This window comes from Dichotomopilus funicola, assembly GCF_033296635.1.
Source record: "Dichotomopilus funicola strain CBS 141.50 unplaced genomic scaffold C8A04scaffold_3, whole genome shotgun sequence".
Lineage (NCBI taxonomy): Eukaryota > Fungi > Ascomycota > Sordariomycetes > Sordariales > Chaetomiaceae > Dichotomopilus > Dichotomopilus funicola.
In genome coordinates this window covers 327,117-449,012 of record NW_026944024.1, presented here as the reverse complement: position 1 = coordinate 449,012, position 121,896 = coordinate 327,117, and the positions used below count along the sequence as shown (strand labels likewise).

General features: G+C 54.8%; 36 protein-coding genes and 4 non-coding genes across 40 annotated transcripts in view; 21 read left to right on the top strand and 19 right to left on the bottom strand.

Annotated features, from left to right (window-relative positions):
• Nucleotides 1-2,329: 2,329 nt before the first annotated feature.
• On the bottom strand, nucleotides 2,330-8,389 carry C8A04DRAFT_9066 (uncharacterized protein; the record flags this gene model as incomplete). The annotated part of the gene is made up of 3 exons (XM_062785342.1): nucleotides 2,330-2,392; nucleotides 2,486-7,829; nucleotides 7,914-8,389. 3 exons carry the CDS (start codon nucleotides 8,387-8,389, stop codon nucleotides 2,330-2,332), a joined length of 5,883 nt encoding a protein of 1,960 aa, XP_062640764.1.
• Nucleotides 8,390-10,452: 2,063 nt separating this feature from the next.
• C8A04DRAFT_34110 (Glyoxalase/Bleomycin resistance protein/Dihydroxybiphenyl dioxygenase) lies at nucleotides 10,453-10,932 on the bottom strand (the record flags this gene model as incomplete). The annotated part of the gene is made up of 1 exon (XM_062782717.1): nucleotides 10,453-10,932. The coding sequence occupies one exon, from the start codon at nucleotides 10,930-10,932 to the stop codon at nucleotides 10,453-10,455; it is 480 nt and encodes a 159-aa protein (XP_062640763.1).
• Nucleotides 10,933-11,666: 734 nt separating this feature from the next.
• Nucleotides 11,667-11,766, bottom strand: C8A04DRAFT_t11. The gene has a single exon. It is a non-coding gene; the product is annotated as a tRNA-Val (tRNA).
• Nucleotides 11,767-12,236: 470 nt separating this feature from the next.
• Nucleotides 12,237-14,822, bottom strand: C8A04DRAFT_9114 (kinase-like domain-containing protein; the record flags this gene model as incomplete). The annotated part of the gene is made up of 2 exons (XM_062785360.1): nucleotides 12,237-14,598; nucleotides 14,680-14,822. The coding sequence occupies 2 exons, from the start codon at nucleotides 14,820-14,822 to the stop codon at nucleotides 12,237-12,239; spliced, it is 2,505 nt and encodes an 834-aa protein (XP_062640762.1).
• Nucleotides 14,823-16,332: 1,510 nt separating this feature from the next.
• C8A04DRAFT_9014 (uncharacterized protein) lies at nucleotides 16,333-18,478 on the top strand (the record flags this gene model as incomplete). The annotated part of the gene is made up of 3 exons (XM_062785321.1): nucleotides 16,333-16,581; nucleotides 16,760-18,296; nucleotides 18,378-18,478. The coding sequence occupies 3 exons, from the start codon at nucleotides 16,333-16,335 to the stop codon at nucleotides 18,476-18,478; spliced, it is 1,887 nt and encodes a 628-aa protein (XP_062640761.1).
• A 307-nt stretch (nucleotides 18,479-18,785) lies between these two features.
• On the bottom strand, nucleotides 18,786-21,460 carry C8A04DRAFT_34107 (putative ubiquitin-conjugating enzyme; the record flags this gene model as incomplete). Its single annotated transcript, XM_062782716.1, has 8 exons — nucleotides 18,786-19,003; nucleotides 19,337-19,583; nucleotides 19,617-20,269; nucleotides 20,502-20,503; nucleotides 20,798-20,845; nucleotides 20,912-21,159; nucleotides 21,225-21,304; nucleotides 21,388-21,460. The coding sequence occupies 8 exons, from the start codon at nucleotides 21,458-21,460 to the stop codon at nucleotides 18,786-18,788; spliced, it is 1,569 nt and encodes a 522-aa protein (XP_062640760.1).
• Nucleotides 21,461-21,958: 498 nt separating this feature from the next.
• C8A04DRAFT_9050 (uncharacterized protein) lies at nucleotides 21,959-27,562 on the top strand (the record flags this gene model as incomplete). Its single annotated transcript, XM_062785335.1, has 7 exons — nucleotides 21,959-22,036; nucleotides 22,187-22,253; nucleotides 22,306-22,686; nucleotides 22,754-22,842; nucleotides 22,927-25,377; nucleotides 25,429-25,645; nucleotides 25,698-27,562. The coding sequence occupies 7 exons, from the start codon at nucleotides 21,959-21,961 to the stop codon at nucleotides 27,560-27,562; spliced, it is 5,148 nt and encodes a 1,715-aa protein (XP_062640759.1).
• A 386-nt stretch (nucleotides 27,563-27,948) lies between these two features.
• On the bottom strand, nucleotides 27,949-29,298 carry C8A04DRAFT_34105 (stomatin-like protein 2, mitochondrial; the record flags this gene model as incomplete). Its single annotated transcript, XM_062782715.1, has 2 exons — nucleotides 27,949-28,684; nucleotides 28,754-29,298. 2 exons carry the CDS (start codon nucleotides 29,296-29,298, stop codon nucleotides 27,949-27,951), a joined length of 1,281 nt encoding a protein of 426 aa, XP_062640758.1.
• Nucleotides 29,299-29,819: 521 nt separating this feature from the next.
• C8A04DRAFT_9034 (beta-lactamase superfamily domain-containing protein) lies at nucleotides 29,820-31,361 on the bottom strand (the record flags this gene model as incomplete). Its single annotated transcript, XM_062785329.1, has 1 exon — nucleotides 29,820-31,361. One exon carries the CDS (start codon nucleotides 31,359-31,361, stop codon nucleotides 29,820-29,822), a length of 1,542 nt encoding a protein of 513 aa, XP_062640757.1.
• A 1,554-nt stretch (nucleotides 31,362-32,915) lies between these two features.
• On the top strand, nucleotides 32,916-33,539 carry C8A04DRAFT_24627 (uncharacterized protein; the record flags this gene model as incomplete). The annotated part of the gene is made up of 1 exon (XM_062779243.1): nucleotides 32,916-33,539. One exon carries the CDS (start codon nucleotides 32,916-32,918, stop codon nucleotides 33,537-33,539), a length of 624 nt encoding a protein of 207 aa, XP_062640756.1.
• Nucleotides 33,540-33,923: 384 nt separating this feature from the next.
• Nucleotides 33,924-34,015, top strand: C8A04DRAFT_t17. Its single transcript has one exon. It is a non-coding gene; the product is annotated as a tRNA-Glu (tRNA).
• Nucleotides 34,016-35,214: 1,199 nt separating this feature from the next.
• On the top strand, nucleotides 35,215-37,082 carry C8A04DRAFT_9024 (uncharacterized protein; the record flags this gene model as incomplete). Its single annotated transcript, XM_062785324.1, has 5 exons — nucleotides 35,215-35,331; nucleotides 35,515-35,883; nucleotides 35,964-36,354; nucleotides 36,429-36,841; nucleotides 36,957-37,082. The coding sequence occupies 5 exons, from the start codon at nucleotides 35,215-35,217 to the stop codon at nucleotides 37,080-37,082; spliced, it is 1,416 nt and encodes a 471-aa protein (XP_062640755.1).
• A 1,035-nt stretch (nucleotides 37,083-38,117) lies between these two features.
• C8A04DRAFT_24625 (uncharacterized protein) lies at nucleotides 38,118-39,299 on the top strand (the record flags this gene model as incomplete). Its single annotated transcript, XM_062779242.1, has 2 exons — nucleotides 38,118-38,888; nucleotides 38,982-39,299. The coding sequence occupies 2 exons, from the start codon at nucleotides 38,118-38,120 to the stop codon at nucleotides 39,297-39,299; spliced, it is 1,089 nt and encodes a 362-aa protein (XP_062640754.1).
• Nucleotides 39,300-39,627: 328 nt separating this feature from the next.
• C8A04DRAFT_t10 lies at nucleotides 39,628-39,712 on the bottom strand. Its single transcript has one exon. It is a non-coding gene; the product is annotated as a tRNA-Asp (tRNA).
• Nucleotides 39,713-42,852: 3,140 nt separating this feature from the next.
• On the top strand, nucleotides 42,853-44,359 carry C8A04DRAFT_24624 (nucleophile aminohydrolase; the record flags this gene model as incomplete). Its single annotated transcript, XM_062779241.1, has 2 exons — nucleotides 42,853-42,993; nucleotides 43,070-44,359. The coding sequence occupies 2 exons, from the start codon at nucleotides 42,853-42,855 to the stop codon at nucleotides 44,357-44,359; spliced, it is 1,431 nt and encodes a 476-aa protein (XP_062640753.1).
• A 291-nt stretch (nucleotides 44,360-44,650) lies between these two features.
• C8A04DRAFT_24623 (Tim17/Tim22/Tim23/Pmp24 family-domain-containing protein) lies at nucleotides 44,651-45,426 on the bottom strand (the record flags this gene model as incomplete). The annotated part of the gene is made up of 5 exons (XM_062779240.1): nucleotides 44,651-44,692; nucleotides 44,746-44,898; nucleotides 44,952-44,964; nucleotides 45,031-45,218; nucleotides 45,358-45,426. The coding sequence occupies 5 exons, from the start codon at nucleotides 45,424-45,426 to the stop codon at nucleotides 44,651-44,653; spliced, it is 465 nt and encodes a 154-aa protein (XP_062640752.1).
• Nucleotides 45,427-47,303: 1,877 nt separating this feature from the next.
• C8A04DRAFT_8969 (uncharacterized protein) lies at nucleotides 47,304-51,077 on the top strand (the record flags this gene model as incomplete). The annotated part of the gene is made up of 3 exons (XM_062785306.1): nucleotides 47,304-47,755; nucleotides 48,349-49,345; nucleotides 49,398-51,077. 3 exons carry the CDS (start codon nucleotides 47,304-47,306, stop codon nucleotides 51,075-51,077), a joined length of 3,129 nt encoding a protein of 1,042 aa, XP_062640751.1.
• Nucleotides 51,078-51,520: 443 nt separating this feature from the next.
• Nucleotides 51,521-52,702, bottom strand: C8A04DRAFT_24621 (uncharacterized protein; the record flags this gene model as incomplete). Its single annotated transcript, XM_062779239.1, has 1 exon — nucleotides 51,521-52,702. The coding sequence occupies one exon, from the start codon at nucleotides 52,700-52,702 to the stop codon at nucleotides 51,521-51,523; it is 1,182 nt and encodes a 393-aa protein (XP_062640750.1).
• Nucleotides 52,703-54,353: 1,651 nt separating this feature from the next.
• On the bottom strand, nucleotides 54,354-55,703 carry C8A04DRAFT_24620 (uncharacterized protein; the record flags this gene model as incomplete). Its single annotated transcript, XM_062779238.1, has 3 exons — nucleotides 54,354-54,898; nucleotides 54,990-55,340; nucleotides 55,412-55,703. 3 exons carry the CDS (start codon nucleotides 55,701-55,703, stop codon nucleotides 54,354-54,356), a joined length of 1,188 nt encoding a protein of 395 aa, XP_062640749.1.
• A 2,883-nt stretch (nucleotides 55,704-58,586) lies between these two features.
• C8A04DRAFT_24619 (alpha carbonic anhydrase) lies at nucleotides 58,587-59,819 on the top strand (the record flags this gene model as incomplete). Its single annotated transcript, XM_062779237.1, has 3 exons — nucleotides 58,587-58,727; nucleotides 58,792-59,083; nucleotides 59,146-59,819. 3 exons carry the CDS (start codon nucleotides 58,587-58,589, stop codon nucleotides 59,817-59,819), a joined length of 1,107 nt encoding a protein of 368 aa, XP_062640748.1.
• Nucleotides 59,820-60,488: 669 nt separating this feature from the next.
• On the top strand, nucleotides 60,489-61,510 carry C8A04DRAFT_24618 (uncharacterized protein; the record flags this gene model as incomplete). Its single annotated transcript, XM_062779236.1, has 3 exons — nucleotides 60,489-60,520; nucleotides 60,586-60,806; nucleotides 60,888-61,510. 3 exons carry the CDS (start codon nucleotides 60,489-60,491, stop codon nucleotides 61,508-61,510), a joined length of 876 nt encoding a protein of 291 aa, XP_062640747.1.
• Nucleotides 61,511-63,175: 1,665 nt separating this feature from the next.
• Nucleotides 63,176-64,733, bottom strand: C8A04DRAFT_34094 (uncharacterized protein; the record flags this gene model as incomplete). The annotated part of the gene is made up of 5 exons (XM_062782713.1): nucleotides 63,176-63,804; nucleotides 63,861-63,925; nucleotides 63,981-64,098; nucleotides 64,157-64,270; nucleotides 64,328-64,733. The coding sequence occupies 5 exons, from the start codon at nucleotides 64,731-64,733 to the stop codon at nucleotides 63,176-63,178; spliced, it is 1,332 nt and encodes a 443-aa protein (XP_062640746.1).
• A 4,012-nt stretch (nucleotides 64,734-68,745) lies between these two features.
• C8A04DRAFT_24616 (Pisatin demethylase) lies at nucleotides 68,746-70,586 on the top strand (the record flags this gene model as incomplete). Its single annotated transcript, XM_062779235.1, has 4 exons — nucleotides 68,746-68,947; nucleotides 69,046-69,462; nucleotides 69,528-69,887; nucleotides 69,964-70,586. 4 exons carry the CDS (start codon nucleotides 68,746-68,748, stop codon nucleotides 70,584-70,586), a joined length of 1,602 nt encoding a protein of 533 aa, XP_062640745.1.
• A 2,337-nt stretch (nucleotides 70,587-72,923) lies between these two features.
• C8A04DRAFT_34092 (heterokaryon incompatibility protein-domain-containing protein) lies at nucleotides 72,924-75,170 on the top strand (the record flags this gene model as incomplete). Its single annotated transcript, XM_062782712.1, has 3 exons — nucleotides 72,924-72,956; nucleotides 72,999-74,792; nucleotides 74,949-75,170. The coding sequence occupies 3 exons, from the start codon at nucleotides 72,924-72,926 to the stop codon at nucleotides 75,168-75,170; spliced, it is 2,049 nt and encodes a 682-aa protein (XP_062640744.1).
• A 529-nt stretch (nucleotides 75,171-75,699) lies between these two features.
• C8A04DRAFT_24614 (uncharacterized protein) lies at nucleotides 75,700-77,034 on the bottom strand (the record flags this gene model as incomplete). The annotated part of the gene is made up of 1 exon (XM_062779234.1): nucleotides 75,700-77,034. One exon carries the CDS (start codon nucleotides 77,032-77,034, stop codon nucleotides 75,700-75,702), a length of 1,335 nt encoding a protein of 444 aa, XP_062640743.1.
• A 3,022-nt stretch (nucleotides 77,035-80,056) lies between these two features.
• On the top strand, nucleotides 80,057-81,461 carry C8A04DRAFT_34091 (uncharacterized protein; the record flags this gene model as incomplete). The annotated part of the gene is made up of 4 exons (XM_062782711.1): nucleotides 80,057-80,157; nucleotides 80,215-80,498; nucleotides 80,549-81,174; nucleotides 81,402-81,461. 4 exons carry the CDS (start codon nucleotides 80,057-80,059, stop codon nucleotides 81,459-81,461), a joined length of 1,071 nt encoding a protein of 356 aa, XP_062640742.1.
• A 734-nt stretch (nucleotides 81,462-82,195) lies between these two features.
• C8A04DRAFT_t9 lies at nucleotides 82,196-82,304 on the bottom strand. The gene has a single exon. It is a non-coding gene; the product is annotated as a tRNA-Met (tRNA).
• A 1,634-nt stretch (nucleotides 82,305-83,938) lies between these two features.
• Nucleotides 83,939-85,891, top strand: C8A04DRAFT_24612 (uncharacterized protein; the record flags this gene model as incomplete). Its single annotated transcript, XM_062779233.1, has 5 exons — nucleotides 83,939-83,981; nucleotides 84,045-84,270; nucleotides 84,329-85,084; nucleotides 85,153-85,265; nucleotides 85,326-85,891. The coding sequence occupies 5 exons, from the start codon at nucleotides 83,939-83,941 to the stop codon at nucleotides 85,889-85,891; spliced, it is 1,704 nt and encodes a 567-aa protein (XP_062640741.1).
• A 181-nt stretch (nucleotides 85,892-86,072) lies between these two features.
• On the bottom strand, nucleotides 86,073-87,089 carry C8A04DRAFT_24611 (uncharacterized protein; the record flags this gene model as incomplete). The annotated part of the gene is made up of 2 exons (XM_062779232.1): nucleotides 86,073-86,846; nucleotides 86,943-87,089. The coding sequence occupies 2 exons, from the start codon at nucleotides 87,087-87,089 to the stop codon at nucleotides 86,073-86,075; spliced, it is 921 nt and encodes a 306-aa protein (XP_062640740.1).
• A 669-nt stretch (nucleotides 87,090-87,758) lies between these two features.
• Nucleotides 87,759-88,612, bottom strand: C8A04DRAFT_24610 (uncharacterized protein; the record flags this gene model as incomplete). Its single annotated transcript, XM_062779231.1, has 2 exons — nucleotides 87,759-88,410; nucleotides 88,476-88,612. The coding sequence occupies 2 exons, from the start codon at nucleotides 88,610-88,612 to the stop codon at nucleotides 87,759-87,761; spliced, it is 789 nt and encodes a 262-aa protein (XP_062640739.1).
• A 3,947-nt stretch (nucleotides 88,613-92,559) lies between these two features.
• Nucleotides 92,560-95,240, bottom strand: C8A04DRAFT_34090 (uncharacterized protein; the record flags this gene model as incomplete). The annotated part of the gene is made up of 6 exons (XM_062782710.1): nucleotides 92,560-92,955; nucleotides 93,091-94,122; nucleotides 94,192-94,628; nucleotides 94,693-94,839; nucleotides 94,895-95,031; nucleotides 95,113-95,240. 6 exons carry the CDS (start codon nucleotides 95,238-95,240, stop codon nucleotides 92,560-92,562), a joined length of 2,277 nt encoding a protein of 758 aa, XP_062640738.1.
• Nucleotides 95,241-96,602: 1,362 nt separating this feature from the next.
• Nucleotides 96,603-98,984, top strand: C8A04DRAFT_34089 (uncharacterized protein; the record flags this gene model as incomplete). Its single annotated transcript, XM_062782709.1, has 3 exons — nucleotides 96,603-96,699; nucleotides 96,878-98,550; nucleotides 98,619-98,984. The coding sequence occupies 3 exons, from the start codon at nucleotides 96,603-96,605 to the stop codon at nucleotides 98,982-98,984; spliced, it is 2,136 nt and encodes a 711-aa protein (XP_062640737.1).
• A 1,440-nt stretch (nucleotides 98,985-100,424) lies between these two features.
• C8A04DRAFT_9117 (esterase-like activity of phytase-domain-containing protein) lies at nucleotides 100,425-102,225 on the top strand (the record flags this gene model as incomplete). Its single annotated transcript, XM_062785361.1, has 4 exons — nucleotides 100,425-101,128; nucleotides 101,185-101,687; nucleotides 101,753-102,037; nucleotides 102,104-102,225. The coding sequence occupies 4 exons, from the start codon at nucleotides 100,425-100,427 to the stop codon at nucleotides 102,223-102,225; spliced, it is 1,614 nt and encodes a 537-aa protein (XP_062640736.1).
• Nucleotides 102,226-103,403: 1,178 nt separating this feature from the next.
• On the top strand, nucleotides 103,404-105,155 carry C8A04DRAFT_9126 (cytochrome P450; the record flags this gene model as incomplete). The annotated part of the gene is made up of 1 exon (XM_062785363.1): nucleotides 103,404-105,155. One exon carries the CDS (start codon nucleotides 103,404-103,406, stop codon nucleotides 105,153-105,155), a length of 1,752 nt encoding a protein of 583 aa, XP_062640735.1.
• Nucleotides 105,156-105,231: 76 nt separating this feature from the next.
• C8A04DRAFT_9078 (glycoside hydrolase) lies at nucleotides 105,232-107,238 on the bottom strand (the record flags this gene model as incomplete). The annotated part of the gene is made up of 1 exon (XM_062785346.1): nucleotides 105,232-107,238. The coding sequence occupies one exon, from the start codon at nucleotides 107,236-107,238 to the stop codon at nucleotides 105,232-105,234; it is 2,007 nt and encodes a 668-aa protein (XP_062640734.1).
• Nucleotides 107,239-108,107: 869 nt separating this feature from the next.
• On the bottom strand, nucleotides 108,108-109,681 carry C8A04DRAFT_34085 (putative eukaryotic aspartyl protease; the record flags this gene model as incomplete). The annotated part of the gene is made up of 2 exons (XM_062782708.1): nucleotides 108,108-109,153; nucleotides 109,228-109,681. The coding sequence occupies 2 exons, from the start codon at nucleotides 109,679-109,681 to the stop codon at nucleotides 108,108-108,110; spliced, it is 1,500 nt and encodes a 499-aa protein (XP_062640733.1).
• A 2,115-nt stretch (nucleotides 109,682-111,796) lies between these two features.
• C8A04DRAFT_8910 (putative peptidase family-domain-containing protein) lies at nucleotides 111,797-114,287 on the top strand (the record flags this gene model as incomplete). Its single annotated transcript, XM_062785288.1, has 5 exons — nucleotides 111,797-112,066; nucleotides 112,122-112,898; nucleotides 113,166-113,744; nucleotides 113,844-114,053; nucleotides 114,141-114,287. 5 exons carry the CDS (start codon nucleotides 111,797-111,799, stop codon nucleotides 114,285-114,287), a joined length of 1,983 nt encoding a protein of 660 aa, XP_062640732.1.
• Nucleotides 114,288-115,319: 1,032 nt separating this feature from the next.
• On the top strand, nucleotides 115,320-116,819 carry C8A04DRAFT_8994 (glycosyltransferase; the record flags this gene model as incomplete). Its single annotated transcript, XM_062785314.1, has 3 exons — nucleotides 115,320-115,628; nucleotides 115,779-116,335; nucleotides 116,399-116,819. 3 exons carry the CDS (start codon nucleotides 115,320-115,322, stop codon nucleotides 116,817-116,819), a joined length of 1,287 nt encoding a protein of 428 aa, XP_062640731.1.
• A 1,258-nt stretch (nucleotides 116,820-118,077) lies between these two features.
• On the top strand, nucleotides 118,078-118,714 carry C8A04DRAFT_24601 (uncharacterized protein; the record flags this gene model as incomplete). The annotated part of the gene is made up of 4 exons (XM_062779230.1): nucleotides 118,078-118,210; nucleotides 118,307-118,347; nucleotides 118,447-118,494; nucleotides 118,592-118,714. The coding sequence occupies 4 exons, from the start codon at nucleotides 118,078-118,080 to the stop codon at nucleotides 118,712-118,714; spliced, it is 345 nt and encodes a 114-aa protein (XP_062640730.1).
• Nucleotides 118,715-120,184: 1,470 nt separating this feature from the next.
• C8A04DRAFT_8961 (uncharacterized protein) overlaps nucleotides 120,185-121,896 on the top strand; it is a gene marked incomplete at both ends in the record, with an annotated part of 1,725 nt that continues 13 nt past the window's right edge. Inside the window, 2 exons of the mRNA XM_062785302.1 lie at nucleotides 120,185-121,279; nucleotides 121,415-121,896. The exon at nucleotides 121,415-121,896 is cut by the window's right edge and continues 13 nt beyond it. Of these exons, the coding sequence (XP_062640729.1) occupies nucleotides 120,185-121,279; nucleotides 121,415-121,896 (1,577 nt within the window). The remainder of the gene's footprint in view (nucleotides 121,280-121,414) is intronic.

Here is a 121,896-nt window from a genome sequence, read left to right as displayed (position 1 = left end):
GTACGCCGCTCGGCTGTGCGACGTTAACTCGAGCGCAGCGAGGCTTGCGAGAAAAATGAGTTGGTTTGCAAAACCCAATGCATGTTATTTGGATTGGTGTTGGAACAACGCCTTGTGTGACTGACGACGAGAATGGGGGGCATTGCTGAGAACCGATTGGTCCAGCAGGATGAGGAGGTCGAATCGGGATGACTGGCTGCCAAAGCTTCGGGTTGAAACGAACCGTTTGTGCCGATTGTTCGGTTGCTCCCAACGGCCAACGAATTAACATTCCCGAGCAAACTGCTTGTTTCGGGCATCCTTGCGGTCGCTATCGTGAAGCGAAGAAATTGCGACGCGTCACTTTTCGGACGACTCGGGGATTTATGTTGGTGCACTGCCACGGGGGTTCGTATGCGAACATACGACCGGGAATCCACTCGATGGCGTTCATTGTCAATGTCGGACATCAGGCCTGATGAAGAATCCGCAGTTTGATTCGGCGATTGGGTTGCCATGCAAGGAGCTCATATCATGCTTCGACCTCTGCCGCAAGGATTATCTGGAATCTGTTGGGCGGAGAACAACAGGAGCTTGTTTCGTGGTCGCTCTTTCCATTGAAGCAGTCTGGAGCTTCAACACTCGTCATCAGCCTTAACCCTTACCCTAACCCTCAACATCTGTCTCACCCGAGAGCTGTCATCGACGAGGAAAAGGTATGCTGAGCTGTATGAATTCGTATTGTTGCTTGACAATGGACTTAGTGGTGCAATAATACACGTCTGAGCCGCCATGGAATGGAAGACGTGCATTCGTAAGGGTTGGGATACAGACTGATGATAATCATTGTAATTCCATGAGAGAAAAGGACACTATAAGAATGGGGACTACAAGCCTGCACAAAGCTGGTGAGTTTGTATTCGACCCCTTTTCATATGGTCGGTAACTCGATATCAGTTCTTAGCAGACATCGTAAGATGTGTCTGTGCCCGTGGGTAGGACCCAAATGCAACCCATAACCCATTTGGGTACCCATATGGGTTTGGGTTTATATGGGTTGGGTCGGGTCCAGAGAGACCCAGAAACATGAGTAAGAGTCGAGTTATATTATAGATTTAGCCTAAGAAAGAAGAGACTGATCATTAATGTAACCGAACTGTAACTATCGTTGTAACACACAATGTACAGAGTTTTGTAGACTTAAATATTTGAACAAAACTCCTCCGGTTTTACAAATAGTAACCATCTGGGTAACCATCCAGCCAGATCAACCTCAACCCTAGGAGCGAATATAATAACCTGGCTCCTAAACCGCTAACCGCTCCCTTAAATAAGCGGTTCAAAGACAGTTAAACTATTCAGTGGATTCAGTGGTTTAATTATATAGTACAACCATCTTATATTCGGACAATGGGTCTAACCCAACCCGAACCCAAGAATTGGGTTCCAGCCCATATCTCCTACCCATAACCCATATGGGTTGGGTAGTACCCACCCATACCCATTAAAGAACTACCCATGGGTACCCGTGGGTGGGTGATTTCCGTGTTTATGCAGCAGCAGCAGCGGAGGCGGCAGTGAGTGACGATGACGGCGGTGAACTGGATGGATACAACAGCGAATGCTTACGCCCTCTCATTCATTATTCCCGTCGAAATAGGGAGGTTAATAGTACAGGAACGCCTACTCACAGCGGCATTGCTCCCGAAGCCACCATTCTATGATTTCGATGTCGTCGTCATTCTCTTTGCCATCGTCACAAACAACCTCCCAAAACAAACGAAAAACAAACAGTACTAATGCGGTTTTTTTCTTGTTCATTTCCTTCTCTCTAGTATCCTATCACGCTACACAAGTTACAGCACAATCGAAACCAGTCAGTCCCATGTCAAGCACCACTCTAATGACCTTCCATCCACCCATCCATCCTTCCATTCCCCCCGGCCCATTTTCCATCCACCTTGTAAATGCGATGCCGGGTCCCACACCATTTCCTGAGCACATCCACCCAGCCAACTTGCATGATCCATCCAGGCATTCATCGTTATCCCAGCTGTAGTACTTTAATGCAGACAGACACACATACAGCCATACAAAACGTATTCATCATCACCATACCAGCCAAGCAGCCAAAGCAGCCAACCATGCGCGTCATATAATTCCGTCGCTGGATCGTAAACCTCCGCATAAACCTCCGCATCACTCGGAACCAACCCCCCTTCCGCGGATTTAGTCGTGCCAATCACGCATTCCATCGATCCATCGATCCATCCCGTTTCTTCCATCTCGTCCCTCCCTTGCCAGAAGTCGTCCCTCCCTTGCCAGAAGATGGATAGAAGCAAGCATTGGCCTAAGCAAAATAGCTCTTCCACAGCACACCCTCCAAGTCCTCCAACTGCTCACTTGTGAAGTACTGTTATTGATCATCGTTAGCATTCTCATCCCAACACCAACAATCCATCATAAAACCAGGATAAATAAAGTAAACGGGGAGGTAGGTACTAACCTTCTGATCAACCCCCCAACTATCCTGCCTAGTCTTTTTAAACTCCGCCAAAATCGCCTTGGTCGCCTTCCCCACCACCCCGGGATCATTCGCCGCACGCGTCGCCAACCCCGCCAAAACCTCCGGCATCCACGTCGGCGGCGGAGTCGCATACGGAAACGCCTCAATCAACGCGCCCAACCCGAGCACCGCCGCATGTCTTCTAACAATCTGCTTCTGGTTATCGACAGGGGTATCCGTCCCGGGTACTTTGCGCTTAGGCATGGGGTTCAGTTTGAGCTGGCGCTCGAAACGGTCTTTGAGTTGGTAGATGATTGGGTTGCGGATCGGAGCCGGGGAGCAGCGGATCATGCCGGCGAGGGTGGCGCTGGCGCAGTCGCGGACTTCGAGTTGGGGGTCGGCGAGCATGTCGCCGACGGCGTCGAAGAGCATTTGGCGCTGGGCGGGCTGGGTGAGGAATAGGCGGCGGAAGTAGACGACCTGCATGTTGACGAGGGCGCGCAGGCGCTGGTGCCAGGAGGCGGCGGTTTTGCCGACGCGGATGAGGGCGGCGATGAAGGCGTCGTCCTCGCCGGAGCGGAAGGGGATGTTGGGGAGGTGGCGGTAGACGTGGTAGGCGAGCTTCATAAGTTCGGGGTCTTCTTTCACGTCCATCATGTGGAGGAGTTGGTCGATGAAGGGGTCCGGGAAGAAGGGGACGAGCTGGATGCACTCTTGCGAGGAGAGCATGCTGTCGAGCCAGATGAGGGCTGTTTTGGACCCGGAGGTGTAGCTGGAGGGGGTTTGCTGGCCCGGCGTACGCTCGTGACGCCAAGTCTCGATACGCGCAAAGACGTCGCGGATGGCGGCTGAGAAGGCCTCTGTGGGCTGGTAGGGGCGTATGCCGAGGGATGATTCGGCCTTGTTCTGCTCGAGTAGCGCCGAGACGTCGCGGAAGGACTCGTGGTAGCGGGTGCGATAGACAGTAGCGATCACCCTACCAATCGACTCCCGCACTGACTTGTAAGGGTGGTCGATATGGGCGAGACAGTCCTCAAGGATGGGCTGCTCGTGCCGGAAGTGCCACCCGGCGTCGTTAACAATGAACTCGATCAGCTGCAGCTTGGACGACTCCTTGAACGCCGCGTTGGACGTCATATCCAGCCGGAACGACGCGAGGGCCTCGCTCAGCTCGCGGTACCGGCGCGGGTCCTTGCCATCAATGATGACGTGCAGACAGGTCATCCAGTACGACAAGTTGTCGGGGGTCAGGTCGTCGGCGATGATCTTGAGCATCATCGGCGCCGCGAACCCCCACGCCTTGTCGCGCATCTCCTTGGGGTCGTCCATGCTGCCCGTTAGTAGCGCGCCTAGGATCTCGGACGTCGCACGGTGCTGGTGCTTGTCGCTGCCGTCGCCGTACACCTCCTTCGTCAGCTCGACCACGTCGTCGAATGTCGCGGCCGTCTTCCCGTAGTACATCAGATCGAACACCGACATAAGGAGAACTGCATGCTGCATACGGAATCTGTCTGACCCGGAATCCCGAGGTTCCTGCTTCAGATAGTCAAAGCACTTCTTGAACCAGTCCTTGGTGATGATCCCGCCGATCTGCTCGCGCACGCGGGTTTCCACCTCGCCGTACGCGACGAACGGCTTCGGGTCCGCGCGCGACACCTTTAGCTGCTTGCCCCAGACCAGCCAGCCCGGATGGTCCGCATCGACAAAGTGTTCCGGGTGATCGTAGTCCTCAAACTGCGCCAGGAACTTGTCCGTCACGTTCTCGTCGTCGGTCGGCACGGGGAGTATCACCTCGTTCTCGTCCAGCTCATTCTCCATCAGGTAGTTACGGTACTCCTGTTTGTACACCGCGCGCATGTCGATGGCCGAGAAGATGGCCGAGAACGCCGATAGGTAGTTGGACCGCAGACTCGGGTGCTGATCGTTGGCGCCGTGGCCGACGAGGTCGATGAACTGCTCGTTCGCAATCGTGTCGAACCGCAGCGTGCAGTTCAGCGCGAAGATCGTGCAGCGGTTAGCCACCTTCCAGTGCGATTCGCGCGCCTTCTCCGTCAGCTCCAGCCCCAGCGCAGCCTTCTTCTGCTCGACCCGGGTCCGCCGCTCGCGAATGAAGTCGTGACGCCGTTGGATCGCAGCCGCGCAGTCCTCCTCCGCCGGCCGAATCGTGTTGACCACGTCTCGGTCGAAGATGATCATGCGCTCGAGGGGCTTACCAAACTCTAGCAGCGGGTACAGCGCCGACGACCCGAGGTTCTGAATCGACGCCTTGTCCACGCCGGCCGTCGCGATATACAACCGCATCAACTCGGGCGCAAACCGCCAGTCGCGCATGACCGTCTTGATAAGTGTGGTAAACAGCAGCGTGTACATGGCCCCCTTGATGCGGTCGTGGTCGTTCTCCTCCAGCGCCTTGCCGAGCCGGGCCAGCACGACGGGGATCACCAGCGGCCGGCCCCCGAGCAACACCTTCAGCGATGAATCCTGAGCCCCCTGTGCCACCCGACGCACGTCCGAGTACGACGATGTGCACGATTCGGCCAGGTCGAGCAGCAGCTGCTTATCCAGCTCACTCTTCTTGCGGTACGCCGAATTGTACTTAACGCGCTGGATCTGGTATGCGTCCGCCCGCTTGATGAGCAACGGCCGCGGGTATACTTTGCGGAGGCCGCTGATCTTGAACGGCGAGATATCCGACTCGTATAGCCGCATGAGCCGCTCCAGCGGATGTGCTGAGCGCTCAATACCCACATCTGTGATCCACGTCCTATACGTGGCATACAACGAGGTAAAGCACGCCACATCGTCTTCCTGGTTCGCGTTCAGGAAGGCGTGCGTGCGTGACAGCAGACGGCCGACGTCCTCGCGGAGACCGTGAATGCGGTCGTACACAGGGTCCTCGGGAGTGAGTTGGTAGCCGGCCGGATAGTGGAACTGGCGCTGCATCTCGTCGTCGTCCGCCACCTCAGCCAGGGGATCATCATCCTCTTCCATCATAGCGTCCCCATCGGCGTCCGTCTTGTCATCTCCGTTCGCATTCTTCCCGCCCCTCTGACCGGAAGCCCGAAGCGGGTCAAACATCGTGGCGATACCGGAAATCATCAGTCGCAGCGCAGTCAAGCTCCGTGACAGCTCGTCCGACCACTCCTTGTTCTTCCCCTTCCGGCTGACCGGTGGCTCGTCGCTCATTAGCTGGTCTAGTCTCTGGGCCGCACTCCGTGCCTGGTTTTCAAACAGCTCCACGGCAAACAAGATCTCGGCCTCTGAAGGGCGATGCCACTTGATCGTGAGTTCCGCCGGGGATGTCGTTCGCCCCCAGTCATGGATATCCAGCCCCTGCGCGATCCGATCCGGCTCGTACAGCGCGTTGTCGATCGGATAGGTGTGCGTCAGGTTGAGCAACAGATGGTGGATGTAGTTGGAGATGTGGATGGTCGGCAGGCCGCGGCATTTCTCCTGCATATACTCGGCGATCCCAAACAGCTCCTCCTTGTACCGTACGACCTCAGCGCCGACGTGCACGACACACATGCTCAGCATACTGACGTGCCACACGAGCGCGCGATCCCGGGGTAAAACCTCAGTACCGCTGCTCCGGTCGGACGCCGCGCCGTTGTAGTCAATCTCGTTCCGGATGTTGACGATCAACATCGGGATAAACACCCGGAGCGTCTTCTCCGCATGGACCTTGCACAGCGCGTTGCAGATCCACGCCATGGCGTCCCTGGCCTGGTGAACCACGTGGGTGCTCACGAACGTGGCCAGCTTCTCGAGCACCATGTCGAACAGCTCTGGCGACAACGACGCAAACAGGGGCGTGAGCGCCGCCGGGAGCGTGTTGATAACGTTGTCCTCGGGCGATGCATTGCGGAGGTGGCTCGAGTCGGGCAGGTTCTCAAGCAGCGCGAACACCTTCCCCAGCAAAGCCAGAACAAACTCGCCGAGACCCGCGGTCGATGAGCGCAGGATGCTAGCCTCGTCTTCGTCCGTCAGCTCTTCGTCGTAGCAGATCTTCACTTCCTGGCCCTCGCGCTCCATCCTCTCCATCTCGCCCTGCACCCAGTTCATGGCAAGGCTTGTGTCGTGGATCCTGTCACCTTCGTGCGCCAGTGGCACAAACGGAATGCTGTAAGCCACGCTCTGGATAAAGTTGAGCGTGTACTGCGTCTTGCCCAAGTCGTTGGCGTCGATGCCGGGTAGCGCCAACGCAAGCAGGGCCGTAATGTGGCAGCGGTACCCCTTGTGCTTGGACATGATGTTGGCGATCATCTGCAGACCGCATAAGCTCGACGTTGTCCGGTGGACCTCGACAAGACCTTGCAAACTGGGGTAGAAACGCTGGAGGGCGCCGGGAAGTATGAGATCTGGTTCCAGATATGCCAGACCCTGCAGTGTGGAGTAGTAATAGTTAACCACCTTAGAGCTCTTGGCAAAAAGCCCCATGAAAGTTACCTCCTTGAGGGCCAGGACGAAGCGCTTCTTCAGTTCGTCATTGATGCGACGGTCCTGCGGCACGTCGAGTTCCCCACTCTGCTCGCGATTCCACCGAGAGACAAAGATGTCGGTCAGGAAATACGTCAACTGGGCCAGGAAGTTAACCCATACGCCCTGGTTCGACGGGTGGAAGAAGGTATCGATCGATTCCATCAGGCCCTCGAGGTTGGTCAAGATGGAGCTCTCCTGCTTGAGGCAGAGCGGCGACAAGGAGTGGGCAATCCACCGTGCAATCATGTAAGGGACCGGATACTTCTTCCGGTCCTTCTCCAGGTACGCGCCCAGGCCGGAAGCATAATCTAACGACGTGTACGGCGAGTTGGCCTGTCCGACCGGAATATCGGTCAGCCGCAAAATGGCCGTAAAGATTAGGTCTGACTGTTCGCGAGTAAAAATGCCGTGTTCTGTAAACGGCACATGGGTGCAGCCAAGGTAATCCCGGGCGATGCGCGAGAATAAGTCGATGAAGCACACGTCGAACCCCTTAGATCTCGTCATCAACGACCATAAATGGAAGAATGTCGGAAAGAGATCGGACGGCTGCGACTGCGGCTCGGTGGGGGGCGCCGGGCTAGTGGGCAGCATGGCATTGAGAGCGCCGGCAACGATGTAAGCATTGGACATGGCCGAGGTGCTGAAATAAGGAAGCAGCTCGTCCAGGATGGCTCGGCGCTCCTTGGGGTCAAAGTAGGCGCTGGCTTGCAGGCACAGCTTAAGGAGGTGCTTGGCCGACCTCCTTCGTGGTCCCTGATGTGACGCAGCCTCGGAAGGGAGGACCATGGCCCGGATCTCCTTCCAAAGCGGCCGCCAGTCAAAGGTGAGGTCCTCGCCAGGCTTGAGGTAGTGCTTTTTCCTGCAGTAGAAAATCGTCAGTCACGGCAATGTCCAAAAAAAGGCCGCTGAGAAACGAACAGGTGGACGAGAGAAAGAATCATACCTCGTCAGTGTAATAACCATCCTCGAAAAACGGTCTGCTGTATTATTATCTAACCCCGGGGCCAACGCAAGGTGATAGTACACCTGGGCTAGCCGGGCCCGCAGTTCCCGGGTCATCTCAAACTTGAGATTCAACCATCCCTGGAGTTCGCGCGTCCAATGGAGCGCACCGGGAGAAAAGTCCTCGGCCATGATGGATATGTAGAGATTCTTGAGGATGCCCTGGAGGGCCGCATCTCGGTGCGAGTCGTCCTCGACATCGAAGGGAAGCAGCCGGAAGTAGCTGAACGTGCGGGGGCGGTAGCGTTTCTTGTCGTCTTCGTAGTTGTTATGGCCGCACGGTATGCCGGGGGAGGTTGCCCGAGAGATTGTCTCGACGGAGGTGAGCAGCCCTGAGAGAAAGGTCGCAGCAGCCCCGCCAGCAGATCCCGCAAAGGGCGCCTCAGCCCCCGTGTGTGCCTCTATTGACTCATCCATTGTAGTGTAGTATGTACGTATGGTCTATGCCGTTCGGGGTGGTCGAGAGAGCTCACGATAGCGCCGGTCGGTCTCGACGTGGAGGAAAAGGCTGGGTCGTCAAGGTGCGGCTGCAATGCAGGGGTCGTGTTGTAGGGGTCTTAAGAATGTTCTCGGCGCAGAATCGGCGCGTCAGAGGCGGAGTCGCGGGGGGAAAGGGTAGTCGGGGTAGATGTGGTACTGGATTGGTAACTGCTGTCGATTTCCGGGACCATTTCGCCTCGACAGAGGTTTGCGTGGCTTTTGAGAAGATAGAGGCGTCCGCGAGCCTTGGGAGCTTGCCACGCACACGACACAAGGGTTTGGCTCGGCAATCGATGGGCCGGGGGCGTAGGGGCTTGAATCCGATCAGGAGGGCCGGGACTCTGATCCCGGAAAAACTATCAGTGGTTATTCACAGTGGCTTTGGAATAACTAAAACATGAGGATGGAAGGAAGGGAGGAAGTTGTTGGTTGCGGCAACTGCACAAAGGGCTGTTGGGGTCCGGAAATGCGGGACCCGGCCGCCAGAGCTGCGGAATGGAACCTTCAGGGACGACCCTCTGCGGGGAGAGAAGGAGCTTGGAAATAACGTCAACTAAATACCTAGTTACCTCAGGCGCACAGAACAGCCACAAATGGATGTCGTGCTTGGGGTACTGTGTAGTTATGAGAGTCACCGAGTGGTTGTAGTGTCACAATGCAGTCGGCGCCCCGGTGATAATCGATTGGGGCCCGGGGAGGATGAGGAATGGGTTTCTTTGTTCCGGTTTGAACGCCGTCCCCAAAGAAGCGCCGCCAGAGCGGAGATGCCGGACGAGCAGTGCCGGAGCTTGGGACTGGATGGGATCCACACGCTTGGGCCAACTGACAAGGGGCCGGCCGGAAAGCAAGGCTCAGGGCTGTGTGATTTTGGGAAAGCGATGGGATATGAGTAACACGAGTTAACAAGCAGCCTTGTGAAACAAGTACCTGCAGACAGAAGGCAATTAAGACAAGAAGACAATAAAACCCACGGTGGTTAAAGGGTGTGTAGCAAGGAAAGATAGAAAAAATAATGAAATCCCATTCCTCTCTTTCCCATGGTCCTGTACTTCTTCTTTCTTATGCAGGAGGCTGCTGGTGAGCCCACGCACACTGGCTTCGGCCTGGTGCAGGCACCCAGAACAACAACGCAAGCTCCCAGAACTCGCAACACCTCCCCCACAGCCCCACTTAAAGATCGAAGGACTTATCGATACGGATAGTACGGAGTATCCTCATCAAGTTTCTATTTTAGTTGACTTAAGAAGGAGTTGAAGCATCTTTGTAAAAAGCGACTTCTCTAGGCCCATTGATTAATGTCGACTTCAAGCTAGGAGCTCAGTGTATCTGGGAAAGTCCATGGGGAACCCCGCACTGGAATTGCCATGTTTTCCTGAAACGCAACCCCGCTCATCAACCCACCTTCGTCCTTGCAAATTGCTTCTTTTCAAATCCATTATGACGCCAATGCAAGAAGAAACTCCATCCCTATTAGGTATGTATATGTAGCGTGAGTCGACCATTGCTCTAGCCAATGCAAAACCAATGATACGGAGAAAGTAATCCCAACTGATCTCGCGACTAGGTACAGTACTTGACAAAGATGAACCCCTGATTGTTTCTTCGCACCCTTTTGCGAACCTCCGAACCGCGCCGCGGTATTTACGGCCCCGCCGCGTTCACCAAAACCCCGCCGCCAGGGGAAACGTAGGAGATATTCACCATCCGGTTACCCCTTTGGGTCCCAGCGAGGCCAGCTCCGTTCACTTCACCATTCAACAACCAAACGCTCACTTCAGCCCCCAGGGAAATTTAGGGAAATCCTGTCGGTTCCTTATCGCAAGGTTTGATGTAAGACTGCAGGCGAGTTGGCTTCTTGCAGTTGTCGCAAGCTTTGAAGAGGTCGACGTACATCTCGTCTAGTGCTGCCCCAGACATAACCCGGGTATTGTCCACAACCAAAACTCTCCCCAACACGACAAGTCCAGCTTTAAGATACCCAATCCCTCCCAATCTCTTCATTACTCCCCATCCTTACAAACAACCTCCAACCGCCACCCATCCGGATCAACCACAAACGCCGCAAAATAATTCGCCCCATAATGCTTCCTCACCCCAGGTAACCCATTATCCTCCCCGCCGGCCGCCATCGCCCGCTCATGAAACTCCACCACCGCCATGCGCGACGGCGCCGTCAGTGCAAGGTGGAACCCGGGCCCCGGTGGCGAGGCCGCCTCGCCGAACTCAAAGATGTTGAGCAATTCGTGCTGCGGGTCGCGGCCGTAGCCTAGGGTGCGGACCCTGTTGGTTTGGGTGGTGTTTGTTGCTGTTTGAGAGGTGGGCTTAGGTTTAGAAAGGGTTGTTGAAGCTGGTTCTTCGCTGTCGAAGACCAGGCGGAGGCCCAGGGGCTCGAGGACGGCCGTGTAGAAGGCTTTGGAGACGGTGTAGTCACGTACTCCGATGGAGATGTGGCCGAGGGGGTTGTGGGGGTGGGATGTCATGTTTGAGACGGATGTCAGATCTCGGTGTTAGATTGAAGGTAAAGTTTAAGGGAAGTTAAGGTGATATTGCTTGCTTGCTTCCTTAGCTTCGCTTTGGGTATGTATGTACCTATCGGACCCTTTTAAGGAGGTTCGTGAAAATCAGGGGTGAGGTCACCAAGACGATTGCTAACCAATTAGAAATTGGTAAGCAGTGGGCGCTGACAATGACATGCACGGGATCAAGAACCGCGGGTTTGTAAGTGCCAAGTAGCCTCCGTGGAGGGTTTACATACATCCGTGTGGATTACACTTAAGGAGCCAATATTTTACCAGTGGTATTACTTCGTATTAGTGGAGGCATGGCGTGTGTCCGGGTATCTTCCGCTCTTTTGGTGGATTTAAGAGAATGTAAGAGCAAGGACACCGAGTTCAATAACCAGCTCTAGGGGGAACTCCATCACCAAACTTTCTCCACAGAGAGGTGGGTTGATGGGTTAGAAGGGTAAAAGATTGTCGATATCTCTATCGTTTCTCAGTATCTTTGGGTTTGGTATCTTGTTTATTTTCTTGAGTACTCAAGGTAAAAGACAACAAAAAAAATACCCGGGAAGAACGAAGCGGGAAAAGCAAAAAGGGGGGGGGGGAACGGGGGAGGAAATAAAAGCAAGAAGATCGTAAGTACAATGATGAAAAAAGTACATCAGTAAGAGGACCGGACCCGAAAGGTGCAAAATAAAAAAGAGAAGAAAGAATGATCGACCCAGGGATCGAACCTGGCACCTTCTCGGTGGGAAGAACCCAGCAAATTCAACTTTTGTGAACGAGACGTGATAACCACTACACCAGCCGACCATTAGGAAATCAGCACAGAATTTTGGCTTTATCAAGATGAATGTCCACGCCCAGGCTTCAACCAAGACCAGAATAGGAGGTTGTCTTCCTGAGCACGGTGGTACGGTACAATTAACAAGGTGTTTGGTAGACAGACGGCGAGACAACATTTCCAGACGTTTCACGAACAATCATAGGGCTGCCAGGTAGTGATATCGTTTTGAATCCTTTCCAAAATCTGCATCGCTGTGCTATTCAAAATTGCGGCGTATGCTATAACTGTCCAGAAGTATCTCCTCTCATGGGAAGATATGGTATCATTTCATTCACCCTGACCGTCTCCGGTCCTTTCCAAACTCCTTGAAAATTCCAATTGTCCATTCCCAGCTTTTCTTTCCCACCTCAACGGGACTGGGTCTTTAGTCTCCAATACCAGCCGAGTCTTTGATTCAGCTGATAACAGTCCCACTTTCTCCTACCTTTCCTTCCACCTATTGGGCCTCGACGATTTTCGCCTCGACCTGTTTCGGCCGGACAGCTTCCATCCTCCCCTGCTCCGCATTCCTCTGTCTCCGCGCCACATCCGCCCAGCTCTTCGCAGACGGCAGGGCCGGCACCCGACGAACAGCCGTGACCGTTTCTGGCGAGGCATGTTCCATCCTGGGCGAGGAGAGCGCCGAGCCGCTAGGCACAGGGCTCAGCATACTACGGTAATCATCATGATGAGACTCGAGGGGTGCGCCCGCGGAGCTGAGGACGCTCGCGGTGTCACGGATGCTTTCGGTTTCCGCCCTTTCGCTGGGGTCGATTCCGGTTCCGGTTTCGCTGGTGAAACTCTCGCGGCGCTCGCGATCGGTCAGGCCGAGGCCGAGACCGTGGGGTTCGCTGGGCGAGGTGGGTACTTGGGTGGTGGGTTCGCGGTAATTAGGGCTGGGGGGGATGATGGTTGTTGGGCTGTGGTCTCTGCGCGTATTGGGGGTGGCGGGGCTGCGGGCACTCATGGGCGTGCCGGCGACGCTGGTCTCGGCGACGGAGAGGCGGGATTGGCTCATGCGGCTGAAGACGGAGTCGCTCATGCTGTACTGGGTGCTGTCGGTGGATGACTGATCACGGTTGAGCAAGGGTGTGCTTGAGCGGGCCGGGTTGATGGCGCGCGGGAGTCGTGAGCCGGAGTTGCGAGACCGGAGCGGGTAACCGACTTGTTCCAGGTTGGGGCTGGCCGGGGGAGCGGCGCTCGGGGCCGGCGATGGGATAAGAGAAACCCGTCTTGTCGGAACGCCCGATGCGGCGGCTTGGGAATAGCTGATGGGTCGAGGTCGGGGGCTGTTCGTGCCGGATGGTGCTGGACTGGCCGGTCGGACTTGCGTCGTAGGAGGCGGCAGTTGGGACACGGGGGCTGGGTGAGTTTGCGCCTTGGCTGGTGCTGGTCGCTTCGCCATGGCGGCTGGGCCTGTCGGGATGTGCGCGGCATACATGAGTGGCCGGTCTGAAGTCGTGCGGGGAGCATTAGGGCGGGGCTGTCGCCGGCCCTGTTGCATCTCGGCGAGGGAGGCTTCGGCCAGCTTCCGTGCATTTCGCTCAGCTTCTAGCTGAATCTGCATTTTCATGATATTTTCAGCATGCATTTTCCGCTCGTTGACCAAGCGGCTTTCGTATGTCTCCTTCATGGCTTCGAGTGTATGCAGACGCTTGGCGACCTGCTTGTAGTCTGCGCGGATGCGGTCTCGCTCCTCTATCACGATTCTGAGCTTGGTGTTCACGCGGTCCGTCAAGACGCGGTTACTCCGCTTGCAGCAGCGGGTGTGGTAAATCTGCTCGAGCCCACCGAGCTCCGTGAGTTCAGAATCAACGTCGAAGATCACGGGCCGTTCAGCAGGGTCAATGGCAAGCATTTTCGTGATGAGGTGGATGATGTGTTTCGGCCCAAATGTTGGCGCAGCTGCGTCGCCAACTTCTTGCGTGGCCAGAGCCAAACTTTCGACCCTAGGTAGGTATGCGAGTACCTTGTGAGCTCTTCCGTGCTCAACGCGAGTCGCAAGTACGGCGTCAAACTCATCGAGGGGCGCATTATGTACTACGAGGAAGATGTTCAACAGAACCAGCCCCAGAGAGTAGACATCGGCCGCCTTCATGGACCAATCCGCTGTGACTTCCTCCAACTCCGGGGCCCTCCACTTCGGGGTTCCCTGCATGCCTCTCGTCATAGTGTTATCTCGGCCATGGACGTCCTTGGATACGCCAAAGTCGGCGAGATAAACGCGGCCCGGGTTCAGGAGGATATTGGTCGGTTTCAGATCCAAATGACGGATGTTGGAGTTGTGGCAGTATGCTACTGCGCGTGTGATACACCCCATGATCCGGCGCAGGTATTCCAGCGGGCAGTGGTCACGGCTTGTGGAAGAAGCCGCAGCCGAGGTGCGCGACCCGTCGATCGCGCTCAGGTCCTTCAAGTCCAACGCTTGTAGCCGGTGGATAATGTCCTCTCGATCGCCATGATCCGTCCTCAGGTTATCGATGTCATTGATCAGGATGTCGAGGCTGCAAACCGCAACGGGCCAAAGGAGGAGATACAGGCTGCTCTGAATGCAGTAAGTGCCCACCAACTTCACGATGTGTTCATGGTCCAACTTTTCCATAAGACTGGCTTCGGCGTGTAGCTCGGACATGGGTTGCCTGCGGTTCTGCGGGCGGACCTGTTTCCGGGCCAGACATATTGACCTGTTGTTCCATAGGAACTCGACTTTCTGAACGACGCCGAAGGTCCCGGACCCGAGCGGTGTGTCGCAAGCGAGTTTGAGCCGATTGTGGAGTTTTTTCGCTTCGGTGAAGTCGTCGAGTGGGAGGTGCTTTCCTCTATATTAAGCGTTACATATCAGCGACTCGGTCCCCATACTTGAACATACTTTTGAATCGCCGGGAGTTGGCTGAACTTACACGCCAGACCAATGGCTGCGTGAGGCCTCCCAGTCGACAAGTATCTTGCGCTCGCACTCCTCGAGCTGTGCGTGCGGTAGACGCTTCATGGCAGCGTGGGAGGTCGGCATGACGGTCTGCCACCCTCCGTCGGTGTCGTCCATAGCTGTGGTGCGGGCCCTCGTGGGGTCGTGGCGAAGATGGGAGGGAGACCGCAGTTTGCTGGAGTCGGAGTCGGGAAGATCCTGGGAGGATTCGAGTCGCAAGTCGTCGTGTGGACAGAATAAGGGTCTGGAGGGGAATATATCGGTTTGTATTTGTGGATAGTGATGATTTGGTCTCTGGGAGCCCAGGACCGGCGGAGCAAAGCAAAATCTCAAGAGGAAGTGTGAGATTAAAAAGACGGTAATACGTTTTCCTCACTGCGCATGCCGTAGCACAGCCCTGTTGCGCAGCTTGGCTCCCGCTTGAAAATGGGTCCTCGGCGTCTGTGCATTGGCCAATGAGGGCGTTGAAATGCGGAGCGATGAGGTGGGGGTCGACGGCCGCTTGATGAAAACCGTCTTTGAGCTTTGAGCTAGCAATGACCACAGTTAGGGCTTTATCCCGACTTATTAGTCCGGCATCTCAAGTAATTCATGGCGGAAAATAACTGCTAACATGGGGTTGATACACGAGTTAGATGAACATTTGTCCTCTTATAAGTCCAAAAAATGAGTACTATGTATGCACTAGGTATGGACGCGGGCTGCATGTATGTATAACGCAGTACTTCCAAGCTTGGCGTCAACGAAGGTAGCGAGAGGTAATTACCCACTCTCAAGTCGCTCTCCCGCTTGTCGATGTTGGCGGGCGGCGGAATGTCAAGGGGGATCTCGTGACAACGATACTCGCTGAAAACGACCGCTACTCAAGGGCTGAAGGTCGGGGCTCCAACGTTGTCGGAGTTTCTTGGCTCAACAACGGTAGAGACCCGCATGTTAGCTGAGGTCACTCATGGAAACAAAAGGGAGGTGGGGACGTCAATCGAGATCAACCCAGAGTTTCACTCCGAAAGGGAGAGGCCAAAGTCTTGGACTGCGATGTCACCATCGTCGGATTTTGGGGATGGGGATTGAAATCCGGTTGAGATGAAAGTGAACAAATACGGCTAGCTCTGCTGGAGACCCCCGCTAATTCCGTCTCGGGTATGTCAGCAGCCGGTCGGCCGATCGTACGCTAACACACTAGGCAAGAACACATGCTACGGAATGCTAAGCTTTGTTAACAAGCCTCGATTTCAAAGCTTCTTTTTCGTGAGTAAGCGAGACCTAGAACACAACACCTTGCGCAGTCTCACTTGCTGCGAGAGCGGAAGGGCAAGATTTAAACCAAGAACCCCCTGTTTACCCAGCTTCCTGAGAGTATTACCATAACCGTGAGTTTTATCTTGTGATTTGCGCCAGAATAATCTACCGTTGGCCTTTGTCGCGGCCATATTCCACGTTTCGGCCGCTCAGTGTTACTCAGTCCTCGGATCTCTCAGCTCCATTCGTAAGCCTGTACATTGTGGGTTCAATTGGAGTACGGCAACAACAAAAGTCGACGAAAACCGGACAACGTCAAGGCCGGCCCGCCTACTTTATGAACATTAAAACTAGACACGAGCATAGTTCCCGAACGAAGGTTTACCCGATGCGTTTCTCTGAGGGTGAGCTGCCCATTCTCAGCGCTGAGCTGTATGGGGATGACCGAGTGTTTCCGGCGCCGAAGCGCTTGCCGGCCGTACGGAAGAAGCAAGTAAGGTCGTCATCACGGGGGATAGAAGAAGGACCGCGGAAACGCAAGAAGACACAACCTGTGGAAACTCCGGACCAAGATGATGAGACCAAGAGAGCGCGGGGACGGCCGCGCTTAGACACCAAAGATGAGACTGCCGCTGATGTGAGTTGATATCCCCTTCGGTGCTCAGCCCACAGAGACACCACTCATGATGCCTGGTGTTTATATTATCTCGATCAATCTACTTAATCTTGTTTTCTAACACGAGCGGCAGCGGAGACGCACACAAATCCGCCTGGCTCAACGAGCGTACCGGAACCGGAAGGAGAATGCCATCCAGACTCTGGAAAAGAAAGTCCAAAGTCTCCGAGACACTAACGAAGAGATGAGCAACGTTTTCATGCAGCTGCACGACTTCGCGTTGAGCAGCGGGCTGCTGGACCAGGTTCCTGAGTTCGGCCGCCAACTGCAGCAGACGACAGAGAAGTTTCTCTCACTTGCTCGTGAAGCGAGCGATGAGGACCTCAAGGAAGGGGAAGCCAAGACGACGATTTCAACTCCAGTTGACAAGAAAGGCGGGGATAGCCAGTCCGCTACGAGTTCACCATCGCCGCCCGTCACAACCCACCCAGCAGGAGCAGCTGCATCACCAGAGTCGTCGGCACATGGGGTGCCAACCACCTTACCCAGCGGTATCATGGTCCCATACACATCCGGGGCCCAACCAAATTATGCCGTAGCTCCAACCCTCCCTCAACAAGATCCCCCCACCACGACCTTCCCCTACGAAATCCTCACCCATCCGACCCTCGACAATGCCAGCTTCCCCCTCGAGCCGTTCCCCAACCTTCCCTTCTCCGATAATCTCTCCTTCTCCGCCCTTTTACCACCATCCCCCGCGCCCCCGGCCTCTTACGCGGACCTCGAAACCACCTTCGGCCGGCGCCTGCACCGCTACTCCCTCGAACAAGCCCTCATCCTCCTCGACATGCCCAACCCACCCGAGAGCCTCATCGCGCGCGTCTTTGGCTTCTGCCTCCTCATCGAGTCGCCAGCAACCATCCACCGTCGACTCCTTCGCATGCTAGGCCGCGGACAGAACCAGTCCCTCTTCAACTGGCAGTTTCCCTTCTACCACCTCGGCGGCGCAGGCACACACTTCGAGCTCGATCTCGACTCCGACTCCGCCCCGAACACCTCCTCCACCGGTGCTAACACCCCAGGCGTACCAACCCACCCCTTAGCCGGCAACCAAGGCAGGGAGGACGTTCTCAAGCCCGCCTCCACCTCCGGCTTTGCCACGGGGCCCTTTTCCGCCGCGATCAACTCTGTCCGCGACCGCCAGCTGGACATAGACATGCGCATGGCCTTGCCGGGTTTCGCGGGCGAGTACTTTGACTGTGACGAGGCCGAGATGTATCTGTACCGGCGCGGCGTGGTGATCCCGCCCGGGTCGGAGGTGGTCACGATAGAGGTGGATGTCAACGAGTTGGAGGCGGCGTGCATAGAAGGGGAAGCGAGGGCGCGCAGCAGTGATAATAGTGGCGGCGCGAAGAATGCCGGTGGTGGGGTTACGGAGTGGAAGGCGGAGACCATAGGGGATCTTGATACTGGGAGCAGTGGGAGCGAGACTGCGTGGTCGATACCCGGTGGGACGGCGGCTGGTGGTGGGATGGTTGATCCGGCGTTGGATGTTTTTGGTTCTGAGGGAGATCCTTTCATGCCTGCTACGAGCATGGCTGGGGGCTCAGGGATTCTGCCCTTCGGGATGGTCGCGACCGATGTGATGGGGAATATAGGGTATCAAGAGCCCCGAAGGGAGGCGAGGAATCCGGCCCTGAAGAGGGTGGTGGTGGATGTGATGCAGTTGGTCAAAGGTAAGCATATACTATCTCCGACTTGTTCGGTTTCTTTTTTTCTTCGAGTTTGAGTATAAGACTCACTGACATGGTTCCTAGAAATGGCGAAACGAGGAATCTGTCTCGGTCGGACTCCTGGGTTCAAGCAGTCAGACGTCGATCGGGCGCTTTGGAGAGCTATCAAGACTTCGACGGAGTGAGGTAAGTCATCGGGACAGGGTCATGACCGGCGCTTTGTTTATTCATTGGAGTTATTTTATGGACTGGACTGTTTTGGAAAAAGTGTTTGGTTACCTTGCCGCTGCGGTTTACAGCAGTTGAATAAGATTTGGCACAGGAAAGGATGGCATATTGTGATTGTAATGGTACATTATTTATTTACAGGAATTTTAGACTCCTCTATTTGACACTCGGGTTGTCCGGTCTAAGATTGGCAATCTGTGGTGAATTTCCCCAGTTTGACACCTCCCTAGCGACTGATACCCAGATAAAGTCCCAGGAGCTGCTCTATGCTTTGTCCGTTGTTGGTGATGGAGGCTCCTGTGATGATGTCTTGGATCCTTCGCCCGATTCATCAGGCCTTTCCTGTCCCTGAGCTTTTTGGCCCGTGGAGAGTGTGCTCTCGACATCGGCTGCAGGCACATATTGATGCTTATCCACTTCCGATTTCTCGGCAGGTTTCTCCTGCTCTTGCTCCTGTTCTGGGGACACAGCGTTTCTGCTTTCTGTCCCGTGGGCTTATTCGTGTTTTTCTATGTCTTTGGGTTGGGCATTGTTTGCGTGCGCTGGCAACTTAGCCTGGATTGTCTTGACGCTGGCAGCCGCCGTTTTGCCAGGGGAGGTTTCCAGCTCCGTCTCCGGTTCCTCGCCGTTAATGGCCGGTGTGTTCTCGTGCCCAGCTTCTAGCCTGAGCCCTCCTTGCCCCGCGTTACCCGAGCCGAATTCCCCATCGTTCTCTAATGGAGCGAAAAGTTTCCTTCCTTCTTCCGCAGAAAGCGGCTTCTCCTCCTCTTTTACCGCCTTCTTAGTCTTCTTAGGCCGCCGCCTATGTAGCACACCACTCCACTTAAGCTTCGGCTCTTCATACCCCCTGCCTTCGCGTACTAGCCTCTCCTTCTCCTCTTCCAAGGCCAACGCCCGCTCCCGTTGTACAATCTCCCACAACGCCTGACTCCTCGCCACCAGGTCCTTCCGCTCCGCCTCGGCTACCTCAATCAGATGAAACTGCACGCTGCGCAGGACCTCCTGGTATGTCGGCTCCTCGGTCTCCTCCTCGTCCTGTATCTCTTCGGTCTCTGTTGTGTTCTTCCCCACAGCGCTTTTTTTCTCCTGCCTCGCCTTCTTCGCGAGCATAAACTCCATCATCTCATCCCACTCGTCCTCCACCGCAGCATCATAAATCAAGACATCGTCGATCTCATACATGACATTTAACCGGTCGATCCGGCGCTCCATACGTTGGCGAATCACGCGCCCCAGAAATCGCGGCTGCGGCTTCTTCATCCGCAGAAACGGGATATCGTTGGCGTGTGCCAGGTGGGGTGGTTTACGGACCCCATTGGGGAAGGAAGACAGCGGGCGAGGCGGGATATTCGGGGCGTACACCGGCGGTTCGCCCTCGGCAGAGATTTTGATGATGATGGGGATGCGATCGGGGATTGGGGCCGTGGAGATAAGCTTGGCTTTTGCCTCTGCGGCTTTGGCTTGGCGAACTAACAGGCGTTGTTGGTTCTCACGGATGAAATCGAGGACGGAGGCGTGGTCAGAAGAGGAAGGGTCGGCGGCGCGGGTGAGGAGGGTTAGGTATCGGTAGCCGTTTTTGAGGGCGGATATTACGAGGCGTGGGGAGACTTCGTGTTTGTTACGGCGGAAGCCGTTGCGGATGAGCCATTGGATTGGGTTGCCCGGGCCGAGGGTCGAGCTGTTGACAAGTTCATCGGGAATGGGTACGAGACGGCCCTGGCGCATGAGCGACCGGTAGAGGGCAAAGCCTGGTTGTTGATGCGGGGTTAACAATTGGGAGAGGAAGAGGAGTAAGGGGAAGTCATTGGGTGGCGCGAAATTACATACATGCTATCCGATGCCCATGAGAGCGAGCCGGCTTGAAGAGTGACGGCATTCATCTAGTGGGGGGAGAATTCCGCACCTCGAATTGTTGATGCGGCAATCAAAAGCTAGCATGTGGGACTCCAAATTTTTGGAGGTTGCAGGGGCTCGTGAAACATCTGACGCGAGGTCACGTGAGCCCTTTAACATCAGGATGACTCCAAGACGGGAGAAGTTAAGTTTGCTCTGGATTCGGCGTAGATGACTAACGGGGCTCTACAATATGTTCAGGTTCTGCGGCATTGCTGACATTCCCCCTTGGGCCGGGTTTCTTATGTCGGCTAGTCCCTGACATCACACAGGCCCAGGCGGAGCTCCAATTCACTGGCGCAGGAAAGATTGGAAACGAGTTCAAGATGAATGGGGTTTCTAAGTTGCCAATGAAGTGACTCTTTTATTTGTAGATCTCGTACTTGGACCCCTCAGGGGGTTGTGGGAGCTTCTTGTTCTCGTCCATAAACCTGTGTCGGGTTAGCATGACAAGCGGAAGCACTGGCGAATCCCATGAATCAAACGTCGCAGCTTACTTCCGTATCGCAATCAGAGCCGACTCCAAGCTAAGAGGATCCTCCTTGGGCCGAGCGTTCTTAGCTAGCTCGGCCGCAATCCTGGTCCAGTCGCGAAGAATACCGACCGCGTTCTTGTCCACCTGTCCGTCGTTCGGGTTCACGCCGGGGAGGTTGATCTGGCTGACGAAGTGAATCTCGGGGGGCTCGCGGGGGTAGTTGGGGCCACACTCCATCTTAAGTTCGTAGATGCGGTTCTCATGGTTGCCCTGTGTCGCCCCAAGGGTTAGTCAAGTCGCGGGCGGTGAGGTCGGTTGGTCGGGAAGTCACATACGTGAGGAGGACCCCAGATCGTCCCACGCCAATGTGTCATGAAGATGTCCTCGGGATCTTCCAAGCCATAAGAACAGGCACCTAAATCCAGGTCACATCATGCGTTAGAAGCCATGTCGCGACGGTCTCGCTAAAACGTTGAAGATGGAAGGTTGACCACCCACCTGCGCCCATGCCCTTCTCGCCCTTCTCCAGCTCAGCAAGGAGCTTGAAGTTGCGCGGGACCTGCGCTGCCATGATTGCGGTAGCAATGCCAGTCGATCCGGCGATGGATTTTGTGGCGGTTGGTGAAAAACAACAGCGCGGGCGTTGTCGGGTAAGAGATCAGCACGGCAGCGTAGCCGAAACGTCAAACGCCAAAAGAGGCTCCCCGCAGTGCCTGTGAGCAAGCAACTCAGCAAACAGGCGGGTGCGGGGACCCCGGTCGGACTTCAAGGTTGCTTGTTTCAGGCTGCGAGCTTCGAGCCCCACTCAGGCGCAAGGATGTTTGACAGAGGGGTTGAAAGCGGTCTGGAATTCTGCCGGTTCTGGAGATCTTAATCATCAAGATATTGCCAAGCATCCATTGAGTCGCAGGCCGCAACCATCCCGGCTTTGGTTGGCTCTTTCATTTCGCAGACAACGAACAACTAACTTTCACCACGGTACCTTTTGCGTCAGTCAAAACGCCGGAGGGCACGGAGACCAACGGAACCGCGATGCGGTAATGATTATTACTAGTTTTGGAATGAAAACATGACGGCCCAGCTTCTGGCGTCAGAGCTCGCCAATTTGATACAAGAGAGCAAGCGCAAGCACAATGACTTACGCCAGGTAAGCTAATGCTCTGCTGTCCTTAATCTTCAGGTTACGCATTGTGCGAAATACACGTTGTTTCATATTTCTTATCCAATAGCACACAACCTGGGTTCAAGTACTAATTTTAGTTACAAATTTGATACCTTTAACTGACACTGTGAACAGGCCGCCGAGAAGTCACTTGAAGAGTTGCGGAGTCTGAGAAGTCCGTCTGAAGCTCAGACTTCAGAAGGTGTGTATTGCCGTATCCCCTGGGTCTTAAGCCCAAACTCACACGGTTACAGAACTTGCTCAACGACCAAATTTTGTCAACCCGTTCATTATCGCGTGTGGGACTAAGAATGTCAAATTCACCGGTATTGCCATCGTTTGCCTGCAACGACTCATTCTGTCTCGGGCACTGCCACGCTCCCGATTAAGTCAGGTCTTGGAAGCGTTGCAGCAAGCCACTTCTGCCGGCCTCGATGTTCAACTCAAGATTCTCCAAGCGTTGCCGGCACTCCTCTCGAATTACTCTTCCGATGTGAAAGGAGAGCTTCTTATCACGGCGTTGAATGTCTGCTTCATCCTCCAGTCCAGCAAGAATGCCATTGTCAATAACACGTCAGCGGCCACGCTTCAACAACTGGTGGTCTCTGTCTTTGACAAGGTTGTAACTGAGGACAGTAAGTGGTCTTCATCCATCAGGTTGTGTAATGACCTGCCTTTAGGGTGTCACTGATGTGAAAACAGGGTCGGGTGGGGGATCGCCTGCTGTGGGGGAAGTTCCCGTCCAAGATGGCACTATCCCGGCGAGGGCTGCCACGCTGGACGCTTACCGGGTAGACCAGTGCCCCTTACTCTCGCCCTTTATGGGTGTTAGCTAACTCGCATAGGTGTTCAACGACATCTGTCTCCTGACCGAGGGTCAACGTCCCGAATACCTCCGTGTCTCCAACCTACCCCAAACGTTTGGGCTCGAACTGATCGAGTCAGTTTTGACAAACCACGCTGCTATCTTCAACTCTCACACCGAGCAGGCGAACATCCTACGCGCGCGAGTGATGCCCTTCATCACGGGGTCTCTTCGCGGGCGACCAAACTTTGCCACCAGCGTCCGCCTCGTGCGGATCCTGTACACTCTGCTCCGGCGGCATCTCAGCATCCTGCCGTCAGAGAGCGGAGACGCACTCGAGATTTTAACTCAGCTCTTGGACCAAGATACCACGTTATGGAAGCGCGCGCTTTGCATGGAAGTGTTCAGAGGTATCTTTGCCGAGCATGCGCTACTTCGGCGCATATTCATGTTATACGATGCGACTGAAGGCCAAAAGTTTATCTTGAAGAACCTCACGGCGACCTTCGTACGAGTCAGCACAGAGAAACCGTCTGTCATCGGGTTAGGTCACCAATCCACCATACCTGTCGCCAGTTTCAACTCTGAGCAGCCAAGTGACCAGGTCATGCTCGAAGCGAGTGGTGTCACTGGTATTATTTCTGGATCCATAGGGTCCGACGGCCACAACACGGGCATCAGCACGCAATGGAGCACTATGCGAGTTCCTTGCATCGACCAACTGGACAAAACCGACGCGCCCGCGATCCCTGAGTCATATGTGTACAGCCTTACCCTATCTTGCATTACATCATTATCCGAGGGTCTTGCCAAGTTCATCCTGCCCCTGACGGTACCGAACGATGGGAGGCGGAAACGGGGTCTCAAGGCGGACACTGGCCGCAATTCGCCTGCCCCCCAGCCAGAGGAGCCTACCGATAAGTTGGAGAGGTCCGCCTCATTCAAGAAAAACCCAGTTCCGGTCAACCCATTGACGCTCGAGAGCCATCCGTTGCATGCGGAGATTCGGGTTTGCGCCGCATTCATTGAGCAATGCTGGCCAGCTATCCTGGCGACGTGCTCGACCTTTCTCTTTGCAGGCCTCGACTCTGAGTACTACCATGGCCTGGTGCGCGCGTTTCAAAAGTTCGCCCACGTTGCTGGCCTCCTGCAACTTTCTACTCCTCGCGATGCATTCCTCACAACTCTCGGTAAGGCGGCCGTTCCGCCGAACGTCTTGACAGCGTGTATGAACGCCGGGCCATCTAAGCCCCCCCCAAGTCCTATTGCAACAGATTCGCCCGGAGGCATCTTTGGGAATGCCCGGGGACTGCTGAGCGTCGAGAATCTGGTGAGCCCATCACTCCTGGGGGCCGACAAACAGCGGCAGTCTTCAATGGACGTCAGCAATACCCTGCTCAACACCAGAAACTTGCTATGCTTGAGAGCGTTGCTGAACCTTGGCATTGCTCTTGGTCCAACGCTGGCATCCTCCTGGAGTATCATACTGGAGACCCTTCAGCAAGCGGACTTTGTCATGTTCTTCACCGGCAAGGCTGCCGGGCGGACACCGATGGCAGCCAGAGGCTCTGATCCGCTGGCTGAACAAGAAGCCAGCACCCTTCTGGCGAACTTTGGGACGGAAATCCGAGCGGTAGAAACGGCCGCCTCGCGGTTGTTTGAGAGCACCGTTGACTTTCCCAACCCCGCTTTTGTTGAGATTGTGGGGGCGGTTTGCAACCTGCTTGAGCGTGCCGAACCTCCATCCGAGGCCAGTAGCCGACCACAATCACCACCATCAACAGGAGGACTGAGAACGCCATCTCTCCCACCGAAGCGGGTCTTGAGCATATCGGCAACTTCCTCGGCACCCAACCAAGAAAACCAGTTTGCGCTGTCAAAACTTGGTGATCTAGCATCGATCAATATCGAGCGACTGTTGACGAACACACCGGACGTATCGGGCTGGACTCCTTTAATAGATGAGCTTATAACTGTTCTCAGCTCGATCACGAACACTGCCCCAGTACGGGCACGCGCTGCGGAGACGCTGGTTCGGGTCTTATTGGAAGAGGCAAATGCCGTTGCCTCTCAAGACGAAGATGTACGCGGGCAGATCCAAAAGCGCCTCCTCGAAGCTTTCCGTCAATCCTTACTACCGCTTCTCGCCTCCGACAGACAGGTGTCTATCGGGAAGCACGCCATCGATGTCGATATCCACAGGATCCTCCTTGAAGGCCTGAAGAGTCTTTTGGAAAACTGCGGCGAATCACTCATCAGCGGATGGGAGCTCACGTTTGAGATTATCGACAGCATTTTTGTCGAGCGCAGTCCGAGAGCTGAGACGGAAAGAGATGGTACGGGTCAGCCGCCACCGGTACTTCTCACCCGTGCCGTCAAGCTAATACGTCCATCTTTTGCCTCGCTGCAATTGATCTGTTCCGACTTTCTCCCTTCTTTGCCGAACGCCTGTTTTCTCAACTTGGTCGATACCCTTTATAAATTTTGCAGCCAAGATGATGAACTCAACGTGGCGTTGACCGTAAGTTCAAGTTTTGTTATGCCGGTAAGACCAAGTAGCTAACTGTTGCAGACTGTCACCTTTTTCTGGGCAATTTCCGATTTCCTTTCAGCGGATAACCAGGCGATGTCTATTACGGAAGACATGATTCCTGATTCCGACGGCGACCACTCTTTAGTCGAGAGGGCCGCGCAACCGTTTGAGAAGGGGTCTGCAGCTGCATTATGGATGCTGCTTCTCCTGAGACTCACATCTGTTGCGACGGATCAGAGGTTGGAGCTACGGAACAGTGCGTATTATCCTCGCTCTAGATGGGATGTTGACGGGTGCTAACTGGTTAGGCGCTATCCAAACATTGATGCGAATCATATCAGCGTATGGCGATAGCTTGAGTCCGGAAGCTTGGTCCGTGTGTATGAGAGCGGTGATCTTCACTCTTCTGTCTTCTGTCGAACACGAGCTTCGAGTCGCGGACAAGCACTCGGGCAAGAACAAAGCTCAAGAAGAATGGATTGAGACGGCCACTGTCGTTATCCAGGGTGTTTCTGACCTATTCGGCTCGTATTTGGAGACGCTTACGGGCCATCGCAGTTTCACAGAGATCTGGAAAGAGCTGCTTGGGTATTTCCGGACTCTCCTGTCGCTTCAGATACTCGATATCAACGCGGCGACCTACAGCGCTCTCCGGGACATTCTCCATCGGTCTGTCGAGCAAGAAACACCTGGCATCGGGAAAGAGAGTCTGGACTTGGCGTGGGATCTATGGTCACAAGGAATTCCGGTTCCTGGAGATGGCAAGGATGATAGATCGTCGGACAACCAGAAGAGCTTACTCGTCTGGGTCGAGGCTTTGCTCGAGCTCTATGGGTTGATCCGGACCGACTTCGGCGTTGAACGCGTGCGCCGGATGCTGACCCTGCTCCGTGACGCCATGCAGCACGCAACTCCCGGCGCATACTCCAGCGATGCGGAACACGTAACTCCTCTGCAAGGCAAGATCCTCGAGGCATTCCGCATGGTCCGCACCGCTCGCCACGGCGTGCCCTCTGCGATGGTGACGCAAGTCGCCGAGTTTGTGTCGCTTGCCTTCTCACAAGAGGACGCGGCTAAGGCTGCAGAGAAACGCACGTATGTTGCCATGTCCAAGGAGAGCATGTCCATATTGCAATCACTGGTGGTCAGCCATGCCTCTGAGAGAGACATATACGAAACAGGCGCGTTTGCAAACGCACTATCCGCACTCGCGAAACCAATCGTGCTTAAATACAGGTTCCAAATCGTCACTAAATCCGCCCAGCCCTGGAGAGTTGCGACCCAGTCGGCGCTAGCGGTGCTTGAGGCTGCGGTACCGCATCTTCGTGAGATGGACTCGCTTCGGGAGACGGTCCAGCACATCTGGACAATCATCGTATCCATCGCCAACGGCATCATCAGTGCTGATCTGGCCGCCCCAGCCGCCCATACGGCGGATATTCCGGGCGACCAAGAGTTCGACATTGCCTCCTTCCAAAAACTGCGCGGTCTCATCATCCCCGCCCTCGGCGCGGAAGTCGTCCAGGAAGAGACCCGCAAGACATTCGCCGAGGGCCTCTTCCACACCTCCATCATCCACACCCCGGCTCCTGCCGAGGCAGCTCTCCTTCGCGGAGGCAGCGGTAGTACCAATAGCGCCGTCCCTCTCGGCGCCTTTTTCACGAAACGCAACGGTCGCACCATCGACCCGACTCCGACTCGGCGCAGCCTTATGAGCGAAGTCTGCCTCGACGAGCTCTTTGCTCTCGTTCAGAGTCAACAACCAACCCCCAACCCCGCTTCCTCCTCCCCCGTCTCCACGCTACACCCCCAACACATCAACCTAGCCCGCACCACCGCGCCCTACCTCCTCCTCCGCAGCGCGCTCACCCTGCGCACCTACATCGCCGACCAGCCCCTCCGCGGACGCATGCCACAGCCGCTCTCCCAGCGCCGCGAGCTCACACGCGTGTTGCAGCTGCTAGTGGCTCTCCAGGCCGAACCGGACGCGATACCGGCTGACACGGACGGTGGGGCTATTGTGAATGTGGAGAGCGAGACGAGAAGGCATTTGTTGAGGTTGTATCCGTTGCTTGTGGGTGCGGTGCAGGTGGCCGGGGAGGCGGGGGATGGGAAGGTGGTGGAGATGGTGGGACGGGCGTTGGATGTGGTTGGTGGGGAGTTTGGGGTGTAGGTGTGTTTACTGGGAGGCTTTGTGATCGGTGTGGGAGTTGGTGGTTTAGGGAGGGTTGAGTGTGATTTGCGTGAGGAGTACGTATTTTGATGCGGGAGTGGAGTTTGAGAAATGCTATTTGAGAGTTGTTATTTGTTTCGTGGGCGGAGAGCAGGTTTGGTAGAATAAATACATTTTCAGTTGGTTGTTTTACTTCCATGAGATGAGTTCCCTCTTGTCCAGACGCCACGCCCCCCTTTTTCCTCTTTTGATCCCCAGAGCCAGGCCCCGTAGTATGGATGAGATAGAGGGAAGTACTAATACATCTGATGGGCGGGTGTGAGTATCTCCGCATCCCGTTAATTTGTCATGGGATACGATCATCACCATCATTCACCCCTAATTCATTACACATCCTTTTCCACCGGCGCATCCGCAACCCCATTGGCCTGCTTCCCACCCTCAATACCAACCTGCCCCTTCCCAGCCACAATATCCTTCGCCATCGTCTTAGCCTGCGCATCCCCGACCTTCCCATACACACTCAACGCCGTAGCAATCATCCCCCCAATATCCCCCACATTCCCCGGCACCACCACCGCCGTACCCTCCTTCGCCAGCTTCCCAAACGCATCCACATACTTCTCCGCAACCGACAAACTCACCGCGCCCTGCGCCGCATCCCGCCCGTCCGCAATCGACCTCGCCACCGCCTCAATCCCCGCCGCCGTCGCCCTTGCCCTTAACAAAATCGCCTCCGCCTCACCCGCCGCCGCATTGATCTTCTCCGCGCGCACGGCCTCACTCGCCAAAATCGCGCTCTGCTTCTGCCCCTCCGCGATATTGATCGCGCTCTGTCTTTGGCCTTCACTGTCGAGGATTTCGGCGCGTTTGGAGCGCTCGGCGGTGACTTGGCGGTGCATGGCGTCGACGACGGGACGCGGGGCGTGGATATCGCGGATTTCGTAGCGGAGACAGGTGACGCCCCAGGCTTGGGCGGCTTCGTTGATGGCTGCGGTGATGTTGGTGTTGAGGGCGGCGCGCTCTTTGAGGACGTGGTCGAGGGTCAGTTGGCCGATTTCGGAGCGCATGGTTGTTTGCGCGAGTTGGGAGATGGCGTATTCTGCGTCTTCGACGCCGTAGCTGGGGGGAGAGAGCTCAGTTAGATAGGCTTGAGGTGGGGAGAGGGGTTGGGGAGTAAGAGATACACACCTAGCCTTGTACGCGTCAAACACCCGCGTGTACAACACGCCGTCCAGTTCCAACGTAACATTGTCTGCAGTGATGGCGCTCTGCGAGGGAATCTCGATAGCCACTTCCTTGAGCGACTTGACGTAGGCGATGCGGTCGAGGAAGGGGATCAGAATGGCCAGACCCGGTTGCAGGATGCGGTTGAACTTGCCCATGCGCTCGACGATCCAGGCTGTCTGCTGCGGCACGAACCGCACGATCGTGTTCATCGGCAGCGAGGGGGGTTTCTGGAAGTAGGTCGGCGGCATCGCGCCGGAGCCGGGGGTGGAAATGGCATTTGGTCGGGTGGTGTGGAAGGCGCGGGTTTGGGGTGGGGAGAATCGGGCGTGTTGTGGTAAGGAAGCGGATGTTGAGGGGGATGGTGATGGTGATGATGATGGTGCGTGTGACGCTGCTGAGACGAGTGCTGCAGCGAGGGGTCGGGAAGAAAACGTCGCGCGGGCCGAAGCGGACAGGCCCGCGCGCGCTGCAGGCACAATGGCCCTTTGTGCTGCTGTGAGAGACATGGCCGGTGACGCGCACCTCACATTTGCCGCGGGGTTCGTGTGTGGGATCGTTGTTCTGTTGGGCACGAGGTTGCAAAAAGTTGAGATCCCAAATCCAAACAGCCAGCAACAGGCGACGTCAGGACTGCCCTGCAGGTGGGGACCCACTGGAGCTGCAGGGTGCGAAAAGGTGGGGCTCGGTGGGCGGACTGGACCGAGCTGCGAGGACGAAATTCTGTAGTGTACGGTATTTAACGGCGCAGAGTGTAAGTTACGCAAACCACTTGAAGAGGTTGGTTTCGTTCAAGGGGTCAGATTTGTGAAATATAGGTAGTTTCGGTTAATGAGCGGAATGAGAGAAGGTCTGTAAAGATTTGTATTCATCACGATTACAGCCGCAAAGTGTATCACGAGACAAGATTAAACAAGGCCACCTGTGGTAGTGAGTTAAATGTACGTCCCGAGCAGTACGAACAAAATAAAATCACCGGATGTACATACCACGCTTCCAAACCAGTATTGCAGAAGATTCCTGACTCCCCTTAAATACACACGCTCCCGCCATGATTAACAGCCGCAAACCTCAGCCCCCTACTCCCCTCAGAACTTCCCTCCCGATCCTCCGCCTCCCCCAGCTCCCTAACAAACTTCACTCCCTGCTGTTGACAAGCCCACTCCAGCGACCCCAACGTATGCAAGACCTCCTCCGGGTCCGGCACAAACGTGCCCCAATGCACCGCCATCGCCACAGCTTCCTTACCCGTCCCTTCCCCCGCATCACTACCGCTACCACGCTTATCTCCCACTCCCAACCCCACCATCTCCCTCATAACCCTCACCGCATCCCACGCCGGCATATGATTCGCCCCCGTCACCCCCGCCGTATGCCTCGGAAACGGATTCACCCAATTCGGCAACGGCACAAAACTGCGCAGGTACGAAAAGGTAGCCCCAACCGAAACAGGGAGCAGCAACAGATCCGGCGGACCAATCCGGTCGCGGATCTCCGCAAACGCCGGACACGGCGGGTAGGTAGTCTCGTCTTCGGCGGGGATATCAGGATGCGGGTTCGCCGGGGACGGTGGCCAGGCAGGGGAAGGATGGAATTGGTATCCCGTGTCGCCTCCAAAAAAGACGCGGTAGGGTTTGGGACCGTGGATGTGGTGTGGGTCGGAGGGGAGGTATTCGATGTACCAGCTGGACCAGAGAGCGAGGTTGGTGTCGCCCGAGTAGCGGAAACTGTTGTGTTGAGCGGGGGTGCAGTGGATTTTGAGGGATGCGGTCGAGGAGGGGGTTTGGGCGCCGAGTTGGACTGAGTCCCACCAGTCGAGTTCGATGATGCGGTCGGAGGGGATGCCCCAGCTGATGAGGAAGTGTTTGTTGCCGAGGGGGACGAAGAAGCGGAGGGTTGTGAGGTTTTGGTTGTAGATGGAGATTAGGGCCTCGGCGGACATGTGGTCGAAGTGGTTGTGGCTTATGGCTACGATGTGGATTGGTGGGAGATCTTCGATGGTGCATGGCGGTGGGTAGGAGCGGACCGGGCCGAAGAAGGTGCTGGGGGAGGCGCGGGAGGAGAATAAGGGGTCGAATAGGACCCGGACGGGCGGGCCATTGGGGGAGTCGAGAGGTGGTAGTTGGACTAGGACACCGGCATGGCCTAGCCAGGTGGCTTTGGCTTTGCTCCCTGAAGGGAAAGAAAAATCCGGGGTCTGTACTTGGAGGAGCTGGACTGCCTTTGCACCGGGGGAGTTGGGCCAATCGTTGATGTCCCCGAAGCGCGGCCGGCGTTTCTCATCGGGTTTTGGGGGCGGTGTTGGGCTGTCGGGGAGATGGGACGCGGCGAGCTCGACGCAGCCATCGTTGAGCTCTCCCCATTGCAAACTCTGCAGGAGCTCGGCGCGGGTGTGCTTATGCCATGACGGCCATGGGTTGCGAAAGCCCGCGATGTCTGTGTCGTGTTGTGTTACGTCGGCGCGTTGAGCGGTGAGATTCTGCTGTTGCTCAGAGTCCGGAAGGTAGAGGACGTGGTGTGCAGGAGGCTCGGCGGTAGGGGGCGCTCTTACGGTGTTGCTGAGGGGAAACATTTTAGGGGCACGCGGGCGATATGAGGTCCAAGTTGGGATGAAAGGGTGGACGAGTTCGGGTTGTGGGGTTGAATCAGGCGATTGGGTGACGTCAATCTTTTAAACCCCGAATTCGGGCGCGACCGTCAGTGTGAGAATATTCGGGACTGTAATTAATTGCTGAACTCACGATACTCACTTTTAGCTTCAAATATAATGATGCTGACTCGACAGAGGACAGATGTTCAACTGCAGATCACTTGGTGACTTCACGGAGTTACCTAAGGTACAGAAACAGTCAGACGGCCCAAATATTCATCCTAGGTACCTTCGGCTTAGGAATCCCTAGTCCTTCGACTGACAACAACCCTGGGGAGCGTGAAGAATCCGAGAATTGAGGGAACAAATGGAATTCGAGGGAAATCGAAGAGATACTGAACTGGAAATTATTTGGGAAGCATTTTGGTAAGGTAAAACAACCAAACCAGACCAGTTTGCGGGGTCTTTCCTCCTTCGAAGCTTGAATTCTATCATGCAGCGTGGTTGTCTCCCAGATCACTCTCGGCCCGTCCCGTCCGGTCCCTCCTCCAAGCTTCCGGCCCGGGCCTTTCGCTTTCAGGACTCGGTCGCAACTAGGTATTACCGAACCGGAACTTCGAATCCGGCTTCTCAAAGCGAACCAATGGTACGACAGCACATGCATGTTGCAGCTATCTTGTTCCCAAAGTTATAATTAAATAACCGGCCTGATGACTACAATACAGACTAATTTAAAAGAATACTAAGTGCTTGAAAGCCCGAAATTGTCCGAAGAAACTGGTAGGCGCCTCGAGTAATTGGGATTCCCAGACTTTCTTCTCATTGATTCTGCCATATTTTATCTCACAAACCGTGTTACGGCCTTAACACCGCGTTCCTGGTGTGGCTCCTCAAACAGGAGCCTTCCACGTTGCAAGACCGTCGGTTCCCGACATTAAATGGCCATGATAGGCTGCGATATGTGCCCGAAGCCAACGGGTCCTACGGCCGCATCTCCCCAACTTCGGGGGGTTGGTTGCATCGCCGATCCATGTTGCAACAATCATGTAATAATCATTGCTAAGTATTGCACTACAAAGTTGAGAAAATGAAAAGAGAAAGAGTTCATGGTCCAAGGGTTGACGTTGTTGTTGCTGAGTGATCAGTATTACGTTGTCAGCACTAAACGCGACTATCACCATCATCCGTGGGTTCGACGGGGTATGTTACCCAGAAGGTCGTACTGTACCCGTGCTGTCCCTCCACGTAGTGCGCTTGCCCCGGGAGAAATATATGCAAGTTGCAGGAGCGATCCCGGTATATCGGCAGGCTGCCATCGGAGCCCGAAAACGTGGCGCGGAGAATATAAAGTTCCCGATCCACGTCCTGCCGCTTCTTGTTCCCCTCGTCCCATCACCACTTCCCTCGACTTGAACCATCCGCTTGGGCAGCCCAGCTACTCTTGTTCAACTGGACGCAAAAAGTCATTGTTTCCAGACCAGAAAATCACCACGTACAACAGTTGAAACTTAGACGCCTCTAACAGAGTACTAAAAAATGTCCGACTCCTCAGCGACAAAACCGTCGGGCTCCGAGGGATTCGCCAAACCCATCCCCTCCGCAACACCCATCTCCGACCTCCACCAACCCAACCGCTTCATCACCGGCCACAACGCCGCCGGCCAAGCAATCGTGCACACCCAGAACCCTTTCCCCTGGGCCTCCTACGACAACAACAACCTCGCCTTCTCCGTGGCCTACACCACCTCCACCTTCCCAGCCGACCTCAACAACGACGCCGACATCACCGCCCACAAGGAGGTGCTCGCTTCGGGCCAGTTGGGGCTTGTCAACCCGGGCGGCACCGTCCTCCGTTGCGTGGACTTTGCCCCTGGATACGCGTGCGGCATGCACCGCACGCAGAGTTTGGATTATGGTATCGTGATGGAGGGAGAGGTGGACATGGTGCTGGACGGTGGGGAGCGGCATGTGATGAAACGCGGAGATGTGGCCGTGCAGCGGGCGACGCAGCACCAGTGGGTGAACCGAAGTGCGACGCAGTGGGCGCGCATGATGTTTGTGTTGCAGGATTGTCAGATGGTGGTGGTGGATGGGAAGGAGTTGGGTGAGGATTTGGGGACTAATAGTGGGCTGCCTGAGAGTCGGAAGTCGGGGAACTAAAGATGGAGGGGAGGATTCTGGGAGAAGAAGACCACCGAGCCAGGAAATAACCGGATTCACTGGAATGTTTCAGGGAGTTGTGCATCGCTTCGGCGATGGGGCCTCATGGGGATGTCTTAGGGTCTAGCATATCATGCAGCAAGATGCTTATTGAATGACAATGCGATGAGTTACCCTTCGCTTTGTGCGACGACCCGTTAGGAAATGCAAGGTAATATGGATTTGTTACTTCAACCTTGGTAATTGAGTTGGAGAATTGTTGATACCTGCATCCTCATATCTCGAGGGATTGAACGATGCAATTAGGCACGTTGATGCCTCAGTACTTAAGGCAGAAGTTTTGGCCGCCATCCAACACGGTTTCGGAAACCACACTCGTCTCCATCGGGTATGGTGTAGCGGTAACATCGTTGACTCTCACTTCTCAGGAGTGACTGCTCTCTCAACAGCCCCGGGTTCGACTCCCGGTATCCGAGTCACTTTTTTCTGTTTGGTTGGTTGCAGGAGGGTTAGGGTTGTGTGTGTTCATTTTGCGGCTTGGAATTTAGACAGTGGATGGTGATGTTGATCCTCCACTAGAAGTTAGCCGTTCTCGCCTGTGACTTTTCTGCCTTTTTTTTCCTTTTCAAGTAAGAGCTGAACACTGAATAGCAAGACCTCGCAAGAGCCGGCGGCGTTGTGCCCCTGAAGATTGTGTTTGGTGCTGGTTGGATCTGCACACCAACTGACTTCGGCTGTTGGTAGCCGGTTCACTCGCGGCGTGGTCTTGTGGTTGGCAAAGAATGTTTTGGATGCGGCCTCTTCTGTGGCCCAACCAACACTATTTAGGCATGATACTCTACGACGGTGGTCTGCGTGGCATGTTGGAGACCCAGAGCGCCCGACTTGGCTTGAACGAGTTTGAGGTTGGGGCCTGGCGGTGAACATCTCCCGATCCAGGACTGACACTTGGTGGCGTGCTGAGTGGAGGCTCTGTGATTGAACACAGACCCGAACATGCTTGGAGTGCTTTTCATAGGCATGAGAAAAAGATAGTTTCATAATGAAGTGTCAGTGTTGGACTGGGGAGTGGGGGGAACAACGGCAAAAGGGGGAGGGCTACCTGAATCGCCTCTGCACATGTGGTTGAGTCTGAGAACCACCCAGGGCAAACACGATGCCAAGTGCATCCGATCCGCGAAATACGCTAGGGACAGCAAACATCGGTGTCGCGGTTCTTTGCGTCCGCACAGACGCAAACGGCACACCCAGTGAGTCGTGCCTTCCGAAAGAGCCAGTTGTTGTGTCTCTGATTCTCCGCACGACGAAGAAATGAAACGAGCCACGATATTTTGCTTCTGCAAGGGCCGAGTGTTGTTATGAATTCATGAACGGCCTGCCCATCACCGTCCATCTTGGGCTTCATTTGGCCAACATCCCGGCATCTTTGTGACCTGCTGCCTAACTGCCTAACGCACGAACCAACACCATGATTCAGACCATGACAAGCAATTCGCGGTTATGGACCTCGAGCAGGACGGCTATCTGGATTTAAGTTTCGGCCGCCGCTCTTGGTTTACTCTGTTACTGAACAAAGCACCCTCCTCATCTTCACCACAACTTTACTTTCCCCTCAACCCTCACTCTCCACGCTGCAGCTAATTAGACCGACAATATGGGATATTACGGCCCCAAGATGCCATTGGCACCCGACTCCAAGACCGCCAAGAACCCTCTGTTTGAGGAGCTGCGTCAGTCGGTCACCAGCCAGACAATGGACTTCACATTTGCCTGTGGTGGCCTTATCCCAATTGTCTCCGAGATCCCTGACGGAACGCAGAAGGATACGAGCTCTGAAGCTGAGGCTAATGATAGTAAAACCGGCAACAATGGCGATGACGAAGATGATGAGACCGGCAACGCTGGCAAAAAAGAGCACGATGAACATGATGGGCGCAGTTACCGATATCGGTCGACCGGTTGGAACGCAAGTGAGCCCGACAACACTCAGAGCAGTGAGACCCTCCGGGCAAGGTCCTGCCTCCCAATTGATCTGCGATGGGATTCCGATGAGAGCAGTCTGCTGTCGTCGGAGACCAAGCTAACCTTGCCCCTTGAGCCCACGACGGAGAAGAACCTGGGCCAGCTGATCAAGGACATGACGCCGGCTACCTTTGGGCGCGATGGTCAACATGTTTACGATGAAAGCTATCGGAAGGCGAGCAAGTTGGATCCCACCCGCTTCGCTTCCACTTTCAACCCCTATGAGTTGGGCATTGTCGATACCATCGCTCAAACCCTTCTCCCGAGTCTGCGACACTCGAAACAGTCCCGCGCCGTCAAGGCGGAGCTATACAAGATGAATGTGAGCTTTTTCTCGGCGTCTTACCGCTCTGACTTTTGACCATTTCCGTCCCGCGGGCTACAACTTACAATGGGTGATAGGTCTATTCCGGTCCGTCAGCCAAATTTAAGACACACGTCGACACACCACGCTCGCCATGGCAGTTCGGTTCGCTTGTAGTCTGCCTGCCACTAGAGCACCAGGGAGGAGCGCTGGAGGTCCGGCACAACGGAAAGACCGTCACGTTTGACTGGAGCAATGCCAAAGGCGATGGCAAACCTCCTGCCGTTGGCTGGGCAGCCTTCTACAGCGACTGCGAGCATGAAGTGTTGGAAGTAACGGAAGGGCACCGTCTGACGTTGACTTACAACCTGTTTTGTGTCCGCGGCAATGGCCAGCTAGGCGGGAACTGCCCGTGGTTGGATCCCTCCAAGCTGCCGCTGTACGAAACCATCAAAACGCTGGTCCAGGATGCTGCTGCGTGGGAACAAGGTGAGGAGATATCAACGGCTACTCTAATTGCTGAGCTGAGTAAGACCCGTTAACATCCCGGGTCAATATTTCAGGCGGTTTCATCGGCTTCAATTGCAGCCACGTTTACCCCCACACCACCCAGACGACGTTGAACTTCCTCGCACCCGACAACCTCAAGGGTGCCGACATGCTCATGTATGAGATCTTCCAGTCGCTCGGCCTTGAAGTCAGCTTCCGCCCCGTTGTCAATGATCTTCACTTCGAGGACGGAGAGGGCGAGCCGGCGCCGCCCATGGTTGGCGTCGAAGTGGCGCTGGAGGAATGGCGGGGCACGACGGAGGACGAGGAAGTGATGGTGCAGTATTACCGTTGGGCAGGGTGCGAAATCAATGGTTATTATCGGGGTCGATTCAGTCGACGGCCCCCTGGGGACTACGTGCCGTTCGAGGAAGTTCACTGGCTCAACGATTTTGGGCACATGGAGTCCCAGATTTCGTGGACGGCGGTAGGTTACCCGATCGCTCCTTTGTTATAATGTCGCCCCTTATTCTTCGTCTTGTTTCTCGAATATGAAAAAATAGGACCGGAGACGTTTAGTGGCTGACATAACATGCGAATAGTACGGAAACGAGCCGAGCGGGACCACAACCTATTCCTGCTGTGCCATCGTCGCTAAGATCCCTCCTAGCGGTAAAGCGGAGGGCAAGGCAAACGTAGCAAAGGGCGGAGAAGCCGTAGCCGAATGAGGACTTACGGGTCGTACACAACAGCCTGACCCGCGGTAATTTAATGTCGCGGGCGGCTGCCCTTTCTTTTGAATTGTTGATTTCCTCAAATCATGGTCAATGAGGAACGGGGTCTCCGGGTTGGATCTTGGTCACATCCCCAGAGCTATTGATCATCTACAATCTTTAAATTTGGTGTCGAATTTAACCCTAGATACATGGCCCCCTGACCCTAGCATTCGATGCCTCTGACGACCATTACAATTATCTCCGACACTTCCTGCTTTCCGAGTTCCTACCCATACCATCGTATGATCGGTGAGTATGTAATTACCAATAATCTCCATAATTACTTGGCATGTAGAGTATTATGGCTGTGGTGAGTACGTGGGCCATGCTGGCTATGTTGGAAGGATGGTTGCCAAAAAAAATACGGGGGTTGGCTAATTGGTCAAAACACGGCGGTTTGCTATATGCCTGCGACCACAAGGACAGTACATATATCTCACAACCGTCCCTGGCTAATCCACCAATCCATTCTGCGGCCGCGCAGAGGGCTGACCATCAGAGCAGCCAAGCCGCGCCAATCAGTTCCCGAGTATCAACCGCCCTGACCACTTAGGTTCCCGGTCCGAACTGTCTCCTCGAGCCGATTAACCGAGCATTTCACTGATGTCCAGGTTTGTTGATGACACCGCCGCAGCAACTGCTAATGTAATGTTTGATGTAGGATCTCTGTGGGTCTTCTGTGAATCCTTCCACGGCCGTACGAGCCTTACAAGCCCTGCTGTTCCAAAGAAATGTCTCGGCTGTCGTCATATGGCCGGCACCGCCGTGCCGTGTTAGGTAATGATATGGACTCTGCCTGGTCTAAACAAAGGGATCCGAACGGGAAGCAAAGATATTTGTATAAATGTCAACAACACCTTGATTCTTGCAGGTTTAGCAGGTTGCGTTCACCCATCACCCAAAAGGCATACATTACATCTCCTCACCTTCATCCACTCCCTTAGGCGGTTTCACACTCAGTTCGCACTCACTTCACACTCAATCACCATGACCCGCCAAACAACTCTCACCCTCCTCCTCACCTCCCTCCTCACAACCCAAACCCAAGCCGACCCCAAAATCCTCACCTGCGCCGACGTCGAATGCCCCATCGTCCCCAACACCACCAGCGCCAACTGCACCGTCCTCGGCACCGAATACACCGCCATCGGCATCCTCCCCCTCGACCCCCTACCCCCTGATGCCATCACCGACCGCCAAACTGCTGAAACCACCCTCCAAGGTCTATCCTGGACCAAAGCCGTCGGCACAGATGACTTCAGCAGGGAAGAACGGCGGTTTCGACAGGGTTTCTTCCTCGGCACGCCTCCCGAGTTTGATTCCTTGGTTGATGGTACTAAAACTGACGCTTGCGCATTGCTCTTCACCCAAGTCGCTCCCATCGTTCGACTCGACAAAGGCGGCAGCAGCCATGTCGCGCCGCAGGGAACATGCAGCGATGCGCTCTCTTCCGAGTGCGTGGCAGCCCTGACGCGGCGGGCGGAAGGGGTAGATCTGGCTGGGCTCGCGGGTCAGGAGGCGTGTGATAAACTGAGGGGGGAGTTTGTAGGAGGAGGAGAGGCCGGAGGGGGGTTGGATGAGGAGTGCGCGCGGTTTGTGACGGGGGATCAGCAGAGGTGGACGGGGGTGAGGGCGAGGGCTTTGGTTGGGGAGGGGGCGGTGGAGGCGGTTGGGGCCGGGGAGAATGGGACGACGAATTGTTGGCCGGTTTGGCCGAGGGAGGATGGGTTGAGGGTTGTGGGGGAGGTAGAGACGACGGTATGTTGACTCTGTTTTTTCCCCCTATTCCCTCTCGGCGACTTCGTGGGGGCATTGGGACGAGAACTCGGATGCTAACATGTCGGTCGGCAGGGAGATTATGACGCCACGACACTCCAGCGCAATCTCCTTGGTGCTACGCCCATTCTGACCGTTTTCTACCCGGTGAACAGCAACAAGGGCAATGGTAACGGAAACAATGAGAACAACGGAAACAACGGGTTAGTATCGCGGGCCACGGCCCAGTTGACGTGTGTCCAGGTGTCAGACTTGACCACAGCGAGCAACGAGACCATGGTACCGGGAGAGCATGATGATAATGGTGATAGCTCCGCGATACGGATGATGGGGGGAAGCCAGGTCGCGATGTGGGGCGCGTTGATGGCTGTGGTGTTTGTGTTTTGGGGTTGATATGGCCGACAGGTAATTAATGAGTAGGAATTAGACATGAGAGAGAAAAGGGCCGAAGGGCGATGTTAGCATTGCATGGCAATCTTTTCGAAAACATCGAATGTCGGCTTTTTTGCGCGGCCCACAAGAGCTAAATGGTAAACTGACTAGGCGTTCCTGCAAAGTTGGTGGGAGTTGCAACACCATCATTGGGGATGGGATGGCTAGATTGAGACGCAACAACCCAAACAAGTTGGCCCTCACCACGGATGCCCCAAAAATGATGAAACCGAGAGAAATGGAACCGATGCAACCGCCGAGGGAGTAGCTTAAACTGCCAAAAAATGGACTCTCCCGCCGGGAATTGAACCCGGGTCTCGAGCGGATGTCGGGCTAATGACAAGCTCACATACTGACCACTATACTACGGAAGATTTGCTGGTGTGTGCACCAGCCGTAGCGAATTGCGATGCTGCTGGGTGGAAACGACAAGCCTATAAAGCAGCATTCGATAATGACACATCCGACTCCGATAAACATAGGATCCTGACAAGAGCACAGCCGGCACCCTACGAGTACTGCACGATGGTCTTCAGCATGCGGTATGGTGCATGGAAAATATTGCAATTTGCATGAACCGGTGTACTATAGCCAGGAGTGTCGAAACTACCAGGTAAGTTGGGGTTGCAATGTAACTATCTGCTCGTTCACGTTAAACTTCGTTCACTTTCTAACTCGATTCATGCCTTGCGCTTCCTTCCCACACATCTGGGCAACTGGGTCGAGCCAAAGGCCCTGTGGACATGGGTGGCTTTGGGTCTGAGATCTTCCGATCTAGTGTAGGCTGTTGTGGTGTGCTGCCTGGTTTGGTGACTGCGCCCGCGATGTCGCCGTGTTGGGTTTCCAGACCGCGGGTGTCGGGTGAGTGACGAGCTGGCGTGTCCAATGCGCGGGGGCATCCGGATCGGCATCGGATCTGATTCGGAAATCGTGCAGATTGTTTTCACATGGTTCATCACGACCGATCACCCTTACCCCTTGTTGCGCATCATCCCAGGCTCTCAGTATGCGGTGCCTCTGACCGTCAGAACTCAACCTTTTCTTTCTCCATTGCGCTAGTCTCACAGTTGGATCGTCTGCAATACGAGGCCTGCCTAGATCACCGCTTCACAGTAATTGCAGCACCCGTCATCTCCACAGGGCCTGCTGAAAATGGTGTCCCTCCGTTCTTTTATTGTCGGTACTGCGGTCCTGGTCGCCCTTGTGGCGCCTAGCCAGACCGACGGGCCTTGGGCAGTCAGCAGTCGTTTTGCAACGGAGACACCTGTGATTTTCATTTTACTTGTGTAGAAAGCCACACAAGGATCTAAAAGACTTAATGAAAGCAAACATCTGTAGGGAACTGTGACCGCCTCTCGGGGGAATAACGTTCCTTAGACCGCCCCCTTTTTGGGGCTAACAGTGTAACACTGACGACAATGGCTGGCTGAACTTCTGAAACTTGTACCGGCGAGTGACCAAGTTCGATCCATCCCGGGTGACTCGATTATCTCTCTCGATGTTTCGTCGTGACTTCATATCTTGACCTCGGTTCGGTTCGGAAACGATTCGGGCCGTGCCTTGCCTTGCTTGCCAAGACGGGTATGGACCGGTAGCGTGGCGATAAGGTCTAGTGACTGGAGATCACCATGGTTTTAAGACCTCGATTACCACCGGCGATCAGTACAACCCTGAACCATTGCCAATCCGCTCATTGCGATGCCGTCGCGTCGTGGGGCCTCCGAGGCCGGTAGTTCATCACGGGAATGTTTCTGCTCATGGGCGTGGACTAACCTGAATGGGCACTGAACTCGAGTCTTCTAAATCTTTAGGCTCCGCCTAAGACCTAGCTCTTTGCTCGTGGAATCGATACTTTACAGGGCCAGTTCATCACATGCCCAGCGCTGATGGGAAGATCACCTGGCCATCAGCACTGTTGCCACGGACGTGCCTTTGATAGTATTGCACTAATTGGTCTACACTTGTCTCAGAACGGTTTTGATCCGGAGATAACGTTCAGGACATCTGCAGGTCCGTTTTCACAAACGGCTGACACTCGCTCGCATCACACAGCTCTCGGCAGCCCCCTTAAAATCGATTGCCAGGAGACAGCTGACAGACGAACAGAAGGCACATTTAGTTTGTTCCCGCCCGACGCCGGCTCAAGTTCTCAGCCACTGAACATCGCATCCCCACGTCTCAGCCAAGCGATCGGCTACACTGCATCAATCATCACCAAACCACTGGGTCTCATCCCGATCGCCCCGCTGCCCCGCTGCCCAGCTACCAGGTGGCTTCCCAGTGATCTGAATCTCTATTAGATCCTGCCCCGGCGGATGACCGATGTTTACACTAGTGGACGATGCTCGGTGCCCGCTAGCTCGGGCCGGTCGGTTCCCATCTCCGCGGCACAGATCCTGGCGCTGACCATGCCACCGGAGTTGTGAAAAGTTGAGGTCGCTATGTTCAGATCGCCGGCGAGCTCCGGCATCCATTCGTTCTTTTGGGGTGACGGCGATAACGAAGCTGGTCGAGGCTAGGACCTAGCAGCAGTGTGTGATCAGTCCAATTTGTCAGTTGTCCTTGTTTCATGTCTCAACAATAGATAGTTTTGAAACACGCTGGGCCGTGTAACCCGTGTCTTGCCAAAGCCTGGATGGATCACCATCACTCCGGAGTTTGGTGACTCCCTTCTGCCCGGTGCAATTGTGATTCTTGTTCCTGATGACCATACCCTCAGGAGCTACTAGTTGCCTTAATGCTTTCGGCTTTGTATCTCACGTTATCGATTTCACAACCCAACACCCCTTTCTTCCCTGTCTACACGCCCCTCTCGCCCTCCCCACAGCTTGCAAATTGTTTTGTTAACATAAGTTAACATAGAAACTGATAAGTCGGTTTCGCACATTGACCCACGATATACGGGATGCGATTTTTGAGGACGACAGCCACCTCACCAAGCGCAATGGTGCTCGACACCGCCTCCAGGAACTGCACTTGGACAAGAGGGCAGGTGCTGACGAAGCTCTGGAAGTGGTAAGTGGCTGAACTGGGGCTCGCTATTGAATTTGGGCTCGCCTTACCTTTTGCTCGGAACCCTCTGGACCATGGACCCGTATGCGGCTCCGCGCTAAGGAACCCCGCGCGTTAGATACGCATCGGGCTGGACAAGCTATCTTCGCTTATCTCCTACCTTGCACACGTCGCCCTCTCTGAAGTGGCCGGGAAAGTGGACGTCTCCTTGCAAGAGCTGGAGGACGGGTTTGAGGTGAGAGAGAGAAAGAGCCTAGTTAGCCCCTCTGCAACCCTAACCCGACGTGCCCGACCACGCAGGTTTTCCAACCTGCCTGTTTCGGACAAGTGGGCCCCGCTGCCGGCTGTGCCGACCGATGCCGGCCGGCTCATCTCCACTTCCGATCGGCTTATCTCAACTCCTCACGTTCGGATCTCCGTTCCGGCCTGTCGGTTTCACTTTATCCTTCACAACAACCACCTCAAACTTACTTCCCCAATGAAACGAAGCCCACACTACACAATGGAATACAAGCGCCCACAACCCGCCTCACCGGACAAAACACAACCCCGCCTCATCATCCACGGCGGCGCCGGCAACATCACCCCGGCGAATCTCACGTCGGACAGCTATGCCGAGTTCCGTACCGCTCTTCTCACCATCGTGCGCTCCATTCCATCCGTCCCTCCTTCTACCGTATCATACCTCCACAACTAACCAACTAAACAACCCAACCCAGATCTCTAAATCCCACCACTACATGACCACCCCAACCCCCACCTCCCCTACCCCCACCTCCCTTAGCCCCCAAACCGTGACCCTCCCCACAGCCCTAGCAACAGCAACCCACGCCCTAACCCTCCTCGAAGACAACCCCCTCTTCAACGCCGGCCACGGCGCCGTCTTCACCCGCGACGGTCTCAACGAGCTCGAAGCATCCGTCATGGTTTCCCGCGGGTATGCCAAGCGAGCCGCGGGTGTGTCTGGTCTGCGCCGCGTGCGCAATCCGATTTTGCTCGCGCGGGAGGTGCTGGAACGGGGGGAGGGGGATTTATGGCCTCGGGCTGCGTTTGCGGAGGACGGTGGTGAGGGTGGGGGGTTGGATGTGCCTTCGGCGCAGGGACATCGGCATATTCATGGGGCTGCGGCGGAGGCGTTGGCGGAGGCGTATGGGTTGGAGTTGGTGGAGCCGGAGTATTTTTGGACGGCGAGGAGGTGGAATGAGCATGTGCGCGGGTTGGAGCGGGAGAAAGCTGCGGGTGGGAAGGGGATGTGTGGGTGGAGTGAGGAGGAGTATGTACCGCTCGGCACGGTGGGCGCAGTCGCGGTGGATGAGGACGCGGTGGTGTGTGTTGCGACGAGTACGGGCGGGTTGACGAATAAGTTGACGGGTCGGATTGGGGATACGCCGACGATTGGGGCGGGGTTTTGGGCCGAGGAGTGGGTGGACGGCGACGGGACCGCAAGGGAACAGGGCGGGTTGATGCGGTCAGGACCCGCGGTGGTGTTATCGGGGGCGATGAAGGGGTGGTTCGCGGACTGCTTCCCGACGCCGTGGGCTTATTCCCCGCTCGTTGCCACCCGAGGGGAGTTGGTGACTACGCGATCGGTCGCGGTGTCCGGGACAGGTAACGGGGACTCGTTCCTTCGGACCGGAGCTGCTCGAACCGTTGGTGCTTTGGCCCGCTTTGCTGGACACTCGTCTGCTTCTGCGGTGGCTCGAGTGATCGGCCCGGATGGCGAGGTCCAAAAGAGCGCCGAGGACCGTTGGGGGAAGACTGGCGAAGGGGAGGGCGGCATGATTGGCATCGAGACCGTGGTGGTTCGGGATGCTGAGGGCAACGTCGTGGAGACGAAGTCAGAGTTGCTGCAAGATTTCAACTGCGGGGGCATGTTTCGGGCATGGGTCGACGATCGGGGCATCGCGTATGCTAGAGTATTCCGCGAGGAGGAAGAGCGGCGACTTCCGAGATCTTACGTGGGCGACATGAAACTCGATGAACTAATCTCACCGTCCTATAAGGATTAGTGTGTAGTTTAGTTCAGCATTCCATCAACGACAACAGATTACCGCAGTGACCAATCGAGTCCTTGTCTGTTTTGGAATCTGGTATTATTTTGTAGACGCTTCCTGTGGTCGCAATCCCACTCTCCTGGGGGGAAAACGCAACCGGGCCTCTCTATGTTACAGTGAACGCCGCCACCAATATGCTGACCGTCATAAATGCATACAGAAATACACATCCGGGCACCGCCCGTGGGCCGGAGAAGAGTTGGGTGTGTTGAGGGGCTATCGTCGGCCGTTGGATATCGTGATTGTTTAAGCGAGAACTTGTTCGCCTGTCGAAGGTGCTTGCGGGGCCTGGAATATGTTAGCGGCTTGAATGCAATCTTCGACCTGCCCAGTTAACTCACCTCGAGCTTCGTGGCCCCCGCAAACATCTTCTGGAACCCGATCCCGACACCTTCAATGACGGCCAGCAAGATGGCACAACTAATGGCACCGTTTCGGGCCGCCTTGTATCCACCTCGAATAGCTAGCGCACCACCTGTGAAGAACCCAGCAATCTGTCTCGCGTCAGTTGGATATATCGCCAAGGATGGAAAGCAGGGGTACAAACAATCGCATTGTACCTGTAGAACCGTTAGCGTTGTCATCAAAGAGGTAATTCGAGTTGACTAATTAAAGACGGAACGTACGGGTCTTCCTTTTTCCTCAACCCCTTGACGGCGCAGTCAAATGTGCTGAACATGCCACCCCACACACCAAAGTTGCCTCCCAATACCGGAGCGCGCATTTTGATCGCTGTGATGGCACCCAACCTCCGCTCGCCGTACGGGCTGTTCCTGAACCCTTTGACACCGTGCCAGATTGTGCCACCGACGGCCTAGTGTCGCATGTTAGCTGATGTTAGGCGAGTGTGTCCGCCTCACGGGAAATCTTGATAGCGGGAACAATTCAGTCGCGGGGTAGCTCGTTGACGGAAGGCCGGAACAGTGATTGGGGGCCGGGCGGGATATACGTACACCCATGCAAAAGGCACCGCCAAAGTCATTGAGAATGACCCAGGGGCAGGGGTCGCGTGTGTGATCCATGGTGACGGGAAGTTATGGGGTTTCGTGTCGGTTCGAAGGTCGTCGATTTCGTGTCAGGTTGCGCCCAGCGCAGCTCGATGCAGGTCGCTCGAGGAGTCGTAGTAACGGCCTAAACGTAGATTCCTAAAAAAAGCGAGTCGTTAGGGATGGGGTTAGGAAATGCGCGTCGGAGTCGTCGGCGGATGGCGGGGCCGGTCGTTATTCGTAATGGTGTCTGCAAATTCTCAAGGCGGCGACAATGATCTCAGATGCTAAAGAAAATTGTTCCATGTGAAAGCACGGACCACCGCCTAGCCTTGTGGAGTATGCCAAGCCTTTCTCGAGCGCCGAAGCACAGACCATTCGACCCCACGGTCTGCCGCTTCGCCGATTCCAGAAAGATGTTCTTACCCTTCGGAAACATCGAACTTCCAGTTGCACACGGCGTCATATTTGTCTCCGTGATGGATGATGGCCAATGACATCGTCTCGGGAGGGGAAGCCAAGATATACAACCCACGATACCCTGCGACTCACCGGGATGCAGTAGTCATAAAGTGCGGACTGTGAAAGCCGACGGACGCGAGAATTAAAAGATGAGATGATGGGAAACGGGCGGCTTGGGAAGGGCTGGCGGTTTTCGTGGCCGATCTTCAGCATGCCGAATTTCTCCATCCCTCCCGCTCCCCTGAAAAAAGGGCCAATACAATACCACCCCTCTTACATCGAGGCTTCGGGGCTTCAGGCAGGTAAGTGTTATAAGTTATCGGGGATAGTTAAACCTAACCCCAAACAAATTGGAGGCACGCAGAAATTCTGACAGTAAATATATAAAAGTCTTCTTTTCCTGTAAATGGCGCCGGGAAATCCGGCGTCAGGGTGTACAATCATCTCGGTACACTCAGGCGTACCGTCGAGCGGTACGAGCTCGTCAATCACGGTTGGTGCGTGAAAAGCTTTTTGGCACCCAGGTCGGAGGGAAATTCTGCGTTTGAGTCGTCAAAGATTATCCGTAACTAATTTTACCGACAACTTTGCTGTGCATGTTGGTTCTTGGAAGCGTCTCCAACACTACAGGTATGATACTCCGTTCCTAGAATTCCAACCCAGAATTGCGGTGAGTTGCTACTTCTTTCTCACTTTTCGCAAATGACGGGATCTTCGAGCAAGTCAATGCCGTGACCTGTTGCTTTGCCTTCGGACATCGGTCAACCCATTTTGAATGACGAAATGCGTCTTTTTCCGATTGCATATGCAGGTTCCCTTGATGTTCTCGAGGCGAATTCGGACACACACGAGGGCAGTTTCCAATAATACGCTAGGCCTCTCGCGCCTGTTTCCGGCGTAAATCGCGCTTCCTGGCACTGTTGCGTGTCTCCAACACTCATGCAGCGGGCCGCAGCGGGGTGGTATCACTGGTCTTCGGTGTGGACTCTTCCCCAGACAGGTGGGTCCCACGCCGTGTCCATTTCCATCTGTCCCCGTGTCGTTTTGATGCATCGTTGCCGATGAGTTCCTTTTTGCGTGGAATTGACGAACCGGGTCGTGGTTGTTTCCCAGGGCCCTTCGTGGCGTCTGTTATGTCGCCGGTTCGGAAGTGGCCACGGCCAATGAGGGAGGTATTTGAGTCACCAGTAGACCTCCTCTCTGGACTCCCGACTCCTTCAGCTGCCTTCGTCACTCGTGCCGTTGCCGATCCCGTCGTTGGGCCCTCCGCCGTGTCACCAGCCGGCATGTGTGTTTGCTCGTTGGCCTCTTACTCTCAATCTCTTCCCCAATTCCCGCCGAGCCCGATTCTCTCCTCATAAAAGCGGTGAGATGCTTCCGTGCTTCTTCTTCCGACCTGTGCGCGCCGGTACATGAGAGAATAAAAGGCACAGATCGTTTGCTCTGCGGCAATGGCGCACGCTGCCCCTGATCTCACGTCATGTCTCGGCTCCGGCGATAATATGTCGTGCAAACAAAAAGATCGCAAATTGCCTAGTTCTCACGCTGATGCCCGCTCGGGCGGGTCGGTGTTGGTACAAAACCGCGATGGTCCTTCTTCCGGCTGTCAGCGTCTTGCGCCTCAGAATTTCGTTTGGCGTCGTGCTGCCTCGAATCGCCCTACTTCGAGCAGTTCAACGGCCGAATCTGCTTCCGCTGACGACGGCGACATGGCCGTGGACGTACCGGTTCTCCGCGAGTGTTTCGATCCGTGGCGTCGTGACCGCCCGGAGGAAGACGATGGCCAAGCCGGGCGCTGTCAAGGATGCGACAAGATCTCGAGGGACAGGGCTGCGGCGGCTGCGATTGCTGCGGTTTCGACTGCCGTTGCGGTGAGCCCACAACCAACCTCACCTCGCGGTAAGTTTCCCGAGTCTGCTTGTCGATTCTTCTTCCTTGGGGGCATAGGCACCTTTTTATATTTCCTAGTTATGGCGCCCTCTGTCTCGTTTTGGTCATCGCTTCCGCCCATCGTTTGTCAACCCCCACGCAGCGGCTCGCTCCGTGCCGCATTGAGGGTCTGGTAGACGTTGCACACACGTCCACGCGCCCCAATGTTATCCCCAAACGGAAGTTTGTCAGTTCCCGGCAGGACGAAATGGGCAGATTCAAGTTGGGTGGGAGGGGAAAGGGCGTGCTCCGTGGGGTGCTTTCCATGATGGCCCCCAGGGGAATCCATCGATTAGTGGGGTTGGCTCTCCCCAAGGCCCTGAAACATGGGGAAGTCATCCCTGCAAATCTGGGTTCTGGGCTCGATCTTGGGCGGGGTCTCCGATTCTGAACAGCTCATTGCAACGCTTTTCCCAAAATGTCGTCAGCAAAGCTTCCACCTCGAGGACCGCAGGGCGACCTGCTCACATGAACCACGAACGAATTCGGCGAACCGAGGAGCCTTCGCTTTTCTGCATCGGGCCAATTCCGCTAACGGCCTGCTTTCACACGTTTAGATCCCCCCAGTCCGACCATGGCGAGCCTCCAGGGCCGCGAGCTCGATGACGGCTGTCCCGACACCGCTCCCGACCAACTGCAGGAACTCCGCCACGACGGCTCCGTCCTCGCGATCGCCGTCTCCGACACCTACATCTTCGCGGGCACGAGCAAAGGCGAGATTGCCGTCTGGTCTCTCGGCACCTACCAGCTCGTCCAAACCATCCAAGCACACAAACGCAGCGTCCTCTGCCTGCTGCTTTCCGAAGACAAAAAGTATCTCTTCTCCAGCGCCTGTGAGCCCATTATCGGCGTCTGGTGCCCCAAAACATTCACCCGACTCTACGAGATCTACAGCACGTACGACGTCGGCGACGTCTTTAGCGTCGCGTACTCCGCACAACGCGAGACGCTGTATTTAGGCACACAAACGCAGGATATCCAATGGATTAGCCTGCGGGACCCGTCTCGGAGGGTGTCGCACGATTCCGCCAATCATCCAGATAAACGACAACATCGATTCTTTGACTCGCGCGCGGTCGGTGGGACGTCGACACCCAGACGGACAGAGGAACATCATGCGCGGATACCCAAGGCTGTGGCTGTGCTGGAGATTGATGCGGGGGCCATCCGGCAGTATGCGCATTATGGTTGGGTGTTTTCCATGCTCGTAGCAAAGGGGCCGACTGTGCTGGGTGATCCGGATGAGGAGGTGCTAATCTCGGGCGGTGGGGATGGGACCATCAAACTATGGAGGCTTTCGGATGAGGGGCCAGATCACGACGATGGGGTGCTAGGGGATATTGAGGAGTTGATGACGTTGGGTGATGATGATAGCGAGTCGATTATGTCGATGGCGGTCGATGGGTCATTCCTGTATGCTGGGAAGTTACAGGGGATCATTGAGTTGTGGGATCTCGACACGAAGCAGAAGTTACGGGTGATCAAGGCACATAACGGGAACGTCAACACCCTCAAGATGAGCTTTGGATTGCTGTGGAGTGGTGCCACTGGGGGTTCGGCTTCGGTACGTTACCTTGAAGCGATCCGTCGAATTTTCAGAAGCTAACGTAAAACAGAAACACAGCACAATCCACTACGGCCGGGACAAAAACGGAGTTCCCCAAAATGTCAGCCAAAAGTACCAATGCCTCAGTCGATGGAAGGCCCATGATGCCAAGATCTTGTCGTCAGCCGTGGCCACATACGCCAACGACCAGCTGTTCATCACAGGAGCCAACGACAACACGGTGCGCGTGTGGCGTGTTAACGGCATGCCCACGCAGGCCGAGGAGGAAGTTGATGGGTCTCAAGATATGCTCATCACGTCGCTGCGGGAATTTGTTTCGTTCAAGACCATCTCATCGCGCCCCGAGTTCACCGAGGACTGTCGTAAAGGCGCCACGTACCTCGGCTCGCTGTTCAAGAAACTGGGCGCCGAAGTCGAAATGCTGAGCACCGGCGGCCTTCACAATCCGGTTGTGTTTGCCAAATTTAGTGGCAAGCTTGAGCCTGCGGAAAAGCGAAAGCGGATTCTGTTTTACGGGCACTACGATGTTGTCCCGGCCGATCTGAAGGGAGATAACTGGCAGACGGACCCTTTCAAGCTGGAGGGCCGCGATGGGTACTTGTACGGGCGTGGCGTCAGTGACAACAAGGGGCCGATTATTGCGGCATTGTACGCCGTATCCGACCTGCTGCAAGCTAAGGTTCTCGATTCAGACATCGTTTTCGTCATCGAGGGCGAGGAGGAGTCCGGCTCGCGCGGCTTCCAGGAGACGATTCACAAGCACAAGGACCTGATCGGCCACATCGATTACGTCCTGCTTGCCAACAGTTACTGGCTCGACGACCAAGTGCCGTGCCTCACGTACGGCCTGCGTGGCGTCCTCCACGCAACAGTGTGCATCGACTCCAAGCACCCAGATCTCCACTCCGGTGTCGACGGCAGCAACCTCCTGTCCGAACCCCTAACCGATCTCACGCTCCTTCTCGGCACCCTCAAAGACGCCCGCAACCACGTCAAAATCCCCGGCTTCTACGACGGTATCCTGCCACTGACCCAGGAAGAAGACCAACGCTACGACGAAATCGCCGGCATCCTAATCCGGCGCAACCCATCCCACGGCCCCATCGACGCCCTCAAGCGCAGCCTCATGGCCCGCTGGCGGGAACCCAACCTCACCATCCACCGATACAACGTTTCCGGTCCCGACGGCAGCCTGATCAGCAGCCACGCGACCGCCAACGTCAGCGTGCGCCTCGTCCCCGGACAGGAAGTCGAAGAGGTGATCGAGGCCCTGCGCGAGTACTTGCGGGACCAGTACGCGCAGTTCGGTAGCGACAACACCCTGACCGTGAGCATCGACAACAAAGCCGAGCCGTGGCTAGGCGTGCCGGGGAACTACATTTTCCGCACGCTTGAGGAGGCGGTGATGCGCGCGTGGAGCGGTATCGCTCCCCCGAGCAGCAGCACTTCTACAGACGGCAGCAGCAGCGGCAGCAGCAGCAACACAGTGACCTTACCGCCGAACGCAACGGATGGTGAGCACAAGCCTAAGTGCCGCAAGCCACTGTACATTCGCGAGGGTGGGTCGATTCCGCCGATCCGGTTTCTTGAGAAAGAGTTCAACGCGCCGGCGGCGCATTTGCCGTGTGGACAGGCGAGTGATGCGGCGCATCTAGATAATGAGAGGTTGAGGGTGCTGAATTTGGTCAAGAGTCGGGAGATTTTTAGTACGGTGTTTCGGAAGTTGTAGTGGAAGGAGAAAAGTGAGGCTGTGAGAGGTGAGGGGTTGGTGTGAAACAAAAGGCCGGTACGGGACTTTCGGGTTGGTTTGGTGACTGTAGGCGCATGTTGATAACACTAGGTACCTATTATGACTTGGGCTGGGTGCAGGGCGTAGGTGTTAGAGAGCGAGCTGAACAAAAATGTATTTCGATACCCTTACAATGAGGCCTTCAAGCGCGGCGAACAATCTACCGTGTTGAAACTACCCTCGGACCAAACCACAATGTGGTAATTTCATCAATCGCTTCTTTAAACTTGGAACTATAAACATTACTACACGAATCAACATATAAAACATCCAAACCAAGCGTACCCTTCATTCTCTTTTTCTTCTTTCTACGCGGAACCTGGTCCCCTTTACCACCACATCAACCGTCACATCGCTTGGCCAAACATTCTTGCTCGCCTTGCTCAAGGGCCACCAACAGTCAACGTCCCCGCGGGACTAGCACTCGTCGCCGTCTCCGTAGCCGTTTCCGTGCCCGGCTCCGGTTCAGGATCCGGACTCGGGGATAACGTCAACGTCTGCTGGGCACTGCTGCTCGGGGTATCACTGCTGCTGGGCACACTACTACTGCTGTCAACGGGCGGCAAGGTCACTGTCTGCGTGATAGTCTCCGTTTCCGTTGCCGTTTCCGTCTCCGTTTCAGTCTCAGTCTCTGTCTCAGTCACAGGCGGCGGAGCAGACGGAGTAACCGTATCGGTAACCGTCACCGTCTCATTGAACACCGCCGTCGAAGTCAGCGTCTCCACCGCAGTGGTCGTGAAGAGATCCGTCTCCGTGGTGTGCTCCGTGGCAGTGACGAGGTCCGTTTCCGTGGTGAACTGCGTATCCGTGGCCGTGACGTTCACCGTGACAGGGATTTCGGTGGTTTCGGTCTCGATTTGTGTGGCTGTTGTGGTTTCGGTGATAAAATCGGTGGATGTGGCGTTGATGGTGCTGGTGACGTTGAATTCGGCGGTGGAGGTGATGGTGATGGGTTGGGTGAGGGTGGAGGTGATGGTTTCGTTGAAGTATTGGGTTGTGTCGATGGTTTGGGTGGTGGTAGTTGTGGCGTTTTGCCAGATGGTGGAGGTGCTAGTTACGTTGATGGTGTTGTAGACCGTGGCGAAGACGATGGAGTAGCTGACGGAGGTGGTGGTGGTGTAGTCGGTGGAGGTGGTGTTGACGATCACGGTGCTGGTTTGGACGGAGGTGGTCGGGATAGTGGTGGTGACTTCTTCCACGTCTGTGGTTGTGACGGTCACCAGGGTGCTTTGGACTTCGGTGGTTCGGATGATGGAGGTGACGAAGACAGTGGAGACCTCTGGGGGTGTATCGTCACTTGTTGACGGCTCACCGGGGTCTGTCGTACTGCTGGGCTGACCGCCGACGCCGCTGCCGCAGAGGCCAAACTCGGCCTGGCATCCCGTCAAACATACATCGTCAGTGTAGCCACACTCGCCGGTTGACGAGCAGCAGTTGCCGTAGGCTGAGCCGAGACACGAGTAACGCTGTGTCGAGCCGCAGGTGCCGTCGGGTGAGACCTCGAGCTGGGCTAGGCCAAGCCCAATGGTGCTGAGGACCACCAACAGGAATGTGAGGGAACGCATCGCGGTTCAGGTGATGGTGTGGTTGACAAGCAGCACTACACTTCGTCAGAACGCGGAAGCCGAGCGAGACAGGCTACAGCACTTTTCCCGTCATGTTATATTGCTCTTCCTCGCATCACGCATGTCTATTCTAGGCCCAGCAATCAGCCAGGGGTAGAGGGAAAAGTCCGCGCAATAATTCTCAACCATTATGTACGTACGAGTTAATATCGGCAGCTCACGAAAGAAAACAAAATGCGTCCAAGTTTGTGGCCCCTGAACTACCGGCTCCCGCGATTGAGACGGAAATAACATGCCCATGGGCGGATAATAACAGTTTCTCCCCTTTGAGCGCAACTGTAAAAACAACAGCTCCAATAACCGGGACAGTAAAATTGCTCAACATCAACCTCCTCGTCCTCGCGAGAGCCTATCCCGGCCTGTCCAGGTTACATTCGGCCGGCATTTTAGCCCGCAGAGACGCACCGTGCCGAAGGGACTGGCAGTAGAGCCAAGAAGAGGCTCTATTACCATGCATGAGAATAATTCAGGAACCCAGGTGGCACGTTGCACAAAAACCCGGGGTAAATAGATTTTGGGCAGCCGTTCGGCTATTCTCTTGCGCTGTGAAATTGCCGCAGTCGGGTGGCATTCCGAGCAGGTGTCAATATGGAGGGTAAATTAACTTGCATTGCGCAAAATCCCACCATTCGGCTCGGCGGGTTCGGGCACGCATCTCGGATGGGAAAGAGAGGATAACAAAACAAATAGAGGACAAGGTAAAAGGCGTAATTATCCTTGCGGTCTGAGCCGAGAGCCAGAGTGGGCGCGATCGATCCCTACCTAATACGGGTGTTGGAAGTAACCCAGGCATTGAGGTTGCGGCATCGAAAAACGGGATCGGTACTACGCAGAAAGGATCGTCTCTGATAATTTTTCAACGCGGTACTTCGTGAGAAAATATGGCTGGCCCGGAGGATTTACGTGGTGTGAAGGAGATCAATAGGGCGTACATTCTAATAATTCCTTCGTGGCTGATTGTCAGGAGTTTTAAGCACAGTCTTTTCATCTTTCAAAACTCGCCGAAGGTGCCACAACGTATTGTTCGGTTTACAAATTTAACGTAACTAGTTAGTCTGGGATGAACATTGAAGTGGTTTCCATGAGAAGGTGTGTTAAAAATATACAAGCCACTGTCGATAAAAAGCCTCTAGGAAAGGGAATGGGAAATCGTAAAGAGAAGTAATGTAATCGCAGATCGACTTCAGCTAAGGTCAGGTACGTAACTCGAACAGCAAGATTCAACTTGGCTTGTTTACTCGCTCTTTACGCTAGTTAATTGCCCGATGAGGGCGTAGATTATGAAATATAATCCTGAACTAACACTGCGTTTTGGTCGTTTTCTTAATTTACGTCCCACCCCTTTGATTCTTTCAATTTCTTGACATAATTAGTAGCTTAGTTATAGTTATTCTATTTTGGAGGGTTGAGTTGTTGGGAAGCCTCGAAACTCGAAGTGCCAAATTATTATTCAGCACCGCCTTGAAGGGTTCTTATGCCAGCAGGTTCTTGTGGCTGAGACGATGAATTGACAACACAAAAGAGGCCTAGGGCCAAAGCATGTCACAAATGCATAATTCATTTATTTATCGATTACTCGCTCCCATTCTAGCTAAGCCTGCGCCTCCTTCCGCAACGCCTGCCTCCGGCTCGTACTCGCCGGGTCAAAGTACGGCCTCTCCCCCAAACTAACCGCCCGACTGCCCCTCCTCTCACCCAGCCCTTCCTCAAACACATAATCCGGGGTCGCCGCATGGAATACACTCCGATTATCCCAGATCGCCACATCATTCACGTCCTTCCACCGGAACCTCACCTGCAGATCATGGTTCTGGGCAACAAGCTCCACAAACCAATCCAAAAAGTGCTTGCTCTCTTCGTCCGAGAGGCCGTGGATGCGGGAAACGTGGTGGCCCACGGCGAAGACGGAACGCCAGCCTGTGACGGGGTTGGTGCGGATGACTGGGTGCACGGCTTCGAGGGCCTCGCCGACGTTCTCGGGCGCGCCGCGCTCAGCGGTGTAGAGGTCGAAGTTGTTGCGCTTGGCTGCGTCGTTGAAGAGTGGTTGGGCGTAGTAGGCTGTTAGGGTGTCGAGGAAGGCGCGCAGGGGTGGGGAGATGCGGTCGTAGAGCTCGTAGCCGGAGGCCCAGAGGGTGTCTGTTTTGATTGTTAGCGTGGTTGTCCACATTGCGATTCTTTCTGTCGTGGATTCGAGTTTGAGAATAAGTGTGGGAAAGAGGGAACTCACCACCACCAGTCTTGGGCAGCTCAGTCAGCCGCAGCAGCGCATAGTCACTCGGGACCGGCTCAAACGTAATGTCCGAGTGCCACTCCCGTTTGCCGTTCTGGCGCCAACGGCCGGCGCCGAGAGCACCCTGGGACCTGTGCGCATATAGTCTCTTGTTCTGCTGGGAAGAAATCACACTGATCTCGTTGTCCTTGCCGCCGTGATCGCGCGCCGCGTTGCTGATGGGGTGGATATGGAGACCGGACGTTGACGGCTTGCCCGACAGCTTGCCTAGCCGGTCGACCAACACCTTTTGCAGGTCATCGGTGAGGTTGTCTTGCTTGCGGAAGAAGACCACACCGCGCTGGGAAACTGTAGGTGTGTTTGTTAGCACCATGGTGGACTCCTTGGGTATGTGTACCCTCGCAATTAAGGATACCTACTGGTGATAGCCAAGTCCCGCAGCAGCTCATCCGAGTTGGGCGCGGACAGCAGCTCAGCCAGGTCGACGTTGGCATACTCGCGGCCAATGACGGGAGTCACGTCGAAGTGCTCGAACTTGTCCAAAGCACCCGACAGCTTCAGGGGCTCCTTGTGGCCCTCGAGACGCTCGGGCAGGGGCTCCTCAGGGAGTCCGCTGAGCGAGATCGTCTGGGGCTTGTCATTGTGCGTCAACACCTTCTGCTTGATGGTTTCGACCGTTTGCTGCGCGGTCTCCACGGCGGAGGGGGCCATCCTGACGTATGGTGTGTGGTTGAGTGATAGGAGGAATGTTTGCGTGAGGCGTCTCGGGGTACGGCGAGTTCACAAAACTGCTCTTCTGGCCATCAAGACTGCCCCTCATCAACACCGGATTGCCTCATTTTATACCCCCTTTCCAATTCCAACCCCTCCGACTCATCGCTCTCGCTTTCGGCTGGCCGAGATATCGAATTGTCTTGCGTGATCCGGCAACAGCACGACTATTTCCGCATTCGTCGACGACCTCCACCCTTTACAGCCCACCACGCACCGTTTCAATGCAATGGTGAAAACCACGAGCTCTCTGACGTGCGAGCTCAACGACGACTCGACCCCTCGAAAAACCCACCATCCCACCAGCACGCAGCCAATGTGGTGTTGTCGTGCCCTGCGCTCCCCGTGTTCCCCCCGCGTGGGGACCGTTGATGTCGCCATCGTGCACCACGAACATGCCTTCACACCAACAGGCCAACCCACAACCGTTCGTTGCAAACGCTCCCCCAAAACCCCTCGTATGCGTGTCCTATGCGAACAGTTTGATGACAAAGCCGATGATTTTTGGGTCTCGCGGCGTGCCGTACCCGATATCGCTATCTCTGTTCTGTGTTCCGTCGCTTGATTCTGAGGAGTTGGGTGTGATGCCATCTTAGCGGCGATCACGTTGTCGTGGTCCGAACCCCGCCAAGGCCCGTTAACTCCGGGAGGAGCGATATGTATCGGTCGATAGCGACGAGGCGATGTTGCGATTCGAGGTGATGGCTTCGAAATTATAGGGGGTTGAGGGATAATGGATTGGGCTTGGTGGGGTGTTGATGGCCTTCGGCCGAGATGCGCTCGGAATTGAGGAACTGCCTGGATTATCATGGGGGTTAGTCATTCCGTGTGTCACAGAACTGGGCCGAGGATAATACCTTGGTTTTGAACGTGCCGGATACCCATCTTGGCAGGATATTTCGACAATCGGTAAGGGATGGTTGAGGAATTGTGATGGTTTCGTTAGTCTAGGCTTGGGAATTGAGGGCGCGCCGCAAACCCATTCTATTGTGTCTGCCTAATACCAACTTGGCACCAGTTGGAGCGCCAAAACCACCATCGGCCACAATATCAACCATTTACCTCAACGAGCAAGATCGAAGCATCGGCCGAACGGGAATTGCATCGTACTGCATCAATTTTCCTCCTTTTAGAGTCAAGTTCCATTCCTCGACAATTGAAATGCCTGTTTGCTAGTAATCAGCTATCAATCGACGACAAGAACCCCATGTCAGTTGAATCCAAACATCGTCAACTCCTGCTCTCCTTTCGAATTCATCTTAAATTGGAAACCCCCGCCGAAGGCCTGTTGTATGTGTCTACGTCGTGTCATTGGCATAAAAGACACCACAAATTCTGCTGCCAAGCACATCACGACAACCCACAGAGAATCAACCGGGCTTGATAAGGAACCGGCCCCCGAAACATCAACATGGACTTCCCAGATCTTAGAAGAAGTTGATATAATCATCAACCAAGTCATTCGTCTTGAATTCTAAACGCCAAGTCATCCATAGAATGCCTATTACTCAGCGTCCCTTAATTTCACCTGCGAAGTTGCAACAAGCAACCCCCAAATGCTAAGCTTCTGGCCGAGACAATGATGTCTCGGGTGTACGCTTGGCATTATTCGGAGCCAGACCCGAGACATTCAACGGCGACAACCTTGGCGACCTTTATCTCTATCTCATGATGCCAACTCGCCAAACAAGCATTTGTCCCATGTCATTGGTGTTCATCCGAAGAATTGCATCAAGTGCAGCAACCTCTATGCTCTCATCGACTTCCAATGCGACTCCTCGAGCATATCAACTGGGGTCTGCTCTTGCTCTTTGATGCCCACATTCCTAATCCGGTAATCTGTTTCATACCCGTCCGAGTTCCATTGGCAGGACCGACACGCATGGACCGCTTGAACCACCTCGAACGGGTGGTCTGACGCACCGAACACTTGATCCGGGCCCCTTTCCGAGAGGGCTTTTGCCGAACACGTCAACTTTTGGCCCTTAATCGTTCAACACTAATGTCCAGGTCGTCCCAAAGTGTCGGTACATTCGCCCGTTTGATGACCACCCAGTCGAGAATTCTTTGTAAACCCCCATTAGGACTCCTCCGCACAGATCCAGCCCCCAACCTTCGCATTCCCTATCTCTTAGGCGACACTTAAGCCTGCCCCCTATTTCGACCGTTTTTGGTGCCCACCGATAAAGACTGGCCGGTCGGTCTGGTTTTCCTCAGATTCGGCCGCCAAGTCGGCCAAGCTGGCCAAGCTTCGCGATGCTGCGGCACAACACGCCTTGGCTGTAGCAGCAGTTGCACGACGCGCGCCAGCTCTTACGCTTGGCTTCCCCTTGGAAAGGAGTAAAGTGTAAAGATAAGGAGAAATGGCCTGATTTTGCCTGAGCTCCCGGAGGAGGTTTATATCGTATTTCTCGATTTGGGGTGTTTGGTGGTGTTTGTGTGTGTTATTCGTCAGCGCTGTTCTGTTTGTCAGCGACGCCGAGGCTGCCGTGGCCGAGCGCGGGAGGGACGGGGCCGGCCCCTGGACCCAAACACGGGGTTGCGCCCAGGGGCCGTGTCGATGCCGTCGGGCTGGTCGTGTGCTGTGGCTACATACATAGAGGATCTGTCGCCCTTTTGGCTTTGCGGGATGAGCGACGGGATTGCTTTCTTCATTGTTCTTGTTTTCATTTCTATTTCGTTATTTTCTTCACTTCTGTTTTGTTGGCTTCGGCAACGGTCTGGGACCTTCGTTTCGCTTTGATACACTCCTTTTAGTTATCTCGCAAGGTTTTTACGACGCTCCTTATACCCTTCGTTTTCCGAGCCTTTCATTCATTCATCATGGGCTTCTCTCTTCAAGCCCTACTCCTGGCGGTAACAGCGACGCAGGCGCTCGCATCATGCGCCCACGGGACCTTTCTTTCACCCCGGGCCGAGGACGGAACCGTCAAGGTTAACAAGTTTGGCTACACCGGTCTTAATGTATGCCATACCCCCAACTTGACTTACACCGATGACGACGAGAACAGTCGACTGACAAGCACAGGGCCCCTTGAATTGGGCATCGCTCGAGTCGCCAGCCAATATCGGCTGCGCGACAGGCACTCACCAGTCGCCCATCGACATGATCGACGGGCAGTTCACCTTGATGAAGAGCTCAGACATCCAGCTGTCGATCCCGGATATTCCCGAGGGTGCCGAGTTTGAGAATCTCGGCACAACCGTCGAGGTCATCGCCAAAGGTGGCACACTGAAGGTCGACAACAAAGATTTCGAGCTGCAGCAGTTCCATTTCCATCTTCCCAGCGAGCACCTCGACAACGGTACCAGCCAAGCGAGTGTGTATTTCCTTCCTCCTTTCAGCCCCCCTTTTTATATCATCCGCGCTAACAATCCCAAGTGGAAATGCACATGGTATTCCAAAGCACCCAACAAGAAGTCGCCGTCATCGGCGTCTACATCAACATCGCCCCCCCTTCCACCACCAACAACAACAACAACGCCAACGCCAACAACTCCACCCTGACCCCAACCCCCTTCCTCGAATCAATCTTCTCCACCATCACCTCCATCACCACCCCAGGCACAAAAACCACCACCCCCGCCCTCCCCCTCTCCTCCACCCTCCAAACCCTCCTCACCGCCCAATCCAACACCTTCCAATCCTACTCCGGCTCCCTGACCACCCCGCCCTGCACCGAAGGCGTGCGCTGGTTCGTGTCCGCGGCCCGTATGGCCATAGCCCCCGAGACCTTCCTCAAAGTCCGTGACGTAATCGGTTTCAACTCACGGTTTCCACAGAATAAGCTGGGCGAGCCGAATATCTTGATGATTTCTTCGTTGGGGGCGTCGAAGGCGGCTGTGGAGGCTATGGCGATGGGGAATGCGCAGGGGGTGGTGGCTGTGGCGCCTGCGCCGGTGATGGTGCCGATGGGAGAGGGAGGTGGTAATGGGGCGGGAAGGACTACGGTTACGACGACTACGACTATGGAGACTTCGGCGCCGGTTGTTGCGGGGACGGGGACTGGTGGGGGGATGATGAAGGTTACGCCTGCGAGGAGGAGGGCGTATTAAAGAGGATGAAGGGTTGTATGGTTTTGGGTATGTATGAGTGGTGAGTGAGGAGGTGTACGTGTGGAAGGGGTCTTGAGTGTCAGTTTCTTTTTTCTTTTTTTTGTCAGTTTTTCTTTTTGTTATTTTTAGACGCACTAGGTGGTGTTGTACGAGTTAGGTTCAGATACCCCAATCAAGAGGATCGGATTGCTTTTCACTTTGTTCGGTACTATAAGCCATCCAATAATACATCAATGTGGTTGTCAACGTGGGAGAAGGGGTCCCCATTTCCGCTCGAGCGAACAGCATAGGTAACCTTAGAGCCTATTCGCCGTTTCCCAAGCTAGGACTTTCTAAAAAAAGCCTTGTCTGCAGTATGCATGTCTGATCTCAGGTCATATCTAGAGATAGTTAGTGATCGAGAGTACGAGAATCTTGCGTCATATCATGACGACTGGCAGGTCCCTTATGCACCCTTCATAAGGTTCGAGCAGGTCGAACCTTACGCCAGTCGGGCAGCCCATACCTCTTGTTCGCCGGAGTATAAATGGATTGGGAATCCCCTTAAAAATGGCTCGATCTTTTCACTTGTGTATCCGTCTTTCCTAGAACAATCGCAGGAAATATCCCATCCAAAACCAAAACATCATCCTCATCAAATTATACCTTCCATCACTATCCACCGCAACCATGTGCGCACGGAACTTTATTCTCCACTGGTGGTAAGTTTACACTTAACCTCCCCAACCACGAAGTTACAATCCCAGACTGACATATAATTAATCAGTCCTTGTGAGGACCATGCCAGGGAGATGTCGCTGGGCGCCGACAAAGACTCGCAAAAGCACTTTCCCCTCGCGGAGGTAGAAGGCCACACCATCGTCAAACGCACCTTTACGCGTAGTTACACCTGGTGTGATGAGTACTGCAACCAGCCCAGTTTCATCAACACATTCTTCCGCAAACCCCCCAAATGTCCCAAGGGACCCTGCGGGGAGGACTTTCTCCGTACGTCAGCCTCATCTTTCCCCCTTTACAGACAAGCAAGAAAAGGGAGAGAAGCCAAAACAGACTAACATAATAAACCAGACTTCCGTGCTACGGAGCTTTGCGAGGCATGCCAATCTATCGGCTGCCCCGCTCCCAACCTCAACCGGCCTCCCCGAACCGAGTGCAGATTCCAGCATGAACTCAAAGATGCCAGGAGAGAGACCAGAAAGGCCCGTCATGCGGCCCGTCACGCTGCGGTGGAGCCATCCGTCCTCCCGACCTCCCCAATCCGCCCGCTCGCCCCAACACGCCCAGTAGCAGCCAGAATCCCGCTTCTATCGGACAGCCCACTCCGAACGATCGACTTAAAGGCCCTGGACAAATACGAGTCCGAGCGCCTAAAGATCGACGCGGAGCGAAAAGCCAAGCGGACAGCCCGCAAGGAGCGCAAGAAACCCGGCAACACCCCCGCCGCCGAGGAAAATGCCAACACCGCCCCCCAGCCCCAGCTGACTAGGATAGAGCGCTGGCTGGAGGGAATCCACAGACTCCAAGCCTACTTTGAAGGTAGGCGGAAGGAGCTGTCTGCTGAGCTCACAACCGCGCTAGAGGACACCAGCGACGGCAACGAGGAACTGGACCCCGCGGAGGGCACGCCCCGGCGCAGCGAGGAGGATGATACCGCCTCCATCCGGACCGTGGTATTCAACCCCAAAGGCTAAGCAGATCGCCGTGGGTTACTGCCGAGGGCAGCGGGATTGAACTGAGCCGCTGTGGCCGGCCGTCAAGCCTCTGGATCTCATTTCCCAACTTCATATCCCAGATACAGATAGCGTGTGATCCAGATGCGAGTCGGCTACCGTCTGATGAGAACGCGACTGATTGGACCCAGTCACTGTGGCGCAAAGCAGGCGTGATTGTGTCGTCATTCGGAGTGTGTTGTGGCCTTCCCGGAGATGGCTGTGAGATGCCGCTACGAGGGACTGTCTGAGGCTGTCTAGTTAGCTGTTTTGGGGGCCTGGTCTGTCTGGAACACATTCGGTTTCGCCGTTAGCCGGGCGAGATGCAGAGGGAAATGGTCTCGAATGCTTTGTATCTGGCAAATCCTGTTTAAAGAGGCCACGACATCACTGTCGAGGTCCCGAATAAGGCTTGCCACAGCGTGTGTATGAAGCGGGTTAAGGGTAGGCGGCGACTGTTCATGGTTGCGATTCAGCAAATACTTGCTGGCAATTGTGCAGACCTCAAACTTGGGCGGGTGAGTTGAGAGCGTCGTCTCGTCGCGCCTTCACTCTCCCACCAAGCGGATCGATAGCAGTTGACGGGGCGATGAGCTTCTTGTTATTGTCCCTGGCTTTCCAATGATTGAAATACGGACATAGAACATGATACATACTTGAATAGCTAGCTTATCATTATCTCCCGTACTGTGGATAAGAGCCATAAAGTTTGAATTCATGCATGGTTAAAATGCCCGATTTATTTCTGATACCAGTGGAGTCCCTCTACATCAAAGTGAAAAAAAAAAAAAAATAAAAGGTCAAAAACGTGACACGAACAGGATTCGAAAAAGAGAACTGTGGTAAGTCGAATCCCAGGGGAGCCTTTTCACCCTGGGAAGCGACCGACTAGGTACACAGCTCTTAACCACTACGCTACGAGCAGGGGGGCGATCCTCGTGATTTGCTTTGTTGTTGGAAACTACGACCACGAACCTTCCTTATATACTGCCACCTGCCCTGGTTGTCCTTTAGGCGTTAATTATTAGTCAGCGCTGGATTTGCCTGACAAGATATTTGGTCGTTAAGATAAATACATCCGATTGCTCGACGCTTCAAGGAACCACCCCCATTTAGCGATTACTTTACACGTGCAGCCTTTTCCGCCCTACGTTCACTACTTCCATGTAGTGTACGAAGCGTAATGTACTTTACAGCACCACCCCAGCTTCCGGAATCGATTGACCGACGCCACCTATATCACCTGTTTCATATCTCGTAGCGACTGAGACACCTCCCGCGCCAAGCTGCATGGCGCAGCGGATCACCGAAAATACAATCGTCAACCCCCACGCCATGCGAACTAATTAACAGAGTCAAGTTCATAACACGTCCGTGGTCACATTCATAACTTCGGTCTATCCTACATAACCGTACAACTCCCTCAACAACACCGAGCATTAAAGAATGTCTAGAAACGGTGAAAACGAAAAGAAGGGTCGCTGGTCGCTTAAAGAAGGGCCTTGCCAAGCCAGGAAAAGAAACAAAAACCTCCTCCAAAAATAGGCGGAGTCCAAAAGAAAACGCACACATTTTGGTTGCTGTCCGCTTGAGCTGGCGAGCGCCAAGAGCTTAACAGCCCTTGAGCCCACCACCACCGAGAAAACATCACGACCTCTCCACCCTATACGTTTCCGTAACCATAATGCCGTTATGTCCCACGCCCCCCTGCTCCAAATCCCCACGGTTCCGGTATTCCTCCAGCATTTCCTCATCCGACGCATGCCCACCTGTATGGCCATGACCACCCGCACTGTCCCGCCTGCCGGTGCCAACTTCTAGAGTATTGCCGCCGCCCACTGTGGTCGTCGTAAACGGCCCATTGACACCCAACTTAACATCCGTGAAGCTCACATCATCCGAGCTGCTACCCGCACCACCACGGCTGTCATGCTGGTGCAGATCCCGCTCGATATCCACCACCGTGTCGTCGTCGGTCATGTGGCGGGAGTTACGGACGTGGCCGCGCTGGAGGGGCTTGCCGTCGGAGCCGATCAGGCCGCCGCCGATGGTGCGGAGGGGTACGGAGTTGCGCTTGTTGTTGCTCTCGCCCGATTTGCTGTTGTCGCCTGTGTTGTTGGACTTCTTACCGCTGGGGTAGTTGGCGGAGAAGGAGGACTCGCCGAACATGCGGCGGAAGGCACGCTTGTAGAGGGGTCGGCAGACGGGGATGCCGATGCAGATGAGGGTGATGGCCATTTCGGCGGAGGACCAGACGATTAGGCCGACGCTGTCCTCTGTTTGGTTGTTAGCCTACGTCGGCGGAAAAAAGAGGAGAAGCAAAAGGACTTACTGAGGTAGTTGGGAGTGTAGAGACCCTCGACTTCAGTGGTGCGTTTAATACCGGCAGCCGCGGCGCTAAGCACACATTGTAAGCTTCTGTTCTTGTGGTAAAAGGCTGGGCGGTACTTACATCAAACCCAAGCTCATACTACCCGCAATGGTGTACTTTTCACGCTGCGGCATCTGGAGCGGCCACACGATGATCCAAGGGAAGACAGCGAAGAAAGTGTCGACGAGAATCGTAGAAACTGTGTCCTTGTGTCAGCTATGTGTTCACATCGTTGCCTCACCGTCTGAAGAACCTACTGCAAAGAATGTAAGAGGTCGGGTGGGTGTCGATGGGGCAGTAACCGCCCGGAATCCGGCGGTCGTAAACAAAGTTGAGAGGCACGCAAGAAAGCCAGAAGCAGAGGACCTGGGCTGTTGGAAGTTAGTATCAACATTACCCAACTGTTATCTCTAGCCAGAGAAACTCACCAATGGAAGCCAACATGACAAGCGTCATAGCAGACCAAATCGCAAACTTATGCCACTGGATCGTTACCAAACGCAACAAGAAGAACCCCAGCGAAGCCTTCGCAATGGCCATGCCGACAATCGCAAACCCTTGGCCGATACATTCGTACAGTGTCGCTTTCACCACCATATCCATACTCCCGATCTCCTCCATCGTCTGGCCGAACCCATAGTGGCCCGAGAGCGTTGTGAAGATGGTGAAGATGATGAGGAAGACGAAGGCTGTGAGATAGACGTGGTCGTCGATGCCGTAGGAGGCGAGACAGACGATACGGGTGTAGAGGCGCAGCATCAGGAAGCAGAACACCAAGCCGGCTAGCATCCACATGACGCCGAGCGCCCAGGGGGCATCGCCTTTGAGAGTCATTTTGCCGGTGGGTATCTGGGTTTGGCGGGTGTGTCGAAGAGAAGGTGAGGACTTGGGCAAAGAATGTAATTTTTTTCGATATAAGGAGCGTGTAAAAGGAATAGGCGTCGATGCCACTGGTGTTTGCTGAGGGATCAAAAGGACCGGATGACCATGGAAAGAGTGACGTCGAAACAAGAGTTCCGTTGATGGGGTTTGGCGGGAGTTATTAACCACCGAGCCTCAGGTTATCGTGTCGACAACATAGGGTCTTGTATCAGAGACAACGATCGCAAAGTCGCACAGTAGGCAGGAGCTCAGTGTGAAGCAACCCTGTCGACGCCTCTTTCACACACACTAGCTACTCGCTGTGTTGCCTCTTCACATCCCGCGCTGTCCCCCAAGAGATCCTCCCCTGGGTGCGTTGAGTCGATGCAAGACGGAAATGATGTCGATCGCTGTTGACAAGAAGGCCGCGGCGTATTTGCCCATGGACTGGACAAGAACGCCGACCTACGTCTGAAACCCGCAGAAACGAGGGAGGCAAAACTAAGAATTGCCGGAACAAAACAAAGGTTTCCCACTCACTCGGGAGGTTCTGGCTCAGTTGCTACTCGCAGCCTGGGATCCGGGACGATAGAAACCGCCAATCCCGTCTCAAGCCTCCCTGTTCACCATCCCGTGCTGTAGCCCAAACCTTCATTCAACGGCGAGGCTGATCATCTTTGCTTTCGTTCAAGCGTGCGTCTTGTTCTCTTTCTTTCGCGGCCGCACTTCAAAGGGGGTTTCCAGCCGCAATTCTCCGAGTCCTTGAAACCCCAAGCCAAAACGGGCGAAGCTGAGGATTGGAACCTGTTGTGAGCCTCATGGACGTGCTGATAGGCTCCGCCTACCGACACGGCACGGGCAGCGAGGCGAGTTACCCACAGGCTGGATCCTGGAAATGTCAAGCGAGAGTGACGAAGCAAGGAGCCAACCAAGTGTGAAAGCACAGAGGGGGGGGCAGACGGAGATGTCACGAACGCTCAGCACACGGGAAGATGATCCCTGCGCACCTCTTTGGTTCGGATTCACTCAGTTGCCTAACACCCTGCTGAACCAACATCTGTCTTGGCGGCTGCAGGAGCTTGGGTAGCTTGGCTCCCCCACGCCAAGCGGTTGCGCCATCTGAGGGGCGGCTCTGAAGGGAAAAACAAAGAACCCAGCAAAAGTTAGCTCCCCAAGAAGAAATAGCTAACAGCTTGCCCGGCCTTTTTCAAGAGCAGAAACTCGGCATTCTCGGTTCCAGCGTACTAGTGAGAAGCCAATGTTCGCTTGAACTTCGAAGCCCCCCACTGAGGAGGGGACATTGTCGACATTTAGCCTCCAAGGTGATGAGACGTGGGGGCTGCCCAGGCTGATCAAAACCGGGTATCCCTACCTCTGATTAGGATTTTAGCAGGTCTTTCCTGGCGACTTCGTTGCGGGAGGACGGCAACAACCGTTGACACTCCCGCTCCCGCCCGTTGTCGCCAATTTTGGACACTTCCCACAGTGTTAAGTTTGGAACGTCGCCGTTAACCGTTCTCTTCGGCACTTCTTTAGTGGGTTTTGCTCATTGTCGATAAATGTGACCGTCTCTCCTTACATATTGACTGTTCAACCCCAAGACGTCCTCACTGCATGTGTACATACAGGTACGGGTAGGCTGCTTATCAGGCGCAACATCAGCTTTCTCCATCGCGAGATCCGCGCAGCAACTATTGGTGGGGCCATGGTGAAAATTGCCCCCGAGAATTGTCGCTTGGAAAGGTGGCGCAAGACTAAAACAAAAAGAAACCTCTCGATGAGTGGTTCGCTGCAGTGATGCATCAACCTTCAAGCGAGTTGAAACTCCTATGCTTGAGGGCCAAAGAAACACCAACCCAGCCATGTCTTCAGTTGACAACATTGAGGTGTTCGGCTTTCAGCTCGTAGAACCAGACTCGCTCCAAAAACGCACAAAAGAAAGGCACCCGGCCCTTCTGGCTTTGAAGATCTCCTCGAGATAATGCCTAAAACTCTAGAAACAGAAGGTGTCATCCTCATCGGCCAAGAAGTGCGAATTCGAGACCGCACAAATTCCCGTCGTCCCGGTTCCCAGACTGGCGGGTTTCGGTTACCACAATCCAGTGCCGCAGGACTTTTTAGGACTGCGACCAACACCGATGGTTTGGCACGATCCGGGGATGCGCCTCGCTGGGAGGTTCATGCGCCCGAAAGCTGCAGGCACACCGTGTCCGACCCCCAAATAATTGCTTCGGACGGTCTTATGTCTTGGAGATCTTATCAACTTGCCGGGGTGGAATTGAACGCCCGTGAGGAAACCAAAGCGACGAGAACAACCTGCTGAGGAGAAAATGGTCAACCGATCGTCAATGCAAGTCCAAACACAAAAAGGAATCTGAAGCGATTCCAGCACCAACCGTAACAACGCCTTTCGCGACGCTCGGAGGGAGACGGATCCCGAGACGGAACATTGATCCGAAACCGCGTTCCAAGCCGATTTCGGCTTGGGCTTATCGAGATGGACGTCGAGAAAGAAACACACCTCGAGCCGCAACGACGAATTGGAGGGCTGTTTTCGGTCAGCGTGGTGGAGGGATTGAAGAGGGGAGCTTCCGATGGGACGTTAGGTGGCCCTGAGCCGCCCTGTTGCAGTGGGGGATCGAGGAAACCTCTGCCGTGTTGTTTTTCTTCCTCCTGATTGGTCCGTTGGTCCATCGTTGGACCTCAGCACCAGCCGGTAGGGGCCGGTTTGTGGGGCCGAGACTAGCGCCTGCTGTGCGTCAACTTGTGGAGTTACAGTGCAGTGCTGGCCCTGCAGACACATCTTGTCCCACGAGGAGCTTTTTCCGAGGGGTCCTTTGTGTCCCTCTTCCAAAACGACCCAAGCCAGACAACGAACCATGTAGGGCGATTCTACAGTGGACAGAGAAAAAGCCGTTCTTCTCATTGCCTCAGAGAGGCAGGGGAAAGGACACAAAAGGAAGCGCCCCCCTCCTGTTGAATCCCTTCCCAACCTACATAGGTTGAGATCGACTAGCGCTCGTGGTCCTGAATGTCGTGATAGACCCGGACAGAGGAGGAAAAGAAAAAGGAGCAAAGGATGGGACGAGGTCGAAGAGGAGGGTGTCTAGCGGGAGGTCCGTGTCCAGATCCGGGAAGGAGATGCTTCAATCGCCCCTCACCGGTAGGTCTCACAGATCTCGAATGGAAACCATCTCACGGCACTTCAACTTCGACACAACAGCCGACATCTTGTTCGGTTGCCCACCAACCAACGCCCCGGTTTCACAGCACACCACCCCAACAAACCAATACACCAGCAAGTGAATCAGGATAAAATGCCACACACCTCACCCCTCACCTTCGGAGCTGCAACAAGCAGGCACACTTGGCATTGCCACCACTTGGCGTACATATCACTAGTCGCCAACAGCTCCCTTTGCAGTAGCCTCTTCGCAATCTGCGACTTTCACAAACTAGCGGGCAACAAGCTGCACTCCGTCCCGTCGGATCGGCCGCAGATATTGCACATCTGCATTCGTGTGATCCCAAGCGGGCCATTCTAACCTCGTCTACGCCCTGCATTGTAACCCCCTTCCATCCGCAGGGTCCCGCTAAAACGCAACGGGGAACCAGGCCAAGCCGAGATGGATTTTGGGAACCTGGCCCCCTCCCCCCTTTCATGGGCGTACTGCAAGAAACAAAAGTTGCAATAACGTGAACTCCACCTCTTGGTCTGCATATCTTCTCCGAGGTGTGTGGGCGTTTCGTTCATAAGTGGTTTGCACCGCGCCGTCAGTCAGTTGATTCTTTGTCTGACTTATCTGTTGTGCTCCTCCTTATCGCTTTGCTTTGGTTCTTCTCCTTTATCTCGGTATTACCTCGACTTCGTGGCCGAGGAAAAAGAGAGAAATATTTCAGGTGAACGAGAGTTGTCCGACTAAGTTTAAAGGAACGGACCCTTGTACGCTTCCACCACGTTTCAGCCAACACCCACAATAACCACATGGCATCTGCTTCACCAGCCGCCCGTGGGTGGCTACCCCTTGACGATGTGTCGGGCCCAGACTCGACCTGGCTGCTTGCCGGCACATGGGGAACGAAACTCACCGCTCTGATTCTGGCCCCAGCTGTGGCCGTCTTCCTCTGGTTCTTTGTTGCGTATCAAACGTCCCCTTTGAAACGGTACCCCGGTCCTTTCCTCGCAGGTACGTTATTCGTGCTCGTTCTCGTGGACAGGCAAAACTCCCCGATCGATTGCACCACTTTTCACCCATCACTCTAAGACTAACCCACCTATCTCTAGGATGGACCAACCTATGGCGTGTCTGGCAAGTCATCTCGGGCGAGTACGCCCCCCGGATGAAGAAGCTACACGAAAAGTACGGCCCGATCGTACGCATCGGCCCGAACCTGCTAGACCTAGACATCCCGGAGCTGTACCGCGTCATCTACGGCACCGACGGCAAGTGGATCAAGTCGGACTTTTACAAGAACAGCAGCTCCATCATCGATGGCAAGATCACCTACCACATGTTCTCTGAGGTCGACCCAACCCTCCACGCGCAAATCAAGCGCCCCGTCGTGCGCCACTACTCGGTGCCGGCTGTGCTGGTCATGGAGCCGCTGATGGATAAGGTCATTCATGAGTTTATGGATACTTTGCAGAAGCGCTATGTTGAGCCTAAGAAGACGGTTGAGTTTGGCGATTGGTTGAGTTACTGTAAGTTGCCTGTCGAAGAACAACATCATCGTGAATGTTTCGCAATATCCTAACATTCTGATCAGACGCATGGGACTTCATGGGCATGACAACCTTCAGCACCAAGTTCGGGTACATGGAGAAAGGCTGCGACTTCGACGGCACCCTGGCCATCGCAGACAAGTCCATCGACTACCTCGCCCTGTGCGGACAGATGCCCTGGACCGACTACATCCTCGACAAGAACCCCATCTACCCCATCGGCCCGCCCAACATCGGTAACGTCACCCGCATCGCTGTCGAGAACTTGACCGCCCGCCTCAAGGGCGAGGACAAGAACTTTGACGAGAGCAAGCCCGACTTCCTGCAGTACTTTATCGAGTCCAAGTCGACGCACCCTGATCTGGTCAATGACGGGAGTGTCATTGGATATCTCCTCCTCAATCGTAAGTACCCGTCCCTAGTCTCTCAATCCTCTTACCGCTCCAATACTTTTTGCCAGTGAGTACTAACCCATCCCAGTGATCGCCGGCGCAGACACAACCGCGATAACCATGCGCGCCCTCTTCTACCACATCCTCAAGTCCCCGCGCATCTACACCAAACTCCAAACCGAAGTCCGGTCCGTCTTCGTTCCCTTCGAAGCCGCCTCCCACGCCAAAGCCCGCGCCCTACCCTACCTCGAAGCCGTCGTCAAAGAAACCCTGCGCTACCACCCGGCCGTCTCCATGATCATGGAACGCATCGTGCCCGAGGGCGGTCTCACCCTCCCCGACGGCAGCGTTGTCCCCGCAGGCCAGATGGTCGGGATGAACCCTTACATTGTGGGGCGGAATACGGATGTTTTTGGGAAGGATGCGGAGGAGTTCAACCCGGATCGGTGGCTGCGGGGGGATGCGGAGAGTGAGGAGGCGCATAAGGAGAGGATGCAGAGGTGGGGGCAAAGTTTGTTGGCGTTTGGGGGCGGGTATCGGATTTGTTTGGGGCGGAATTTGAGTATGATGGAGGTGTATAAGGTTGTGCCGACGTTGATGGCGACGTTTGATATTGAGTTGGAGGATCCGAATGAGGACTGGTGGACTTGCTCGAGGTGGTTTTATCGGACTAAGGGGGTTGTTTGTAAGTTGAAGCCGAGGAGCGAGTAAGTCAGCAAGGGTCGTGGATTCGTGGGTGAGGGGGTCGAGTTTAACCTTCATGTTCATAATTTGGATAAGGGGGGAAGTGTTCGGGTGGCTAAACCATGTAGTAATGCTTGAATAGGAGAATGGAAAGCGAAAGTGGTCTGTAAATTGAGCTTCTGGAGTCAATTACTTGCTCGGGTTTGTCATGATGGGAGCTAGACGAATGTTGAAAATGTAGAGGACGTTCCATCTGTAGGGCACAGCTATCATGACGACCGACGTAAATTTCCCATTGATTATTGTATCTTGCTCGTGTATGGGTTGACAAGCCAGATTTTAGCCGCCGCTTGAGAAGAGATATGATTCCCAGTCATGCGCTTCAGACCATTTAGTCACAATATCAAGTTGGGCGATAGAGAGGTCAACAGTTGTTAAAAACATAGTAACGTATCTTATAAGCGAGTGACGTATATAAGCGAGTGGCGCACTGATAAGGGCTCTACTGACATTCAGTTGTCACACTAAGAGCTAATTCCCGGTTTAATCCCAGGTGTTAGTGCTGTAGCAAAATTTCAGTGCAACCCTTATCAGTGCGCCACTCGCTTATATGCGTCACTCGCTTATAAGATACGTTACGGTTTCGAATCAACAAAGTTTGACGGTGTTACAAGGACAGCCATTTGACATCCAATATATGAATACGGTAATTAAGACTTCCAGAATGTAAATGATGACCGAAAATCTTACTATCCACTTCCTCCGGGAGTTTTACTAGACAACCTCAAAAAAAGATATGCAAATGCACAAAGTCTCTTTAGGTGCCCCCTCCATAGGTAATATGTAATTAGAAGCCACGAAGGGGAGAAACCTGGAAGCGGGCACACTCGGTGCTGCCCGCGCCCTCCCAAATGCGCTATCCGTATGGTTGGGCATTTTGGGGGCTGTTGGGAAGGAAGAGCGAAGAGGGGGTTATACAAAGCTCCAGTGTGAAATTTGGGGGTGAATTCAGGAGGGGTAAATCGAGGGTCGGTGGTCCCTTTCTTTTGCATTTACAGGCCGAAAATGAAGAATCTTTGAGCTTCTGCAAGCTCCCCGCTAAAGGAATTTTCCAGGAATAGCCTCTTATTGACCGAAAACCCGGTCCAAGATGGGCGAAAAAGCCGGTGGCAAATGTTGTGAGAGTTGAAGAGGGGGTGGACTGCTGTACTGCAGACCGCATTTGGAAGTGCCCGGTTTACCAGTGTGTAACATGGCGATGATCCACCATTGTAGTGTACCTTTGCGAGCTGAAAACTGATGGCAAGGCGCAAATCACAGCGGGTGAACAAAGCCTCGCGCTCCACCCCGTCGATGAGGTCCCGCAGCGGTGCCTTGTCTTAAGGTCCCCCTGAACTAACAACCTACATAAGTATAACACTAACTATCCCGTCTCAAAACGTCTTAGTCTCTGTTCCCGCATCGGTCTCGCTTCGAAAGCTGCATCGTTTCCCCCGCGAAGATGTCTTCCGCCCAGCCTCCTGGCATCCCGGGCTTCCCGCGTCTTGCTGATGACTTGAATGGTCTGAAGAATCGGATTTCCCCCGGCCTAGAGGAGTAAGTTCCTCACAACGGCCTACTATTGGACCCCACTGCTAACTCTCGGTCGCTAGAATCATCAACAATCCCGGTTGCTTACGCTGTACCGCCCTACTCGCCCTTACTAAGCCAACCTTACCGCACGACCTGGATCAAACCACTGTTGGTCATTGGCTGTCGCATTATTGTGTTTTTGCCATATGTTGCCGCAGCGGTCTGTCTCCCTGGTTGGTCCTTCCTAAGGTAGTTACACTGCTAACCGGTCGCAGACCAGAGCGACCTTGGCGTCGCCTGCATCAAATGTCTCCAAGAGAGAAAGATTGAGTTTTGGGTGCCTCAGCCCCTCCTTCCCTATGCTTGCCGTCTGTGGGAAGCTGCCCTGTCCATCGTCAGCGCCCACGCTCAGTTTTACGGGGCCGCCGCGACGTCCGCTACGGGCAACCCATCAAGCCCCCAGAAGGTCTACTATGGTATTATCGTTGACCACTTCCGCCTTTGCGCCGATGCTTGGTCCTCCGCCTATTCCATCTACAAAAATCACGTTCTCGACGGCGACGACCCTCTGTCCGCCGAGGCTCCGCAGATACAGGAGTGGGGTCTTGATCAAGTCCATGCCCTGAATGGCTTCACACCCCAGGCATATGCCGATGCGTATCCCCTTCTGATTAAGCCCGGTGCCCCTATGGCCGACCCCGGGGTCTCCCAACGTTCAGATATTGAGCAGTTCAGATTGTGGCATCAAGAGTATGTCGCCGCAGATGCCAGTATGTCGCCGCAGATGCCAGTATGCTCCATGCAGAGTCAGATGTCATCCGAGCGGTGGAACTTGACGCGCTTGATCATGATGAGATCGAGCGGTAGGTTCAGCAGCTGATGTTGACTACGGATGTCGCTCAAGGATTTTGCGGAAATTGTCGCCACCTACTCGAACATTGGCCGGATCTATCCACTAAAGGCTGGGCTCGCACCGTTGGAAGGGCCCTCGATACTAAGGAGATCGAAGCAGCAACCCGAAATGGATGCAAGTTTTGCGAATTCATGCTTTGTCGCCTTAGGGAGACTGAACACCTTGATATATTCCGCAAACTTGAGTCACGACTTCGGACCCTTGGGTACAGCAGTACAGCTTCACTGTCTATCCAGAGCGTGTGGCTTAACGACTCGTTAACGTTGTGGATGAACTTTCCGGGCAAGATAGCCAGCCATTGCAATGATTATGGGGCTAGGATCAAGATTGAATCACGTGTAATATCACCAATAAGGAAGGCAAAAGATGTCCTTATTACAGTATTCACGGCTAACAAATCGTTAGAACAACTGTGGCGAGAAAACCTCGACTACTTCGATCTTGCGAAGACCTGGATAGACCAGTGCTCTACATCCCACAAATGGTGTGGCAGTGAAAAGAGCTATGCACGGCCAACCAGGCTGATTTCAATCGAGGACAAAAGCATAAAGCTAATCCTGACTGATCGGGAAAAGTGGGAAACTACGCCCCGATACGCAACCCTGAGTTACTGCTGGGGCAGGGGGGAATTTACGAAGCTCACGCCCGAGAATCTACATTCTTTCCTCGCAAATATCCCGCTGGAAGGCCTCCCCAAAACTTTCCAAGATGCCGTTTACATCACACGCAAGCTGGGTCTCAAATATCTCTGGATCGACGCCCTGTGCATCATACAAGACCTGTCAGATGACGCCGACTGGTTGCGAGAAGCCGCTCTCATGTGCTCGGTCTACGGCGGGTCCCACGTTAACCTGGCTGCCACCCACGCCACCAGCGTCCATGGCGGCTGCTTCCTAAAACAGGAGCACCACGTTGGAGGCTTCTGCGCCCCGGTGACTCTCACCACGGCGAGCACCGGTGACCATTCAATGGTGCGCAACTTTTACTTCCAGATGGTCTACGAGATCTCGGTCACTGAGACGCACCTGGCCGGTCGCGCCTGGGCGCTGCAGGAAAGACTTCTAGCGCCGCGCACGCTGTCCTTTGGGGAGGAGGGCATGTTCTGGGAGTGCAGGAGCAACACTGCATCAGAGTTTCTGCCAGATGGCTTTCGGGGGAAGATAGGTCCGAAACTAGTGCGACCCGAGAATTCGGCTTGGAGCTGGAGCGAGATTGTGAGCCATTACTCCAACGCCGCCTTGACATTTGGGACCGACCGACTGCCTGCACTATCCGGGATTGCTACACGGCAACGTGAGATCACTGGGGACGACTATTTGGCAGGTATGTGGCGGAGAGATCTGGTCACGCAGCTTCTTTGGGTGGTGCGCAATCCGCAGAAGAGAAAGGAAAGACCGAAGCAATGGAGGGCGCCCTCGTGGTCGTGGATATCCGTCGATGGGCCGACATACTCCTATCCCGGCTCGGTCGATGAGTTGAAACAGAAGCAGAAGGAGTATATATACGTGTTAGAGGCGTGGACTACACCAGCAGGCCCCGATCCGTGCGGCCAAGTCGACGGCGGAGAACTATCCGTTGGATGCTCCGCCCTAGTTCATGCGCGTGTTCAGCGGCTTCCTGAACCTCCTAGGAAAGTGTCGGGACCTCGAGTGCTTCTCGAAACTGGAACGCTACCTGTCACGATCTCCGTGGACTGCCTCGACGATGAAGCCTCTCTCCCGGACGACGGAATCGTGTACCTACTGCCTGTATTGTCAGGCGAGTCCGGCTCCGGGAGAGGTAAACGTAGGTCGGACGGTGCGGGTGACGTACCTTTTCAAGATGGTGACAGCGACCTAGATTTGGAGGATGATGAGAACATCGAGTGGTTTGTCGAATTGATGAATCGCGGGCTTGTCCTTCAGCGATGCGGTGATCGTAAGGGCCATTTTCGCCGGATTGGGTCCGTTGATCTCTGTTATGACCCGTTTCCAGACGAGAGGCTCGAGGCTGAGAAGAATCGCTACTATCATGAGCTTATGGCGGTTATCGATAGAGTAGGCGCGGTGACGGCTGAAGCGGAGGCTGCTAAGGTTGTGTCGAATCCTGACTTCCCTGAGGCACGGTACGTTATTACGATAGAGTGAGAATGCGCGCCCTTAAGGCCACTGCTAATTCCACGGGCCTCGTGGAAAGACATGAGATCTCTGTTGAGTACATTACACCGCTCCCCCCCGTTAGGCAAGAGAAGGGAACATGCCTTCCAACCCGTCGCTGTGTTGGTGAACGACCTAAGGGATAATGTGACATGTGATCCCGATAGCCACACAGGAAGTAGATGAACCTTGGCGCTTCGAGCGAGTGCAAAAACGACAATCAAACTACACACAACTACCCATAAATGTCATGTCGGAATGCCGTTGGTTTTAGAAAAGAATCGGGGTTGAATGAAATAATTACTGAATTATAGCTACCTTGAAGGTCCTAAATGGCTGGAAGACCCACACAAGTATGTACATGAAGAATACCTTACATACCTAGGCATAGACGCCCAACCAATGCTTTCTCTTTCCCTTCCCCTACCCCCTCCCCTTTTGCTCGTACTCGAACCCGACAAATAGCCAACCGCCGTACGCCATTTCCACAATCGATTACTCATGACAAGAAGCCCCAATTTTAGGCGTGTGGGTGCTGTCCCTGATGCCACTGCTGCGGTTGCTGCTGCAGTTGCGGTTGTTGGTTGTATCCTGGATCATACACATGGTATGGATGGGCTGATAGCTCCGACGTAGGTGGAACTGCCGGCCCCATCTCCACGGGCCCCGGCGTGTGCACCCTGTTGCTCAACTCCACAGGCCCTGGCGTGTGCTGCCTGTTATCCATCCCCACAGGCGCCGGTGTCTGTTGCCTTCCGTCCAGCTCCGTGGACGGTAGCGGGTATGGTTGCGGGTACGGTTGCTCCGCTGCAGCAACAGCAACAGCAGGAGAAGGTGCAGGACTCTTTCCTGGAGGAGACTGTATCTCCACGCCGCCTAGCTCTCTCTTGCCTGTGTCTTCGGCCTCAGGGTAGGGCGGCATAATCGCGGTGTTGGAATACACTGGTGTCTGCTGCGGCTGCTGCCGGCGCCGAAGGCAGAACCAGAGTGCCAATGCTCCTCCTATGAGAGATAACACCCCCACGCTGACGCCGACGCCGATTCCCACTTTCGTTCCATCCGAGAGAGCGTCTGAGCTGGTCCGTCCGGGGTTGATTTGGTTCCCTGCATCGCCGGTCGGGCTGGATTGGCCCGAGCTACCGGTTTGATCGGGTGAACCTACGCCGCCGGTTTGGCTAGGGTCATAGGTTGGATTGGTTCCGCTTCCGCTTCCACCGGTTGCGCTGGGCTCGCCAGGGTTGCCGATGGAAGTGGCGCTACTACCGCTGCCGCTGCTGGACCCGTCGGTACAGTTGCCATCGGCGAAGGCGGCGCTGGCTTTGAGGTATTCACCGCCAATCGACGTCGCGAAACCCTGAGCGAATTCCTGGTAGTCTGTCGGAAGCTTGGCGAGAAGAGCGGTCGTGAGTTCTGCGTGGTGGGTGGCCAGGTCGGATGTGGCGTTGTGTAGATAGGTACAGGCACCCGCACGTTCGAAGGCCGGCTTCTGGGATATCAGGGTAGTGGCTAGGGTGCTGACATCTCGGCGAACGGTCTCGATGACGCCGGGAACCTCATCTGTGACAGACGCGCCCGAGTCGCCGATCACCTTTGCCCCGCCGCTCATGAAAGAGATAAGAAACCCGGCAGCGTAACCGAAGTCATACGAGCGGCGGGGGTCAGACGCGAAGACGTCCACATAGGTGGTAAGGTTCTTAACGGCCGTGTCATATGACTTGAAGTAGGTCGAAAGATCGAGAGTGCGCCGAACGAGAGCTGACGTGAAGGCAACATCACTCTGTGAAGGTGGGGGTTGGACAGCCGCAACAAGGCCGATGGCGCACCAAACGAAGCCAAGCTGGATGGGCGACTTCATCTTGGCAAACGAAGCAAGCGCGTCGCGGAAGGTTTGCGGCGGTTAAGGATCGGGAAGCGCGCCGCTTGATGTGGAGGTCATCCCGCTGGTGAATTTGTCGATTCCTCACGCTTAGAGGACGGCGAGACACTGAGGTCTCCGTGGTCTAGGCAGCAAATTCGCAAAGGTGTTTCCAGTAACATGGATGGTGGTTGTTTGATGAATCGTCAAAGAAAACCCAAAGTTTCAGCCCATCTCCCGCAAATATCCGCAATCGTAGATCATTGCCAACATGGTACCCGAATGCAAGCAAGGGGGTGAAAGTCGTTGAGCCTCCCTCATTTGGCCTTGCGCTAAGGCGAAAACGCCTTGCGAGACGGGCAAACCTTGGGCCGAATCCATAGTAAGACACTGGGCGCACATGTTTGACCTTTGTTAATCCTAGAAACCAGCTTCACGTGTTCGTAGAAGCAGTTTAATACTATGTTATCAATTAGCTTAAAGGAAAATTCAGCGAACAAGACAAGTATCATTCTCACCATTCCCTCAAAAACGAAAGATCGGGGCCTCCGTTGTTGACAGGGCACGTGGGTTTCTATTGGGACAATGTGATTAATAACACTCAAGTACTTCGTCCGAGCGACATGAGCAGGGATTATCTTTCCGGGCTTCGGTGTCGTGCATTTGCAGTGGTCGAAGTTTGGGGGCCAAATGTAGCAGGATTTTGTCTAGATCTCATGAATCGAAAAGCCACCTAGAAAATAATTAATAAGAAAGAGTCTAAGAAGATCATCCACTGTAAAGGTATGGAGCCCGGGGAACCCAGTCATTGAAAACTTTAAACGAACAGCTTTTGCTGTCAACTTCCCAAACCGACTATCCTTTCCCCTCTCACACCGCGGGCTCCATACAAAACCATAAACCCTACTACCCTTTGAGCCTGAACCCATACGGTTTGTCAAGCAGACTTGCGCAATTAACTACCTACTTACTAAAATCCACTCTCATTACAGATACCACCAATCATCAACAACACAGAGCGACAACAGCAGGCACTTGATTAACGATTTTGCCTCATCTCAAGTAGAAACATTGGAACCCAGCCCAAGGTACGGACCTGGAGTGCGTAGGTAGGACGGGCTAACATATGTAGGTAGGTAGGTACCTAGGTAGTTAGGCATCCGGGCATGGTGATGATGTGAGCATGAGGGTGGTAACTAAGACTTGCAGGGGTGGGTTAGGTAATTACGTGCCTTAGATTTTCTTGTGTATCAAGGTACCTACTGTGGAACACTTACGGGATCCAACGTTTTCTCCGAATCTTTTTCCTTGGTATCTACTTTGGTCATGCCTGGGAATTGAACATACTCACCCCCCCTGAAGTTCCAGCTTACGTGTAATGATAGGAGATCGAGCGGATCACAGTGTGCACTGGAGGTCGTTGACCTGGCACCACGGCCTGAGCCGCCCGAGAACCGAGATCGCCAGCGCAACATCGATCTTCCAGGGTTACTTCCACATAAATCTGGGGATTTTACCCGCTTGTTACGTTTCGGGAATACATGTACCGAACGTTTTGTACACCTAGGTTCCCGGTGATTAACCATTGTGTTGTCCCCGCTGAGAATTAGATTCGCCAAGAATCAAGATACTTCGTTCTGTGGCCTTGATCGCTTCCGAAATGAGCTACCTACCAGGTAGCATCCATTCTCTTTGAACTCCCCAGCGACCCAGGTATGGACGTAATTAAATGCGTATTTCCATGGCTTTGGGTCTGTGCCAAGGAGCGCAGGTAAAACCCCTTTCCTGTCCAACGACGTTATCAACTTCAACTTCAATAAACCGGAACCACCGGCAAGACGACGTCACTCACGAAAATGAAATAAACTGTGCCAATTCTTGGTGACACCCGCGAGAAATTGACCCATCTCTTCTTCAGCCGAATCAGCGCCGGCACAGAGCATCGTAGCCGCTGATATGCTCAATGGGGAATGACACAGCAGCCAATCACAGCCCACAACACGCTCCGAACAGGGGGTTGGTTGAGCTCCTGGGCCACACAACTCCACCATCCCAAAACCAAATCGCAACCCGCCGCGCTCACTTTTGCGAGCTCAGCGGCGCCATGGACGAATGAAGTGGTCGTTGGTCCCAAATTGGGGACTTCATCTCGACTCGTTTCATGCCTGCCGATGCTCTGCCCCGATTAGTGCTGCTCTCAGCTGTCGCGTGGCGCATGGTGTTCGATCTTGACCCTGCGCAATCAAGTTAATCAACGGCTGTTGCAGGAATCCAAGGAATCGTTCCATTCAAGAGGCGTTGTTCCAGAACCCGTGGAGGATGGATGACCGATCCGCTGCCAGGGGGGTATTGGTCGGGTCCCTTCAAGACCGTCGCGCCGACCACGCGCGGGAATCCCCGCGTTTTTCCCACGTCTTCCTTTTTTTGAACTGTTTACTTCCATGTTCCCTGTTCTTGTTCGTATGCTTTCATGAGCATGTTCCACGACGACAAATTCTCTGAAAATACTGATTTCTACGGACCTCGCTAACGGCAACCGATCCTTTATCTCGCGACTGCCGGTCACCTAAGGGGCTTGCTGAAGTGGATTGGCACATATGGCTAACCCCGCGCACCGATAAATCTGGAAATGGTGAACTCTCTCGAAACCGTTGAGAACGCCACCATGTTTCGACTGGAGCACCCGAGATCAAAGGAGCACGTCCTCCATCGACAACCCCGACTATCGTCCCTAGTCAAGCAGCGAGAGCTAGCCGAGAAGGCTGTTGCCTTGTGGACCCCCAAGTCCCGACAGCGCAAAACCAAGCAGGTTGATGGTGGACATGAAGCTCAGAGTCCGGCATTGGATACCGAGTCGCCCGGGATCCCCGGCGTAGCTAAGAAATACGATCAGCTCCATACTCCTGCGCGGCATGGGACACTCCAAGGCGAACCGAAACCACCAACACTAGGCCGCCCTAGCCATGAATGGGAGACAGAGACGTTGCTGGACCACCACAGCCCAAGACTTGGGCATATGACCATGTACCCGTGTCCGTTTAGAAAGCGTAATCCGGTCAGGTTCAATGTCCGCGAGCACGAGGCCTGTGCAAAGGCTCCCTTTGAATCCATTGGCGCCATGATGTGAGTTGCCGCATCCGATCAAGATCCAACCCGTCACTAATTAATGGATGATTCCAGACGCCACGTACTTACACATCACCAACTACGAGTCAATCCCCATCAATGCCGCCGTTGCAAAGAGGTATTTGAGACGGGGCCGGAACTTGAGCGACATGTCCTAGCACCCCGAGACGAGATTTGCGAGGTGACAGCAGACGGTGAGCACGATCTCGAGGATGGGCTCACAGAAGATATGATAAAAGTGTTAGCTTCGATGAGCTTGGGTTTGGGCGAGGAAATGTGGACCTGGGAGAACACCTGGGCGTTGATCTTCCCAGACGACGTCGAAGTTCCGGCGCCAGGTATGGTCACCCCATTTTGTGGTGAGGAGCAATCGTTAACGGTGCGACAGATTTCGACCCCGTAACGGAGCTTGTTGAGGTGGAACAAGCGTTTGACGAAGAACAGGACGCCTTGAAAAAGAGCCTCCGCGACAAACTTCATCTTCTCCTGCCTAAGGACCTCGGAACCGACTACCTCAACTTCCTTGCCGGACAACTGGAACTAGTCTTCGAAACACACAGGGTCAACGTCATGAAACGGTCCATAAGCCGATGCCGCTCGCCAGCAAGCGGACACTCCCCGTCTGGCACACCACGCACTGAACACCAAACCTCACTAAAGAAAGAGAACCGCAAATCCAGGCGACGGAGCACAATGCTCCAAAACATACTCCAGCGCGGTGCGCAGGGCGAGACCTCCCCAGGTTTAGGCTCTCCCCGAAATCCCAAAAGTATCAAAACAGGACGTAAAAGCACGCAGTTCAGCCCCGCCTCGTTTCTCCTCCGGATCCCACGAACTCCAAAAAACACCTTACCCGAAGCAACCCAGGACGAAAGCCCCCCCAGCCCCATGAAGACGCCTGACACCGACGAATACGGCACCGACTCCGAACCCAACGTCTCCAGCCCCCGTGACTCGCGTGACTCGGGAATCGGCATGCCCTGCGACACCTGCGAGTCCGAAGGCGATTCCTGTGTCTGTCACCACGAACCATTCTCTTCCACCCACCACCGCCTAAACAAACTTAACGTGTCGTACTCTGCCTCAGACCTTTCACTGCCGACCTCGCCATCTGCAACCTCGCACCTTACCAACACATCGGATACGGAAACTGACTCGCCCGAAGGCGCTCCTCTCCCAAACCCAGCGAACCACGACCCGCTCTCCCGCCACACCACATTCAACACGTTGGTCCTGCCCAGACTACGAACCGCGAACTTGTCATCAACCGGCTACAGGACTGCCGCGAGTGCCAACGCTGAGTATTTCCGCTCTGCGAGTCCGGCGACAGAACCTGTGGATGGTCCGTTCTCGCCGGAGTCTTTCAAGCAGAGGGTGTTGAGGCGGCAGTTGATGAGTGCTTAGGGGTCTGCTTGTTTGGCACCAAACGATGGGAGAGTGCTGTGTAGGATTAATTGTGTTGTGAGTAAGGGTTGGGTTGGTTCAATTTTTGTTGTATCGAGGGTGAGTAAGAATGGGGGTTCGAGGTGGAAGATCTTAGGGGAGGCTCAGAGCGGAGATGCAATCTGAGGTTCCGGGTGCTGGGTAGGTTTACTGTTGAACTGTTCCATATTTATGGGTTTGTGTGTTTGGGTTTGCATTGCGAGGTGGACAGAGGCATATCGCGGTAATGGAGTGTTTGAGTTTATTTAAGGGGTTTGCATTGCAAAGGGCGGTTGGGTACTAAGTGAATGGGGGAGGTAAAATGGAGAGGGAAATCTTCTTAATGATAATACCACACGTATTTTTCCCGTTGTGTCTGGGATATTTGTTGGCTTGCTTGGGCGATAATAAGTTAATGGCACGTGAGATGCTCCATTTGTCAACGTTGCGATATTTGTATGTAAGGGCAAAAAAAACCTCTGATTGAAAATCCCTGTTTAATTCTAGCTTCTTGTGGGAATTAAGAACAAAAGAAGCAGCGCAAACCACAATTTGCAGTATTCCCCAAGAAAAAAAATGCTAATTCTGTGATAAAGAAAAAATCAAAAGCAAATGGGAACTGTGAGGCTCGAACTCACGACCTCAGGATATCTCAGGTGTTGGGACACCGAGTCATACTAGAAAGTATGAGACCTGCGCTCTTCCAACTGAGCCAAGCTCCCTTATGATTTGTTAAAAGAGAAAGGCAAAACGTCACCTTATGACTGAGCGGAATCTGAGCGGGGTCCTGGGGGTCATTTTTCTGTCGGTGCGGGGCATGGTTTTCCAGCTGGTGGGGCACGGACTGTGCCGCTAGTGGAGCTGTTGGTTGGGAGTCGAAACGTGAAAACATCGGCGGCATGTTGGGGTTGGGGTCCCACGGGGCATTCTGGGCGGTTGGTGGGGGCCTCAGTTAAAGGAAGGTTCAAACAGCTGAGGACCCCGCCATCTGATTGCGCGAACTGGTCGACAGAACGTGAGCTTTCACAACAAACGGAAGGCACGATGGGGTTCCGGTTTGAGAGAGGTTCCACCAGCCGCCACTGCCAACCAATAAGGAAGCGCATCGCTTCTGAAAAGGGAACGTGGACCTCCCATTTTATTCCCCGTTCCCTGTTCGACCTGGTTTCTCCTATTCATCTCCTTCAAGGTCGGCTGGTTTGAGATAACAGCAAACACTTGCCCCTCGGCGCATCACATGTTGAGGTACGTGTGCCATCAAATGCGCTCGCTCCCTACTGCCCAGTCTCCCTTTCGTGGCACAGCTCATCTGGATTGTGTCGGGACTGAAGTTTGTGGTGGGTTACTTTGGGGGGCCACCCGCTCCAGGCCTGTCACAACTCGGCCAGGCGAATACCACCTGGCCAGACACACACAGCGGCCCGGGAGAGCAAACACCCAAGATGAGAGCCTCGCGAGGAGCAGAAGCACCGGGAGACCGAGGGTGTATTTCACGCTGAAATTTCGCGAGTAACGATGTTTGACCAATGGATTCCTCGAGCACCGGACGCCGGACGGCGAGCAACGATGCTGCAACAGACTGCAGTGTGACCAGTTCCTCCCGGGTCGCCCCGCTCTCCTACCTGCCTGGCTGCACAGCACGCGATCGTGCATTCTGCGACAAGTTAATATCAGCTCCTCGCGAGCCGTGCCGCATCCCAACAGCTCGGTCGGTAGCCTGAGGAAGTCACTTGAGTTTGAGAATTTCTTCCCAGCCCTCTCTGGCCGTGCGGGGGAGGTTGCGGGCTCGGGACCCCCTCATATTGAGCAGGGGGATGGTCTCGCACCAAGGGGTTTGTTATGCAGTTGGTGAGGCTCTGAAGTCTGCTGCAATTTGGGCGGCTGGATGAGTCGCAGGCCGCAGCTCGAAGGTAACCCCCCTTCGCCACCAATTGGCTGCTGGGCTGCGGCCAGGGGGTCGATTATGCATGTTGGTGCTGCTAAATCCGGGAGATACAGGTGCCTCCGTCTCGGGAAGAGGGGATCACGAAGAGTTGTTTTTGGCGGGACCTGCGCCTTGCCGTTAATCAGCACTCTCGCCCCCAGACGGGAAAAAAGCTTAGAAATGGTTGGGCATGGATGGGTGTTGATCATGGAGGACATGCGGCTTGCTGCATATCACGCCGTTGGGAAGGCTACTCGCTGGGGGTTGGGCCAAGCACCTTATTTACTCGGGGCCCGCCGCTCTGGATCTTTGCGTCGCGCTGGAAGCCGTGATTTACTTCTCGTGCGTGTCTCAGAACTGATTTCAGTGCCGGCAATCTCGAGGGTACCCTGTGCCTTTACGACGGTGCGGTCGTGATAACCAGTAGTTAACATGGGCGCCTACGTCTCAAGCGCGAATTGCGCTGCCCATTATGGTATGTTCCCCGGGTGTCCTGTACTGAGAATGTCATGGGCGGATCGCTCATCGTTAGGAACAGGCGTCACACCCAACTGCAGCGTGGTTCTCTCCAAGAACAACCGTACAGCAATCTCCCTTGGTGGATTGCATGAAGGACAGTTCCCTGGCGACCCCGACATTGCCGGTGCTGGTGTTCTAGGGGCATTTTTGTGTGTGACCGTGGTATCGCTGCTACTCGCCTTTACCAGCTCGGCGTGGTGGGCCACCAAGCATGTGTTTGGTATTGTCAACCGGCTAACCCGAGAGTAAGTCATGATATGCTGCCGAACGCCGAAAGATTCTCGCATTGCTGACACAGCGTAGAGAGAAGGCCCTGAAGAATTGGCAGCTATCTATCTCAGGCATCGTGGAAGCACTCATCGTCACCTGCAGCGACCAGCAAGTCTTCACAGGCGGCGCCTACGCCATCACACTCCGTTACGCCAAAGCCTGCTCCGTCTCCGCCTACCACTACAACATCGTCGCCAACATCCTCCTCGTTACCTGCGCCACCCATCTCATGGCTGTCACCGTCTCTCGCCACTACTGGGAGCACCCTTACGTCGGCGTCCTGCGCATCATCGTCACGACGTTAGTGTTTGTCGTGACGGGGGTCTTGTTAGCCAACCAGGGCTCTGGGTCATTTGGGTTCCCGACTGAGGTGCCCCAGATAACAGATCAGTACAGCCTGATGTTGCTGCCGGCTGCGTGCTTCCAGACGGGGGAGTTTGTGTTCGACAAGGAACTGGATAAGGCGCTCAAGGCGGGTTCGTTACCGGCTTTTTTTACGGGACCGATCCATGGGTTCGCCAACTACTTGATCATGTTTCTGTTTTACGTTCTCTCCGTTGGGGTGAGCTTGGGACGGATTATTCGCCGAGGGATGCACCACGACGGGAGGAGGAAGAAGTCCGTTGCGTGGTTGAGGAACGCGATGCCGGCCTTGTTTCGGGTTAAGAAGATCTTTTACAGCATCTTTGGGTTTTATCTGTTTGCTGGGATTGCCATTTCGACGTGGACCGTGGTGAACGCTGCGATCTACGTCTATCAGTTGCGTTGGTGGTTGGACAGTTCTAACTGGTGGGTTCTTGTCACCCTCTGTCCTTTTGCCCACTTTACTTGGATACACAGCTGATGTTGTTATCTAGGATCCAACTTACCAACGGGATCAACCCGGAGAATGACCCGTCCACTTTTGGCCAGCTCGTTCCACTCCTCTTGATGTCACTCACTGTGTTTACTTTTCTCCAAATTCTCAGCCGTATGTATCTTTCCTCATGGACTCCACTCCTTTCCTCATCTGACTCGAATATCTTACCAGAACGCATCCGGGCCCGTGAAAAGCGCGACGACCGCCTTGAGTACGCTTCCATCAGCGACGCTGGGAACCACCGCGACCACAATCCCAGCGAATACGCCAACAGTATAGCCCCGGCCCAGGACCGTGCATCCCTTGCCCCATCTCGCCGTAGTCGGTACTCGACTATGTCGGGCGTCGAGATGGCCTCGATACACGAGCACGAGCACGAGCGCGAGGAGTTGTACGACTATCCCGAGCAGGAGAAGAAGGACAAGTCCAACACGGTAGTTGCAGTACGAGCGGTGGATGAACTTGACTCGGAACCCGAGTCGACGGCCATCGGCGTTGAATCCCCAGACATGGGATACGCAGGACTTAATTTCCCACCACGGCAGCGTAAACCGTCTGACGCTGAGACGCCTGCGTCGGAAGATGAGCATGCATACCTACAATCGCCTATCCAGGAGGATGCTCAGATGATTACGGCTACGCCTGTACTTGATCAGGAGGGGCCGTATGACGGGCGTGATTTCGATGGACACGAGGGGGCCGACCTGGGGTCTCGTCGGAACAGCGGTAGGATATGATGTCCTCACGGCCGGCGGACATTTCTTGGTTTAATTGCCATTTGTGTTATTATTTCTGTCTTGATACATGAAAACAAAGGAGATGAGAGCTGTACTGTTGTTGTCCATTGGTTAACCTCTTGGTCACCATCTTACCCACCCAAGGTCCTTCCCCACCCACCCTTACCCAAGTTCCCTTCACTTAATCATCCAACTCCTCCAACCACCCATCCTGCCAATACCCCTTCTGCAACCGTCCCAACACATCCCCCAACCCCTCCAAAGCCCCCTCCACCCACCACCCCTTCTCCCTGCCCCCCCAAAACCTCTCCTCCTCCCCCTCCCACCGAACCCCCCCTAACCCAACAACCACCACCCTCTCCCCCGGAACCCCCGGCACCCCCGCCGGCACAACCCACAAATTCTCCAACCACGCCTCCTCATGCCACCCGCCCGCCCCAGCCAACTTCTCGTAACACTCCCTCACCATTCCCTCCAAATCCCCCTCCCACTCCCGCGCCACCACTTCCGGAGCCCGTAACGACATCCCGGGTACCTCCTGCAACACAATCGCGTCCCGTCCCTCAAAATGCGTCCGTCCATACATCCTCGGCACAATCCCGCCTTCCCCGACCCCAGCCCCCTGTAACCCGACCTTTCCCAACCGCTCATAAACATCCACCTCGCGCGTAAACCGCGCTACATGAACATCTTCGTCAGCGTAGGTATCCCGCCTCCGTTGTTTGAGAATGACACGCGAAGGGAGGAACCATTCCGGAATAAGCCGGTGGGTAAGGAAAGAGGCGACAGGCGCCGGCAAGTAGGAAGCGAGTCGTTGGAGGGTGGTGGCGAAGGGGGAAGGGGGAAGGGAGACGGAGAGGATGTTGGGGTGGGGGTCGGAGGGGTCGTCTTGGTAGGGGAGGAGGGGGGAGGAGGAGGGGACGTGGGGGAAGTGCCGGGTGTTGAGCCAGAAGGTCTATCGGTGATTAAGTAGCGGGGGAGAAGTCAGTCAGTGGTCATCGGGGGAGTGATGAAGTACATGAGGAAGGGGCTGTCTTAGGAGGGGGCTTACGATGGGCGTGGTTGGAAAGACCTTGTTGGAGAGATCGAGCCCCGCGGCGGATGCTTGGAAGCGGGTTGGCAGACGCCGTGTGCTGGGAAGCGGCCGTTTGCGGAATTGGGGGAATGATTCTGGTGTTGGTGGTGGTGTGTATTCCATTGTGTACGGACTTGGTCGGGTTTACCGACGTCACGACATTTGGAATTTTGGGGGTATTATTTTTGGATTCAGAATGAACTTTGGCCGGGGAAAGGGAGGATTGGACGTTCTCTCTCTTGACTCGGAGCGGACAAGAATTGTTTTGGCCGGAGATATCCTACCCTTAATTATTTCTTCCAGATTGTTTTGTTTGGGGATCGGGCTTCATTACACGTCAGCAGATTGGGGCCATTGGGCAGCTACGAGGCGACAGCACTGCAGCAGAATCAGTTGGGTTGGGGATTTGGCACGACACGCCCCAATAGCAGTGGATCCCGAGATCCGTCTCCAATGTATCCACTTGTTGATTGCAGAAATGAGCTGTCCGTCTCCTCTATGAATGCTTGAATGCAATGCATGGGTATCTTTTGAGAAATTGAGCCGTAAACAAATCCCAGACCGGGTCCCTTTGCCCCATTCGCTCGCTGTGCGGCCTGAGCCGAGCTATCCGCCAATAACCACTTCCGCCAAACAAAACGAATGCGACCTTGAAGCGAGCCATATTGTTCTCAACCATCTGTGGTTGCGGGGTAATTAACCTCTCCTAAACATGACAAGCATACGAATTAGTAAATGTGGCACGTGGATCGGGACAAAAGCTGAGTTGACTCACCTGCCCCAGCCTGCCCACTAGTCGTCCCAGGACACATTAAACAGGTCGATAATCTCCAGTCCTGCCTCCTCTGGCCTGGTCGTGATACTGCGCCGTGTGATCCAGATCTTGCACGCCGGGTGATGACGGCAGTAAAAGATGGCGCTCTGCATGAACGCGCGCAGCCCGCCCTTGTCATTGACCAGGTAAGCGTTTGACCGTCCCGAGAAAGTCTCAACAAACATGTTCCGCGTGTCAGAATCCATCAATGTTGTGGGTGGCCGGACCGGGGCGGGAAGGATGCTATTCTCGTTTCGAGGTGATAGAGGGGTGGTCTGGCGGGACGCCGTTGTTGGAGGCGTGATGGTACCACCGTTGGTCATGGTCTTTAGACCAACAGGTGACTCCTGAGGTCTAGGAAGCGGTGAACCATTGACATCATCTGGGCCGTCTTCAATGTCTATCAATCCATTGGTCCAGCCATTAAGATCCCAGCCCTGATCACGCCGGCCCGCAAACATCCAATCGAACAACTTGTCGTCGTCGATATGATACGCCAGCAGGTCTTGTCCTTGATAGTCGCAGTAACACTCATAAAGGAACGCCCGGGGGACTTCGGTCGCAATGTGATCTGTCCCAGTCGCGCCCCGGAAGAACTCGTTGTCCAAGAATTCGTAGGGATATATATATCTGCAAGTGGTGCGAGGATTTGGTGGTTTTCTTTTTGCGGCTGAAGCTCGGCCGCTGCTTTGTACGCCTCGATCGCGGCCTCGGAGACCCCTTGAGCTTTTTTGTAGTGGGTGTACTCCTTCTCAATTGTACTGCCCTTTTTATATGTCAGGCCATTACTGAGACCTGGGAACTTGGCTTTCAAGGCGTCTAGCTGGGGCATGCTCAAGGCCTTCCAGCGCGGAGGCAGCGGCGCGGGCCGGGGACCTAACATTCATAGACGATGAGAACAGGGGAAGTTCGGGAGACAAGTGAAGCGTGGGTTTGATATTGGAGATATTACTGACATTCTGGGGCAACACTGCCGGGGGGCAATCAGGGGTGTTTATCGCATGTGGCTGAATGCGGTCCGTGTAAGGCATCTTGGAGACGGGGTATTGAATACGTGAAGTGATCAAGGAAGTGTAAGTGGAAAACGACATATTTAGGGGGGAAATTCGGCTGTGGAATCGTCGGAGAAGGAAACTGGGACAACAGTCAAATTTCACGTAAATATGACACGAATATCCGACGGAAGCCATGAATGGACGTTCACGGTGTCTGTGTGCAATTTGTTCGGCCTGGGTGTTCAGCGTATAATTAACTATCAGTCAAAGAACTCTTAGAGCTGCCTAGGTAGCGTTCATCTTATCGACCGCTGTGATGTTAAACGTGGATTGGGCCATCAGAGTGTAAATTATAAACAAATGTAAGTGGGTTTATTTCTTAGACACCCAATACTCGTCAACCGTTCTTTACGTTACATAGAGCAAGCCGCCAAACTTCTTACTATTGCGTAGGAGGTGGGGAAGGTAATTAATACTTAATGGCGGAACGATGTGGTTGTTAACGTTTGGTGAGAATGGGCGCCCCATAATCGGCTGGGGATCAAGCCTGGGCTTGTCCAATTGCCATGAAATGTCCATGATCAAGTTGGAATTGGAATTGACGACCCAGATCGTTGTATAGAACTCTGATGTGCTAACGGTAAGTGACTTGGGAAATGGAGACGCTGATGCCCCAAATGAAGGGTTAGGGTTCTATATGGCCGGACCGTCCACCTCCGGTTTCCAGCCGGCAGGCAGTTGATCGACAACTCAACGCCATTGGTGTTCGGCAACTCCAATCGGACTTCAAACAACGAAAAACCGATGAACCTCAGGCTGGGCTGCGATTTCACGCACCAATCCGCCACGAACTCTGGACGGCAAGTTTCAAACCGGAACGCGGGGTCGACAACGAGCTGCAGAAGGCAGCCGCACGTTTCAAGCTGAAAAGACCGCCGCCGCCTTGAAGCCACTCACTCATCATCGCCATCGCAACAATCGTCAATCTTTAAGATTGAGAGGAACATTGGGCAGGAGAGGGCCAGTCGGCGACCACATCGTCCCAGACTCCACGTCATCACCGCTCCCACATTCGAGGGGGTCGCGAGGCCCAACATGCCGCATTCTCATCCACAAAATCCTTCATAATTCACGCCTTACGACTCATTGGCCTCACAATTCACGATGGATCCAACCTCCCCCGTTTTCCAGCCAAGGTCAATGGCAAACAGGGGAATCTCAATCGGCCCTCAGCCACCAGTGACCCCCAATAATACCAACCACGACTCTAATGAGCCCGCAGACTCATGGCGGACAAAATGCCGTTTGTGCGGTGAATCATTACCGTCGCGCAACAAGCTCATGCGCCACCTGTACAGGAATCACAAACCCCCGCGAGACAAGCAAAAGGCGTTGAAGGAGGGAGCGAATATACCGCCGTCTCCGGATCCGTCCCCGGATCCCTCGCCGCCTGACCAGCCACAGTCTGCAAGAGCCTCTCCCCCTCTGCCTAATACACCCCCGTCCGAACCACTGCCAACGAGATCAAGTGTGCACCCTTTTCTGCTTTTAACAGATGCGCAAAAAACAAGATTTACTCTGTTTGTTATTTTCGCCATTTTCACCGTGGCGGGGAATCAGATTAAGGAGGCCGAAGCCCGGGGGATGAATGGGAGTTGGTTGGGGCAGGACAATCAGGGCACTCTAGAGAGTCAGGAACACCTACCGAATGGTCATCGCGAGCCGCAAGAAAACATACCGAACAAACCAGATACACACGAAGATCACCACCAAACGACAGTCAACGAAGGCCCAAGCAGCCTGCACGGCCATGGAAACCAACCAAGACATCAAACGGCACCTCCTCCAGACCCCGCGCTCGGACCCCGTCCGCCGCCCCGATGCAACCAGACACCGTCCCTTCATCCAGGCCTGGATCCAGGGCTACGTGAGAATGGGGTGGCCCTGCAGGAGTTACAGCTGTTGCCACGGAATTTGGAGCGGGTCAAGGATACGACCGTGGGCCATTATGAAGAAACATCTATACCAAACGGCGTAATGCAGGAGCTACCGGAGACAGAATTAGAGCAGGGCAGCTTTTCAGATTCCGACGATGAAGATGGGGGTGTTGTTTTGGCCGGGCTGTGATGGAATATTTACATAGGAGTCAAATTTGGGGGGCAGGCAAGCAAATGACAATCCGGGTGAGGGGGATACGAGGAATATATTAATCTTTGGCTTTATCATCAAATATAAGACAAACTTGAGTCTTAAGTCTGTTACCGGAGCTAGCAATAGCGCATTGTGAAACAGTCCATACTTCCTCCCAATAACTCCGCGGGGTTTTAATGATAATAACTTGTGAATGTTAGCCGTTTCAGCGACCCAACGAGCGGCCCTAAAGGTTCTTGAACGGCATACCAATGCTAGGCTGATGGGAATCACCGCCGTCCCTTATCACCACTCTACGCTTCCAACCCCTTCCCCCTTTTTTTTCGTTCGAGTTGTCTGTCTTCTTGGGTAAATCCTAGCTCCTGTCCATATCTCCAGCAACCTTAAATTCCATTGCTTCATAGTTCTAACCATTCAATCCGGCTCCGAATACATCGCCCGGTCGCTACATGGCCACATGTTCGTACTTGTATAATTATAGCTCAAGAAATCTTCTCGGTACAACAAACTTCATCTCGCTGCTAGAGCTCAATGCAACTACGGTAGGAAAGCCAAGGTGGTTTCACAGCATACACCCTTTCGCCCGCGCACAACACCCGCCGCAGTTATCAAATTGGGTTCCTTGGGTCCTTAGGTTTCCCGTCTGGCATCGTCGTAGTCGTTCGTGGTTGTAGGCGTTTGGGGATCTGGGCCGACGTTAGATGCCAAGGCAACGACAACCTCGATTACTAGCCAGGTTAAATGATGTACATCATCTTCGACATTCGCCATACATCCGAGACCCTTCTCCAGTTCCCTATCGTACACACTAAACTGTACCGCGCTATGGCCGTCTTTACAGACCAGCCTATCCAGAACCTATCCTTATTGCAGGGAGGTAATCAGCCTCCTAAAAGGAATTAAGCTCAGCCTCTCGCAAGTCCTAGCCTGTTCACCATTGTTGTGGCATCAATCTGCTTCGTCGCAATCATAAATTGTGGCTCTTGTCTTCCATTCCGTCAGGGGGGGCATATATATATACCTATACTGTGTGACCACCCGACATGGGCATGCCCAATTGCCCCACCGGAGCAGCTTGAGCAATGGAAGAGAGCTCGGGGATGGGATCTGACTCCGAATGCACGTAGCTCCAATCCTTCGTCCGACAACGTCGCAGCATGTCTCTTCAGCGAGCAGGATGCGAGGAGATATCAGCTATATGGTGCTGTGGAATACCGTTGCGATCACATAAAGATGGTTAACGCCTTGGTTCTATTTCACCATAATACGACTAGACTTATCTAATAACGAACTGAAATACGCCTTGCTCACCGTATGTTTCCTTCTGAGTTGCTGGATGACTTCCACTGGTCCCCTTTCTGTCTCCGTTCACCAGCCCGAGAAAGCAGAGGGAACGGTAGGTGAAACACCAAATCAAGAACGGGCAGGGGCCAAAAAGACAGACGGCTGAGAATACATGAATTACAAAAAGACCTCCAACTGCCATAGATAAACCAAAAACGCCGCTACGTCCTGTATGCCTTCGTGTCTGTCAAACGCCCTGCCCTATATCCCCGTCGTTAAATCATCAATGGTTGTGTTTGTATAAAATATGAATGCTTTGCGCTTCGCTTTGTGGCGTTTCTAACCGGCATCACGGCTTGATCGACGCATTATCGGGCGGTGGCTGCTTATCGCTGCTCCCCTTCGCAGATTGTGAGGGAACGGGTTCCGCTTCCGGTTGTCTGGTTTCTTGCTGTGGGGGTGCTGCTCCCGCAGAGATAGGCGCATTCGGAGCGGTTGGCTGTGGTTGTTGCGGGGTCATGGTTTGCGGGTGTTGATGCTGTGCTTCGGATTGTGGGGGTTGCTGCGGGTGAATCGAGGGCCGCTGCTGTACTGTAGGGTGCTGCTGTGTTTGTGTTTGTTGCCCAGTGGGCGTTTGGGCTTGTATTGGTGTGTGTTGTAAGGGGGAACGTTGAGGCACCGCCGCCTTGAGTGAATCGGTGGTTGTTGTAACAGGGACATCTAACCCGCCGTTTCTCGAAGGGCCCTGTCCGGAGGAGGTCGTCTTCTCCTCGAGCAAGCTCGGACCTTCTCCCTTAGACTCTGTCATAGGGCACGGTGGCCGCGTTTCGTGAGGCACTTCCAGGCCCTCATGCAGCGTCGGACTTTCGTCTTCTTCTACAGTGGACGTCAGCTCTGCTAGGGGCGCGACACCCGTCCATGGCGTCGGGGACTCTTCAGGGTCGTCCTCTGACGACAAGATAATGGCTGGTGAGTTGGGTCCTTCGTGTAATGTAACAACTGTGCCGTGGGAACGTGCCTTCTCCAGCTCGTCCGACGGTCGTGTCGGGAAAACGGGTTCGTTGGTGCTCTCGGGGCTATGTGTCGTCGGTAGCCCGAGTACTGAACAGGGAACGGGGCCCAAGGTCGACGCCCTTTGAGGCGGGGCGGGCGAGGGAGCCCGGGGACCAATTGAGCTGGCGCGAGAGATGCTATTGAAACTGTTGGCTCGGGATCGCCTACCGTTGATGGGACTGTGGTCGTCTTCCAACTCGGCGGGCGACTCGCCCCAAATCTCCTCGATCTCACGGAGACCGGGGTTCCGGATCCTTTCACCTGGGATTTGCGGAAACCCTGAGGCTTTCCCGGACCGAAACTCGGAGTCATTGTACCTGTCCCTGGAGGGCGTCCCGAAACTTGCCGTGATTTTCAACAGTTTCTCCCTAGCACCACCGCGCTTTTGGCTCCTCCCAGAGGCATTGGAATCCATCGTGTGAATCCCGAGACCGCTTATCGCACTTTCGTTGTCAGGGAAAGTTTCGGTGCGGATGGGAGAGAGCGGATTGGTGGCTGCCGTGTCTTGCCTATGGATTTGAACGTCGGGGTCCGTTAGCGTTACGGAAGGAGCCCGCACCATTTCCGGAGCGTCAGAGTTGTCGCTCATGGAGTCTGGGTGAAGGTGGACATGGCAAGCGCAGTGACACGGCGACTCTTCTTTGTCCTCTTCCTTGTCCTCTTCCTTCTCCACGTTTCTGAGCCACTTTGACAACCACTTCGACGACAACATGTACAAAGAACCACCCGCGGCAAATACGGATGCGGTGATGTTCGACCATTGACCAATGTTTGCCGCAGGCTCGGTCTGATATCCTACCGGGTAGTTGAAGAAGTTGAGCTCGCCGACGATGATCAGCGCAATGACAGCGCCGCCAAACTGTGTCAAAGGGTTAGCTCTTGAGTGCTAGGTTGGAAAGAAAACAAGAGGCTGAGCAGGAGAACGTACCACCGGGATTTCAACCACGCTGAGAAGACCGCGGATGACATCATTGACGTCTTTCATGCCGCGGCGAGTGGCACCATTTGTCCCTTCAATGGGTTCGTCGGCATCCACCCCTCCGAATTTCTTGGTCCACTCCTCCTTGGTAATCTTATGCCGAATCGATACCATGGATAGAACCCCGGGGACGCAAGAGGCGGCGGCAACGAGGGTGGCAGCACCAAAGGTGAGAATAGATGGCGTTGGGACGACGTAGATATTGTCGGCTGAGCCGGTGCGCATCGGTGAGGCGGGGCTCCCTTTGACACCCGACTCACAAACCAGACCGCAAGTTGTTTCTCCGTAAGGGAACGGCATCTTATTCAGCAAGGGATACCCTTGCCCATCGTCAAGACATGGGCTGGACTGAGCGCGGAAGAACTCGACGGCCAAAGCCAACAACCCTTTTTATTTCACGTGTTAGTGTCCAGAGTCCTGGTGTTAGGCATGCATGCTTCAACGACCTACCCGCAATAACTAGAACGGTCCACGCAAACAGAACGTTGCGCCCTGGTGCTTTGAAATACGTGTTTGAAAGCCGGACACATGCCGGCGCTGTGAGGATGCCAATGCAACAAATTTGGAGCGCACCGTAAACATCCATGTCGATAGCATCTCCAGATTGGTTAGCGTGTATCATCGAGGGGGTTTAACGGGGAAAGATGCGTACTATCGACATGTAAAGCTGCAAGTACAATCGCGTGGATGGCCGCAATAGCGGGGAGGATCAAAGCCGCCGCCAGACACGCGTTGCGAAGCCATTCTGTTTTCCGGGCGAGCACGCAAGCTGCCACTAACACGTAGTATCTGGAAGGTCTTGTCAGTCCCCAAACTTATGAACCAGCCAACGTCCACTTCCCAACACACGTGGAGGAGTGAGTAACCAACAAGATCCTGGAACCAACACCGTATTGCCCGCTCACGGGCCAGGAGCAAACCACTGGTTGGAGATCGTTTGTCGCGTTGGCGGCTCGGCCGAGTAGTTCGAGGGAGGTTGGGAGTAAGATCGCAGGCATTCGGGTTAGGGTTGACAAGATGCTCTGCCCTGTGTTCTCGGGCAGAGGGACGAGTAGGCCTGCGGAAAAAATACGCTCATCAAAGGTAGGACGACGACGACTCAACTAACTGGCTTGGCGGAGATGTGAAGGAAACGAAGACAGAAAGAAAAGGACGTTGAATCCGCTTTTCTGGGTCGGTCGCGGCATTGGCATGACGAATGTGCAGGGCTGAAGCGTGGTGCACATCGGTCAGGGAATGTGGAAAGGGTAAAAAACTGCGGGGAACAAGTCTCGTGGGAAGCGAAGAGAAACCGGGGCGAGCGGCGGCACGGCCTTTGATAGGAAGCCGTCGAAAAGCAAACCCCAAAACAAGCCACAACTCCCGTCCTCGCGAACCAGCAGCTGCTTAGTTAATTCGTAAGAAGTAAGCCGTCCGCACGTGCGCCATAGCCAAATCAAAGAGCAAAACAGGATTGAAGTGCCAGGTTCGGGGCGTCTCTCGTCACAGGCTGGGGTTCCGGGGTTTCACAGAGAAAGCCGCAAATTCCAAAGGATGCCGGCGTTGGCCGCAGATCGCCCTCAAGAAGCCACTTCGGCCGGCCTAAAGAGCCTCATTTGACAGTGGGTTTGATGCCACGCCAAGCCTTGAAATCCCGAATTGCCCATGGGGTGCATCAGGCGTCCCGAAGATGGAAGTCGGTGAAGCCAGGCGGATTGGTGTGCATAAAAAGTGGCTTTGGCTTCGTTTTCTGTCGTATCTTCGACGCTGCACAGCCACGAAATTGCTGCGCGATCGAGAGATCCCTTTGGCTGCTTCCCTGTAGGCATCTGCAAGTAATCCTTGGCTCCCCGCGACGGTGACGAGGCAGTGTTCTTACCGATGATCCATTGATTGCCCGGATTGTAAGACCGAGGATCGGTCTCCAGATGCAGACAGTTCGAAGTTTGGCAGAACAACTGAGCAAGGTCGCGTGAGTTGCGGTGTCCAGAAACGCGACCACCCTGGTGTGTTTCCCCAACCAACGCCAAGCCATGCCAACCTCCCATCTGGCGCCTCCCCCCCCCAAAACCACCTTAGCCTGAAGCGGATGGCGACTTGGCCTGCACGTGCAGCCTTCCCGGGCACCTCACCCGCCCACTGCCCAACGCTCTTTCCCCCGGGGCTTTGAGCGCTGTGAGCTTGGCTCCACCAACGGCCCACAGGGCTTTCCGGCCTCCGCCCCATCACGTTCCCGAGCTTGCCCCGCTGCCAACGCCGGCTCTGTTTTGAAAGAAATCGTTTCGTTCTTATGAATCGGGTGAGACTGCTCGCGCGTCAAACTCCGGGTTCAATGCACCGTCGTCGTGCTGCACGGAGTTCGGTACAAGACAGTCGACGACATGGCTGAGGGCACGCAGAGTGACACGCAACCGCTGGATTATGACCAAATCAAAGATTGGAGGTCCATCGTGACGCTCGTGGCGTTTGTCCTGGCAAGTAAGTCGCGAATTTCAGCTGTTCCCCCGACTAGGCTCCCCTTCCCCGTTGAACTCAGTTTCGAAAATAATTCGGCCCAGCTTCAGGTTCACAGAGCCCGGGCACAGCACACACACGCAGAGGAATGGAAGGCGGAACAGGAGGAACAACCCCACCACTGACCCCGAGCCTTACGCAGACATTGTCGTCCTCTTCCCCTTCCACATCCCCCTTTTCGCCCCCAGGAAGCTCTATCATGTCTTCTTACGTGGGCTGTCCATCTTGCGCATCACTTCTCACCCCACACAAGATGAGTTGGACAGGCGTTCACAATATGTGGATCCTGATGGCCAGGTCAAGATCTCGGCCTTCGCGCGCTTCGACTTCCCTTTAAACATCGTCACCGCGCCTCTCATTGCCGACCTTTTCCTGCTCGCCATCCTCGCCATCGGACGCCAAGAGGTCGTGGAGGGGACCTGGGGGACGGAAAACATATCACCCGTCGATATCATGCTGTTCTTCGTCTCGCTAGCCTACATCGCCATATCCATCGACGCATCGGGTGTGATTCGCTTTTTGGCTTTCAAGGTACTGCAATGGGGCGGGAAGACAGGCCATCGGCTGTTCTTTTACCTGTATGCCTTCTGGTTCATCCTCACAAGCTTCGTCGGCAATGACCCTGTCATTCTTTCTGGGACGGCCTTCCTCGCATACATGACGCGTGTCTCTAGCAACATCGTCCATCCACGTGCCTGGATCTACAGCCAGTTTGCAGTGGCCAACATTGGTTCCGCCATTTTGGTCTCAGCGAATCCAACCAACCTGGTCCTTGCCGGCGCTTTCGAAATCAAATTCGTCGACTACACGGCTCACATGATCGTGCCCGTCATCATCACCGGCATTGTACTTTTCCCGTTCTTACTCTACGTCGTATTCAACAGTGAAAAGCTCATCCCGCCGTCCATTCAAATGCACGAACTTCCGGAAGAGATGCGGATGCGCAAACCGGTCAACCCCAATATCCCACACGCAAGAGGCCCCGCCGAGCAGCAAGAGGATGCCCCCGGCGAGCAAGGGACACTGCTCTCTCTCGAAGAGATTGTTAATCCATTCCTAGACCGGAAGGGCGCCATTTTCGGCGCTGTTATTATGGCCGCCACTCTGGTTGCTGTCCTAGCCGTCAATGCTGCGGCTGAAAGCACAGAAAAAAAACCGGTTTTCTACATTACCCTCCCGGCCGCCTTTATCATGCTCATATGGGACGTGGTATTTGGGTGGCTTCATCGTCATGAAACCCGTGAAATCGCCCGTAAAGGTCGCGAGGAACTCGAACGTTTACGGGTGCAGCAGGCGTTGCGCGATCAGCAGGAGCAGGAAATGATGACTGCGGCATTGACCAAGAGGGGACCCTCATCCGATGGTTCGGTGTCTGGCCAAACGACAGCCCTACCGGATGCGGGGCTGAATGCGGAAAAGAACACGGAGGATGTGATTTCTACCACCGGCGATAGCCCAGAGAAGTCCCCGACGGAGAAGGTCAAAGAGGAACCAAATATCCCAGGGAATAAGGATTCCAAATTCAAAACCCCCGGGGAATCAGAACGAACCCAACCGCAGCGAGCAACATTGGTATCCAAGACAAAGGATACCTACCGGTGGGCTCAAGAGACATTTCCCACGGCCACGGCTGTGATTGCGCATCTGCCGTTTGCGTTGATCCCCTTCGCCTTCTCCATGTTCGTGCTCGTTCAGGGGTTGGTCACGAAGGGCTGGGTGCAAATTTTTGCTCTTGGTTGGGATGCCTGGGTAAAGAAGACCGGCACCATCGGCGCTATCGGCGGGATGGGGTTCCTCTCCGTCCTCCTGTGCAATGTGAGCAACCACTTATTATACCGGCGATTCTCTTTAGACCAAGCAACTAACCGCTGCGACTTGACTAGTTTTCCGGCACTAACATCGGAACCACCATCTTACTTTCCCGAGTCATTCAAGCCTGGCGCCACATCCACCATCTCGACCACATCAACCACATTGACAGCCACCCAATTACGGAGCGCATGTTCTGGGCCACAATTTACACCATGGCGCTAGGTGTCAACTATGGTGCTTTTAGCAGCGCCTTCAGTGCATCGCTCGCCGGCCTGCTGTGGCGCGATATCCTCAGCAAGAAACACATCCACGTCAAGCGGCTGGATTTTGCGACGGTGAATTTGCCGATCATTGCTATTGCCATGGTCGTCGGTTGTGTCGTTCTGATCGGCGAGATGTGGTTGTTCAAGTCAGAAACGCCGCTAGAAGCAGTTTAAATAGGTGGGCTCGGTAGCGGTCACGCTCGGTTCTCTTTGGCGTAGAAAATCTCCACTTTGTTTCTCAGGCGTTGTTATATGGATGGGCACCTAGATCTGGTATTTCACTCTCATGTTTCTGCTTTTCCGTTACGACGACTTGACGTGCTAGGCGATTTACGTGTTCTTTGGGTTTCTTATTCAGCGGCTTGCAAGCCTTCAACGATGATCACATTGAGAGCGGGGGACCGAACAGGGCCCCGATTGTTACGTTTCCAAGGCCAATATCAATTTCAAAACGGCGGTAATTATCATTTAGGCTGCTTCCTCAGACTCCAGGTGACTGTTGTGTCGTGAGGTGTGTATTAAAGCAGACAGTCAACTGTCGTTGAAGCTTTCCCGGCTGGCGCTGTCTAACTTAGAGGGTTGATTAATATTATTAGGTCGCCAACGTCCTCCATTACTGCATGGTATATCGTCCTGCCTGTAACGACACTCTCTCACATTACAAATTGGCTTCAATTGTTTTGTCTGAACACCTTCCTGCCACTCTGTCGAGACAATTGCTTTCCACGGTATCGTTATGAGCGCCAAGATAATTAACTAACTAATTACCCACATACTATGTAACTAACTAGTAATTAGTTCATTGATCTTAGCGCATGTGTACGCTATCCCTCACACTCGTTGGATGGCGCAAGACCAGTAATTAAAGCCATCTCAACCTGACTTCGAAAAAAGGAAGATAAAAACATCGGCCTTTTGTTCCAATCAAGTCTCCCTCAGGCGTCTTCCATTGTTCATTCACATTGTTATTTGTTGCCGCGTTCTTGGTTCGACTTGAAATCGTGCAAAAGGCAGGCCAACCCCACTTGAACGTAATTAGTTCCTCGATCGCACAGGAAGGGCCGGCCCGCGGTATCGGCGATTTCCATGTATTCCAGCCCGCCTCCCGTCCACACAATCACATCAATCAGCTTGTGTTCAGCCCCCGCCTCGGTCACTGATCGGGGGCTAGCAGCGGTCGTATGTTTCCCAGCGCGGCACGTCTTGGATGGCACCACTGAGCGCGGCCCAATCACAGCAGGCCATCGCGACATGTGCTCTTCGAAGAGCGCCAGGAACGACCCACCCCCGTGCAGCAACAGCGGGAATTGGTGTGAAGGGAAAAAGTAAACACGCCGTTACATGAGGCCCAATCCATGCAATAACCACTAGATCGAGAAGTGAGTACACCGAGGAATGAATTCAGGCACCACCCTTTCTTGAATCTATATCCACACGTGCGTGGGATGTGGAGGAAAGTTCCCTAGGAAAAGGGGCTTTTTTAGGAACTTTCAAGAAACACAGAAGAATATAAAGATTCCGTCATTTCTCGGCGATCGTCCCACCTTAATTCCTTGAGATCTAATTAACCGGACTCAACACCAGTACCACCACCATCGCCACCACCAAACCATCATGGTCCTGATCAAATACCTCGCCCTGGCGGGGCTCGCCACCCACGCGGCCGCCAAGGCCATCAACACCAAGCGCTCCCCCGCCAGCTCCGTCTCCTGCAACGGCCAATCCTACACCTACCAACAGCTCGCCGGCTACGGCTCCGTCGCTTCCGACGCACGTGACTCCTTCGGCGACACCATCAGCATCGGCTCGTCCATGTCGATCAAGAACTGGAGCCGGTCGGGCGACTCCTACACGGGTACCCTATACGGCCTGCCCGACCGCGGCTGGAACACCAACGGCACGCAGAACACCGTGCCCCGCGTGCATATCTTCGATATCCAGTTCACCCCGGCCCCGGATGCGACCAAGGATAAGCCGTCGGGGCCGAACCTGCAGTTTGAGTACAAGAGCACGATTTTGCTGTCTGGGCCGGATGGTAAGCCGCTGACGGGGTTGGACCCGGATTTCACTGGGGGGTTGAAGTATGACGGGTTCCCGACGCTGCCGGCGTCGACCTACCCTGGTGATGGGTTTGGTGGGTCGGGGGCGGGGGATAAGCGGATTAGCTTGGATGCGGAGGGGCTGGTGATTTTGGATGATGGGTTCTGGATCAGTGATGAGTATGGGCCGTTTGTGTACAAGTTTGATAATGAGGGGAAGATGGTGGCGGCTATTCAGCCGCCGGATGCGATTCTGCCGATCCGCAATGGGGAGGTTAGGTGAGTTTGATATAGCTACGATGAGGAAAGTAAATGAGAGTACTAACGATGTCCAGCTTCAACTCCAACACCCCTCCCATCTACGACCCCAACCAGATCCCCGACACGGCGGACCCGACCCACGGCCGGCAAAACAACCAGGGCTTCGAAGGCCTGACCATCAGCCCCGATGGCAAGTCGCTCTACGTCATGCTCCAGTCCGCAGCCGAGCAAGACGGCGGCAGCAAGGGCTCCAAGAAGCGCAACACGCGCCTGCTCCAGTACAGCATCGACGGCAACAGCGCCACCTACAAGGCCGAATACGTCGTGCCGCTGCCCAAGTATGACAGCCACGACGGCAAGACCAAGGTTGCCGCGCAGTCGGAGATCCATTACATTTCGGAGACGCAACTGCTTGTGCTGGCGCGCGACTCGGGCTCGGGCCGCGGCCAGACCGAGGCCAAGTCGATCTATCGCCAGGTTGACGTGGTGGACTTCTCGGACGCGACGGATATCAAGGGCGACAAGTTTGACAATATCCAGAATGGGAACATCACCGATGGCGGGTTCGAGAATCCTTGTGAGTGTCTTGCTGATCCTCAAATCGCCTTACAATCAGTATTGCTGATACTAACCCCCTCGCAGCCGACGATCTGGTCTCGGGCATCATCCCCGCCGAGCTGTGCTCCTTCCTCGACTTCAACGACAATGATGAGCTCAACAAGTTCACCACGGCCGAAGGCGACGTCATCCACAACGGCAGCCCGGTTGATCTCGGCCTGCTCAACGAGAAGTGGGAGTCGCTTGCGCTTGTGCCCGTGAATGTTGCCGACAGCAGCAGCAAGAAGCGCTCCAAGTGCCAGACCCGCGATGATGACGACGAGTACTATCTGTTTACTCTGTCGGACAATGACTTTATTACCAACAATGGTAAGCTTTGGTTCGCTTGGGGAGAGTTGTGGTTTGGAGCAGGGAAATGCTAACTGGTGTAATTAGGCTACGCCGACTTTGGCAAGATCCAGTTCGTGGACAACACCGCGACCGTGCCGTTCCTCAACAGCCAGGCGTTGGTGTTCAAGGTTACGCTGCCCAAGGGGAGCAAGCCGCTTGTTGCTTAAGTGGCAGTTGAGATGATGCGGAAAGGATGAGACTTGGAATGTAAATAAGTACCGGGCGCGACTATGTTTATATTTTGAATAACGTGTTGAACATCATTAAATGCCGAATGCCCCATGCTACCTCGTGGTGCTGCAAATCGCAGATGCAAACACCAAGTACACCAAAATTGGGATGGTTAAGAGAGAAATTGGCACACCATGGCTGGGAGAGGTTGCGCCGGAACTTGGAAGGAATGGCAATTGCTGGGTGCGGGTGGGAGAGCCGGAACTGCATCAGGCCTAGAGGAAGGTATATAAGGCAGGCCCGAGGTACCGGTTTCCAACAACCAAGCAAATCACGATGATCACACCTACGGGTAGTGTAGTGGTTAAGCTGTGTACCTAGTTGGATACTGTCTGGGGCTGGAAGACTGACCCACACCCTGTCTGACCACAGTTCTTTTTCGATTCCTGTCCGTGTCACTTTTATTGGTTCTGGTTATTTTCGCTCCTGCCAGTTTTCAAGGCGCGTTCCCGGCGCGACGTGTACGGCGTGGTTTGAAAATTCAGGTTAGCACACCTGATCACGTGCTTCTTGGCAGGTGTATTTGTTCCAGCAGTGTATCAATTTATGGATGATATGCTGGAACTTGAAGTCGGCAAAAACTATCTCACCGAGCGCGTATTGATATCTACCTATGTATTTATCAATGGGTTCATCGTGGGAATCAATGCTGTCGAAGTTGAACTAAAATTTATTGGTTTCATCTCCGTGCTGACCTGAGCAGTAAACCCGTTTCGCACACGCTCCAATTAAACTCGGCAACGGTCCGGAATTAGTGTAAAACAAGCCACATTTCTCGACCTTTGAGCTTCACCCAGCCTGCAAGTCCGAGGTGTCTGACCGAGTCAGCCAGTCAACGCGCCCAACGTTGCGCTCCCGAGCCACACCAGCAACGAGCTAATTTCTGACGAGCCACAGCGGGTATTTTCAGGCACCAGGAATTACCAGCGAGATAAAGACGCGTGGCCTCGGTGTTTATTGTGTGACTGCGATTGCTGAACTGTTTTTTAGTTTCGTTACTTACCGACGACAATCACGATAATTAACAGAGTTACAGAGCAACAGTCACTAAAGCGCGTCTACGGATAAACCCACCATCATCGCGGATTACCTCCGCCCGCGCACCAATTACACCATGGCCAGCAACACCACAGCGGGGGTTTCTCCCCCCTTCGCCATCACTCTCCCATTGCTCCCAGCAATCACACCCTCAACCATCACCACCTCCCCAATCCTTCTCGCTACCCTCATAACCACTGTCATCGCCACCCTCCTCCTCACCCGCTCCTCAGGCCCCCGCCTGCACCCCCTCGAACCCCCTCTCCTCCGCCCCCACGTCCCCTTAATCGGCCACATCCTCTCCCTCATCCGGCACCAAGCCGCCTACCACATAACCCTCCAAAAACACACCCGCCGTCCCATCGCCACCCTCCCCATGCTCTGGTCGGGCAAGATGTACGCCGTCTGGGATCCCTATCTCGCTGCTGCGGGGTTGCGCGCCAAGACACTGACGACCACGCCGCATATCTTGGAGGTTACGCCTACGGCGTGTGAGACGGGTGAGGTGACGAATGCGGTGTTGAAGGAGAAGGGGGAGGGGTTGGTGGAGAGGATGATGGAGAAGGTGATTCCGGGGGCGTTGAAGGGGGAGGGGATGAGGGGGATGAATGAGGTTGCTTTGCGGGGGTTGGGGGGGGAGTTGAGTTCTTTGGCTGCTGCCGGGAAGGGGAATGGGGATGGGTGGACGGAAGTGCCCAATCTGTGGTTGTTCATCCGGCATTTGGTCACGTCTGCTACGACCACGGCGTTGTATGGCCCCGAGCATAACCCGTTTTCGGTGGAGGCCGGGTCGGAGGATGCGTTGTGGACGATGGAGCGGAATTTGCTGGGGTTGACGTTGGGATTGCCGGGGTTTATGACCAAGGCTGGGAGGCGGGCGAGGGCTACGCTGGTGGGTGCGTTGCGGCCGTTTTATGTGGGACACCGGGATACGGGCGGGTTGGAGGTGGGTGAGAAGCAGGAGGGGACGAAGGGTGGAGTGTCGCAGTTTGTGAGGGATCGGGCTGGGTTGTTGCGGGAGTCGGGGATTCCGGATGAGGATGTGGCCAAGCTGGAGATTATGTTGCCGTTTGCCGCGATGGCGAATACGGTGCCGTTGTTGTTTTGGTTGATTGGGTGGGTGTTTGAGATGCAGGGGAAGACAGGGTCTGGAGGGCAGGCAGATGTGGTTGAGCGGTTGAGAAAGGAGGTTGAGGGGTTGATCGTGGGCAGGGAAGGGGATGTCGTGAGACTGTCGGTGGCCACGTCGGCTGTGGAGCAGAACTGCCCGCTGCTGATGAGCTGTTATAAGGAGACCCAGCGCAAGACAGTGCATCAGGTCAGCACGCGGACCGTTGCGGAAGACACGATATTGCGAGACCGCGCGGGGAAGGAGTACCTCCTCAAGAAGGGCACCGTCGCGCAGTTGGTGCTCGGCGCGGGACACAACATGGAGGAGTACTGGGGCGAGGACGTCGACGAGTTCAAGCCGGACCGGTTCGTGACTGGGAGCAACAACAGCAACAACAGCAACAACCAGGCATCCAAGACAGAGGATGGACCGGGCAGCGTGCGGGCGATGAGGGCTGCCTTCTTGCCGTTCGGCGGCGGATCGCATCTGTGTCCCGGCCGGGCGTTTGCGTTTGCCGAGATGATGGCCGTGATGGCTACGCTCTTGCTGGGATTCGACGTGCAGCCGCTGGAGGGGGGCGAGTGGAAGGTGCCTGAATTTGCGACACGGTCGGTCATTGACGCAGTCACCAAGCCGAAGAACCACGGAGACGGGTTTGGGGTCAAACTGAGGCGGAGAAAGGGCTGGGAGAATGCGCAGTGGAAGTATGAGCTGTAGGATAGATCGTCTTTGGTACCGCAGATATGCTATGCTGTTGACCGTCGTGCTATGGAATAATACCACTAGTTTTCTTCTAATACCTGGAAAACACCGGCATTCGCTCGAGCGGAGCGTCTACCTCGGCCGTCGTTCCACCTACATAAGAGATGTCATTCCATGTCCACTTGGCCCCGGCCGGAAAATACACCGTCAACCGTGTCACGCCCGGGCGCAAAACCGGACAAACCATATAGTCAGACCCAAACATGTACTGCTCGCCAATCTCCCAGCACCGCTTGTCCTCCGGGAACTCGTAAAACAGCGGCCTCATGACCGGCGTGCCCTTCTCATGCGCCTGGTCCATCAAGCCACGAAGGTAGTCCCTCAGTCCCTCGCGCAGCTTCATATACTCAACACATATCTCATACACCTCTTCCCCATACGACCACACCTCGTTCGGCGCACCACTGAGACAAGTCGCGCCCCCCGTCGTCCCGTGCTGCGGCTGCTTCGGCTCGCGGTCGCCGTGTAAACGGAACACAGGACAGAAAGCACCCCATTGGAACCAACGGACAAACAACTCGCGGAAGGCCGGGTCGTCCGGGTTGCCTCCGTGGAACCCACCGATATCCGTAGTCCACCACGGCAAGCCCGCGATGCCCATGTGCAGACCCGCGGCGAGCTGGTTGCGGAAACTGGACCACGACGACGCGACGTCCCCGCTCCAGACCAATGCTCCATACCGTTGACTGCCCGCCCAGGCACACCGCACGAGATTAACCACATCGTCGTGGCCTTGGGCCTTCAAGCCCTCGTAAAACCCGCGGGAGTACTCGCGCGGGTAGATATTCCCAATACTGAGATTCGACCCAGCATAGTACCGATAGTTCTCAAAGTCGTACGCATCATACTCCGGCTCAGCCTCATCCAACCAAAACACCCTTATCCCCAAATCATAATAATTCCTCTTCGCCTTTCCCCACACATACTCCCTCGCCCTGGGGTTCGTCGCATCAAAATGCACCGTCTGCCCCTGAAAATCCATCACCACCCTGACCCCCTTCTCCACCCGCACCAACAACCCCCCCTCCACCATCTCCCCATACCCCTCCGCCCTCTTATCCACCGTCGGCCAAACCGACACCATCACCTCCATCCCCATCCCCCTCAACTCCTCCACCATCCCCCTCGGATCCGGCCAATACGTCTCATCAAACGCCCACTCCCCCTGCAACGCCCAATGAAAATAATCCACCACCATCACATCCACCTTCAGCCCCCTCCGCACATACTCCCGCGCAACCCCCAACACCTCCTCCTGCGTCTGATACCGCAACTTGCACTGCCAAAACCCGAGCCCAAACTCCGGCATCCGCGGCACCGTGCCCGTTACCCCGGCGTACCCTTCCACGATGGCAGCGGGTGTGTCCCCCGCGATAACCCAGTAATCTAACCCGCCGGCGGCGGGGGAATCGTACGCCTCGAAACTTGTCACGTTTGTGCCTAGCACCGCCCGACCGACGGAGGGGTTATTCCAGAGGAACCCGTACCCGCGCGAGGATAGCAGAAAGGGGACCGAAGCCTGGCTGTTGCGCTGTGCTAGCTCGAGGTCGGCGCCCTTAAGGTTAAACAAAGGTTGTTGGTACTGGCCCATGCCGAAGAGTTTTTCGGCTGGGTCGAGGCTTTCCAAGCGTAGAGTAACATGCGAACGACCGCTACTGTTGTGCGTGGTGTAGGAGCGGGCGGGGATGTTGAGGGCGGAGCATTTGGGGTCGAGCACGTCGATGCGGGTGCGGGTGTATTCTTCGAGGTAGAGGTGGGCTGGGTTGGAGCCCGTGCGGGAGATGGTGAGTTTGCCGAGGGGGGTTAGGGAAGCGGTGATGAGGCCGTTGGTGAGGGTTGCTGGGGTAGTGTTAGGCGAGGGGATGGTGATGGTAGGCTCCGGGGTGGATGGGGGAGTTGGGAGGAGGGCCCAGGGTTCGGGGGAGAAGGCGGAAAGGGGGGTTGAGCGGATGCGGAGGGCGTTGGGACCCCATGGTTCGATTTGGAGGGTTTCGTTGTCGTAGGTGTAGATGAGTTTGTTGTCTTGGTTGGTGAACATCTTGGCGGAAGCCCTGATACTATGACTGAGTGACTTGGACAGTTGAAGTTGATGTGAGCAACTTTACCTGAAACTTTACCTTGTCAACTTTATTTTATACTGTGTATGTTTCCAAGTCAACCCAACCCAAGCTCTCGCCCAAAGTCCACTTCCAACGTCACAATGCATCTACCATGTACTGCATGCAGCGCAATGCACGTCGGCCCAGCTCGTCCGACGCCGGCATATATTCCCCGCTCTCACTCCGCAAACCCGGTCCCACATCGGGTCTCGTGGATCAAAACAGCGGGCCGGTACGACGGAAGAAGGAGCTCGGAACGGCCATCCACCGACCCCGCATGTGAGCTTGTTGTGAAGAACAGGTCCAAGCTTAAGCCGTGGAAGTTCCTCGGACGGAGAAACAAACGCACCAATCCTTTGCTGATTCGAATCTTTCCACTGCGCCAAGCTGAGCGCTTTCTGTGTGGCATGATCTGCACGTCAGTTGTCAAAGTCACGTTCAAGACTTGGTCCACTTTCAAGACTTGGTCCACGTTCAAGACTTGGTCCACGTTCAAGACTTGGTCCAAGATACCGCAAAACCAGCGTGTTCATCACGACTAGAATCTCTCTTTCAAAACCACTTAATATCCCAACGCTTGCTCGAGAAACAAAACGCCTTATGTGCAGATCCAATATGTCCTCAAACCAATCTCCTCAAACATAAACCCCACATCCCTTTACTCGAATTAGATCTCCAAAAACAACTCGCTCAACTCGCTCGCTTCACGCAACGCTCTTGCGAGACACACATGTCCAAAATGAACCACATCAAAACAAACACCCCCACAACCCACCACCTCTATCCATCCCACAGAACACCTCCCCAACTAAAGCATCCAAGCCAACACCAACCCCAACCCAGCAACCCCCATCCCCACTCCCTCAACCCTCCCCGCAGCATTCGGATGCCCAGTCGGTTTCAACCCCCCACCCCCGGTAACCGTCGTCCCACCTCCCCCACTCTGCGCCGGCCCCGGCCCCACATCAATCCCCGTCGGCAGCGTCCCCGTAAAGGTATTCGCCGGCGGCCGCGTCGCCGTAAAGTCCAGCCCCATACTCTTACTGTTACTCCCGGCTGTCGTAGCCGTCGGCAGCGCGGTACACCGGCCCGTGGACGACGGCACGGCGTCCGCGCCGGACCCGATGGCCACCAGATGCGAGCCGCAGTCCGCGGCCTGAGCGAGATGCAAGTTGCGGTTGTCCTGGTCGTAGACTACGTAGGCCGCGCGGAGGAAGGTATCGCCGAGGATGGGCTCTTCGTCTTCGGGGGTGACGCCGAGGATGCAGTAGGCGCCGTTTTCCCAGATGAAGTCGTTGAGGGGCACGCGGATGGCTTTGCCGGAGAAGTAGAAGTCGATGGATCCGGGCATTTCGGTGTATTCGCAGGGGAGGATGTAGAAGCCTGAGTTGGGGTCGTATTGGGCGTCGGGGAAGGACCCCGCGAGGGCTTCGTAGATGCGCGTGGGGAGGTGGGAGAGGGTGGCGCCGGTGTCGAGGAAGACGGGGACTTCGAGTTCTTCGGATTGGACGACGGAGCCGTCGGTGAGGGTGAGGCCGACGCCTGTCATGGTGATGTAGTAGCGGTCTGCGCCGCTGGGGGTGCGGGAGGGGGGGATGATGGGGAGCTTGGCCAGCTCGCCGATGTATTTGCCCGTGTCGACGCCGCCGAAGATGAGCGCGCCGGTTGGGTTGTCCATGCCGCGGAGGTCGACGGAGAATGCACGGCTTTTGATCAGGCCTTGGTCGACGAGGGTGTCGAGGATGTAGGGGTATTCGTTTTGGCCTTGGATGGGAGGCGATACGCCGAGGATGCCGAGGGGAATTTGGTGCGACTCAACGGCTATCCCGATGAGTTGGTTCTCGATCGTGGCGGCTGTACACAAAAAAAAAGAAAAAGAAAAAAAGTCAGTGGGTGTAACTGAGACAGAGGGGATCATAGCCACTCACATCCTATTGATATTGTCTCATAAACATATTGCACCGTCGCATTCCCAATCCCATACCGCAGCGTGTCGACGTAATCCGTCACATTCAACGAACTGCTCTGGTCGTAGTCGAACTGTGGGAACTTCTGGCAGTCCGACGGCAGGTTCGACGTCTCGCAGACAGGATTGATCCACGTATTCGGCGACCCGGTGTCGAGAATGAGCGTCAGCTTCTGCGGCGGCGTGCCGACCTCAATTTCTACGCCGTACCGGGTCCCGCCTCGCTGGTTGAGCACCTCGACTTCATTCTGTCGCGCTCGCAGATTCGGGCCGTGGCCGACAAGGGGTCGTACGGGAGATCGGATGAAGCCTTCGCCGCGGGTGACAATCTGGTGTGCTGGCTGTGGTTCTTCAGCGGCCGTGGCGCTCTGGACGGCGACGCCCAGTAAGGACGCCGCGGAAAAGAACAGACGCATCGCTGATCGTCCTCGCTCGTCGGTCCGGTCTGTCGCAAGTGCGCCCCACGCTACAACGGTCGCACTGAGGGGAAAACGGGGAAAAGGGAAAACAAAAAAAATAAAAAAATAAGAAAAAATGTAGCGGAAAAATGAGTGAATGAAGATCCAAGACACAAGAATTCGAGAATCAAAATCCAATCCCCCGCGAAAGAGTGGAGGCGGCAACACGCGATGAACCGGAGTCGCACGCAGAGGGAGCTGAGCAAGGTTTATACGGGAATGCTCGGTTCTGGACCCCGGGATCCCCAAGCCTGGAGGAGTTACATTGTCATTGCCCCTTTTGCACCAAGGCAACCCCGGAGCCATGCAGCTGAGGGGCTTGGCCCATTGACGGGGGGCTTGGTCAGCGGCTGTTATTGGTCGGCCGTTTGAAGTTGGAGATGAGCCGGGCGTGGGCAACAACTCGCCTGCTTCTGCTTGCCTGCGTCCTGCCACGAGTGAGCAATGATTCCCCACGCATGGAAAACTGGGCCGCGGCGAAGGGAACACCGAACCGATGTCGTTTATGAGACCTGTTCGAAATGCAGAAGATAGTGTTGTCTCATGGCTGACGTGAGCTGTCTTGCTTTGCAGCAATCAGAATTGAAGAAACAGCATCTTTGCAAAGGTGGAACTCGGTTTGCCCAAGCCCGACGGCCGAAAACCCGCTCGGCGTTCCTATTTGGGGAAGGTGGCGCCGGCTTTGGCGAAATGGCCAAGCCCAAACCGCCACAAATGTTCAACGGCCAAGCAGCAGCGGGGCATGGAAGCTTTTGGGTGAGACAAAAGACAGACACGTTTGCTCCGTGTTTGCGGTCCTGATTTTGATGAGTATCCGACTTACACTAATGGACGACTCGGCCGAAGAAGTCCGAAAGGTGAGGGGCACAAAAACTCAACAAGAGGAAGGCGACATTTCCAATTTGATCCTAGCTGCCTTTGAGTTTGATTCGAGGTTCAGCCGGCTACTCCGGCCTTCATTCACCTGTGGGTCAACTGCCGAGACGTCCGCAGCGCAACACGGCTGGGCTGAGCAAGCTGGGCGCTCTACGCCAAGATCAAGATCAGAAGCGCGCGCCAAAGACGCACAAACTCCCAGATACTGGCCAACATGCGGAAACACTTGAGCTTGGACGGTTGGCATACAGTTTACCGCCCTTGAAGGTGGCATATTGCCGCGCGACATGAGACATACAGAGGAAACTGAATTCTGCAGGGGCGAGGACCACCAAGACGAGATGCGGAATCAACGGTCTTGATCAACAAATTAGACACGCCGTGAGCTGCAGCCGCCGGGTTTGCTTGCCTACTGACCATAACTACATCCTAATTACGTAGTAGTACTATGTAGATCGACCATTGGCCAGGTGGGTGGCTTAGTTCCAAATGTTTGAAAATAAAGTCAACCTCGAGGTCACCATAGAACAGCAAATGCATTTTAGCAATGAAAGGCTATTCGCGTGTCAAAGTTTCTGAACCGGACAAATTAACTATTTTACCGAAACCTGTTATTCGGGCCACCAACTCTTGGGGTTACTCCCAATCGCCAAATTGGCCAGGATGGAAGAAAGCAACATGGAACCGGTCAATTTGCAGAAGACGTTCGAGCATCAAACTTCGAGAAGCACGGGCTTAGCACCAGGGTTAGGGTTATGCATGGGTCCCGAGAACAACTTGGTTGGGTTTCGTTTTGGCTTGCGCGAAGTATTGATAACATCAAAGGGAGACAACGCAAGATTCTCAGATTCAAGCCAAGACCAGCCACGGCCTCACAAAATCTCCATTAACCTGAGCGGAAATTAAACATCCGACGCGCGATCGAGACGGTCTTTGTCCAGGCTGCAGCACGCCTCCAGAACCTCAGGCCCCACTTGCTGCCTGCTGGCGCGGGAAACTATTGAAATGCGGCCGGAAATAACACTAACACCCCTTGCAGCATCCCACACAGCAGAGTGTTAGTGCTTCAGCCCATGGTCCCTTTATTGACATCGTGATATCAGTATTTAAGCTCGTTGATCTCCGCCACGATGTCCAAGATCATGGCCAGAATTCTCTTCCGCATCCAGTTCCAGCATACCTGATCTTTATTTCACCATGATTCAACTTGACAATTTCGCCACCGGCCCTGATGAGGTGACTGAGGTTTACCAGCGATGCATTCTTGTGTCTGGAACATGCAGCACTACGTCATCCCTGGAACAAGACGAGGGCAGTGTTGTGGTCAATGTTTCAGACGACGGGGGTCAGCCTCTTTTCTCTGAGCAAAGATGGCCCATGTGCCAGGGCAATTTCAAGGCTCTCGTTCTGCTCTCCCCAGGCCCGAACAAGATCACCGTCACTACTAAGGACAGTGATTCCATCGAGGTCAGATTCATCATCCACTCTTCCGAGCAACGGACACCCCTAACTCATCAAACAGCTCTCCGTCCGCTACGTCCCCCTTCTACAAACACCACCCCTCTACCTAGCCATCATGATCGCCAAGGACTCCCCCCTCCTCATCGACTGCCCTCCCGCCAAGTTTGGCGGCCTCTCCAGCGCCCACTCGAGCCTCGCCGCCGCCATCGCCAAGTTCCGCATCACCGCCTACATGTGGCAAGCCCTAACTGCCGAAGACCTCCGCGCCAAAGGTCTCGGCCGGCGCGCATTCCGCCTCGAAGAAGAATGGACAACCGACACCCTCACCCAGCCCTCCCTCCACAACCCCCAAGCCACGGGCTCCGTGCCTAAAATCCACCTCGTACGCACCGACAAAACCGTCTCCGAACTCCGCGACGCCAACCTCGCCCAGCAGAACCCGCGCGCCAACCGCGCCGACGAACTCCACACCATTTTCGAACAGGCCCTCCTCGCCCACGGCGCCCCCTTCACCACCCACACCCGCCCCATCGTCGCGGGGCTCATCCTCGACTCCCATTATGCCGTCCCTGCCGGGGGTGCAGGCCCCAACAAATCCCAGCAAACTTCAACCCCCTATATCCTCGCCCACGCCGCTCTCGGCGCCCATCACCCCTCAGGCTTGTCCCTCGGCATCTTCGGCAGTCATCTAACCTACTCCTGGCCGCGGTACCTTGAGGAAATACCCTCGTGTCTGTTGGATGCCACGCCGCCTGGTGACACGGTGGGAAATGATAACGGCGAGTGTACGAGTATGGCGCGGGCGTGTGCGGTCGGGCAGGGCGCGTTTTTGCATGAGGTTGGTCATGCTTTTGGGGCGCCGCATACGGAGGGGATTATGGAACGGGGGTATAGTGCTGGATGGGAGAGGGCGTTTTTGGGTGGGGTGAGGGGGAAGAGTGGCGCTGGTAGTGAGAGTGGGTGGGAGAGGGTTATTGCTGGGGAGGAACATGGGGCTCGGTGGGCCGTGAGGGATGCGTTGCGGTTTAGGGCGTTGAAGCAGTTTTGGATGCCGGGTGATGGGGAGTTGGGGAGGGAGGTCCCGAGTGTGAGCGTGAGCGAGAAGGACGGGGTTGGGGGTGGGTTGACGTTGGATCTGGCGTGTGACGCGGGGATTGCAGAGGTGAGGTTTACCTCGAAGGACAAGGCGGCTGTGGTCGATGAGGAGAAAGCGTCGATCGCCAACCCGGTGAAGAAGTTGAGTTATCGATGGGATGATATTGGGAAGCGCTTCGTACGATGGAAGCCGCTAGCCCTCCAAGTCACAGCCATGAACGGCCAGCAATACACGGCGACAAATATCTGGAACATGTCTAGGAACCGAGCCAGCATCCGCATTCCGGGAACCGACATCCGCTTGCTTCAGCAGTCCGTTGATGGCGACGGGCTCCCGCACCACGAAGAGGAAACTTGGACATGGGCTGTTCTGTTCAAGAAGCGCGATGCCCAAGGCAAACTCGTCCCCGCCACCAAGATCGACATCCGTGTCGGTTGTGGCCTTGATGGTGCTGTGGTGTACTACAAGGATGGGTCCAAGGTTCCTTGCGGTCCACGAGGCGAGAGCAACGACAACGACCCGCACATGGGCGGCCATCAAGCAAGAATGCTGGCTCTGCCCCAGGACGCAGAAGTTACCAAGGTCGCTGTGACCCGCAACGACGGCTGGTCGCTCAGTGGGCTGCGTTTATGGTTATCCAACGGCAAGGCCATGGGTGCTCTCAACTGCCGGTATGCAATCGACAAGGTCGAGACGCTCGTCCCGTCATCGAACCACAAGATTATTGGCTTCTGTGGTGTGAGCGGGACGTGGGGAATGTGCAATCGCTTTGGGATCATCACGGCCCCGAGGGATGTAGCGCTCCCCGACACGGTGTACGACATGGAAGAGTTGCAAAACAGGCCAGCCAAGGACCGCACGACCCAGCACCGGAATAAGAGGCGCCGGCTAGATGAGGTACGCTCTTCTTCGACCGCACGTTCTTCTGTTTCCTTGACCGGGCTGCTGACATCAACGATTTCTGGAATAATGAAGCGCGAGAAGGACCACGACGAAGACGAGCAGATGGGCGAGAGCTCCACGGAGGACAATGCGGATACGGACGACGAGTCTTGTGATTCGGAGGGGGAAGATGCTAATTATGATGATGGGTCGGACTCGGAGGTTGAAAGGGTTTACCAGCGTGGGTGAACGTACTGCTGGTGATTTGGACGCGATAATATCTCAGCTATTCTGCACACTATTTGGTGTTTCTTTATCAATTGTTGTACGCGGGTTTCATTTTCGTGATTCCTGATTTGTGTGGTGAATGGGGCAGAACCCTCTGCGGTTAAATCAATCACGTGTTTAGCGTTAGGACCCCTGTGGTTTATTGTTAGAGGCTATCATCCATATGCTGTTGGCATGCCCTGAAAAGAAGGCGGACAAAAGCCTGGACTCCTGTGGGCTGAGCCACTGTAGGCCTTCTGGCCCCTGAGCTACTGTTTACTGTTGTCCCAAGGGAAAAGGGGTCCCCTGGGGACTGATAAATTCAAACACATCTAGGTAATCTAGGTGGTAGTCTATTAAACTATTGCTTTACTTCAGTTTCCGTAAGGAGAAGTCACGATACAACGCGGTCTCTTATCGGTTAGTCCGGCTGCTCCGGCACATCTTCCCGTCCTCCGCATGTTATCTACCGAGGTCAGGAGATACGTAGCTGCCTAGAAAGGAAATAACAAGTTCAAGTCGTGTTACGCGATTGGCTTGACGCGTGTTAACGAGACGCGGCCCGATGCCGACGCGCTCCACGACCTGGGTTATTCCGGAACCTGGCGTTCCTTCCATCCTGCTCGCTGCCCTCCAGGCCTTTTGGTCCCGTTCTCAGCAGCCCAGGGCACTGAGGGCAGTATAAAACCTGCCCCGCAAATCCTCCTACCAAATTTTTCCTCTTCCATCCAACACTTCTTTTCCCACCCCGCGCAGTCAACCTACCGGCTCGGCGCGCCGATCCAACAACATCCTCACAGTTCTCGCCCAACAAGTACCTCCTATCGAGATTCACTCTCGGTAGGCGGAAGCGATATCGACTACTATCGCGTTTAGGTGAAGAGCCCCTGTGTTTTGTTCGATTTCAAGCGCTTTCAAATCAACGAAGACAAGAAGTTTCTGCTCCAATAACCCAAGAAACACACACCATCACTTAGTATCATCGACTTTGTTATGGCTTCTTTAACCCCCGCAATGTCGGCCTCTACTTACAAAGCAGCGGCCAAAGGATCCCTGCGCGTGTTTCTAGTTCAGACCGCGCAGGGCCTTGCGCCCTCGTCCGGCGGCTACAAAGCCAATGTTCATCTTCTCCGTACGCTTGCCGTTGGTGGTCATTCGGCTTCCCAGCTTTGTTACGCCACGGAAGATGAGATCACAACCTTTTCCGAACGCGCCATGAAAGCCGGCATTGATCCAAACCTCGACCCCATGGAACTCGGCCAGGTCCAGGTCGGCAACGAGAGCATCGAAATTAGCGCCAAAGCGTTCACTGACGAGTACAGCGTCTACAACGTTGTTCTACCCCGTGTCGCATTTAACAAGGCCTATCCGCGCCGGGGCTTTTAGGAAGACACCCGCGCCTACCTGGACGTAAGTTACGCGGCATTGAAACAATTTTACCCAATTTTCACCGCATTCAACTAACTCTAACAGCATGGTAATTTAACCGACCGCATGAACACACTTGTCAAATTTCTCTCCAAGATCATCATTCGTCTTCAACCCACCCATATCATCTTCAATGACCCGCTCACCATGAAGGTCACAGCTGTGCACCCTGCCCGCGAGACCTTCAAGCGCATTAACATCATTCACACCGCCGAACAGATCCCGTACGGGCCCTTTGTTGCCGGTGTTGATGGCCATTGCCTCTCTCCCGCCGCGGAGAATGAGCTCCTGCGCGACCTCGACGGGATCTGGGCCGTTTCCAAGGCTGTCAAGGACTACGCCTGGACCTACGGCAAGCTTGAAACCACTTTTCTGGTCCATCCCATCTCGACCTATCTTGATTCGGTCACCGGTGGGCTACCTCGCGTGCGCAACAATGTCGACAAGACCGAAGTCGGCATGATCAACCCCTGCCCCCACAAGGGGCTTTCTATTCTGCTCGCTCTTGCGCAGAGGTTCCCGCAGATGGACTTTGTGGTGTGGAAGAGCTGGGGCTCCCGCCCTGAGCACATTGCCCAGCTAGAGGCGTTCCCCAACATCAAGTAGGCAATAACACCCACTTAACTAACCCCTTGGCTGATTATGCTAACCCATTGCACCGCCAGGATTGAGCAAACCACCCGCAACACCGATGAGATTTGGGATCGCATCAAGGTTCTTCTCGCCCCTTCGCTCTGGCATGAAGCCTGGGGAATCGTCGTCACCGAGGCTCAGCTCCGCGGCATCCCCGTCATTGCCTCTAACGCCGGCGGCCTGCCCGAGGCCAAGATTGGTCTTCCCTACTGCATCCCGGTCAAGGAAGTCACTGGCGAGCGCCACCCCAACGGCGATTACGTCGTCGCCGACCAAGACATTGCCCCTTGGGCCGACGCTCTCACCAAGGTCATGGGTAACAAGGAGGAGTACAACGCCCTTCAGGCCTTGACAGCCGACACTGCCGCCGCGTGGTTGAACCAGCTGGACTCCCATGCCCATGAGAGATGGTTTTGCGAGATGCTAGGCTTGGAGTTGGAAGCGGCCGAATAACTTGGGGTACAGTTCCTACAAAGTCCTCTGCGGCGACGATATCCTTGCTGAGATTTTGTCGTTCCAATTGCCGCGATGACGCCCTCTGGATTAGTTGGACGTGGCCATTTGTGCACACTGGTAGCTGGGGCAGAGCCCATTTAGATTGCCACCGACAGCGGTACACAATGAAACGAGTTCACGCCACCCGTATTTATGTGCAAAATGTGGAAAATGTCTGTTTAACGATCCCGACTAATTAATTGTCTGAAGATTGTTTTTGTGCGTGACTTTGTTGTATTCCCGTTCCGACCTCTCAATTATCCGTTTGTTCGAAGCGTAAACTTCATGTCTATTTTCCCGTTTTCTTCGAGGAAGAAGTTAGGCACAGTCTAAACTGTTATCCAATCTCTTTTTCATTCACATCTCTTTTGTCTTTGGCTCCGGGCGATTTATTCGTTTGTTCGACGTGTAAACTTCGTGTCCATTTTCCCTTTTTCTTCGAGCAACAAATCGGGCACAGTCTAACCTTCCATCCAATGTTCTTTTGATTCATTTCTCTTTTATCTTTTACTCCGAGCGATTTATTCGTTTGTTCGAATTGTAAACCTTGTCTCTATTTTCCCGTTTTCTTCGAGGAAGAAATTCGGCACAGTCTCAACTTTTATCCAATCTCTTTTCCGTTGATGTCTCCTTTGTCTTTTACTATGAGCGATTTATTCGTTTGTTCGAAGCGTAAACCTCGTGCCTATTTTCCATTTTCCTGTTTCCTTTCGTATTTTTTCTTGCGTGAATCTCGAAACACCAGCCTTGCAACCCACACGGATGACCAGACAAAGATCTTACAATCTAGGCCGTTTCCTAGTCCTTATTATCAACACGCATATTTCATTACATCAAGCCATGCTTGGTACATGTACTTGCAAAAGTCTTGTTTCCTTGCAAGGGAGGTGGTGGGACTCACAGGGTTAGGGTTGGACACCAGATCCACAACTCCCGTCCGGTTTTGTCGTGACGTCGATTGTGGGGACACCGACTTACACGGCTTATTCCGTTTACTCCCAACGACATGCGAGTAATTCCTAGCATGGGGTTCAGCGAACGATGACGTGATCTCCAAAGGAACAGGTGAAGGCGATATAATACTTGGGATTAGGGAGGCCTTGCTTCTTGTATTTTTAACTTATTTTTTGACTTTTTCCAAATGGACATTATTTCTTTCCCATTTCCCACAAAACTGTGAACATCAATTCTTTTCGCTCAACCCAAGAATCCAACCATGTCCAGACGAGCCTCTTCCAATGTCGGCTATCCCGGCCTGTACGAGTCGGATAACCAGAAGAACCGCCCGCAGGAGGAGATTGACGAATTGACCCGGCACACGGGGGAGAACGTCAAAGGGTATTTGCCGAGTAGGTACCGCCCCTCCTTAGCAAAAGAAATTCGATGCGTGGAAGATGCGACGACAAACGGTGCTGACGAGGGATGTAATTACCCCACACACATAGAGAGCCAGAGGGAAGAAGCCAATCGGTTGCAGCTGGAAGAGGTCAGTCAACTTCCTATCGGTTCGTGATGTTGGGGGAGAAACTAGAAGAGAAGCACAGCGATAACTGACAACACCACGATGGGATCGCATCGCAAACAGACCCACAGACTGCAGGAAGCAAAAATGAAGAAGGATCCGACGCTCGCGGTACGTTTGTTTGGTCTTGCTTTGCCGTTTCCCACGTAGACGCGCTTTAGCACTCTCGGGAAAGTGTTGCTGATCAATGTCCGGTCAATTATCGCAGGCACAATTGCACGGCAACCAGCCGGCCAAAGGTGCAGTCATCGACAAGGAGTTGCAGGAGGAGGATGAGGCAGCGCTGCGCAAGAAACAGCACAAGGATGAGCTCCCGGGGAAGAAATATTGATTGAGGGGTCACTGCAATAATTATGCTGTGATGGGATGTGGACGTGGGGTTTACCGATCAGTCATTAGTGGGGTGGGAGTTGATGGAATTGGGAAAATTAAGGATTGTGTAAATTGTGGTGGGAGGGCAATATTAATACAAAAGGTGTGCCACTAGATGACTGCTGCTGTTGCGCGCAACACCAAAGGTTGACCGAGATTTGAGTGCAAGAGGTGGCGTACTTTGGTTGGTGTGAAAAGAGCGGATGTCGGGGGCTGGTTATCATGGATAAAAGCATGTAGGAAGGGGATATGGCCCTGCTAACGTTGTGGGGAAACGGGAGGAGGGGGTATATAGAGAAGGTCGTCGGACGTGGTGTTCAACAACCAAGCAAATCACGAGGATCGCTGCGTAGCGTAGTGGTTAAGATCTGTGTACCTAGTTGGATACTGTCTGGGGCCGGAAGACTGACCCACACCTTGTCTGACCACAGTTCTTCTTTTTCGATTCCTGTTCGTGTCACTTTTTTTTCACCTCATAGCTTTTTGCCCAGCTAGCCTCCATAACTACTTTCCACATTCCCATGCTTGACACCACTTCTGTGAACCTTGAACCAGACATATTTCATCATGGAACGGCGTTGAACTTTGGTAAAACCAACCTTGTATTATGTATTTGCTGTCACTTGAGGCGCAATGGAACTAAACGGCACTTCGAGACTCCTTTTGGCTGGCGTCGCTGGTAACCGGAAGCACATCAATCAGCCAACTGTTGATCGCTGGTCCATTGTTCGAGCTGTGACCAAGATTGACTGCTGCCCAAAACCCACGGCTGAACTTGGTGGTGTCTGAGATCTGCACCATTATAGCTGGCCGGTTTAAGTGGCATGGGCTAGCCGCTGCCAACCTGCTACTCTCGGGGTTGACAGAAAAAAGGGAGGTCGACCGTTTGCCTCGATGATGTATCTAGTCGTGTGATTTACCGCCAACATAGTTGGTGGCCTTGGGCTCAATGGTTTCTTCTGGGATAACCTGTCGAATAAATAGGTCGTTGTTCTTCTGAAATGAGGATTGTTCAACCTTACGACCCGAACATATTTGACGGCTGGGAATAATTGAAGCGAAAAGCGCCGGCACAACGCTATTGTTCAAGGAGTGAAGAACAAGGATTTCAACTCGTCAATGGCAAAATAAGTGGTTAACATCTCCGCCTGGACCCGTTTTATATGTTCTTTCCTCCCAACTTCCGGGCACGCTTTAAGAAATTTCTGACCACATTCCCTTGAAATCTTCACATGACCGCCCTCCTCTTCTTTCTTTTTTCCTCGGTACGGCGCCAAATGCCCAAACTTCAACCTTTTTCTCTTTCTTTCGCCCAACGCCATTACCAACATCACCAACATCATCGAGGTTTTCCCCCCTTCCTTTCTTCTTTCCTTCTTCTTTTTCTTTTTTCTTTCTCCAAATTCCCACCACCACCGCGCGCCCCACGATGCCGAGATCTATGGCGCCTAAGCATGCCATCGCCCTCGACGGGCTCCATTTTGGCCCCGGCCGGGTCTTCAGCAGCCGTGCAGTCGCCGAGCGGATGTACGGGCTGCTGCTCGGCAACGAGTACTTCGACACGCCCACTGGCCCGGGCAAGGACATAGAACAAGTGCGGGAACGGGTGGCGGGCATTTTGTCCGCAATTTTTGGAATTTGCGTCACTCGGGTTCCGATTTTTTTCTCGCTGAACGACCCAGCCCTAGCTTGGCAGGTCGTGGCCGGTGATGTGGCCGAGCAGCGTGGCTGCACCATCCCCGCTGCCGAAGTCTGCGAGTTGGTGACCGTTTTTTCGGACGCCCGCCGCACGTTCTTCGAGTGTCCCGGTGACGGGACGGTGGCGGCGGCTAGAGTGGCCAGCTCGCTCACCACCATCATAGACCAGTGGCTCGAGGCCACCACGGCGGCCGTTCCCGCGTCGGAGCACCAACCCACCACCCTCGCCAGCAGGCCTGCGGTCGCGGAGAGCCCGGCGCTGGAGAGGCTCTTCGCCAACTTCACTTTCGCGGACGCGACACCTTCCGGCCGCGAGGCCGCCCACGCCCACGCCCACGCCCACGCCCACGACAACGACGCCTGGCCCCCGTCGTACTTGGCCCCGGCCGACATAGCCCACCTGAACCACCCGCATCTGCGGGAGCTGCTTGAGGGCGTCTGCTGGAACGACAAGGGCACCGTGCCCACGCTCCCCACCGAGCGGGCGAACCCGCTCTGCCTGCGCCTCTTTCTCGGCTGGCTCGCAGCCGCCTACACCCCGCCCCCTTCCGCCACGACCCCGGGCAGCAGCAGCAGCAGCAACAGCAGCAGCAGCAACAACAACAACAACGACACCACCATCCCCACCATCCCCACCATCACCACCACCACCACAGCCACGGTCACCGAGTCACGTGCGCTGTACACGGCGCCCATTGCCTTCTTTGTCAACAAAGACAGGCAGGCGTGGTACGAGGACTCCGGTCGGCAGTCCAAAAAATTTGGACACCTCGACGGTTTCCTGGCCTACGCGGCCGAAGCGTTTTCCAAGCGGGGCAAGAGCAGCGTGTTTGCGCTGCTGACGCCTTTCTTCCCAACCCTGCAGGAGGCCCGTGGCTTCCTGCACACGCCCACCACCACCAGCAGCAGCAGCAGCAGCACCAACACCAGCAGCACCACCACCGCCATCGTCGACCCGGAGGTCCTGGCCGCCCGCAACATCTTCAACAACCACGCCAACATGCGGCGCTTTGGCACCGCCGTGATGCTGCGCGTCGTGTCCCGCGCCGGCGTGCCCGGCCTGCAGGTCGCCTTCTTCTGTCCGTGGGACCGCCACGACTGGACCCAGAAGTCGTGGCGGCTGTACGAGTGGCGCCTTCGTTTGTGGAAGGAGAGCCTGGTCCGGAAGATTGAGGCCTGGGCCCAGGAGTGCGACGTGCCCCTCCACGAGGGGTACATGGGCGAGTCGTGGATAGTCCGCAAGGACCGCGACCACGACTCCGTGGAGATGTGTGCGGGTTGGTTGTGGCGGGCCATGAGGGCCCTCGAGCAGACGGTCCCGGGCGGGGACGAGGACAACACCTGGGAGTGGGAGGAGAGCTGCCGCTTCAAGCGGATGGAGGACTGGGGGGTTGGTGCGGTGTCCGAGGACGGTGAGGGGGATGAGGATCCGATGGACGTGGA